Here is a 144,179-nt window from a genome sequence, read left to right as displayed (position 1 = left end):
TATAGCTCCCACATCCTATAATTTCACCTTTTTAGCCACCACATTCCTCAAGTACTTTGTGTACTTGGGCATAATCTGCAAAATATATAACAAAGGTAAGTTAATGTGAAGTTCTTTGAATGTATCAAAGAAATTCTTAAACAGTGCATCCCCCTTCGCTTTAATTTGCCTCTAAGGGAAAGGTAATGGCAGTGTCATCTTCACTTTTGATTTGGTAACTTTTTATTTCAAGTACTCGTACTTCCTTAATTTTTAAGAAACTTCTTCATTTACCTACTAGTCACCACATCAATATCTATCTCCTTTGTTACCTTTAGAGGTTCTCCTTGAAGCTTTTTACCGCTCCTCAAGGTGATTGTCATGACTTGCTTTGGATTTTCTGTGTCAGCTGGCAACCCACCTTGTGGCCTAATTCTTATTGCTTGCTAATTTTTCCCTACGTGCAATTCTAGACTTTTTGTGGCCACTTGTAAATTTTTTAAGTCTGCAGCAAACTGTGTTTGATTAGCTAAGATCTATTTAATCATCTCCTCCATACTGCTGCTAGAATGATTTGGTTAGGCCTGTGGCTGTGGGGTGTTCCATGGATAAGTGTAACTTCACTTTGCAGGCATTGCCATAATTTGGCCTTTAAGCATTGCCCGCATACATCACTGATTCTGGATTTAAAGCACATATGGCCACAGAATGGCCACTATTTTTGCATACCTCACACTAATAACTAATTTACTAAAGTGCATTAATGGCTATGGAAGGATGTGGAGCTCTAAATTTTATGCTACTAAATTGAGTGTTGATCAAATTTTATAATGTAGACACCTGTGCTGATAGGTCTATAATTAGTCCACCTCTAGTATACCTGCAACTTATTTTATGGCACTTCTAGAATATGAATGCCATACAGGATTTCCTTGTGCTATGAGATTCAACAATATGTACAACTCATTACAAGTCTACTTTAGTACTTGCCCACCTGCGGCTGAATCTAGCAAAATCTCTGTATTGCGATCAAGAGCTTCTACAAAAGTATGATCAAGTACCTCATTTGACTGTTAGTGAAGTGGAAACTCCCAGAGAAGGGCCTTGAAGCATTCTTAAGCATGATATAGATTTTTATCAGGCTTCTATTTGAAGCTCACTATCTCACTGAGAAGTCTTGCAGTCTTGCCTGATAGAAAGAATCTGATGAGTAACCTCCTGGATAAGTCATCCTATGATGAGATTGAATTAGTTGGATCCGCATTCAATGACATTTTAGCTTCCCCAATAAGTGAATAGGGGAAGATTGTGACCCTTATATAATCAACATTTATACTTGTCAGAATAAATATAGTTTTGAGCTCAATGAAATTCTATAAATGAACCTATGGATCTTAGTGTAAAAGCCTTGCAAATTGTCCACTGAGAATCAACAGTTGCACCATGTTGTTCTTAAGCTCAAAATTTCCCCCAACAATCGATCTTTGAATGGGGGAAGTCAAATTTGTCGGAAGTGAGACTGCCACTTCCCGAACAGTCCTGCGCTACTTGTTGTTCCTCAGCCATTTGCACATAATTTTCTTGGTCTTCTTGGATTTGAGGAATTCGTGTGAGAAGTATTGCTTCTAGCTTTAGTTTATGGTAAAGTTTCTCGGGTTTGGAACTTGGTTCAACCAACTTCTTATCCCTTGCCAACTTACCACTTTAGAAACCTGTTTCCTGTAAGAACAAAACCATGACCAAGCGTAAAAACACCAAATAAATATAAAAGTAAAACTAAAATAAATAATTTCCAAAATATAAGTCCCCAACAATGACGCCAAAAACTTGACAATGCCCTAGTGCAAACGCAAGTGTACGTGGTCTACCAAGTAATATAATGGCCTTCAAGGCAGCTGAGTTATTGATCCCACAGAGACTAGATTTGATAACAATTTGATTTTAGTTCACACTTTAGATTCAATTGATGCGAGAGTAACCAAATAAAGAGTTTGGAAATTTTAAATTAAAATAAAATAATGCGGAATGTAAAGGTCTTGAGACAATCAATAAAAGAAAACCCAGGGTTGAACAACTCATGAACAATCATATTATACTATTGGATTTCATTCATTAACTTGCTTATCTAGGTTGTTGCTTCGCAGGGTTAATTGTGCGATTATGGTTTCCCAACCTCTAATTTTTTTTCCTAAATTGAACCTTACACCTACATCATTGAGTGGGGATGTACTAGTTCACTGAATCTCATAACAAATATCATCCTACATATGAATCAAGTAAGGTATCTAAGTACATCCCTATCCTAGATACTAATTTAAGTTTCTTATTTTGTAAAGAATTAAGAACCATACTCTGTTATTCCCATGTTTCATCTCCCTATTCCCTCTCCCAAGTACACAAGGTTAGCAATAGATATATTTTAAGGGTCTCAAATCCTTAAAATAGTTATAATAAGAATTAAAAAAACAACCAATATTGATAAGGAAAGCAAACAAACTTAATCTATAGAAATAATAATCATGTTCTTGGCTTCAACCCAAGAAAGAGGGCGTTTAGCCACACATAGTCATAATCGTAATCAAAATGTTGTAATTAATGACTAAAAACATAAATGAACTAAATGAAAATAATAAAAACCTAATTATAAAGTTGTAGCATCCCCTTGATCCCCAAAATATGTCAAAAGATATGTAAAAATGCGATACAACATGTATATATAGCATAAGGGTAAGCCAAGTTCATCTAGGAGTCAATTTATCATCAAACGCCCAGGTGTGGAGTAGAGAGTGCATCGAACCCTCTATTAATGTGGAATGGGGCGTGCGTCACACCCTATATCCCCCTGGATTTGAGCATGCAACGCATCCTAATCGCATGACCTCTCTTAATTTGTCCTCCGAATTTTGGTTAAGTATTGGTACTTCCACCTCCCATCTCTTGTCTTGTGGTGTCTTTCCATTGATTTTACAGCCTCTTTAACATAAAAATATCATCATATTCAGCCTCAAAATCACTCTAAATCATCATACCATACTAATTAGAAGCATCAACAACACTGAACCTATTACAATGAATAAAAAACAAGAGCTTAAACTAGGTTGAATTCCGCAATTATTCACTTCAAGTTCCTACTCTTTCTTTGACACATATGAACTTTGTACACTCCTAAAACTTGGTTCCAAATATAATAACACATTTAAAACCATAAGGAACACATATAACTCAATATAATCTAACAAGATAGACTAGGAAAGCAACTAGCTCACTCTAGGAAGACTAGTTTTCTATATTGAACTCAAATTGACTCTTCTAAGTACAAACTTACTTGGATATCACTTGGAACCTTATAAACACATGATTTAACAATTTTATGCACATTTATCTTATTATCAACCCATATATCATAGAATCATCCTCAAAACAAGGCTAAATAGGCTAGAATAGTGATGCTAGAATGCATAAATACACCCAACATCAATATTATTCCTGACAAAATCTCTATCACAAAGCTAAGGTAGAATTAAATGAGAATTTTCATGAATATTTCATATGGTGGAGAGAAGAGGAAACCAGGGTACATCCTTCTATTAATGCAACTGAAATGATTAGTTATTTCACCCATGCACTAAATATAGATTATCTTGATCACATAGTGACAATGGATGGAAAAACATTTATTGAAATTGTCAAAACTGGAGAAATGATTGAGGATGGCCTCAATATAGGGAAGATAATATATTTGACCAAACTGAAATCTACTCATAAGGGCTTCCGAACTTGCTCTTTTGTAAATAGAAATAAAAAAGAGAAAGAAACAATAAGAGTGATGACTCAAGGAAGTTCATCCAACTACAAGAGGTCCTCACGATAACAACCGAATTCTCAATTTTCTCGCTATTCAGTCTATAATGCACAAGCAATATATCATGCTCAACCTCCACCACAGAACTACAAAAATAATGCATCTCATGCCAATTATTAAAGAAAGCGTTCTAGTATCTTACACTATTAGTAGAACTAATTTCTCAACTTTATGAAAGGTTGAAAGAAGTAGGGTTACTTCATCCAGTGGAAGAAAAACCTGTGAATGCCCTTGCTAATTTTTATGATCCAAAAAAGTAATGTGCTTTCCACTCTAGATTCACTGGACATGATATCGAGAAATTTATCACTCTGAAACACAAAATTTAGGATCTAATTATTAACAAAGTGATAACGCATACAGAAGATCCAACCAATGTTAACAATAGTTCATTACCCAAGTACAGGACATAGTCATTGGCATCACCAGTCGCAAAGAATAATGAAAATTCCTCAATGTCACACTTTTGGCATCCTTCTATCTTTTATTTGGAAGTTATTATTTTCTTTTACTGTAATCACACTTTCTCATTTTATTTCCTTGTAGTCGTACTTTGTCACTTTATTTCCTTGTAATAACACTTTATGGTTTGATTTCCTTGTAATTGCACTTTAAGTTATAATGAACTAAGTTCGACCCAATTTCTTGAATGGAATACATAGGCAGCCTTTATTGTCTTTAGTCATATTACAAAAATTTTAAATATCCCTTTTTTGTATGACCTATATTTGACCTGAATTTCCAAGAAAGGGATACATAGGAGGCCTGTGTCAGCTTCGGTCAACCTTTTAGAAAATTTAACACTTCATTTTATGTTGGAACTATTCCTACCTTAATGGAATGTGTAGGCATCACATCAACTCGGTTATATTCCTCGTAAGATTTCCATCAAAATAGGGAAAATTTTAAGATCTCAAAAATTCTTAAAAGGATCTTTTTCCAAGCTATATGGAGATGACATTAAAGCATGTAACTGGGGAAATTTTTTTGAAAATGTCTCAAAAAATTCACAAAACTTGACATTTTCAAAAATATTGAACATTAGATGTGGTAGAAGCTGAAATCGGAGCTTTCTTTTTTAGAAGTTCTCAAATTTTGAGCTATGCTGCATCAGAAGGAATTCAAGTATTTTTAATTCTCAGTTGGAGAAGAATTTTTGAGTAGATCTCAAAAATGCCATACTAAATGATGTTACAAGTTACAACGAAGTACGAAAGTTTTATATTATAGAATGGGGCAGAATTTTTGACGAAGGTCCTCAAAAATTCCATAAAAACTCCACTTCAAGATTAGAAAAGCTTGCACATCAATGATCATCAAGGAGCATCAAGAGAGAAAGGCAATACCAATGCAGTTTGTCTCTTAAAACTAAGAATTTTTCTTTGGATGAAGGAATAGTAAAGTCACAATGTTAACAATGTTAAGCATGACAAAGGGTATTATCAGACCCACTGTGGCCTTGCCTTAATAATATCGATAACTTCTCTTCTTCCTTTTCTTCTTGATTTTTATTTCTATTACATCATTATGATCTCTAACACTTCCTATAATTTTTTAGGAAAACAATCGGGCATAACGATTAAGATATTGAGATATTATCCAAACCACTATCTATGAATCATCATGAGTCAAATGACTGTATCTTTAAACAATATCATCTATTACACTTTTGTCTTAGTTACAACAAATTGCTATGTTCATAATAAGTATTTTTTGAGCCATGCAAGTGACATTATGTGTGACCGACTCTATGAAATAATGCAATAAATCCTATCAAATTTTAGTGATTTAATCCAAAAGATCAAGACATGCACAAGTCCTTTCAACGATAACCAGTACAAAGGATGAAGTTCAATAAATCACTTTTTATTATATTGGTTAATCTAATACTTCATCTTTCTGATCAAGTCTTATGTTCCTTGAATAAATTTTAGGCTCAAACTACATCTAACCTTATTCTTGTTTTTTCCAGATATGTTGGAAATCCTATATAAGGATTTCATCTTCCTATTGTTTCAAAATCTAGGTCCTTAGAGAAAACAGCAGCAGGCTTTGAAATAGTCATTTTTCTTTTGCACACTATTTCAAAAAAGTGTCTTTGAACTGGAAACGGAGAAAACTTCTTAAAAATTTTCAATAATTTGAAAAATATCCAATCAAATGTCAATTTCATTAACTATCTTCATCAACAATACTTCCTTTAAAAGAGGTTCCATATAAAGAAGGGATACACCTTATGGGACATCCCTAATCGACCTATAGAATCCCTCTTAACACAGTTGTATGGGATTATAAGCTTTTTATGGTTACCAAATCATTATGACCTATTCAAATGGTTTGATTATGTTAATATCTTTATTATTAAACTTCTAAGTTTTGTGAATATAGGTAGGTTCACTCATCTTGTAATTAGAGGAGTTAGATTGTCACTTTGTTCAAAGTTGATGTATCTTTTTCTATTAGGGTTTTATACCCTTCAAAAAAACCTACTAGATTGACACCCCACTCGAGGTGACATATGTTATTATATTTGGGTCAACCACTCTTTCGAACAGACATAATGGATTGTCACCCCCATTCAAGGTGACCTATTTTATTGTATTTGGGTCAGCCACCGTCTTAAAAGAAAACCATCAGATTGCAATCTCATTTGAGGTAACATTTCGTATTATATATGGGTTTTTTTCCATTCAAGAATATACATCAGACCATCACTTTATTTTAGGTGATATGTTATTATGGATTATCACCTCTTTCAGTGTGACATACTATTTTAGATTGTCACCTCCTTTATGGTGACATGTTATTATATTAAGGATTGTTACCTCCTTTAAGAGTGACTGTCACAACCCGTACAGGGCCTTGCTGCAATGGGTATCTCAAGTCCAACCAGGACTGGAGACTATCCCTAATACCCCAACCCATTAACCACCTTACATCCCATGTCAGAAAACTTTTGATCATATAATGAGATAAGAGAATTTCAATTAAAGACATTATGATAAGTGTTACGAGTCAAACCCTTGATTCGTACCCATACCTTACAACTCATGACCACAAGTCATAACCAAGACAGTGATTTGGATGCCCATACACTATCCACCTTACAACTCAACCAACTCACTCATAATGAGATTTTTTAACTCATAAGGTCTAATCTTGAGCTACACAAAACCCAAAGGAATTAAACACAGTACATCCTATGATTTGAATGTATGACTCGTAACATATCCTCATGGCTCATAGTGAGCAACTCGTACTCAAAGTAGAACTTTGCCACTATGTTTCTGATCTAGTCATGACTTGGGTCCTTAGAACCCATAACCATACCCTACGACTCGTACCCCCAAGTTGTACCAGGATAGTAACTAAAATCCCATCCATTGGACACCTTATGACTAGGGTCACCTGACCCTTCAAGACACCATACAACTTGTTGAGTGAGTCACAATCAAGGTAGTGAGTGATGAGTGGTGATTTTACCACTAATTCGCACTCAACATTCATATGCATTACCTTTTTTTGGATGAATAAATGAGACATACTTGTGATTAAATGCACTAATATCCACTTTTTGTAGGCATAGAGTATAAGGGAAGGAAAAATGTGGATTGGAGTTTAAAATATTCTAAAAGGGAGCAAGTAAGTGCAGCTGAAGACCTAGAATAGAAAATCCTCAGGTACTATGGTCGTGATCTACTGACCACAATCATGGCTATCAAAGATGGTCAATTGATCGCAATCACGGAGGTAAACTACGGTCGCAAAGCTATGATCGTAGCCAAACCTATGCAATCGCGACTCAACGGAAATATTCATCCTAAGGAAAAAACTGTATTGCACGTCCTGATCCCAATTTTACAAAAAGACTCAAACCCTGGCATTGGAAAAATATTTCCTCTTCCCTATTTTTCTTAGGTTTAGCTTTAGACTTCATAAGCCTCCTTTTTTAGAGAAGATAATATTGTATAAATTTTGGGTGAAGAATACATTAGAGACATTCTAAGTGGAAGATTTTCTCACTTCCACTGTTGATAGTGTGGGAGTGCCAAGTTTGAAGTAACATTCGCTTAATTCTTCAATAATTCATTTCAATGGAGATTATGGGTATATCTATGCTATTTATCTTATGTGTAGCTAAATCTTCCTTTTGGGCTTATGTGTGAGTAGGGGTTTAAGTGTGTGTGGGTTGTTATTGTTAACATCTATTTGGTAGTTCATGTTTATGGGTTTTATCATTACTATGCTATTTTAGTTGGGGGTTTGATAGGTGAAAGCCCTAAATACCCACATGGGTTTGATGAGTAAAAGCTCCAAGCTCTAGAAAGTTCAAAGCCATTTTTGAAAGAAGGTTTTTGGGTGAATTGTAGGAATCCATATCATCCTCGAAAGAGGGATGTGGAGACTCAAGCAATGATAAATAATTATGTATATAGTTTGCTAAACTTTCACTATCTAAGACATAAGGGTGAATGTGAGGTTGACTATGCCATGGGCATCATCCTAGAAATAGGGATGCCTAGATTGATATTGTGGTTACCAATTGGTAAACACACCTATTAGGTATTCGAAAGTATCAATGGGTGAAAGTTTGGTGTTTTGTCGAAAGACTAGCATCAAAATCTATAACCAAGTCTACCCATATATGATTTACTGAATTGATTTTGATTGCTAACTCCTACATGTGAATCCCTTAGTAATGCATAATCCCCAGATTCGTGCATAATTATTAAAACTCTAATTATTCATAGTCCCAAATTTATACTAGAAAAATGCAAAAAGAAACATTAGTGTAGGAAATTATCCCATATTTTATATTTTTGTACCATTTGTTTGAATTTAACTTGTCTCTATTATTTTGAATTAATTTGATGTCCACTTACATTGTTCCTCATGGATTCGACCCTGACTCCAAAGTTGGGTAAATATATTGATGATGACCATTTTGCACTTAAATTGACTTTTAAGTTGAGCGTTATCAAAAATGGCACCGTTGCCGAGGAACTATTTGGTGTATTAAGTTAGTTTGAAATTTTAGTTACTTTCTTGAATTCAAGATTTTATATATTTGTTTGTGATTTTCTTTTATAGGTAGAGTTTATTTAATTTTTAATTTTCTATGGCATCTTTCGATGAATATGATATTGGTAGTTGGAAGTCCTTTCTTGATAATCTATGTCCATATCACGACGTACCACATTTCATGAGAGATATTGACTATTCTCCCAGGAGATAAATGGATTCACCATCTCAATCCTATAGGGAGTATAGGTGTTATTTATGTAGTGGGCGAGATAGACATTGGAGTGATTATCCATGTGCCCCTTCCCCTTATTATACTAACTGAGTTGCTAGTTCTTCTTATTATATTGATAGGTATTATGAAGAGAAGAAGGAAGAGCAAGATACCTAATCCAATAATTATGACCCATGGTTACAAGCCGTTTCGGATCAGTTAGAAGCAATGGGGAAGGACCTAGAACACATCCATTATGAATGGAAAAGTGTCAAGAAGGAGGTAATAAGTAAAGAATAAAAGGTTGAAACTATCTTTACCATGCCCATTACCTAAGAGGAAGTATGCTAAGAAGAGAAACCAAGCTATGAGGATGAGCTTGGTAGCAAAGAATCCTTGGTGTCTTCCCAAAAATCTGAATCATATAAGGAGAAGAAGCTAAAATAAAATAAATGAGCTTAGAGTCAAGGGAAGAATCAAAGAAAACCTCTTATGATGACTCTAGCTCCTTTAGGGTTGAATATGCTTTAGAGGAGGCAAACCTAAAATTAGGGGTTTAACCTCGTTCTAACCAGTTTTCAACATTGTGCTTAGGGGATGTGATGAGGATCTATCCTGTTAAACAAATGGAGGATTATTGGGAGGTAGAGTCCGACCCTTATATTTTAGAGTTTGCTATTCCAAGAGAGCACATAGAACCCCATCAATCAATGGCCGCGGAACCCAATTTTTGATGTACAAGGAATGGCCTATTGATGAAGAAACTTTTACCTATGAAGACAATTCAAAAGATTGATGTAAAGTTGGATAAAAGGTTTAATTCTTCAAAATAGAGAGATCGAGGCTTTCTTTCCATTCCCTAACATTTTCCAAGTTTTATCTTGGAAAATTTGAATCTTTTATCCCTCTGTCACTCACTGCATATCAAACAAAAGCTGGGATAGAGATTCAAATTTTCTAAGTGGAAACATAAAAGTGAAGAGTAGAAACATTGTGCTATGATGTTAAACTAAGCACTCGATGGGAGGTAACCCATTATGCCACAAAAAGTTGCACATATCCTTTTATTTATGCATAATAGAGTAGATTTTTGGTGTTTATTTTTGTGCATGCATGATCCTAAAATGTGGTGCTATGAGGTATTTTGATCAAAGTTAAGAAGGAAATGTATAAAATTGGCTAGTTGGATTGAATAATAAGTGTAGGAAACCCAGTTTCTGGGTCTCAGTTACCGCAATCACGATTTATTTTGCCGTAATCATGGAGGCCACATGACTGCGACCGCATAACTAGGACCGTGATCGCGGTCAAATCAGTTTAAGTGACCATCAGAATACTTATTTTTCCTACGTCCCTCTCTCAATTTCTTTTAAAATCCTCTCCAATTTTTGGCATTACATTGCTTATCCAAGTGTAATTTCATTCCAATAGCATTATCTAACTTTGTAAGTTGTCTTAACTCTCATGATTTTGATATTATTGCATGCTTTGAACTCATACTGCATAAGAAGGTCCTAAAATAATATTTGTGTTACCAAATTCATGCTTAGTTGTCATTGTGTTGTGGTTAACTATTGTAGTTAGTGTACACACTTTGGGGAAGTCTTGAGTACCAAAAATTAAGACTTGAACCACTTAAACTAAAGTGTACACCATGTGTGTTATTAAAACGCCCCTACGAAATCAAGGTTCAATTTCTTTAAGTTTAGGGCTATGATCACACATTCTATGCTTGAAATTTTCTATTTATATTGTTATTATGCCTAGTCAAAACAAGGGATTGGGGTTAAAATTGTATTTTGAAGTAATGTACAGAAACTGTCAACTCGATCTCAGTTACCGCGATTACGATCCTAATGACTATGGTCGTATTACTATGATCAAGGTCAAAGCCTTATGATCACCATACCTAAGGGCTGGTTCTGGTAGACATCAAAATTTTTACCAACCCTTAGCTGCCACAAAACCTTCTATAACACTGCCTCATGTACTTATACGCTTGCCCTAGCATATTTTTACATGATAACACTGATATTATCCTGAGTGACATTGATTACAGGTTCTAAGCTTCACAATGGGTGATTATGACCATATCTAATTCATGGCCCCTGAATGCCAAAGACCATATAACAATCACATCCTCAGAGCCAAATTATTATTGGAGAGAGGCATATGTATCGATGGGTTCCCAAATCAGTAGCTAGGATTTTTTGACAGGCTTATTGCTTCCGGGTGGATATGCTTTGCCTATATCCCTGTGAGGAAAATGAGCAATGGGTGCAGGAATTTTACATAAATTTAAGCGCTATCTCTCTTGCAAACCCAGTTATGAAGATCTATGTATGTGCCTTTTGGAGTGCAACAGTTTAATAAAGTGAATGTACTAGAGGATACCGACATGGCAGACTTCAAAGCAAAAAGCCATGGACCAGGAACCTGGATGACCAATATTCTTTGCCCAAACAAAGCTATTTCCTGGGCTTCTACCAAAAGAGGGATCTCCACGCAAAAATTTTTAGCGGAGGCAAAAATCAAGTTGCACATTATTTGCAGCAGAGTCTTACTATGTACCCACATAAAGTCTATTACCGAGTCGCAAGCTCGTATGGTAGCCTGCCTGAAAAATGGGATTTATCTAAATTTGGGTAGAATTGTACTTGAAGAATTAAGGCAATACATAATTCAGGGTGGTACACTTTTTTATTTCCCTTCTCTTATTACTAAACTGTGTAAAAAAGTAGGGGTGGAAGAGTATCCTATAGATACATAGGTGAAACCAAGTCCCTGATTGCTCCATTCAAAATAAAGGGCGAAGATACACCTGGGCACAACAAGAAATTAAAAATTGACTCAAACAAGTCAACAGTTGAGGAACCTGAATCTTGCAATCCATTCACCACGGGGCCATTGGATGATTTGGGTGTTGATGTCAGGGACATTAGAGTGTTGTTAGCTAATTTGCCTCAAGGATCGGGGGTGCTATCCACTAGGCGTCATTCATATGTGTCTGTTACATATTATGAGAAAGATAAGAAGGAACAAGAGACATAGGGTGATACAGTAGCCAGACTAGAGAGAGCTTATTTAACATTGGATGCATCTCACAGGGTCCTCAAGGCATCACATGAGAAAATATTAAAAAGAGAAAAAAAAAAGATAAATTCTTCAACAAAATGTGGAAAGGGGTTAAGGGCCTATACAGGACCCCGAAGCCTAATGCCAAACTCTCTTCTTCCAAGCTTGACAGTGATGATGAGGTACCTGGTGAGTGGTCAAATACTGAGGATGGTGGTGAGGATACTGATTCATCAGGAGAGAGTGACTTGTGATGTATATTCAGTGAGACCCTTTTACTTTCGCTTGGTTGCACTTTTAGTTAGGGTGTCGCCTAATATTTACTTTGATGATTATTTTTGGTTGACATTTGGATATTGTTTTTATTTTGTTTTGGGGATTCTACATCATTGAGCCACTCTGATGGTGCTCATATTTTATGGATTATCATGCTTACTGTGATGGTGCCCATATTTTATGGATTATCATGCTTTTCTTTTATTTTTAGTGTTCTTGTAATTTAATTTTATTATAATCTTGTTGATGCATGACAAGCTTTGCCCTATGATGGATTGAGTGACAACATTCTTTAGGGTAAAGTGTCATGTTTGGGTTTAAGGCATAGATGCAGGGAAATCCTGAGTACCCATAGCATTAAGTGTCAATAATGCAAGGGCAGTCTGAGTACCTGTTGCATTATATTTTGTTAAGTTGGGGTCACTTTGTACACCATTGGCAAAGTCTGAGTAGTCATATGGGTAGTTAGCCCTTTTTGAGCTAAGATGTAAGATTAAGGGTTTTTTTGTTGCCATATTTTGGCAAATTATACATAGTGCTATTTAAAAATAAAACCCTCCTCTGTCCAAAATTTTTCAAAAATTGAGGGCATGGACCTGAGCAACTTTGTAATAAATCTTTTTTTCTTTTGTAGCTCCATAAGTTGTGGATTGTAAATAATTATAAATACTCCACTTGTGTCTCTAGAGGAAGGGACATTTAAGTCCCCTTGGTAAATTTTGCATGCCATGTGTGGTGAGACTTTGGTATTTATCTCTTGTACACTAGTGCCATCAAAAACTTTCCCCGTTAATCTTTCAAAGCTAATGTTGATTGTATTTGGTTGGAAAAATGATCTTAGGACACCTTTGTGATTTTGGAACCAACTCTATCCTAAAAAGATGACCCATGCACAATTACAGTCCCTAGTTATCCACTTTGAGCCTTTAGACCTTTCACTGGAAAACTCATTACAAGCTGTGTTCCATTCTTTTATCCCTCTTTTGAACCGTACCCTCCTTGAACCTAAAAATGCAACTTGAGGCTTAAAGCCTATGTTAGGGGTGGTGAAAGTAGTGGAAGGAAGTTTGGAGCCACGAAGTATTAGTAAAATGTCCAATGTGCCTAAGAGTTGCAAACAAATGTTTAGAAAAAATAAAAAGTGGTAAACAAAGGAAGGAAATTATAGGCATAAGAAAAGGTAGAAAACAAGGAAGAGTGGCCCTTAGTCGAAAAAGAAAGAATTGTAAAGGGTGATGTAGATGTTCAAGGAGGGGTGTAGCCATGTTGTTCCTAAATGGTGTCCTACCCTAACCCTAACCCAAACCTACGTTACAAGATTAGAAAGTCCTTTGCGATCTCCAACTATTTACTTTCTTTGTAGTGGCGACTGAAAATAGGGCAAGCCTATGGTATGACACTTGATGCATTGAGATTTCTTTTGTGAGATAGAGAGTTTGTACACTTAAAATTTCTTGTTACATAGTTGGTAGTTTGGTATGTGGAAATTGTCTTTCTTGTGAGGGTGGCATGCGAATAAGTTGAGGTGGCTAATTTTTGTCACCTGCTGAACAATGAGGCAAAGGGAGTATAGCTTAATTGTGGTAAAAGGGAGCCACCTGTCGAGTATTATTTATTGTTTCTTAGTTTTTCTATAAGTCTTATGCATTCTTGAGTATTGCGTTTTATAATGAGTGGTGTAGTTAAATTAGCCTAGCACATGTACAATAAGCTACTAATGGTTGCGACTAAGGTTGAAGTCATTATGGCCTTTGGGGCATAAAGTTTAGGCACAAATGATTATGTTTCATGATTAGAGGTAGTGCTTCTTGAGGACAAGCAAATGCTTTATGTTAGGGATATTTATAAGTGGTATTTTACCACTCATTCGCAGTCAACTTTAGTACGTATTACCTTGTTTTAGATTAATAAATAACACATGCTTGTGATTAAATTCACTAATATCCATTTCTTGTAGACATAGAGTTGTAGGGAAGGAAAGATGTGGATTGGAACTCAAAATGATCAAAAAAGGAGCAAGTAACTGTAGTTGATGACCTGGAATAGAAGAGCCTCAGGTAACGTAGGTGTGGTAGTCAAAAACGGTCAATTGATTGCGATATTGGAGGTAAACTACAGTCGTGTAGCCGTGGTCGCAGCCAGACCAGCGCGATCGCGGCTCTGCATTAGTATTCAGCCTAAGGACAAAATTGTAATTTCACGTACTGATCCCAATTTTGACAAAAAGACTCAAATCGTAGCATTGGAAAAACATTCCATCTTCCTTATTTTTCTTAGGTTTAGCTTCAGACTTCATAGCCTCCATTTCTGGAGAAGATAATATTGTATAAATTTTGGTTGAAGAATACATTGGAGACTTTCTATGTGTAAGATTTACTCACTTCCATTGTTGATATTGTTGGAGAGCCAAGTTTGAAGTAACATTCACTTAATTCTTTAACAATTCATTTCAGTGGAGATTATGGGTATATCAATGCTTATTTATCTTATGCGTAGCTAAATCTTGCTCTTGGTTTATGTGTGAATAAGGTTTAAATGTGTGTGGGTTGTTATTGCTAACATCTATTTGGTAGTTCATTTTAATGGGTTTTATCATTGCTATGCTTTTTTAGTTGGGATTAGAAAGGCGAAAATCCCAAATACCCACATGGGTTTGATGAGTGAAAGTTCCAAGCTCTAGAAAGTTCAAAGCCATTTTCAAAAAAAGGGTTTTGGGTGAAGTGTAGGAATCCATATTATTCTCAAAAGAGGGATGAGGAGACCAAAGCAATGATAGACAATTGTGAGTGTAGTTTTCTATATTTTCACTATATTAGACATAAGGGTGAATGTTTGATTGACTATGCCATGGGAATTATCCTAGAAATAGGGATGCCTAGATTGAGGTTGTGGTTACCAATTATTGAACACACCTATTAGGTATTCGAACGGATCAATGGGTGAAAGTTTGGTGTTTTGTCGAAAGACTAGCATCAAAATCTATAACCAAGCCTACCCATATTTGATTTACTAAATTTATGTTGACTGCTAACTCCCACATGTCACTACCTTAGTAATGCATAATCCGGAGATACATCTAATGATTCATAGCCTCGAATTTACTCTATAAAAACCCAAAAAGAAATATTAGTGTAGGAACCTATCCCCCATTTTATCTTTTTGTACCATTTGTTGAATTTAATGTGTCTCTATTATTTTGAATTAATTTGATTGCCACTCATAGTGTTCCTCGTTTATTCGACCCCAACTCCAAAATTGGGTAAATATATTGACGACGACTGCCTTTCACTTAAATTGATGTATAAGTTGAGCGTTATTAGTGAGCTCAAAGCTGAAGAATATTTCAAGGGCCAAAAATCTAGTGTGTTACATTCTCCCCCACATGGACATTCATCCTTGAATGATGGGTAAAGGAAGTACAAGCACGATTGGACTCCATATACCTCTATTCTTACCTTTCACTAAGTTAGAAAATAGAGATGCCAAGGAAATCCCTCTTTTCTTTAACAAAGTTAGAAAACAAAGATGTTAAGAATGCACACATACTTTAAGCACGATCATCTAGAGCAGAGAGCAAGAATGGCTAGTCGGACTTTATGTCCCCTCCATCTCCCGACAGAGTTCCTTCCTCCCCTACCAAAATTGGCATCCTCAATTACATCACAAAGGTTCACACCATACCTCTCCCCTTAACTATTTTGTATAAAAAAATTCATCTCATTCTTGCATCTACACCTATAACCTTAGCCCTAGTAGTCACCCAAAAATTTAACAACAAGGGTATCTGCTCCCTCATCCAAAAAATCACTATGCTTCCATGGCCACTACCACCCTAGCATAAGAAGGGCCACTAAATAACTAGAGTACACGCATCAAGAATGAGAAAGGTGGTTACTTCCCAATTAAACAGATTTACATGCCTTAGACAACTTGAATCACCAAGAATATTGTCTTCACTTTGCCTCTTGAAGATCATCCTTGAAACCCTAGCCCCTAATCTTTCAAAGATGAGCTTGAGAGAGTATTTAGAGTGTTTGATCCATCAAAATGGGTGTTTATAAGGCTACAAACACTTATATAGTGATAGGGCTTAGGGTTTTAGGCATTGGAAATGACCACAAGTCCCATTGATAAAAGCTGGAAATTGGACCAGTCCGGGGTACGACTCACTTAAGGGACTCATACCCTAGGGTACGAGTGGTACCCTGACTCGTACCCTAGTCTTCTCCTAGGTCACACACATTTCTAAGGGTATGACCATAAAACCTTGAGTCATATCCAAAGGGTATGACTCAACCCTCATTCGTACACATCGCCCATACCTAAAATACTCTATTTCTGATCGAGGGATCACTCTATACGATTGGTTTTGGTATGTCTTGTACCTTATTGTATAATTGGTTGGAGCCTCACTCATACCTAGGATAGTGAGTGAACCTCACCATAATACCTAGGATGTGGTAGGGGGTCACCAACTCATATTCAAGGGGTACAAGTGGTATCCTTTATCGTACCAAATCTAGAGACATCAAATGAGGGAATTTTTCAACGGATGAAAGTCTAGGTGTTCAATTCTCCCCAACTTGGATCTTTCATCCGCGAATGACAGTTAAGGAAAGCACAAAAACAAGTTAACATATTATTACATATCAAACCAAACTTTAAACAAGTTAGAACAAGAATACAACAAGGATACAACAGCACTATGCTCATAATCAATCAATTATTTACTTCATCGTCTTTAGGACTAAAACCCATTATTAATCAAGACACTTGTTCATTGCAAAGCTCAGGGACTTTAACCCTTACTTATCAACACTTACTAGATTCATAACTTAGGAACTTAAACCCATCAACTCATCAAGGATACTTGCTCAATTCAAGGATTAGGGACCAGAACCTATCATTTAACAAAGACATGAATTAACTCAAGATACTATGGACTTAAACCCATCTCAACAAAACAAACATAATTTAAAAATATTAGGGACTTGAACTCATGGCCTGACATGACACAAATAACTAAACACATTGGTGAAATTAACCCATTGTCTATCAAAGACATAAATCAAAGAAAGAAGATCAACACATATCTCCATTCCAAGTTTCTAGAATGGGAAATAAATGGGGATACTTAGAATTTATGTCCTCTTTCGCTTCCCAAGTAGCTTCCTCAAATTTTTAGTTCCTCCATAGAACCTTTATGTCCTTTTTCACTTCCCAAGTAGCTTCTTCAAACGTTTGGTTCCTCTATAGAACCTTTACCAAAGCCACCTCTTTCGTTTGCAATCGGTGAAATTGCCAATCCAAGATCCTCATCGGGATCTTCTCATAGGACAAAGAGTCCAAAATACCAATATCCCTCAAGGGAACAACCAATGAAGGATCACCCGTACACTTTCGCAGCATAGGGACATGGAAAATTGGGTGAATGGAGTTCATACTAGAAGGCAACTCCAACTCCTAGGAAACATTGCCAACTCTCTTTAAAATCAAGTTGGGACCAACATACCGAGGACTTTGTTTCCCCTTCTTACCAAACAACATCATTCCCTTCATGGGAGACACTTTCAAGAATACCCAATCGCCAACATTAAACTCTAAGTCCCTACACCTCACATCCGCATAGGACTTTTGGGGACCTTAAGTGGTTTTTCACATATCACGAATCACCTTCACCTTATCTAAGTCTTGGTGAACTAAATTAGGGCCAAGCAACTTACCCTCAGCAACTTCGTACCACCCAATAGGAGATTGGTATCTCCTACCATACAATGTCTTAAAAAGGGCCATGCCAATACTAGAGTGGTAACTATTATTATACGTGAAGTCAATCAAAGGAAAATGGTTATACCAACTACCACCATAATCAATCACACAAGCCCGCAACATGTCCTTCAATGTTTGGGTGGTTCTCTCTTCTTGCCCATCCATTTGTTGGTGGAAAGTAGTACTAAGTCATACTCTAGTACAAAACCCTTTTGGAATGACTTCCAAAAGGCGGGTGAAAATGGAGGATCATGATCCGAGATAATAGAAACTAGAGAACGGTACAACTTCATAATTTCTGAAAGATCTAACTTAGCATAACATTCCACCAAGTAATTTTTCCTCACGGGCAAAAAGTGAGCGCACTTGGTCATTCTATCAATAATGACCTGAATAGAATACAATTGATTCTGAGATTTAGGGAGACTGGTAATGAAATCTATATTAATTTCCTCCCACTTCCATTTGGGTAACATGATTTCTTCATAAAACCCACTGGGCCTCATATGCTAAACTTTCATTTGTTGACACACCATACGCTTGGCCATAGAGCTAGCCACATCACATTTCATATTGCTCCACACAAACAACTCTCTAAGAGTGTGATATATCTTGATAGAATAGGGATGTATAGCATACTGAGATTCATGGACCTTGGCCATGACCCTTTCCCTCAATCCATCGATATTGGGAACACATAGAGTACCTTAGTATCTCAAGATACCATAACCACTAGTCACAAAGTCTAGAACTTTGTGTTCACCCACATTACTCTTGATCTTTATCAAGTTAGAGTACAAATATTGCTTCTTCTTTATCTCAACAATAAGAGACAACTGAGATACCATAATCACAAATACACCACCATCCTCGGAGTCCACAAGTCAAACTCCAAGATTCTCTAAATGGTTAATGTCCTTCACCGATTCTCGCTTATCCTAATCTAATGGGCAAAAATTTCTATGGACAATCTACTAAGAGCATCGACGACAATATTAGCCTTACAAAGATAGTAATGAAGACTCATATCATAGTATTTCCACAACTCAAGACACCTTATTTGCTAGAGATTTAACTCCTTTTGGGTAAATACATATTGGAGACTCTTATGATCAAAAAAGATATCGATATAGACTCCATAAAGATAATGCTGTCAAATTTTTAATGCAAAAACTATGGCTAACATATCTAGGTCATGAGTAGGGTAGTTTTTATCATGAACTTTCAATTTCCTAGAAGCATAGGCCATCACTCTACCATGTTGCATCAACACACAACTGAGTCCAACACCATAAGAATCATAATATACCAAAAAACCATCAATACTCTCTAGTAAGGTCAAAACTAGAGTCAAAGTCAACTTATATTTCTACTTCTCAAAACTACCCTCACATACATCATACAATAAGAACTTGACCTTTTTTTGGGTCAACTTAATCAATGGGGTAGCTATAATAGATAAACTCTCAATAAATCTCTAATAGTAATTGGCTAGACCCAAGAAAATTTGAATATCAGTTGGAGGCTTAGGTATAGGCCACTTCTTAACCACCGTAACCTTTTGTTGATCTACCATGATCCCTTCACTCGAGATAACATGACAAGGAAAAGCTACGAATTTCATCAAAGCTCACACTTGGAGAACTTGGCATACAAATGATATTTTTTCAAAGTTTGCAACATGGCACGTAGGTGATCTACATGATCCCCCTCTCTAATATAATAGACTAAGATGTCATCAATAAAGTGTAATACCCCAAAAAATCCAAACCAATATTAGAGCCATGTACCAATCTCATGCTTAGTACATCATGGTTATTTTATAGTTTTATGAGTAGGTTAGATGTATATTAAGGCTTCAAATAACTACCAGCTATCAGACGAATCAAAATACTCCTTACTGATTGAATTCTTGAGAAAGATATTGGTATAGTCAACTTCAAACGAGCATATCTCTTATTATACCTAGAATTTATGAGCTCATGACCTATAAAAAGATATATAATTGAATTATCTTTCCAACAATACCAATTTTGCCTAAATCCTATATCAACAAAAAGAGTTATTTCTATTTTACTCTACCATGTCAGGCTGGAAATAGTGTGACGACATTCATGATAGCTTACCACATTTGTGACGCCCTATCATGAAGGTCGTCATCCTTAGGTAGAAACCAGCTCCTAAGTGACGACATTCGTGATAGCTTACCACATTTGTGATGCCCTATCACGAAGGTCGTCAGCCTTAGGCATAAACCAGCTCCTAAGTGATGACATTCGTGATAGCTTACAATATTTGTGATGCCCTATCATAAAGGTCATCAGCCTTAGGCAAAAACCAGCTCCTAAGTGACGATATTCGTAATAGCTTACCACATTTTTGATGCCCTATCACGAAGGTTGTCAGCCTTAGGAAAAAACCAGCTCCTAAGTGACGACATTCATGATAGCTTATCACATTTGTGATGCCCTATCATAAAGGTCATCAGCTATGATTTTTCAACAACTGGGAATTTATTTCATAAGGGTAGTATGTTTATTTACTTTACCTTCCACGACGTATAACCCTAAAGAGGCATAATTTTTCCCATTTTTTCTTTAGTTAAGCATCTCAAAAACCCTCTCTTATGCTCTCAACGACAAGATTAGGGTTTCCATCAAACTCATCTCTCAAAAGTAAGATTCAAGCCTTTTTCCAAGATAATTGAGAATTTAGTTTCCCAATCCAAGAACTCTCCAGCAAATCATCAAGGTTTCCTTTCTAAGGTATGCGTAGTGTTCATCTATGGATCCAATCCATTCATAGATCTTAAGAACCATGTTTTAAATATTATTTTGTAAACTTTTTATGGTGATATGAGTATGTACATGTTGACAATTGTTGTTTAAGTTTCAATGTGATGTCTAAACGTGTTTTCATGGAATATATATGTTTGTTAATTGAAAACCTTGAACTTTAGGTGGGTTAATATGGTGCAAGTATGGAACTCACCTATGCCTTATAGAATGCATGAAAAGTGTTTGATAAAATTCTTAGGATGCTAGAAATTCATATTTGTATGGTTCTATGATGTCTAAATGACAAGTCCATGTTAGCTATATACTTTAATATGAATCCCATGCTTTTTATGTGTTTCTATTATGGTGGTATGATTCATGTAAGATAATGGAGATATAAAATATGTACACGAAATATATCCATGCATTCCATACAATGTTTATGATTTTTAATAACTATATGAAATATGATATCCCCTACTTATGATATATTGAATTGTGGACTCAAATCTTATGGTCAAGTCATGTCATGTGTGTCAGTTTCCTTCTATCGAGTCCTGGGGGCGTTCGTACCCAAAAAAAATAGTTGTGTGCCTAGAGCTATGTCATTTTGTCATGATAATATCAGTCAATCTATAATCTATAGAACTTAGTCAGTCATGTTACTCAGGAAAACCTCAAAAATCTCGTGATCTCAGTTAACTCTCAGATAATAGTACTACTCCGTCAGTCAATAGAAGTCAGTTAATTTGTCCATGTACAGTCAGTTAAATCATGTTTAGTCTCTTCAGATGGGAGTATAAGTTAGCATCGAGTGAACCCAAGTATGGGGACTCACCTACCAGTTTAGGGTGTGATTCTTAGCAGTCATCCTTGTGTTCCAGAACTACGTAGCCAGCGTAAGTGAAGACATCTTAGCCTGTCAGATTAGGGTTGATGAGGTGGATTAACCTGTCAGTTTAGGGTTCCCACCATTCTCTTTTCGAATACCTACCAGCTAAGGGTCACCCACAACTGTTCTTACTAGTGGTGCAGTATTAACACCCCTCCAGTCGGGGCAGAGATTGGACCCCAACTTAGCTATATATGTTATTGGGGCATGTCGGTTAAACAAATACCTCCCACAGTTTTAGAATCAGTCTCAGTAAAAGAACTCAGATAGGTCTTCATATTTTAGTATATCAAGACTGTTAGATACAGTCAGATTCAGTTATAGTATGGAACTCAAATAGTTCCATCAGATTCAGGATTGTCAGATACAGTCGCCCATGTTATTAGAATTTCAGTATTAGTCATGTTAGCCATCAGTAAACCTTTTATTAGCATACAGGACTAGTTATCATGCACCCATGATTTCAGTTACTATGTATGCATGTTTGTACTCTTACATTCATGTCAGTTAGATAGTTAGCATTGTTCATGCATGTAAACCCTATTTATATTTAGCCTACCTCACTCGTATACTCAGTACATTCCCTCGTACTGACGTATTTGCACTATGGTTCAGAGACACGAGCTCCAGATCAGTAGTAGCAGTAGCATTTCCAGTCGCAGAGATTCAGTGAGTCATTTTTATTCAAGGATAATATGATTTGATTTATTCATTATAAATTTAGCCAGTTATTAGTTTACGGAGTTAGTTTGAGACACGTTCCTTCAAATCCTTATTCAGACAGCACGTAGATGCTTTTAGATTCAGTATTCAGACTTATGTTCATATTTGATTTAGTTTTCAATTGTTTTAGGTATCTTTCACCCATATGGATGTTATGTTTTGACAAATTCTTTATTCAGTTGAATGTTATCGCCTACATGTTTATGTTTTATGCATTATTTCATTATATATTGCAGTGTATAGGTACATATATCAGTCATAGGTTATCTTGTAATCCTTTGGGGTCATAAGCACCGTGTAGCTTTTTGGTTCAGAAAAATCAGGGTGTTACATAAAGGAAATGACAAACATGTCCAAGAATGGATGCAAGACCCTATTCATCAAATCCATGAATGTCGTTGGGGCATTGGTCAACCCAAAATACATGACAAGAAACTCATAGTGACCATACCAGGTTCTAAAGAAAATCTTAGAGATATCTACATCCTTAATCCTAAGCTGATGATAACCTGGGGAAAGAAGCAGTCTAAGAAAGCCTCAGAGAAGTCCTCCCATATGGAGGGACTATCATCAACACCTCTATACAACTCTCACCTCTTGTACAATTTGCACGCTACATCTTTTAGTTGGTAGGAAGAAAACTTAATGGCCTCAATATCTGAAACATGCATGATTTGGAAGATCTTCTCCATTTTATCAACGAAGCCTTGAGAATCTTCCTAAAATTTTGTACGAGAGAAAATAGGAGGGTTCAACCTCATAAATTGGCCAATTCTTGTTCCTTCAGAAGAAATGGTAGCTGGAGTACCATACTTCTCTTGACAAACCACTAATTAAGTAAAGAGATTGATAAAGCAAAGAAACTCGGCACTAGTAGCATCCCATTGCGGAACAAAATAGAAGGGTGACTCTCATAGTTGGGGTTGGTAGGGACAGGTGGAACCCCATGAAGATGGTCAGATACCGTATCCCTCACCCAGGACGATACTCTGGAAGTTGGACGAGCTTCTTCCATAGGGCCCTTAGAAGGGTTTGTCTGAATTTCAGATCTCTTTGGATGCATGATTTGAAAGATAGAAAATAGAACTACCCTACTCATGACCTAGATATGTTAGCCGTGGTTTTTGCATTAAAAATTTGGAAATGTTTATGGGTGTGACTTTTAACTCCCTTCTTATTCATCAAACCATTAAGGTCATCAATGTAATACCCTATACTTTTTCCTAGCTCAGTTTAGCTCCTAGAATGTCAAGGGTTAGGTTTGAAAATTAATAATTACTGATACACATAGAATTTTCAAGATCTAGTCCCACCAATGTATAGATAATTGGCTCAACTTTTCAACGATACCAATTTTGGCTTATTCAAATACTTGGTTGAGAATTTATGGTGTTTTTAGAAAATAGCATGGCATTTTGATAGGCATCGCGTCGCGGTGAAGGATGATTTCAAAATTATAAAATCCACTGGAGCCCCATGATTACACTGCGTCCTGGTGAATGTCCAGTTCCTACTCGTCCTTTTTATAGTGATACAATGCGATTTCAACACATCACGGCGTTGGAAAAAATGGGACTTCTCCCTTTTCCATTAGCCCAACATGATAGGCCCACATCGCATTGATGGGCAAAAATATGATCGTTTCTTTTCTAGTGAGCCACCGCGATAGTGGCACATCGCAGTGGGTGGCCAAATCGAGATTTTTCTAGTTTTTGAATTAAATTTTAAAAGGGCAATTTAGTTAATTCCCAAATGCCTAAGTCGTGAATAACAAAAAATTAAACCTATTCTAATCATTCTATGTGCACTTTTCATCAATTCTCTCATAAGAAAACCCTAGAACCTGAAAACTTAACCTCTAAGAAATTTAAAATTAAGGATTCCCAATTCAGGAGATTCAAGAATTCATCTTCAAGTGCACAAATAGGGATTCAAGTTCAATCTTTCTTTGTAATTGCATCAATTAAGGTACGTGGGATTTATGAACAAGGATCCTCTTTCATCCTTGTGCCCAAAACTCATTTTAATTACAAATTTACATTATTTTGTATGATTATTCATGAATTTCAAATTATGTTTCATACCTAATATTTCTAATTGAAGGATTTTGAGCTTTGAAGTGAGTTAGATGATTAATTTCATGTTTACTTTCGTATTTTCATGCCTATTGCAGTAATTTCTAGATTTTGAGTTGAATTATCAATATCTTCATTATCTAGCATGAATATTATTATATTTAGACATGAATTTGATGCTTGGTTATTAAGACCTAGTTGAATATTGCTATTTCAAGATTGATTATGCTATGGGCACACTATGACTAGAGTATTTTCATAGTTTCGATAAAGATTTAATCTTTTGATCTCAACTTAGAAATGCAATCAACTCTTCAATTTTAGACTACAGTTTAACTTAACAAATATACAGTTGGTTTTCATAATGAACCATTATACTAAATTTTAAAGTGGATTTCTAGCAGAATAAGAATACAAATTAAAGGGAGTAGTATTTAGCATCGAGTTGGGTATGTTCTCATGCCCCAGAACTATAAGCCAACATAGGTTCAAATTATCAGATCATTCCTATTTCTATATGGATGATAGATACTAATATGATCATTTAGATTAGGTTATACTCCTTGAAAAGAGTAGGAAACCTCTCGCCAACATAAGGTTTTCCCATAAGGGAACTAGATGTTGCACTCTATGATAGCTCACATGGTTTATGTCAGTTAGAAGAACCTCCCTTACAAAAAGCTTTTAAAAGAATTCCCTACAACCTAATTGTAAAGACTTTGAGAATAGGTTTGTTAAGTATTTCCCTACTACTAAAACCATTACAGAACAAAATAATTTTAACAAAATAGCTTTTAGAAACTAAGTGTAAAGTCTCACAGTTTTATTCATATATTGCTTTACATTTGGATTTAGCTATAAGATTTCAGATTTTAGTTTACAAATATAGAGGTGAGTCTTTTCTACACTTAGACAGTATGATTTAAAGATAGAATACTAGTACAGCTTTTAGAAACTAAATTTTATGACTAACTATATTTATACAGTATGTTTTATCATTCATGATTCATTATTTTTAGCTTTCAGATATTCCAGCTTATGTGAGTCATTAACATTTAGCATGCATTATTTTATAAATTATGATGACGTTGAGATATTATTTTACTTATGAATTCACCCCTATATACTCATAACATTCTCAAATTAACAATCCACATTTACGTCTATGTCCTATATTATTTCATAATGTAGGTTCAAGTATTCATTTTCAGCAGCGTAAGTGATTTCGATCATCTCCATCTACATCCCGATAGTTGGTGAGTCCTCATAGTTAGGGGACTTAGTATTTTAGTTTTTTTAGCTTATTAGTATAGATGATTCAGTATTTTTCAAAATTTTGATTGAGCTAGGGATTTGTCCCAATGACTCTCTAGCATTAGTAGTAGAGGCTTATCAGACTGCTAGATTATGATTCAGATCTTCAGTATTGATTGATCAAACTCTTAAGTCTAGTATTTTTCAAAGATTATATTCAGATATTCTCAGTTAGCTCAGATAGGTTTCTGTATTCTATTGTTGATGTTATATATATATTTTTTTATTATGAGATTCAGATTTAGTAGAAGGCAGATAGGGTTAGCTTAAGGCTACTTGTAGTCTTGATCACGTTGCGACATCTCGGGTCTTATTTTTGGGGTGTTACAAACTTGGTATTAGAGCCAAAGGTTATAAGAGTCCTAGGGAGTCAAATAAACCCCATTACATAAAGTATTGATCATGGATGTGAAGTGCGCCAAATTTATAAGCAAGATGCTACGAGACATTTTAGGAAATCATCTCTTTATTTCACAATCTATCATGCTTATAGTATTTCTATCTGATTTTAACTCGTGCTTTTATGTGACAGTTGAATATGCCTCTTCATCGAGCTAACGCCCGTAGAAATGATAACCAGCCACCCCATCCTGTTGACCCTCTGAATAAAAATGTATCCCATGCTAGTATTTGGGATGCCTTTAAGGCATTGGCCTAATTGATGACTGCTAATATTCAGGGCAACCATCCGACGGCAGTCCTACTTTAGAAGAATGGGGATTTAGCAGTAGCCAAAATTAGAGACTTTGTGAGAATGAATCCACCAGAGTTGTTTAGGTCAAAAGCAGGTGAGGACCTATATCTTTATTTATATGAGGTGAAAAATATCACCTAGATTATGCATATTTCTAAGGAGGAGAGTGTATAGTTAGCATCCTATAAATTGAAGGATGTAGCATATGATTAGGTAGTTATGTAAAAGAATGGTAAAGGTGAGAATGCAACTCCTATAAGTTGGTAGGTATTTCATGATACGTTTCTAGATAGGTTTTTTCCACATGGAATAAGAAAAGATAAAGCAGAAGAGTTTGTGAATCTGAGGCAGGGCTCGGTGACAGTGTAAGAGTACTACCTTAAGTTCAAACATTTGTCTAAGTATGCCCTTGATACAATGGCTGACCCTAGGGCAAGTATGAGTAAGTTTGTCACTGGAGTATCTGGTTTGGTAGTCAAGGAGTGTAGGACTTCCATGCTTATTAGGGACATGGATCTTTCTAAGTTGATGATTCATGCCCAGCAGATTGAGGTAGAAAATTTAAAGGGAGGAGAGAAGGGAAATAAGAAGGCTAGAATAGGGTAGTTTGAGTATGGCCAGACAAAGTATGAAAGGGGAAATTGTTCACAGTTTTAGAATCGTTCATCTATGCCAGCGCTATCTTTAGCTAGTGCTCCTACTCCTAGAGGTAGACAAGTGTAGTGGAGTAATACTTTTGTGTCTAGATTTCAGAATAGTGTGAGTAGAAAGCCCAGTTATTCTCCATATATTCAGTGTGGTAAGAATTATCCTAGTGATGCTTTTTAGGAAAAAAAGTTTGTTATGGTTGTGGTAAGTTGGGACACGAAATCAAAGAGTGTTTGCATGATAAGTAGGGAAATAGAGATGTTCGTCCCTAGAGTTAGACTTTTAGTGCACCAACTCCTCAAGGTCTCCCTATCCCTCTATAAGGTGCATCATCTAGTACTAGTGGCGGTCAGTGCCAGAATTAGTTTTATGATTTACCATACCGTCAAAAGCAGGAGGATTCACCAGATATTGTCACTAGTATTCTTCGTGTCTTTTATCTTGATTTTAAGTATTGTTAGACCCCTAGTCAAATTTCTCTTATATGACCCCATTAGTTGCAGTGAATTTAGAAATAGGTCCTAAAATAAATCCTTAAGCCCTTCGTAGTTTCTATCCTAGTTGGTGAGTCAGTTGTTTCCAAATAGATCTATAGAAAGTGTCTTATCACTATCCTTCATAAAATCATGATAGCAGATTTAATAAAGTTAGATATGGTTGACTTTGACCTTATTCTTAGTATGGATTGGCTCTATTCTTGTTATGCATCCATAGATAGTCGCACTCGAGTGGTGAAGTTTCAATTTCTAGATGAACCAGTCTTTAAGTGGGAAGAAAATTCAGTTTCTCCTAAGAGTCCTTTCATATCCTATCTTAAAGCCAAAAGGTTGATCTCAAAGAGGTGTATCTATCATCTAGTTTGAGTCAAAGAAACTAAGTTTGAGACCCCAACAGTTTAGTCAGTTAGTATAGTCAATGAGTTTCCTGATGTTTTTCTTAAAGATTTGCCAGGGGTACCTCCCGATAGAAAAATAGAATTTGGTATTGACCTTCTTCCAGATACTCAACCTATATTTATTCCTCCATATTGTATGGAACTCCCACCAATCTTAAAGAGTTAAAAGAGTATCTTAAGGACCTTTTAGTAAAGGTTTCATAAGGTCCAGTGTTTCTCCATAGGGCGCTCCCGTCCTTTTCGTGCAAAAGAAAGATGTTTATTTGCGAAAGTGCATTGACTATCGTCAACTAAATAAAGTCACAGTCAAAAACAAATATCCTCTTCCTAAGATTGATGACTTATTCAATCAGCTCCAAGGTACAAGTTATTTCTCCAAGATAGATGTTAGATCCAGTTATCATCAGCTTAGAGTAAAGGAATGTGACATTCCAAAGACAGCTTTAAGAACCCGTTATGGTTATTTCGAGTTTCTAGTCATGTAATTTGGTCTTATCAATGCCCCTGCAACACTCATGGACTTGATGAACAAAGTGTTAAATAGTATTTGGACATGTTTGTCATAGTCTTTGTAGATGATATTCTTGTCTATTCTTATAATGAGGATGATTATGCAGACCGCCTTAGAATTGCATTTCAAACTCTTAGAGATCACCAGTTGTTAGCCATGTTTAGCAAATGTGAATTTTGGCTAACATCAGTAGCTTTCCTCAGTCATATTATTTTTAGTGATGGTATTAGGATTGATCCCTGAAAGACAGAAGTAGTAAGGAATTTACCTTGACCTATTTCTCCATCAGACATTAGAAGTTTCTTAGGTTTAGCTTGCTATTATAGACATTTTGTTGAGGGTTTTTCATCTATTGCATCCCCTATATCTAGATTGACCCCCAAAAAGTTATGTTTCAGTGGTTAGATTCCAGTGGGAAAGTTTTCAGGAGTTGAAGAGTTGACTCACTTTAGCCCTAATTTTAGTATTACCTGATGGTACAGATGGGTTCGTTGTCTATTGTGATGCTTCTAGTATTGATCTTAGTTGTGTTTTGATGCAGAAAAGTAAGGTTATAGCCTATGGCTCTAGACAACTTAAGCCTCAAAAAAAAGAACTACCCTACCCATAATGTTTAGTTAGCTGTTGTTGTGTTTGCATTGTAAATTTAGAGGCACTATCTTTTTGGGGTGCATGTTGATGTGTTTATGGACTATAAAAGTTTGCATTATGTGTTTACTCATAGGGAGTTAAATTTTCATTAGAGAAGGTGGTTACAATTGTTGAAGGATTATTATATGAGTGTGCTATATCATTCGGGCAAGGTTAATGTAGTGGTAGACACCCTTAGTAGATTGTCTATGGGCAGTGTTTCTCATATGGTCGGGATGAATGCAATACCAATGCCATGCAATTGTAAAGAATCGATTGGATTTGTAGTTGACCCTGAAAGCTCACTCATTCATCCCTAGTTCCACCTAAATTAAATTAGGTACTACCACTATCCTAACATTGAATTGATGACAACTCATTTCAACTCAGAGTGATCGATCGATGACTCGGGTTGGATGAATGCAATACCAATGCCATACAATTGCAAAGACTCGATTGGATTTGTAGTTGACCCTGAAAGCTCACTTATTCATCCCTAGTTCCACCTAAATCAAGTTAGGTACTATCACTATCCTAACATTGAGTTGATGAGAACTCATTTCAACTCAGAGTGATCGATCGATGACTCAGGTCGGTATGAACACAATACCAACACCATGCAATTGCAAAGACTCAATTGGATTTGTAGTGACTCTGCGACCTCATTCATTCATCCCTAGTTCCACCTAAATCAATTGCTATGAAATCTGTTGCAACAAACGACTAAGTTGTTGAAAATTTTCAAATAGGTACATATATGTTGTAATAGATAACATATCTGATTTAATTATCAAATAGATATTTACATCTATTATGACAGATGACTGAGCTGTTGGAAATTTTCAAAAAAATATTTATATCTATTGTAATAGATGACATATCTGATTTTATTAATTATCAAATGAACATTTTCATCTGTTGTCATAGATGACTGACCTTTTGGAATTTTTAAATAGATATTTATATCTGTTGTAACAGATGACTGAGCTGTTCGGATTTCTAAACAGATATTTATATATGATGCAACAGATGACAAATCTGTTTGAAAATCTTTTTATCTCTTTTAATTTTAACGAAAGAAGCTTCTGGTCCGAGTAGATAATATCAAGTAGTAGTACTTACTACTAAAGGCGGTAAAAAATGTTTCTTGGATATCTCAAAAGTGAGTTTATTGAGCAGTCTTGTCTTGTCTTTTCAATATCAGTAGTCTTAGTCTTCCTCTTTCCCCTCAAATTATTAATGAAATTAATGAATATTAATTAATAAATATTGAAAACCACCCCGTCTACGTACACAATACATCTATAGAAATTATCTCATCTCTTTCTTCAGCTGTAGTTTATTTTATTCAACTCTCATCTTTTTCTCTCTCCTCTTTAGGGTCACAACCTTTTTTCTCTCTTTTCTCTTCTCTTCTCATAAAGATCTTTTCGAATATAAACTCATCCATATCTTTCCTCAACTTAAATTTCTATTTTGATCTCCTTTTTTATATTAAGGTATAGTTCATTATTGCTCTTTCACTCTCGTCTTCTTCTTTGCATGTTATTTACATCTGTTTTTTTATTTAGTTACTATTTACCCATATCATATTTATTAAAAAAAATTTAAGGAACTTGTAAGTGTTGAATAAAAAATCCGAGAATTTTTATTACAATATGAGAAAAAAGTCATCTGTTGGGAGAAGTTTAAAAGCCTTGTTGGCAGTATCATTTTTTGTAGGTATTTTATTTATTTCATTATTGTTGATGCAGTTATTGATGTTGTTGGTTGGGTTGGAGTTGTTTGAACTTGTGGTGTTGTTGATAGTTCTGTCACAAAGGATGTTGCTTCTTTGTTGTTGATGATGTTGTTGGAACAAATGTTGTTTCTTTTTTGTTGATGTTTATGCTGTTATTGATGTTGCAACAGATGGAGAAACTGTTGGAACAAATAAAACCACCAGAAAGGCTGGTTTGATGTATTCCATCAGACTCCATATCTGTTGCAACAGACTCTACATCTGTTGTAACGGACTCCACATCAGTTGCAACAGACTCCACATCTAATGCAACAGATGGACAATGTTCTTTTTGTTATATCAATTTTTTTCCTCTTCTTTATAGATATAAGGAACTGATAGTTGATCAACTTTTGATGGACTATCTCAAGAGGCTGCAGTAAAGATGGGATTGGAGGAATAAGCTTCTTGTAGATGGAACTACTTCATATGTGGGAGGTATGTATTACTGATAATGTTATCATGGAAACACACATAGAGTGCACTGATTTTGTGAATGATGTTTTTACTGATTAGTCATAGATCTTTCAAACAAGATGTCTATAATTTTACAGTTAAGTTTGGTAGGTCCGAACTGATAAGGATGAGGGACCATGAATATGGTTCTGATAGCCTGTTAAGATTTAATGTCGGTTGTTGTTCATGTTTATTTGTCAAGTATTATGAAGGGATATAATTTTTGTGTCATTGTGAAGAGATTCAATAGCGATTGGACTAACTTTTAGGGTGCATTGGACCCTTAGAGGGCCTTCGAATCTTAGCACTGCATCTAATAAGAACGAAAAACCAATATATTTATTATCGTGGCCAAAATTTATATGGCTGGGTTGCTTGCTTGGGGTGATGCTTTTATGCCAGAATTTGTGGTAGGAGAATGCTTTCGAAGGAAAATGGGTGGTTGATGGAAGACTATATCATCTGAGAGCTAATTGAAGAAGAGACATGGGGCAGAAAGTAACTTCTAACGAATCTGGCCGGTGAAATTATCTTAATAGATGCGAGATCTGAATCAAGTGTGAATATAAAAGTGTATCTGATAATGTAATTTAATCTATTGTGTCTCTAAAAGAAAAATAATACAGATGGACACTTTGCTAGGGAGCTGTGTGGTTGGGATTATCACCTAGATAAAAAATAGGAGAAGACCAACAAAGAAGCCTCATGGGCATCGAGGGTAGAAATAATGTATAGCAAGTCTTGAAAACTTATGCCAATAGCAACTGCAGTTAAAATAATGAATCTAAGTGAAGGAGACAAATTTTTGAATTTTAAATTTCAACCCATGCCTTCTTTTTTGTATTTCCGATCAGGTCCATTGTCGTTGACCTGATCGGAACCATAAATGAGATTGAAAGGCAAATAGTTAATCATTGTTTCCTTAGCAATATGGTTATAATTGATTGTGTTTTCTTGCCTTTCATGCCTTCAGCATTCCTTGGATAAGATCAAATGCTTGTTGTAGTATGTGAATCCCGATAATTTTCAAGCTTGCCTCCAGCTTGGTTGATTCTGTATTCAAGCTGGTCATTGCCCTCTTCGAAGTTAGTAAAAAGTCCGTCATCTCTTGTGAGCTCGATCAGGAACACTACCTTCAAAGTTTTGACATTCTAGAAGCCCTTCAGAACACTTTCTTCATAAGCCTTAAAGGATACATGGAGGGTCTCTGTGTTTGTTTTAGGTCAAAATGTGTTGATGCACGTTGAAGATGTGGTCCCAAAAGTTAAACAACATACTTTTATATAGCATTTCTCGATGCATCTTGCTCAACTTATTTGATAAATTAGTAAGCATGGAGTTACATAGCGTGTGATCTAAATCGGCTCTACCAATTCTATCAAGTGTTACATAACTCTAAGCTTATTACTCTATTAAAAAAATATAACCGAGTTAGTGCACAAATTGAACGAGCTCAATCTCTCAGCCTTTCTGTTGATTGCTCTTCTCCAATATAGATGACAAGATATATGCTATGCAAAAGTCTACACCATTGCCAGACATGTTCCCAGGCAATCATGTCTGGTGATGGTGTAGACTTTTACATAGAAGATATCTTGTCATCTATATTGGAGAAGAGTGATCAGTAGAAAGGCTGACAGATTGGGTTGTTTCCTATGTGCACTAACTCAGGCATATTGTTTTGATAGGGTAATGATCTTGGAGTTACATAATGTTTGATAGGCTTGGTAGAGCCTGTTTAAATTACATGCTACGTAACTCCATGCTTACTAATTTATCAAATTGGTTGAGCAAGATACATGGAGCAACGGTCGATCAAAGTATGTTGTTCAACTGATGGGACCACATCTCCAATGTGCATCAACACATTTTGACCTAAAATAATCACAGCGACCCTTCATGTATCCTTTAAATCTTCTGAAGAGAAAGTGTTCTGAAGGTTTTCTACAATGCCACAACTTTGAAGGTAGTGTTCCTGATCGAGCTCACAAGAAACAAGGAACTCCTTACCAACTTCGAAGACGGTAATGACTAGCTTGAATACAGAATTAACAAGTTGGAGGCAAGCTTGAAAATTATCGGGATTCACATACTACAGCAAGCATCTGATCTTCTCCAAGGAATGTTGAAAGCTTATCAAGTAAAGTAAACACAATCAATTATAACTATATTACTAAGGAAGCAATGATACTCTATTTGCCTTTCAATCTCGTTTGTGGTTCCGATCAGGTCAACGGCAGTGGACCTGATCGAAAACACAAACAAGAAGATGGGATGAAATTTAAAATTCAGAAATTGCCGCCTTCACTTAGTTTCCTTATTTTCACTGCAGTTGTTGTTGGCGTAAGTTTTCTAGACTTGATGAACATCATTTCTACCCTCGATGCCCATGAGGCTGCTTTGTTGATCTTCTTATATTTTCTACCTAGGTGATAATTCCGACCATGCAGCTCCCTAGCAAAGTGTCCATATGCATTGTTTTTCTTTCAGAGACACATCAGACAAAATTACATTACCGGATACACTTTCATATTTGCACTTGATTCAGATTTTGCATCTGTTAAGATAATTCTATCGGCCACATTCGTTAGAAGTTACTTTCTACCCTATGTCTCTTCTTCAATTAGCTCTCACATGATATAATCTTCTATTAAAAACCCATTTTCCCTTGAAAACATTCTCCTAGCGCACCTTCTGGCATATAATTATCAACCTGAGCGAGCAACCCAACCATATAAATTTTGGCCAGGGCAATAACTATATTGGTTTTCCATTCTTGTTTGATGCAGTGCGAGGCTTTGAGGTCCCTCTAAGGGTCCAATGCACACTTAAAGTTAAGTCCAATCGCTATTGGTTCTCTGCAGTGATGAAAAATATTTATCCCTTCTCAAAACTTGACATGCATAAACACGAGCACCAACCGTCAGTAATTCGTAACAGGGTATCTGAACCATCTTCATGAGGTCCTCATCCTTATCAATTTCGAACCCATCAAATTTAACGGTACAATGCAAGATCTTGTTTGAATGATCAATGCCTAATCGGTTAAAAACTGCATTCACGAAAACATTATACTTTGTGTGTGTTTTCTTGGTAACCTTATCAGTAATACATACTTAACTCCCACACATATGATAGTGGATTCATCTGCACGCACCTTATTCTTCCTAGCCCATCTATGGATTAAATTGAATAAATAGATGACTAGCTTGTTGCAACAGATGGCACATCTGTTTATATTTTCAATCAATTGGAGATATCTGTTATGACAGTGATCAACCTGTTGCAGAAATCAAATAGATATTTACATCTGTTGCAAAAGATTGCCAGTATGTTGTAAGTTATCTAATAGAAAGAATATATTTTGTAACAGATTACCCATCTGTTAGATTTATTTTAAAGCAATTTTCTTTTCTTTCTGAGATACAATAATTTATAAATAGGTCCCTCCTTACAAATATAGATGATCCAAATTCGTATAAAAATATTCATATCAAGTCCTTGCGTGAACTTCAAAGGCAGTTTGATTGATAAACTCCAGAGAGATATTTGGCTGACTTCGAAGCAAGGCTGCCGGATGAATGAAAAATGTCTGATTGACAATAATAATAATAGTAGTAATAATAATTAGGTAATGTTTTTTTATTTTAGTGATTATTTTCCATCTTTTGTATATCAAATCTACCCAAGGGATTCAAAAATCTATGAACATTTATTTCATTTTGTTGTCGACTTTAAATTTTTAATTCTTATTTAGTATTTAATAATAATCATTTTGTTTATTCCTTGTTCTCAACATGTTGACAGTTGGTGGTAGGGATTGAGCAGCAATTTGTGTCAACAGTTAGAGGTTAATCTGCTACGACAGATCAATCATATGTTGCACCTGGCGGTTATTAATAAAAAAAGAGCTACTGTTGTTATTGAGATGGTGAAAAGAGAAAGACATGACTCGGAGTTCCGATTATTCAATATAAAAAATGTTTCATAAATAAATAATAAGGAAATAAATAATAAACACAATTTATAACCACAATTTTAATAACTGATCGTGACTTTTCACCATTTTTGTTTTTGAATTTGTTTTTTAAATTATTTATTATATAATAAAATGATTATTATTTTATTAAAGAATTTGAAAAGGTATTTTTTATTTATAAAATAAAAAAGTGAGCAAAATTGGATTAATGATATAATGATATAGTTATTTTTTAAAAAAAAAAGTAGATTATATGTTGCAACAATTAAATTATCTGATGCAACAGGTTCACTATGGGTGCAACAGATGATATATCTGTTGTCACAGATGATTTATCTGATGCAACCTATATCGAGTCACAACTCAATAAAAATAGTTCTTGGAAAGAACTAATTAATAATAATAATATGAAAAGTCATGACTTATCACAATATTTCTTAATTTAATTAATTCATTACTTTTCACATTAATAAAAAAAGTAATTAATAAATGAAGGTGAACAGTTAAATTATATGTTGCAACAGATATGTAATCTGATGCAACATATTTTATATTTGTTGCAACAGATAATATATCTGTTGTCACAAATGTGTTATCTGATGCAACAGATATAGAATTTGTTACCACAACTCAATAAAAAAGGTTCTTCGAAAGACTAATTAATAATAATAATCTGAAAAGTCATGACTTATATCACAATATTTATTTTCTTAATTTAATTAATGTATGAAGGTGAATAGTCGCGCCTTTTTACCTCTCATTCAAATTTAATCCTCTATAAATAGGTCCGTCCTTACTTAATTGTTCATTCAAATACACACTCTATTTATTTATTGCATCTCGACTTTCATATTACACTCTAGAAGATAAGATTATGGCTGACCCAATGTGGGGCGTTGCTTTTCTGTAAGACGTCGTGAATGAACTTTGGAATCAACTTCGTGATCTGTAATGGGAATTGAGAGGAGTTAGATCAAGAATGTTCCGCGAGATACACAGGCTGAGGAGGGCCTTGCTACTTCCGGTTGAAGATTGGCCGGCTGAAATGATGATGCTGATAATAATAATAATAATTAGACTATTATTTTTATTTTAGTCTACTATATGTATTTTTATTTGTTTAATAAATAAATTATGTTTTATCTTTGATGTTTTAATCCATATTTAATTTTCATTCTGTGTATTATCTTCTCAACAAACATTTCGACGATTCAACGTAAAAAAGAATAATTTAGAATCCAGTAGCAATAGTAAGATTTATCTGTTGGGTTTGTGGGAGGGGTTGATTTGTGTTGTTTCAAACAGATTAATCATTCGTTGCAACATATAATTAGTCTGGTGCAACAGATAAACATTCTGATGTAACTGATAATTAGTCTAGTGGAACAGATAAACATCCTGATACAACAGATAATACGTCTGATGCAACAGATATTACGATGATACAATAGATAAATAGTCTGATGCAATAATTACTCATCTGATACACCAGATGATTGATCGGTTTAAATTGTGGGCACTTGTGCTGGATTTATAATCAAGGTTCTATCCATAGTTGGAAAAATAGAAGTGTACCCAAATGAAAAATATGAATAAAAATCATAATTTTAGTTACCAAAGTAACCTATAAAGTAATGCCATAGTGGAAAGTGATGTAGTAAAAAAAATTTGACTTAAGCAATTGGTCAGATCGCAGCAGTAGCGCTGTACCAAAAACAACAACAACAATAACAACAAATGGTCGACAAGACTAAGATGAAGCAGAAGATGATGAATAAAGTAGCAGAAACAGAAACAATTAACAACAAAAATCGCTAAGAGAGAGAAAACAAAAATAGATGAGAAGAGAGAGAAATGCGTTTTTTTCCCTCCGTTTCTCGTTATTTTAGGTATACATTGGGATCAAGTGTAAATTTAAAAACTTGTGGGTTATTTTAAAACTTCCCCAACTTTCTTAATACATAATAAAGTAATTATCACCTCCAACCAATAATTAAGACTTGTGACACCTACACCTCATTTTAAAACTCTTTTGTCACCTGTGGCCCAAACCCCCATCTAACTATATATTCATAAATTTAAGTCTCAATTTGAAATGAACATTTTCTGATTATTTCTATATTATAAAAGAGATGGTTTAGACCAGCTCTTTATTATTTACCATTTTATCCTTAATTACTTCATAATTTACTATATTACCCCTAATTAAATATTATAAAATTTATATATTATAATTAATAATATTTTTTATTATATTACACCTAATTAATTATTATAAGTCAATTATATATTAGAATTAATAATATTTAATTAAAAAGTAGATATTTATGACGTTTGTTTCAGTTGATCTAACCGTGATTTTACTATATCATCCCTAATTAATTATATAAGTCATCTATGTATTAAAAAATTAATAATATTTAATTAAAAAAATAGATGACATGTCTGCCTATATTAACCCTAATTGTTCAGTGATTTATTATATTACCCCTAATTAACTATTATAAGTCATTTATATATTAAAATTAATTAATTATTAGAAGTCATTTATATATTAGAATTAATAATATTTAATTAAAAATAGATATTTATGACATTTGTTTCAGCTGCTTTAACCTTGATTTTACTATATCATTCCTAATTAATTATTATAAGTCATTTATGTATTAAAAATTAATAATATTTAATTTAAAAACCAGATGCTTCGTCATTTACTATGTTATCTCCGATTGCTCTATGATTTACTATATTACCCCTAATTAACTATTATAAGTCATCTATATATTAGAATTAATACTATTTTTTATTATACTACCCCCTAATTAATTATTATAAGTCATTTATATATTAGAATCAATAATATTTAATTAACAAAATAGATATTTATGACGTTTGTTTCAGCTGCTTTAATCGTGATTTTACTATATCATCCCTAATTAATTATTATAAGTCATTTATGTATTAAAAAATTAATAATATTTAATTAAAAAAAATAGATGACATGTCTGCCTATGGTTTCGACCAACGCTTCATCAATTTCTATATTACCCCTGATTGCTCCGTGAAATACTATATTACCCCTAATTAATTATTATAAGTCATTTATATATTATAATTAGTGATATTTTTTATTATATTACCCCTAATTAATTATTATAAATCATTTTACTATATTACATCTAATTGCTCCATGATTTACTATATTACCCCTAATTAATTATTATAAGTTATTTATATATTATAATTAATAATATTTTTTATTAGTCATTTATGTATTAAAAAATTCATAATATTTAATTAAAATATTGATTTCATCATGGCTGCTTCAAGAGTTGCACCGATATTTCACTATATCACCCCTAATTAATTATTATAACTCATTTATGTATTAAAAAATTAATAGTATTTAATTAAAACAAGAAAAATATGCGTTTATGACATATTTGTTGCAGCTGTTTCAGCCATAATCATCTTTGAGAAGATGATCCAAGACTTTATTGTTAATTGAAGTATCTTTTGTTCCAGTTTTTGTATGAAATAATCCTATGAATAGTAGTTCTACATCTTTTCTATATTTTGTAATAGATCTCAATCTTATCATCAAACAATTAAAATAACTCGACTACACGACACATCACACTTTCTTATCATGTGGAAAAAAACTATCTTATAAAACTTCACTTCTTAGCGAGTACCGTCAAATAGTTATTATTTAAAAAATTATCATTTTAAATCAATGTACATTTATGTTTGTATTTCGTCAATATCAAATATTAGTGCTAAAAGATGTCTATAGTATTGGGCCCGTGCTGACACGGGTCATGCACCTCTCTCTCTATATATATATATATATAATTGACAATAGTTGTATAGTCACACATATAATTAGCACCAATTGAATATTAAATAAATCATAATTCATTTACATCCTTTATAACTTTAAAAAGATATTTTTTCACATCCTTTCATACGGATGTTAAAGCATAAATTATTTTTTAAAACAAAATATTTTTGTAAAACACTTGGTGTTCTTGATGAGAATTAATTTTCGTGAAGACCAATTTTTTTACAGAAAAAGAAATATATTAAATTAAAATTTAATTTTCAGTCAAAGCTATTAAATTAAAAATTAGAAAATTACCTAGTTACCACCAAACAAATTACCATTTAAAGGGTTCTTTCTTGTGTTAGTGATTGAATTCAAATTGCGTCTTTCGTCATACGAAAGGTACGAAATAATATATTATATGCTTTATTTTTTACTTTTTAAATATTTATTGTCTTACATTGACAAATACTAATACCTTCGATTTTTCTTATTTTTCTAAGAAAAATAATGACCAAGATCTAATAGGATATGCAGGCGAATAACAAGGGAATATGCATTCACCTCAATCACATTGAAACTTTTGTGGAGAAACTTGAAGAAGCAGAGAAAAGGAACGCGGATCATGTTCGTAAGATAGATGCTATGATAAGGGTCATTCTTACTCACCTTAAGATTGACCCTTATGATTTTTATGTTGATAAGTGATATGTCCCATGATTTTGTTTTTTATTAAATAATATATGAATAAATTATTAAAAGAGAGAAATTTTAATTACCCCCCTAAACTTGTAATGTTTTATTTAGTGTACACCTAAACTATCGTTTGTCTTAAATACTCCCCAGAACTTGTTAATTTAATACGTCGACACCTCCTCGTGGTCCACTAAACACAAATGTGAGTTCAAACGCCATGAGGTGCGTGAACAAGTAAAAGATTACCACATCAACATTTCCCAACGGTCAAAAATGAAAAAATCCAATTTTCTTTATTTTTACAAAAGTTTCAAAGCCCCCTCTCTTCTCTTCCTATTTATTCTCTCATCTCCTCCATCACTTTCAAAATTTCTACAAATAATTTTCTCTCAATTTCTTCTATTCTACCCACTTAAATTAGAGGTGCACGTCAGTCAATCTAGTTCGATTTTATATATTATCAATTTAGTTTATTGTTTTTTAATTTTTAAATATGCGAAACTAATAACCAAATCAATAAGATATTTTTTATCGACTTTTCGTTTATCAATTTTTAGTCCCTAACGGTTCTATTTTCAATATAACAGGTAAGAAAATACTCATAAAATAGAAAAAGTAGTAACTAACATGAAAAGAAACCGAATCGTAGTTGCAACCACAATCCTACAAGATGTGTTTTAATTTACAAGAATCTTCAAGCTTGAACTAAATGTTAGTTAGGATAAATTAAGAGTTTATACAACTGAAATAATAGATTTGTTAATTTGTAAAATGAAAAAGGGCCTAAAATACCCTCACCTATTGGAAATGGTACAAAAATACCCTTCATCCACCTTTAGGCTCTATAATGCCCTTCACATCTACCTTTGGGCTCCAAAATGCCCTTCACATCCACCTTCGGGCTGCCCTTATATTAAAAAATCTCAACATGATGTATCAGTTTTTTATTGACCCCATTTGATTAATTAAAATATTAAATAACATATTTTCTCTTTTATTATTTTGTCCATTGTTTTCATGTTTGATCTGGTGAACAATTGCTATACTTATTCCTGATTAATATATATTTGTTAAAAACTACACATCAACATTTTTTGTCTGTTATATTTTTTCTATATGATTATAGATTTGAATCTGATTTCGAATTTGCATTTGAAAATATACACCAATATACTTGAATATTATTATTCTATTTTTTTGTCTAATATAACTGTTTCTTGATCTCGTGAGGATTTGGATTCTACGGATCATATCTAATTTCTTTGAATGTGTGAAAAAAGATCTCAAACTAGATCAAGGGAGCTCTTGATCTCTGAGAGATGGTGTGTAATTATCTTTATGGGTTTTAAATTCTAGGATAAGGAACTTAGTTTCGATGCATATGGAATTGGAAGTATTACAGCTATGGTAAAATAATTTCACTAGAAATATTTCAATGGGCTTAGGTAAAAATAGTAAGGGGTTGTTTGGTAGAGTGTATTAGAAAATAATGCATGCATTAATTTTATGTATTATTAGTACTTTTTGGTACAATTTTTTGGTCAATGTACCAATAAATTAACTGAAAATTTTCCTCCTAAGTTAAAGATCCTTGATACAAGTATCAATAAATTAATTGAAAATTTGACTCCAAGAATATGTATCGCCAACAATTTGTAGACATAGATCACTCTCGAAAGACACTTGTTTGGCCAAATTCAAGAATCTTTGGGTAAGTGTCAATCACTTAGTAGGATTGGAATGAAAAAGAATTATTGTAACACCGTTAAAATTTTTGTCATTTTATTTTTGACCATCCCACATTTGAAACATAAATTTTTAACTTAAATTGTGTTTAGGTATGTTAATAGAGGGTCTCGAAAGAGTTTCAAAATTTTTGAAAAAGGTTCGAGGCTATTTTGGAATTTCAAGGCAGTAAACCTCCACATTTTTTATGTGCCACGGAGGTTACCCTCTGTGATATTAGCGTGGAACGGAGGCAGTGTGCCTCTGCGATATCGTCGTGTCATGGAGAATAATCTTTGTGATAAGAAGCATGGCACGGAGGTTAGCCTCCGCGATAAGGCCATGCCACGCTGATGTTTTAAATTCATGCAGTTTTTGTTTTATTCTCTTGGGATGAGGGGTTATTGGGCCCTTCCACCCATGTATCATATTTAAACATAAAATAAGTTTAATCCCTTCTGTTTTCAAAGATAAAATCCCCCAATTTCACTCTCAAAATCAAAACCCAAGAAAAGCTTAAGGGTTGCACTATGCATTCATCTTTCGGGTTCCAAGCTTCAAATTGCTTCTAAACTCTTGTGTATCTAAGGCATGTTACTCTTCGCCAAAAATTATTTTGCTAATATCATGTATTTACAATTCTATTCATGTGATTTAATTGATGATTTGAATGTGGGTTGAGGGCTTTTGAGCATTATTGATTAATTTGTTTTTCCCTTGAATTTTATGAATCATTCATAGTTTGAATTGATAGTTTTAAACTAATTGGGGTGAATGAGCTTGGTTAATTGGAATGGGGGCCGTGGATTCCCCCAACGTTGATAATTTTTATATTGGAATTAGTATAACCTCAATCCAATCTTGTGAAACTTGCTTTGTAAATGAGAATATGCATATTGAACTACTTTTGGAACCCTTGTATGATATAAAAGGCTATTGAAACGTAAACAATTTTAAATTAAACCTTGGAGGTCGTGGATTCCCTCAAGTGATGATAACTGCTACAACATGATGATATTAGCTTGCAACGTAGTTGGTATGACGATACCAATGGTATGTACCTACATTGATAATTATGGTTCAATGAATGAGAATGTGTAATTGTTTTAATATGGGATTAAAGGGGATTGTGTAGCTATCCGTGAAGGTGTAAGTCCCGGGAAGGACAAACACACATTTTCCCGCGTGAGTGTTGGTCTTGATGGTTGTGTGCTTGTGTCACACTTCATATATATTTTTTCAAGTATAGGCAAAGGGTCATAGATTCCCAAGCCTTTCTTAACGCCTCCGATTTATATGGCTAAGACGCATAGGGGCCCAACCATGGGGAGAGAGTTGGGGCCCATATAGCCTATGGGTACTATTATAAAGGTTAAGCTACACAGTCCAGGTTTATGTTTTATTCTCATGCTAAGCCTTTTCCCTACCCTAGTGGCAGCGTCCAAGTGCACACATGTGATATGGTCTTATCAAGTAGTAAGGCGGCCTTTCAGAAGCCAAGTATCGATCCTACAAAGACTTGATTCAACAACAATTCTATTTTAGTTCATAACTTTGATTCAATTGATGCAACCGTAACCAAAAAGAGAGTTTTGAAATTTTAACTTGGAATTAAAGTAAATAATGCATAAATAAAAGTCTTGGAACAATTAATAGTAGAAAACCCAGGGTTAAAGCACTTCGAATAATCATACTATGCTATTGAATTTCATTCGTTAACTTGCTTATCTTGGTTGTTGATTTGTAGGGTTAATTGCATGATCATGGTCTCCCGGCCTCTAATCGTTCACCTAATTTGGACATTACAACTACATCATTGAGTGGGGATATAATAATTAAATCAAGTGATTGAAAGATATCATCTTACGTTTGAATCAAGTAAGGCATCTAAGTACATCCCTATCCTAGATGCTAATCCACATTTTTTATTTCATAAAAGAATAGAAATCATACTTTGTTTATTCCCACATTCTATCTCCCTATTTTCTATCCCGAGATCAAAAGGTCAACAATATGTGTATTTTATGGGTGATCAATCCATAAAATAATTAAAACAAGAATAACCAAACAACCAATAATGATAAGCAAATTAAACAAATTCAATCCAAACAATCGTACTCATGTTATTGGCTTTAACCCCGGAGAGGGACTTTTTAGCCACTCATAGCCATAATCAACATCCAATTAATTGTATGAATGATTAAAAACATAAAAGAAAACTTAATTAAAGAAATAAAAACCTAAAAAGAAGTTTTGGTAGCTTCCAATGTTGTTCCAAGCAATCTAGAGGTTCCAAGATGTCCAAAATGTGTTTTAAGATGTTATATTTATAGTATACAAGTCATAACCCCACTTGGATTAGGTTTACACGTAATTTTCCTTTGTATGGACAGAATTATCCCAATTTTTGGTGTCAACGCATCACTCCATGGTGTCAAATGGCATCATTGGGCACAACTGGGCAATTTTCTCCCGATTTTGGTCCTCAACGAGAAGCAGTGTTATCGAGTTAAGCCACTGTTTTTGGATAATTGTGAATTGACACTGCTCGGAGATATGGTGTTTTAACATCTTGGTCCCTTGATGAATCCAATGGTATGCATCACGCGTCCATTTTCCAAACACACAGCTCACACGCGCCCAATACATTCCAGGGGTCCAAATTGCATCCAGCTTATGTCTTGTGCTTCTGTGGTCATTTCTGAGCCTTTTTAAGTTGTTTCCACTTGATTTAAAGCTTGTATATCCTCATAAATTGTAATAATCTATTAAAAAGCACCATATAGCATTAAACACAACAATTTAGTACTCAAAACAACACAACATCCTCAATGATGAACTAGAAACACGAGCTAAGCATAGGCTAAATTCATATTGAGCTTAAACTTATTGTTTTGACTCTTTTCTTGATCCAATTGTCCCTTGAACATTATAAATAATTTTTTTCACATATAAATATATAATAACAACCTTAATAACTTATTATAAATATTAGAACCCAATACGATAGACTAGACAAACACCTAGCTCAAGCTAGTCACACTAGTTTTCTTGGTTGAACTCTAAATGCTCAAATTGAATCAAAAATCATGTGAAAACACCATTAAACACTGTAAACACATACTTGGACACATAAATTATCATTTATATAATTATCAACACATATAGCATAAGAATCATCCTCAAAACAAGGCTAAAAAGGCTAGGATAGTAATGCTAGAATGCATAAATACACCCAACATCACTACCCCACACTTAAAGCCTTGTTTGTCCTTGAACAACTATTAACTATAAACACCATGATATGGAAAAACTCCACACTTCTACTAAAATTAAGTCACTCAAGTTAGTACTACAATGACTACACGGAATGCAAGTTTCTACACTAAGCATGTTATGTACACAATTGATAGCTCAAGAATTCTACTCCAACATATCCTAGCTTCAAGAATGGAATACATAAGTGGAAAACTCATGATAATTTCTCAATAAAATACATCACAAGAATAACCCATATTCATCAAACATGTGCCCCACACCATAAAAGAGTTACCCATAATCACTCACAATTAATCAATTTATAACACGATGGGTATAAGAATCAAATTACGCTCACTTTCACAAGGAATTCATAAGTTACAGACAATGAACCATAAGCTTTCCCTTAGTATAGTGCTCCATTAATATCCAAATGTCAAGTGTAGGATCAATTAGATCTTTTTTGAGTTGTAATGTAGGCTAAGAGACGGGTAGGAACTATTTGAGAATAGTGACTAACCTCTTTAAGCGCTTTAATACACTACATTATACATTTGGACTCATTATCCAACAACCAAATTACATTTTTTCCATCCACCCATCACTTTTTATTTTTCCCCATTTCTTTTAAGAATTTTCACAAACACATGGTGGGCACATTGTTTATTCCTTCAAGATTCATTTTTTCTCATTATCTACAATCATGGGAATATTTTTGTAACACCATTTATATCACTCCCAATCAACACACATCAAATATAAACATCAATAACTATTACCTTGAGGGATCAATTTCACCTTTTTCTTCTTCAATTTCTTAAATTCCTTACTAAATCAATTTTCCGCTAAAGCACTTAGGAGCTTTTTGGATCAAATTATGGTCTATCAAAGAAGGGGATTAGGCTACATATGAGGCTACCAAAGAAAAGTCTAAAGGATCAATGAGGGTTAACTAGGATAATGCACAAAGGGTAGGAAAAAAAGAAGGTATAAAACAAGGCTATCGAAGAAATGCCTAAATCATCTCCTAAACCCATATTTTTTATTTCGCTATACACATACACCAGATAAATTCTATGCATCACATGAAACAAGGAATATACAAAACCTCACACGCACATGGCACATGCTTAACTTAGTAGGATCATCATAGACTCCAAACCAAAAAATAACATGAATTAAAATTTAAGCCAAAAATGCAAGAGTCATAAAATGAGCCTAAGAGTCTCAAAAGTAGTAATTCACTCATTCAACATGCTTTTTACCAACAATACTTGCAATATGGAATAAAAAATAGCACCAACAAGAATATCTTATAAAAAATTTTAAATTGAGCCAAAAATTGGGAATTTCCCCACCCCACACTTAAAAATCTACTTTGTCCCTAAAGTGCATTTAAAAGTAAGAAATAGAAATACTCCCTGAGGCCTCTAGACCTAGCTAGTAGCATCTTTTGCATTTATAGGATCCACGGGACCCCATACTCAGTCTTTGCCATGCTTCTTAGATCAGGTTTTCGGTACTCAGACTTTCCATAAACCTGTAACTCAATCAAAAACAAAATCTACATGAAATAAAAACAAAAAACTAAAAGAAAACATACCTACTTAACTTGGGTTGCCTCCCAAGCAGCACCTGATTTAGTGTCGCGGCACAACCCAACTCAACTCAACCATATTTCTTCCTTCTCTTTCCCACACTTGGCCTCTATCTTCTTATTCTCTTTACCACTTTGAGGTGCAAATTTTCAAGTGCAGCAAATTTTTAAACTTCAGTCTTTTCAGGATCATTAATCATCATCAAATCAGGCTTAGGCGGTATAAACTTAGGCTGCTCAATCAGGTAGTCCAAAGAGGCTTTTAGTGGACTAACCACCCCACACTTGTCCCTTTCAATAACACTAATCATAAGTAAATCTTTATATTGGGACAGTAGTGTGGGTGCTTTGTATACATCAAATACCACTTCTTCATTCTCTACCCTCATTTTGAGCGTGCCTTCTCTAACATCAATCAATGCTCCTTCAGTTGCTAAGAATGAATGCCCCAAGATGATTGGTTCCTGTTCATCTACCTCAAAATCAAGAATAATAAAGTCAGTAGGAATAATAAATTTACCAACCTTTATGAGGACATCCTCAGTGATTTCTTCCGGATATTCCATGGATCCGTTTGCTAGCTACAAAACCACAGTGATCGATCTAGGCTTTCTTAAGCCTAATATTCCAAACAGAGATAGGGGTATCAAATTTATGCTCGCTCCTAAGTCACTCAATGCATGGACCACTTTACTCCCAATTTGGATAGAGAGAGTAAACTTCCCTGGATTTCTCAATTTCTTGTGGATATTCTGTGTCATTACTGTGCTACACTCTTCAGTGAGTGTTATCGCCCCCACATCCTGTAATTTCACCTTATTAGCAACCACATTCCTCAAGTACCTTACATACTTAGGCATACCCAGCAAAACATCTAACAAAGGTAAGTTAATGTGAAGCTCTCTAAATGTATCCAAAAACTTCTTAAACAATACATCCTCCTTTGATTTAATGTGCTTTTGAGGAAATAGTAATGGTGGCACTTGCTTCTTTTTTGGTTCAATATCAACTGTCTCTTTCAAGTACTCAAACTTCCTTGATTTTTCAGGAACTTCTTCATTTACCTGTTCAGTCACCACATCTGTATCTACCTCCTTAGTTGCCTTTGGAGATTCTCCTTAAAGCTCTTTACCAGTCCTCAAGGTGATCGTCATAACTTATTTTGGATTTTTCTGTATCTACTGACAGACCATATTAAGGCCTAGTATTGAATTTTTGCTGCAACTGCACAATCTATAACTCTAAGATTCTTTGGGCCACTTGTGAATTTTTCATGTTCGCAATCAACTATGCTTGATTAGCTAAAAGCTACTTCAATATCTCTTCTATCTTGCTAATTGACTGATTCCCCTGTGCCTGTGGTTGCTGAATTTGTTGTTGTTGGGCATTCCATGTCTAAGTTTGCCACTTCATATTGAAGGATTACCATAATTTGGCCTTTGATCATTGCCCATATGCATTACTGATTCCAAATTTGAGGCACACATGACAACTATATGGCTGCTATTCCCACAGATTTCACACCAACCTAAAGCTTATTGATGACATTAACTATGGCTGCAGGTTGAGGAGCTCCCAATTCAGGCTTTTGAACTGAGTATTTATCGTATTCTGCAATGCTACAACCTAAGATGATAAGACTATGAATTGGTCCACCCCCAATACACTCATGATTTTTTTCGTGGAACTCTAGAATCTGAATGTCATTCTAGATTTTCTTGTGCTATGCGGTTCAACAATATGTATAGCTCATTATAAGTCAACTTCAATGCTTGACCACCTGTGGCTGAATCTAGCAAAATCTTTGTATTGTGATCAAGAACTTCTATAAAAGTATAAGCAACTACCTCATTAGACTGTTGGTGGTGTAGATAATCCCAAAGAAGGGCCTTGAAGTATTCCCAAGCATGATATAGATTTTCATCATGCTTTTGTTTGAAACTCACTATCTTACTACAAAGTCTTGTTGTCTTTCTTGATGTAAAGAATATGATGAGGAACTTTCTGGCTAAGTCATCCCATGATCTAATTGAATTAGCTGGCTCCATATTTAACCACCTTTTAGGTTCCCCCAAAAGTGAATGGGGAAATAGTGTCATCCTTACATAATCTGTACTTACCCCAGTGAGAATAAATGTATCAGTAATGAAAGTCTGCAAGTGGATTTGTGGATCCTCGTGTGAAAGCCCTGCAAACTATCCACTGCTGATTAGAAGTTGCACCATATTATGATTTAACTCAAAATTTCCATAGCAACCATTCTTTGAATTGGGGAAATCAAGTTCATTGGAATTGAGACTTCCACTTCCCTAACTGTCCTGTGTGTTTATTGTTCGGCAACCATTATAGCAGGATTCTCTTAGCCTTCTGTGATTTGAAGAATTTAGGGGAGAAGGATTTCTTTTATTCTTCGTTGATGGTAAGGTTGCTCGGGTTATGGGTTTGTTTTAACCAATTCTCGAACCCTTGCCAGCTTATCAACCCAAAAACTTATTTTCTGAAATAACAAAACCAAGACCAAGCATAAAAACACCAAATAAATCATAAATGAAATAAACAATTGCCAAATAACAAGTCTCTGGGAACTATGTTAATAACTTGACAGTGCACACGCATGTGTATGTGGTCTTATCAAGTAGTAAAGTGGCCTTCAATAAGACAAGTATCGATCCTACAGAGACTTGATTTAACAACAATTCTATTTTAGTTCATAACTTTGATTCAATTGATGCAACAGTAACCGAAAAGAGAGTTTTGAAAATTTAACTTGGAATTAAAGTAAATAATGCATAAATAAAAGTCTTGGAACAATAAAAAGTAGAAAACCCAGGGTTGAAGAACTTCAAATAATTACACTATGCTATTGAATTTCATTCGTTAACTTACTTATCTTGGTTGTTGATTTGTTGGGTTAATTGCATGATCATGGTCTCCCGACCTCTAATCATTTATCTAATTTAGACATTACAACTACATCATTGAGCAGGGATATAATAATTAAATTAAGTGATTGAAAGATATCATCCTATGTTTGAATCAAGTAAGGCATCTAAGTACATCCCTATCCTAGACACTAATCCAAATTTTTTATTTCATAAAAGAATAGAAATCATACTTTGTTTATTCCCAAGTTCTATCTCCCTATTTCCTCTCCCGAGATCAAAAGATCAACAATATGTGTATTTTACGGGTGATAAATCCATAAAATAATTCAAATAAGAATAAAAAAATAACCAATAATGATAAACAAATTAAATGAATTTAATCCAAACAATCATACTCATGTTCTTGGCTTTAACCCTGGAGAAGGAGTTTTTAGCCACTCATAGCCATAATCAACATCCAATTAATTGTATGAATGATTAAAACTATAAAATAAAGATAAATTAAAGAAATAAAAACCTAAAAAGAAGTTGTGGTAGCTTCCAATGTAGTTCCAAGCGATCTAGGGGTTCCAAGTTGTCCAAAATGTGTTTTAAGACATTATATTTATAGTATACAAGTCATAACCCCTCTTGGATTAGGTTTCCACGTCGTTTTACTTTGGCTGGGCAAAATTATCCTTATTTTTGGTGTCAACGCATCGCTCCATGGTGTCAAATGGCATCACTGGGCGCAACTGGGCACTTTTCTCCTGATTTTGGTCCTCAATGCAAAGTGTTATCGCGTTGAACCACTGTTTTTGGACAATTTCGAATTTAAACGGCTCCGAGACATAGTGTTTTACCATTTTAGGACCCTTCTAAATCTAATGGTAATAATCACGCTTTCATTGTCCAAATACACAGCTCAGACGTGCCCAATACATTCAAGGAGTCCGAATTGCGTCCAGTTTTTGTCTTATGCTTCCGTGGTCATTTTCGAGCCTTTTTAAGTTGTTTACACTTTATTTAAAACTTTTATATCCTTAATATATCATCATAATCCATTCACCAATCATCCAATATAATTATACACAACAATTTATGGCTCAAAACAACACAACATCCTCAACGATGAATTAGAAACACTAGCTAAGCATAGGCTAAATTCACATTGAGCTTAAACTTATTGGTTTGACTCATTTCTTGATCCAATTGATCCTTGAACATTATAAATAAGTTGTTTCACATATAAATATATAATAACAACCTTAGTAACTCAATAAACACATTAGAACCCAACACGATAGACTAGACAAACATCTAGCTCAAGCTAGTCATACTAGTTTTCTCGATTGAAGTCTAAGTGCTCAAATTGAATCAAAACTCATGCGAAAACACCATTAAACATTGTAAACACATACTTGGACACATAAATTCTCATTTATATTATTATCAACATATATAGCATAAGAATCATCCTCAAAACAAGGCTAAAAGGCTAGGATAGTAATTCTAGAATGCATAAATACACCCACCATCACCCAGCACGTTATATATTTATATATATGTGTGTGTGTACATGATTTTGTGAACTTAATTTGAATTATTTTGAACTTATTGGATCATGGCATTATTTTAGCTCTTTTATGAGTTACATGCCAGCGCTCACCCCGCTAACCATCTTCGAATATTGTATCCCCATACGATGCAGGCGTCAGAGACACTTTTGCTTTTCCTACACAGTGATGGTGGTTCTTAGACTATTTGTAAGTCATCTTAAAGTGGTGAGCCTCCTCTTCCGTAAGGCCTATTACTTCTTCGTTTAGTTATGTCATAGACTATTTCTATGATTTCCTATTTATCTATTTTGGGGGGCATGTCCCAACTTAGGTTTCTCTTTAGATGTTAGAGGCTTTGTGAATTACTATGGTTTGGGGTATTATTATGAAATTTTAGAACCTGGTTTTTGTTTATCCATATTTCTTATGCTTATTGGACTTCTTATGTTGTTATTAGATATGTTGTGTTCTGAATGACTAGTCGAATAGGGTGGTCTCTGGTCCTCGACGGACTTGTGATACCCCTCTCAGCCAGCCCTATGTTTAGGTCATGAAAATATTAGTATCAGAGCCTAGGTTCATGGTCATTGGGTGTCTATAAAGCCGTGTAAAGTAGAGTCTCTTTTATGAGTGTGTAGCGTGTCATATTTATAAGGAGAGGCTACAAGGAATTTAGGAATATTTTCTTATCTTGTGTTCTATTTTAGGGCTATAGAGTTGAAGGTCTTGAATCTCCTCTAATTCTTGTTTGTTCACATTTCATATCATGCCTCCCCAAAGATCTGATACTTATGGAAACTCTTCTATTCCACCTAAGGACAACATGGATAAAACTCATCCTACTTATAGAGTGTAGACCTAGTCTAGGGTCCCTGCTCCTAATTTCTCTCATGGAGTTCTACCGGTCCACACTAGTCCTCCTCGAGCTCCCTAAAGTAATGTCTCTAATGCTGAGTTTTGCCAGTCGATCCATTTGATTACTCAGTTGGTGGCCTCTTAATCACTTTATTCTAGTGTGTTGCTTCTGTCACTCCTTCTTTTGAGGTCACTAGCATTATCGAATTCATTAGGTTGAGTCCTTCAATTTTCACTGGCTTTAAGGTTTAGAAGGATCCTTAAGAGTTCATTGATAAGATAGAAAAGATATTCAGAGTGATGCATGCTTCTAACTCTAAGGGTGTGGAGTTTATTGCCTCCCAACTTAAGGATATGACATATTATTGGTACGAAGAGTGGGAGTATTCAAGGAGTGATAATGCTGAACCAGTATTATCGGATGAGTTTTGTAGTGCTTTCCTTGATCGATTCTTTCCTCAAGAGTTGAGAAATGCAAAGGCAAGAAGTTCATAAATTTGAAACATGGGGAATGACTATGAAGGAATATTCTATGAAATTCCATTAGCTGTCTAGCTATGCACTGGAGTTGGTGTCTTCTATATGGCTAAGATGAGAAAGTTTGCTTTAGGTTTGTCTCAGGACTTGGTGTTAGAGTGCAAGGCCGCCTTATTGAATAGTGATATGAATATCTCTAGGGTTATGGTGTATATGCAATAGGTTGAGGATGAGAATAAAAAGCAAGAAGAAATAGGGGAGAAACAAAGTAAGAAGTTCAAATACTCAGAGTAACAAAGAGGTCAACACAATAATAAAAAGGATAGAAGGCAGTGGGGCAGGAAGAAGGCTTGGGGAAATTTTGGTTCTTATTTTACAGCTAGTTCCCCATAATTTAAGTCGGATGGTGATCAATGATTTTAGGCTAACAATGGATTTAAGGCACAAGATGCCCAGTCCTAGGTTGGTGGAGATTAGTTAGCTCCATCCTATCCTTCTTATAAATTTTATGGGCATTTGTATCATGGTCAGTATGAGGAGGTGAGGAGTTATTGTTATAACTGTGGTTACCTAAGGCATTTTTAGCGACACTATTTGGCTAAGATCACTTCTGTAGCTAATATGGTCCCTATTGCTACTTCTTCAGCTCCTACACCAAAGGGTGCTATGTCGGGCACCGGCACTGGCCAAAATTATTTTTAGGCTCTTGCTACTCGCTAAGAATCTAAGGCATCTCCTGATGTTGTCACTGGTATGTTACAACTTTTCTCTCATGATGTATATTGTCTGCTAGATCCTGAGTCTACCCTTTCTTATGTGACCTTTTATATGGCTGTTTATTTCAATTTTGGTCCTAAAAACATTCCCAATCCTTTCTCTGTGTCTACCCTAGTGGTTAATTCTGTGGTTTATAAAAAGATCTATAGGGGTTTGTGGTGTCTATATTTGATAGGGAGACTTTAGTAGATTTAATAGAGCTGGATATGCTAGATTTTGACGTGATCCTAGGGATGGATTGGCTTCTCTTATGCTATGCTTCTCTTGATTTCTAGACCTAAAAAGTCAATTTCCAATTATGGAATAAACTGGTGATTGAGTGGGAAGGGAGTTCTCTTGTACCTAAGGGAAAGTTTATTTCTCATCTTAGAGCTCAAAAAGTGATTTCCAAGGTTGTCTATATCTTTTAGTATGGGTTAATGATTCTAATTCTGAGAGTCCCTTTTTGCAAGCTGTCCCGGTGGTCAATGAGTTCCCTAAAGTGTTCCCCTAATGATCTACCTGGTATTTCTCCTGATAGGGAAATAGAGTTTAGGATTGATCTTCTCCCAGATACCCATCCTATCTCTATTCCTCCTTATAGAATGGATCTAACTAAGTTAAAAGAACTTAAGGAGTAATTAAAAGATCTTTTTGATAAGTTTTTTATTCATCCTAGTGTTTCCTCATAGGTGCTTCGGTACTTTTCATACGTAAGAAGAATGGGTCCCTTTGAATGTGTATAAACTACCGTCAGCTGAATAAGGTGACAGTGTATAATAAGTACCCTCTCCCTAGGATTAATGACCTCTTTGACCAGCTTCAGGGTGCTAAGTGTTTTTCTAAGATTAATTTTCATTCGGGTTATCATCAGTTGAAAATTAGGGAGGTGGATATCCCTAAGACTATTTTTCATACCTGGCATGTTCATTACGAGTTTTAGTCATGTCTTTTGGATTGACTAATGCTCCAGCGACATTTATAGACCTTATGAACTAGGTGTTCAGACAGTTCTTGGATTTGTTTGTGATTATATTTATCGATGAGATTTTGTTGTATTCAATGAGTGAGGAGGATCATGCTGATCACCTCCATATAGCATTACATACCATTAGGGATCAACGATTATATGTTAAATTATCTAAGTGTGAGTTTTGGTTGAGCATTATGACCTTTCTTGGTCATGTTGTTTCTAGTGATGGTATCATGGTGGATCCACAAAATGTTAAAGCGGTTAGGAAGTGGCCTAGACCTATGACTCCAACCGATATTCAGAGCTTCTTGGGTTTAGTTGGATATTATTGGAGGTTTGTGGAGAGCTTCTCTTCGATTGTTGGCCCATTGCCTAAGTTAACACAGAAAAGGGTAAATCTTCTTTGGTTTGATGCTTGTGAGGGTAGTTTCAAGAAATTGAAGGATAAATTGACTTCTGCTCTAGTTTGACTCTACCCGAGGGTCCTGATGGCTTTGTTGTCTATTGTGGTGTGTCCCGTGTGGGGCTGGGATGTGTGTTGATGCAACATGGTAAGGTTGTAGCCTATGCTTCTAGGCAGCTCAAAGTTTATGAGAAGAATTACCCAACGCATGACTTAAAATTATTAGCTGTGGTTTTTGCCTTAAATATTTGGCTTCACTATTTGTATGGTGTTCATGTGGATATCTTTTCATATCATAAGATCTTGCACTATGTTTCACCCAAAAGGAGTTGAACCTCAGCAAGGGAGATGGCTTAATTTTCTCAAGGACTACGATATGAGTCATCATTATCATCCAGGTAAAGCTAATGTGGTTGTTGATTCTCTTAGTAGGTTATCTACGGTGATTCTATCTCATGTGGATGAGGAGAAGTGAGGCTTGGTAAAGGATATTCACCGGTTGGTGTAACACCCCGAAATCTAGTTTCTGGGATGCCACACAGTGCTTTGAACTACAAGTAGTCCTAAGCTAACCCTAGCTGCTTTTCTACTAAATCTAAATCTTAACATAAGGGAAATATGAATGGAAAGATAATAAATGTAGAAATCTTATCTGAAACATACTAATGTCACAAGTCTTGGTAAAACAATACTGAAAAATCTGAATACTGAATCAAAAGTCTAAAACTAAATCTAGTAGTCCGACAAGCCTCTACTGACTGAGTCTAGAGAGTCAGTGGGACAGACCCTAGCTGACTCAAAATGTCTGAAATGAATAATGAAACATCTACTAATAAATCAAAAATCTAAATAGCTAAGTCCTCGAACTATGAAGACTCACCAACAATAGGGATGTTGATGAGATGCTCAAAAATCACTCACACTGCTGAGACAGAACACCTGAACCTACATTATAAGACAATGTAGCACATAGACGCATATGTTGGTCAGTACTTTGATGATGTACTGAGTCTATGGGGGTGAATGCAATAAGTAAGCAATATCATCACAATTTATAAAATCATGCATGCTAAATGTAAATGACTTACATCATCTCGAGTAATCTGAAATCTTAAGATCGTAAATCATGAAAAGTAAATCACATAATATAAATCTCGTGAGTCCTAACAATTAGTTCTAAAATAAATATTTTTTTCTATGCTCAAATCATATAGGCTAAGTGAAAAAGGGCTCACCATTTTATGTCTGACACTAAAAGCCGTAATTGTGTAATCTGAAATCTTAAGTAAAATAATATTTGAGTAAGTTTGTGAGCCTTTACACTTATTTTTTCTAAAATCTTTTCTATTAATATTTTTCGTTAGCTAGTAGGGAGGTTCTCTTAACCGACATAAACCATGTGAGCATTCATGGAGTCCAACGTTCATGTCCCCCTAAGGAGGAATCCTCGCGTTGGGGAGAGGAGTCATACTCTTGCCAAGGAATATAACCTATCTAAGTGATCACATATCTGTCATCCATGTAGAAGTGGGAATAATCTAAATCCTATGTTAGGATGTAGTTCTGGGGTATGAAACCGTAGTAATGTACCCATCTCGGTGCTAAATACTACTCCCATTAAATTTGTAAGTTTCATTCTGAAGAAAATCCACTTTAAAATAGTCTAATGGTTCGTAATAAAAAACAGTTGTATATCCATAAAGCTAAATATGTAATCTGAATTTGTAAAGTAGATTTCATATCTATTCTGAGACCAAAAGATCAAATCTTTATCACTAATCTAAAAGGAATCTAGTCATAGGGTGCTTATAGCACAACAATTCTTGAAATAGCAATATAAAATTAGGGCTTGATGACCCATGTATCAATCTCATGTTAAAACATCAAAATGTTCATGCTTGATAATGTAAACATTGATAATTCAACTCAAAATCTGGAAATTTCTGCAATACGCATGAAAATATGAACATAATCATGTAATTCAACTTCTAAATCATTGAAAATCTCATAAGCTTGTAAATAACATTAACGGGTATAAACCCTAACTTCAATTTAATGAAAAATCCTATAGAATTCAGTAAATTCATAATTAAAATTAGTTTTGGGCATAAGGATGAAAGGAGTAGCCTTGTTCATAACCTCACATACCTTAATTGGTGATCTTTAATGAAAAACCTGAATCTTGGATTCCTACTGTTGCTTTGGTGATGAATTCTTAGAGTTCTTGAATTGGTGATTCTTAATCTTGAATTTCCTTAGAGAATTAATGGAGGAATTTGGATTTCTTAGGGAGAAAGTTTGTTGAACTAGGGTTTTTCTTGAGAGAGATTTGATGAAAAGTGGATGTAAAGTGCTTTGAAGTGGTTTAATTCATTGTTTAAAATAGATTAGGGGCTGGGAGAATGACCAAAGTACCCCCTTTAATTTTTGAAACGTAACTGGAAAAACAAACTTCTTGCAAACTGGGTGGTCACCACGACGCACCACTATCGCAGTGGCTCATTAGAAAAGGACGACCAGAAACTGGGATTTCACTGCGACGCGCCACGATTGCGGAGCCCTTTAGTTTGTCATTTTGACCACTGGCGCAATGCGCTAGTATCGCGAGGTCTTACTAGAAATTGCCAAATGGGAAATTGGGACTCTCCACGACGCACCAAAATCGCAGAGTCTCACTAGAAATTGACAATTATCATTTAAACCATCTCCGCGATGCGCTAAGGACCCAAATCACGGTGTTTTAGACTAAAGATTAAAATAACCCTAACTTCTCACTCGGTTATCAGATTTAAGCTAATCTTATATAGTTGGAAATCTTATTAAATTTCCCACACAATGGGAAGTCTAAATCTTGAAAAATTTCACATAAAATAATTATTGTTTATTTTGAAAGCTATCCCTTAACATTCTAGGGGCGGATTTTAACTAGAAAAGGTATAGGGTATTACAATATCTCCCCTTTGGGAACATTCATCCTCAAATGTGGCTAGATAAGCTGAGAATACTGAGGAATCTGATACTATAAGCTATCACGCACAACTGAAATAAACTGAACAACTGAATCTAAATCATTCTGAGTTTTTGAGTAATTCTGTAACTTACATGAGGGAAACTGTATAGCTGAATATATGATTAGAAAAGAACTGAATCAAAGAAGATTATTACCTTCAGCTAAATCTAAGTTTGTAGAGAAAAGGTAAGGGTACTTGGCTCGTATATCTGCTTCTGCTTCCCAAGTGGCACCCTCAACAGACTGATTCCGCCAAAGAACTTTGACCAAGGGAACTTCTTTGTTCCTTAGTCTACGGATTTGATGATCTAAAATTTCGACTGGAATACCTTCGTATGAAAGGCCGTTCTGAATATCTAAGATTTCTAAAGGAACTACAATAGTGAAGTCACCGATGCACTTCTTAAAGCATAGAGACGTGGAATACAGGACGAACGGCTGAGAAGTATGCGGGCAAATCAAGCTTATAAGCTACTCTCCCAACACGACACAGAATTCTATAAGGGCCAACATATCGGGAATTAAGCTTCCCTTTTTGCCAAATCTCTTTACCCCTTTCATAGGTGAAATTTTTAGATACACTAAATCACCAACCTCAAACTTGAAGTCCCTTCTTCTCACGTCTGCATAGGATTTCTGACAACTTTAGGCTGCTTCTAATATCTCTCTAATTAACTAAACTTTCTCTATGGCTTCAAACACCATGTCTAGCCCAATCAAAGCGGCCTCACCCACTTCGAACCAACCAACCGGCGATTTACATCTCCGCCCATAGAGACCCTCAAATGGAGCCATATTAATACTAGGATGATAACTATTATTATAAGTGAAGTCAATCAGTGAAAAATGCTCATCCCAACTACCTTTAAAATCAAGAACACAAGATCTCAACATATCCTCTAAAGTCTAAATGGTCCTCTCTGCCTGACCATCTGTCTATGGATAGAAAGCTAAACTAAGATGAATTTGGGTACCAAGACCTTCTGAAAAGTTCTTCAAAACTGAGAGGAAAACTGAGTACCCTTATCTAAGACAATGGACAAAGGAACTCCATGCAATCTAAACATCTCTCTGATATACAACTTAGCATAATCCTCAATTGTACAAGACGTGTGAACTGGCAAGAAATGAATTAACTTAGTCAATCTATCTATAATAACCCAAATCGAGTCATGACAATGACGTGAATGGGGTAAACCAGACACAAAATCAATAGTTACCTCTTCCCACATCCAAGTGGGGATACCAAACTCTTGCAATATACCACCAGGTCTTTGGTGATCTACCTTAACTTGTTGACAAGTTGCACACTTAGCTACGAATTCTGCTATATCTCTTTTCATACCATTCTACCAATAGATTTTCCTTAAGTCACGGTATATCTTGGTAGCACCTGGCCTTGCCCGGATGATACAACACACTTATGTCATAATCTTACAACAATTCTAACCACCTTCTCTATCGGAGATTCAACTCCTTCTGAGTAAACACATATTACAAGCTTTTGTGGTCTGTGAACACATCAACATGCACGCTATACAGATAGTGCCTCCAGATTTTCAATGAAAACACCATAATAGCTAATTCAAGATCATAGGTTGGGTAGTTCTTTTCATAAAGCTTCAATTTTCTAGAGGCATAGGCTATAACCTTACCTCTATGCATTAACATACAACCCAAACCAACTCTAGAGGCATCATAATACACCACAAAACTATCTGTACCATTGGGTAACTCTAGAACTAAGGATGAAATGAGTCGAGTCTTCAACTCCTGAAAACTCTTCTCACAAGAATCTAACCCCAGGAACTTAACTTTCTTTTGGGTCATTCTAGACATAGGGGATGCAATAAATGAGAAACCTTCAACAAAACGGTGGTAATAACCATCTAGACCTAAGAAACTCCTAATATCTGATGAAGAGATAGGTCTAGGCTAATTTTTTACGACTTCTGTCTTTTGGGGATCAACTCTAATACTATCAGTGGAAACAATATGACTGAGAAAGGCTACTGATCTTAGAAAAAATTTACACTTGCTCAATTTGGCGAACAATAATATCCCTAAGAGTTTGCAAGACAATTCTAAGATAATCTACATGGCCATCCTCACTATGGGAGTATACAAGGATTCCATCTATGAATACTATGATAAACATGTATAGATACTATTTGAACACTCAGTTCATGAGGTCCATAAAAGCTATTGGAGCATTGGTTAACCTGAAAGATATAACTAGAAACTCAAAATGACCATAACGGGTCCTGAATGTTATCTTTGGTATATCTTATTCCCTTGCTTTAAGCTGATGGTAGCCGGATCTAAGGTCTATCTTTGAGAAATAACTTGCACCTTAGAGTTGGTCAAATAAGTCATCAATTCTAGGAAGAGGATATTTGTTCTTGACTGTGACCTTATTTATCTGATGATAGTCAACTTATATTCATAAAGAACCATCTTTCTTTCACTCAAATAGGATGGAAGCACCCCATGGAGAAACACTAGGCCTTATGAGACCTTTATCTAAAAGATCTGAGTTACTTTTTCATCTCGTTAAGCTCTTCGGGAGGCATACAATAAGGAGGAATAGAAATAGGCTAAGTATTTAGGAGAAGGTCAATACCGAATTTTATATCTCTATTGGGAGGTACCCCTGGGAGATCTTCTGGAAAAACATTAGGAAACTCATTAACTACACTTACTTACTGAATTATTAAAGTCTTAGACTTTGTGTCTTTGACTCAAACTAGGTGGTAAATGCAACCTTTGGATATCAATTTTCTGGCTTTAAGGTATGATATGAAACAACTTGTAGGAGATACTGAATTACTTGACCACTCAAAGACTAGCTCATCTTGGAACTAAAACTTTACTACACGAATACGACAATCTATAGAAGCATAACAGGAATGGAGCCAATCCATACCAAGAATAAGATCAAAATCAATCATATCTAACTCTATCAAGTTTGCTAACATAAATTTATGAAGGACAGTGATAGGACACTTTTTATAAATTTGTTTAGCAACAATTGACTCATCTACTAGGGTAGAAACTAAGAAAGGCTCAGGAATCTTTTCAGAACTTATCTTAAAATTTACTGCAACTAATGAGGTCACATAAGAGAAACTCGACCCAGGGTCTAATAACACATAAATATCAAGATAAAAGATACGAAGAATACCAGTAACAACATCTAGCAAATCATCCTGCTCGATTTTGGTATTGACCACCATCGGTACTGGATGATACGCCTTGAGGAGGGGATGGGCAACCTAGAGAAGCTGGTGCACTATTAGCTTGAGTTTGAGGATGAATATCTCTATTTTCTAGTCTATCATGCGGGCACTCTTTGATTTTGTGACCCATCTGTCCACAACCATAACAACCTTTATGACCTCACAAACATTTACCCGCATGATTCTTACCATACTTAGCACATAGAGGATGATTGGGCTTTCCACTCACACTATTCTGAGATCTAGACATAGAAGACTTACCCTACTATTCCCGTCTATTTCTAGGTGTAAGAGCACTGGGTGAGGAAGGTGTGGGCATAGATGATCGATTTTGAAATTACAAATGATTTCCCCCTCCAGACCTATTCTGACCATAATCAAACTACCCTATTCTAGCCTTCTTATTACTCTCTCTCTCTCCCCTTCAACTTCTCTAACTCAATCTCCTGAGCATGCATCATCATCCTACAAAAATCCATGTCTCCAATGAGAATAGCAGTCCTATACTCCTTAACTACCAAGTCAGACGCACCAGTCATAAACTTACTCATGCTTGACCTAGGGTCAGTCATCTGATCAGGGGCATACTTATACAACTGGTTAAACTTGAGGCAATACTCCTTCACTATCATTGAGCCTTGCCTCGGGTTTATGAGCTCTTCTATCTTAGCTTTCCTTATCTCATGTGGGAAGAATTTGTCTAAGAATGCATCTTGAAATATCTGCCCAAGTCATGGGAGCTGTATTCTCCCCTCTACTTTCTTCCACATCACTACACAATCATACGCAATATTCTTCAGCCTATAGGATGCCAATTCTACACTCTCCTCTTCAGAAACCCTTATAATTCAGGTGATCTTATTTACCTCATCTAGATAAAATTGAGGGTCCTCACCTGCCTTCGACCTAAAGAACACTGGCAGGTTCATTCTCATAAAATCTCAAATTCTGGCTGCGGATAAGTCCTTATCTTACTGGGGTAGGACTGCAGCCTGACGGTTGTCATGAATATTAGTTGTCGTAGCTTGGGTTAGCACCTAAAAGGTAGACCAAAACTCTGCATATGACACATTCTCATTCAAAGGATCTGTGGGCAGAGGTGGCTGGTTATTATTTTTGTGGGCATTAGCTCAACGAAGAGGCATTTTCAACTATCACGTGAAAGCACAAGTTAAAAGCAGACAGAAATACTGTAAGCACGATAGATCATGAAAAAAAAAGATGATTTTCTAAGAACACTCAATAGCCTCTTGCTCATTGATGTGGCGCACTTCACACTGATGATCAAGACTCTACTTAACGCGACTTTTCTTACTCCATAGGACTCTCTAAATCTTAGGCTCTGATACAAATTTTGTAACACCCTAAAATCAAGTTTTCGGGATGCCACTCGATGCTCCAAACTACAAGTAGTCCTAAGCTAACCTTGGCTTCTTTTCTACTAAATCTAAATCTCAACATAAGGTAAATATAAATGTGGAAACATAATAAATACTAAAATATTATCTGAAACATACTAATCTCTCAAGTCTTGGTAAAACAATACTAAAAATTTTGAATACTGAATCAAAATTCTAAAACTGAATCTAGTAGTCTGACAAACCTCTACTGACTAAGTCTAGAGAGTCACTAGGATAGACCTTAACTGACTTAAACTGTCTGAAATGGATAATGAAACATCAACTAATAAACCAAAAATCTGAATAGCTAAGTCCCCGAATTATGAGGACTCACCAACTACAGGGATGTAGATGAGATGCTCGAAAATTACTCACGCTGCTGAGACTGAGCACCTAAACCTATATTATGAGACAATGTAGCACATAGACACATATGTTGATCAGTACTTTGATGATGTACTGAGTATATGGGGGTTAATGCAATAAGTAAGCAATATCATCATAATTTACAAAATCATGCATGCTAAATATAAATAACTCACATCATCTTGAGTAATCTAAAATCTAAAGATCGTAAATCATGAATAGTAAAACACATAATATAAATCTAGTGAGTCATAACACTTAGTTCTAAAATCTGTAATTTTGTTCTATTCTCAAATCATATATGCTAAGTGTAAAAGGGCTCACTATTTTATGTTTAAAACTAAAAGTTGTAATTGTGTAATCTGAAATCTTAAGTAAAATAATATTTCAGTAAGTTTGTGAGCCTTTACACTTCATTTTTCTAAAAGTTTTTGTATTAATCTTTTCTATTATCTAGCAGGGAGGTTCTCTTAACCGACAAAACTATGTGAGCATTCATAGAGTTCAACGTTCTTGTCCCCTTAAGGAGGAATCCTCACGTTGGGGAGAAGAGTCATACTCTTGCCAGGGAGTATAACCTATCAAAGTGATCACATATCTGTCATCCACGTAAAAGCGGGAATAATCTAAATCCTATGTTGGCACATAGTTCTGGGGTATGAAACTATAGTAACGTACCCATCTCGGTGCTAAATACTACTCCCATTAAATTTGTATGCTCATTCTGAAGAAAATCCACTTTAAAATAGTCTAATGGTTTGTAATAAAAATCAACTGCATATCCGTAAAGCTAAATCTGTAATCTAAATATATAAAGTGGATTTTATATCTATTTTGAGACAAAAAGGTCAAATTTTATCACTACTCTAAAAGGAATCTAGTCATAGGGTGCTTATAGCACAACAATTCTTGAAATAGCAATCCTAAATTAGGGATTAATAACCCATGTATCAATCTCATGTTAAAACATCAAAATGGTCATGCTTGATAATGTAAACATTGATAATTCAACTAAAAATCTAGAAATTTCTGCAATATGCACGAAAATATGAACATAATCATGTAATTCAACTTCTAAATCATTGGAAATCTCATAAGCTTGTAAATAACATTAACAGGTATAAACCTTAACTTTAATTTTATGGAAAATCATATAAAATTAAGTAAATCTATAATTAAAATAAGTTTTGGACATTAGGATGAAAGGAGTGTCCTTGTTCATAACCCCACATACCTTAATTGGTGATCTTTGATGAAAAACTAGAATATTGGATTCCTATTATTTCTTTGGAGATGAATTCTTAGAGTTCTTGAATTGGGGATTCTTGATCTTGAATTTCCTTGGAGAATTAATAAAGGAATTTGGATTTCTTGGGGGGAAAGTTTGTTGAACTAGGGTTTTGCTTGAGAAAGATTTGATGAAAAATGGATGTAAAGTGGTTTGAAGGGTTTTAATTCATTATTTAAGATAGATTAGGGGTTGGGAGAGTAACTAAAGTACCCCCTTAATCTTTGAAATGAAACTAGAAAAATAAACTTTTTACAAACTGGGTGGCCACTGCGATGCGCCACTATCGCGGTGGCTCACTGTAAGAAGATGAGCGGGAATTGGGATTTCACCACGACGTGCCATGATTGTGGAGCCCTTTAGTTTGTCATTTTGACCACTGATGCGATGCACTAGTATCGCGAGGTCTTACTAGAAATTGCCTAATGGGAAATTGGGCATCTCTGCGATGCGCCAAAATAACAGTCTTACTAGAAATTGACAACTATCATTTAAACCATCTCCACGATGCGCTAAGGACCCAAATCATGGTGTTTTATGACTAAATCTTAAAATATCCTTAACTTCTCAATTGGTCATTGAATTTAGGTGAATCTCATATCTTTGAAAGAAATTAAATTTTCCACACAATGGGAGGTCTAAATCTGGAAAATTCCACATGAAAAAATTATTCTTTATTTTAGAATCTATCCCTTAACATTCTAGAGGCAGATTTTAACTAGAAAAGGTACGAGGTATTACAGTTGGATAATCATTGAGTTCGTCTTTTGGATTCTGAGAATAGAGGTGTGATTTTTCAAGAGGTAATAAAGTTATCTCTTGGTTTTTAGGTGTAGAAGAAGCAGATCTTTAATCCTATCTTGATACAAATTAAGAATGATGTGGGTCAATAGAGATTTTTAGATTTTGTGATTGGCGGTGATGTTATCTTGAGGTACTAAGGTAGATTGTGTGTTTTTAATATTGAGGGGATACATGAAAGGATTTTGACTGAGTCTCATGAGTCGAGGAATATACTCCATCTTGGTCTGATGAAACTGTATTATGATTTATAGGAAATCTATTGGAGGAATAACATAAAGAGAAATATGGCCAATTTTGTGGCTAAGTGCATGTTTGTCAGCAAGTAAAGCTGGAGCACTTGAGGCCTGGAAGGTTGTCCCATGAGATTAAGTTTCTTATATGGATGAGTAGTGATCAATATGGATTTCTGTATAGGTCATCATTGGTATTGCCATCAATTTTATTTGATTTAGTTCATCATGGCTAGGATGACTAAGTCTGCTTACTTCTTGCCTATGAGGACTACCTATTCTGGAGAAGATCGTGCTAAGCTTTTCATTCAGGAGATCATCAAGTTTTATGGTGCTCTAGTTTTCATCATTTCTAATTGAGGTACACAATTCTCTTCTCATTTTTGGTATTTATTTTAGAGAGATATGGGGACTAAGGTGAACCTTAGAATCACTTTCCACCCTCACACGAATAGACAGGAAAAGAAGACTATTCATCCTTTGAAAGATACGCTAAGGGCTTGTGTGATTGATTTTTGTGGTAGTTGGGTTGATCACTTACCTCTCATCAAGTTTAATTATAATAACAACCATCATTTAGTATTTAGATGGATTCATTTGAGGCTTTATACAGCAGGAGTAGTTCTCCTATTAGGTTGTTTGAAGTTGGGGAGACTAGATTATTTGGTCCGAACTTGGTTTATCATGCTATGGATAAGGTAAAGGTGATTAGAGATAGGATGAAGACCGCTCAAAGTTGCCAAAGGTCCTATGTGGATGTGAGTCATAGAGGGTTGGGTGTTTAAGGTTGGTGATTGGGTGTTCTTAAAGATATCTCCTATGAAAGGAGTGATGAGGTTTTAAAGGAAGAAAAAGCTCAGTCCCTGTTATGTTTGCCCGTACTTGATTTTGAAGAAAGTGGGTAATGTAGCCTATGAGCTAGAACCGCCTGCAAGTTTGGGTTCTATTCATCTTGTGTTTCATGTGTCAGTGTTAAAGAAATCTGTGGGTGATCCTTCTTTGGTTGTGCCTATTGAGAGTGTTGGTGTGATAAACTTTTTGTCTTACGAGGAAGTCCTATTAATTTTGGATAGACAAGTTCGTAGGTTGAGGACTAAAGATGTGGCTTCGATAAAGGTACTTTGGAGAAATCAAAAGGTAAAAGTAGCTACTTGGGAAGATAAAGAGGATAAGAAGGCCAAGTACCCATTCTTGTTCCATGTGTCCGACAAAAGTGCTTAAGGTATGAATTTTGTTTTCTCTCATTACTTTCTAAGTTGGTCATTTGATTCAAGCGTAGTCTTATTATTCTCACGCTAAAAGTGTCCTAACCTATCATTCAAGGAAAATTTCCATCATTTTGACCCTTCCGTATTTGAAACATTAATTTTGACGTAAATAATATTTAGGTATATTAATAGAGGCTCCCGAAAAAGTTTCAAAATTTTCAGAAGGGGTTCAGGGCTGTTTTTTAATTATGAAGCAGTAAGCCTCCTCGTTTATTACGTGCCACGAAGGTTACCCTTTGAAATATTAGTGTGGCATGTAGTGAGTGTGCCTGCATAATATCACTGTGTCATAGAGGATAATCTCCGCAATAAGTATCATGGTACAGAGGTTAGCCTCTGCGATAAGGTCGTGTTGCGCTGATGTTTTAAATTCGTGCAATTTTTGTTTTATTAACTTAAGATAAGAAGCTTTTGGGTCCTTTCACCCATGTATGAACCTTAAACATAAAATAAGTTTATTGTGTTCTGATTGACTAGGCGAAGAGGGTGGTCTCTGGTCCTCGTCAGACTTGTGATACCCATCATGGATAGACCCAGGTTCGGATCGTGAAAATTACCTAAATAGATCAATTCCAAAAGGGTCATTAAGTTTCCCAAAACTTACTAAAACTTCAAGATAATCTGGATGGATCTATTAGCTTTTGGGTGGGGTTTTTATCTTTTTTAATCAATGAAAAGTTGACACATCACTAATGAAATATTTTTTTAATTAAATATTGGGGTTGTTAAATATAAGGGCATTTTGGAATCCAAAGATATCCATGTGAAGGGCATTTTAGATCCCAAAGGTGGATGTGAAGGGCATTCTAGAGCCCAAAGGTGGATGCAAGGCATTTTTGCACCATTTTCATTAGGTGAAGGGCATTTTAGGCCCTTTTCAGTTTGTAAAATAGTTATTTAGTATATTTTTATTGGATTATTAGTTTACCCAACCAATCCAATAAAAAACATCAAAATCGAACTACTAACCCAATAATGTTTTTTATAAAATTATTTCAAAAAAAGTTAACCCAATAACGATAAATCATTAACATTTTTATCTGTAAAATTTATTTGTTGGTTCGATTTTTTCACACCCCTAATTTAAATTATAATTTTTTTACTCCATGAATTGTAATAGGAAACTTGTTTGTGCATGTGAGTCTTCTCAAAATCCTAATCGAAACACTAATTGAAAACTACTATAAAACACTAATCAAAAAAAACAACCTCATATTTTAACATAAAGAAAACAAAAAATATCATTTCTTTAGATAATAACTTACTTGATCGATGAAAATTCAAAATTTCTCTATTTTGGAGCAGAGAAAAACTCAACAACACAATTTTCTTTAAAGAGAAATAGGAGAATTAAGGGTAAAATTGGGTTATTTTTTATATATGGTAAATATGAGGGAAGTGGATATTATTTATCCACGTGGACAAACACATAAGCAATTTTCCATCATGTACACATATGTTTATACGATTGTGGTTTTTGGACCACAAAAGAGGTACTCGATATATTAAAATAACAAGTTTGGGGTTATTTAAGACAATCGATAGTTTAGGTGTACATTAAATAAAATGTTACAAGTTCAGGGGGTAATTAAAACTTCTTTCTTATTAAAATTGTTTTGCGTTTTCTTTATATTTTCATGTTAATTTTTATTATTTATTTATGTTTTTGGATAGTTCAATCTGTTTTTCTTTAAATAATTTAAAAGTTGAATTTCTAAAAAAGATCATAAGGGATTGTGTATGGACAAAATAATCTGCGACTAATTTTAAATTAAATAACTATTTAGTTTATGACATTAATAATATTTAAAATATGTATAGTAATGTAAAAAAGTAAAAGTATGATCCAAAACTCCAGTAGAAAATTTGGTAAGGCATAAATTTTATAGCTCGTAGGTCTTGATTTCCATTCTACACAGTCTCGTGCTTAAAATAAAAAATTTTGGCTTCATTTTGAATTTAATTTTTACTTCTATTAATTGTTAATTTATTTTATTTTTAAACGAAACATCATGATTTATTGATAATGATATGATTGTTTCGATCACAAAAAAATTTTAAAAAATTAGAAATAGAAAAACTATATGCATCTTGCCAAAAAAAGCAAACACTTAACCATAAATTACATATCTTGAATATCCCTCCCTTTCTTCTCCTATATAGTCAGCATCCCTTCCGACAATGGAGTTTTTAACAACTTTTTTATTTATCATGCGACCTTAACCTCGTCCTGTACCATGCCCCTTCCGTTACTAGGCCCTTCCATGGGTGAAATACCAATTATCGGTGCATCCTCATTATTATCACGGTCACCATGGCCTATGTTGTTGTCCCTATTACCAAATTCCCTTCTGCTATAAGGCTTGGTCTTATAACGGTTAGTTCTTGGCCAGTCTTATCGTCAAGTAGTAGAGGAGCAAGGATAGGATAGTACTATCCTGCGGGACATTAAGAAAGCGCTGAGTGCTTTTTCAGGCATAACATCTTACCATTTCAATAAGTCCTTCTCCAATTCAACCAATTTCAACTTTATGTAATCCATCTTGTCTTTTGAGTTCATAAAAATATCAGTTATGTGCTCAGCATTACCCACCAGCTCCTTATATAATTTGTACTCATTAGGCATTTGTGAGTAACCGCAGGTAAGAAATTCTTCTAATGAGGATGAAAATATTTTCGCCATCTATTTAAAATATAACAACCAAAAATAAACTGCATATTTACGTGGACCATTACCTTCATTATATGACAACAAATAATACCACGTGACTCAAAAGACATGCAACTGCAGCTTAGATATTCACCCTGGGGATGATATTTGATAGTGAATACAAATTCATTGCTATAAAAGTCACTCTGAATCAATCAATCGACAACACTATAGTTTTTCACTGCAAGCCTTGAATCAGCATCAATTGCAACAACCAAATTACAATGCACCATTCGACAAATTTCAGCTTGAAAAATCTCAAATATATTTTAGGTTAGCATATCATTCATTTGTTATTTCCCTTGAAAATGAGTTTCTCCCTTAGTTTTGAAGTACTTGGACTTGTGCCCTCCCTCAACTCCTCATATTTATCTCAACGAGCAACCTCATACCGTTCTATGAAGATTTTTAAAGTGCTCTTCGCATTAACAAAACCATTAAAATAGGAAAGCATTTCCTCGATCCTTTGACTTAATTTCATGTCATCCCCAAAAAATGACTCAAGTACACAGGAACTCAATTCTGCCTCTCATGGTGCATCGTAACCAACCAACCATTGTTCTCCATTCTATACTTTGTTACAAAATTTGCCCATCTAGCTTCAAATTCATCCTTTGTTAAACAGTCCAGCATAAAGGACACAAACTCATTATTAGCTTCATCATAATGGTTGCCAAGGCCTTTAATTTCTTTGAAATTTATGCCATATGCACAGGTGACGAACGGTATTGGGCATCACTTCACTTATTGCCTCCCTTAAACTTTCACACTGATTAGTCAACAAGCATATTGGGAGATCAACACCCATAGAATTTATAAACATGGTGAAATCTAATAGAATGCCTCTATTATCTCATGTGAGATCAGAGCACAACCAAGAAGAAAAGATTGACAATGGTGATTGACACCAACGAATGAAGCAAATGGCATACCACGTCTATTAATGAGATACCGAGTATCAAAGCTAATAACATCATGAAATTCTTGATATGCCTCTTTTGATTGAGGGTGAATTCACAAAATATTATTCAATTAACTAAGACAATCTAGATCGAAGTCATAGAAGAAATCTCTGTCCTTGAATTGTATTTCAATGAAAAATTTTCTTACACACTCAGCATTGCCTTGATCCATGCTCAATCTCCTTGCGTAGTGGATGAATTTCTACAATCATCTGGTATAAATTCAAATTCTCGGGTCCACCTGCTAGAGCTTGGTGTGTTCTAATGTTCTTTGATATTCTAACACTAGTTCTATCATGGATTTCTAGGCTCTTCAAATGGCCAAACACACTCCTATGAACAACCATGAGTTTGGTGATATTTCAGTTTTTGACAGAATATTTTAGATCTTTTACATAGGATAATTGTTTGTTTTCAAGCATTCACTATTGTTTTAACATGGTGTTTTAGTGCTTTCATGATAAGGACTGAGTTTGAAGGGTAACTAGGACAATCTGAGAAAAATAGATGTAAAATAAGCAATGACAGCTTAGGCAATGAACCATCGACCTTGCGACGATCCATCGGTTTAAACCATCGACCAAAAGCAGAAGGCATAGACTCTGGACATCATGTGATGGTCCAGGCGATGGACTGTTAGCCTTGCGATGGGTCATCGGTCTAAATCGTCTCCATGATACAGAACGCATCATCACTGGAAGTCCTACGACGGTCCAGGTAATGGACCATCGACCTTGTGATGGGTCATCGCACTAACCATCGCCTAGAAACAGAACATGGAGTCACTGGACACCCAGCGACGGTGTAAAAGACGGACCGTCGGACCTACGATGAACCATCGCTTGACCCGTTGACCAAAACACGGAGAATCTTAGTTTGAATTTAAAAACCCCAGTTCTGGAATCATATAAATACCAAGTATTAGGGTTTATTCCATATATTTTGTCTTCAGTTTCATACTTTCTCCTCTAGTGAGAGCTTTGTACTACTTTTCATTGGAATTTGAATCTAGAGATTGAGAGTTGATTATTAGTTTTAATATTCTCCATCAAAGATTAAGAATAACAATATTGAGACTTTTGTAAGTACTCTTCTGAAGTTATTTACGAACAATCAATATAACTTTGATTTCTTATATGGAGATAAGTAGCTAAACTCCCATAACGAGGGTTATGGGAGCCTTGATGTAGAGAAATATTTTGGGGTTGTGAATGGGTTTGATTTCTAACATCTATCGAAATTGCATGAATCTTTCTTCATCTTAATGACATTTCTTGGTTGCAAACTTGATAAGTGAGCCCATAAACTCCACTTGTCTGATAAGAAAGTGGATATTGTGAAAAAAAGTGATTCACATGAACTCCATAGGTTTATCCTCTGGGTTAACGGGTTGATACCTTAATAGGATCAACCCTTATGAGAGTGTTGTTGAATAATGCATGAATCCTATAAGTTTGAGAAGAGTAAAGAGTGAAATACTCATTTGGTTGAGAAACGCAAGGGTAATCCTTAGAATTCAATAATTCTTCCAATTGGATACATAAGTTAGAATTCAAACACAAATTCACAATCCTAATTGTTTGAATATCTTGGTGATCATAACTCTAGTTAATTCGTTCTCAATAAAATTACATCTATATTTACTCTTAGTAGCTGAACTTTTGTGTAACACAAATACAAAAGAACACCGTTAACATTTCCAAACCCTCTTTATTTTGGAACCTTAGATCAACAATCTATGTAATACCCTGATTCGCTGAACCGGAATGCTACACGGTGCTCATGACCCCGAGGGACCACAATCTAACCCATGACTGATATCTGTACCTGTATACTGCAAATCATGATATAATAATGTGGAACACATAGAACTGTAAGGCCATAAGGTTCAACTAAATAAAATCATGTGGGTGAAAATGCCCAAAACAACTCAATTTGAAAGCTAAGTCTGAACGTAAATCTAAATGTAAATTTGAAAGCCTCTAAACTATCTGAATAAGGAGTTGAAGGAACATATCTCCAACTAACTCTGTAAAACTGAATTGAAGAAATAAATAAATGTATCAAATCAGATTGTCCTCGAATCAATGAGGACTCACTGTGTCTTTACGACTGAAATGCTACCGCTACTGCTGGGCTGGAGCTCGTGTCTCGGAACCTATGGTGTAACATGAAAAGAAATAACCATAGTGCAAATGCATCAGTACAACTGGAGTACTAAGTATACGAGGAAGGTAGGCTGAACATAAAGGGTTTCATGCATGAACAACATTGACTGACTAATATGAACGTGGGAGTGCAAACACATATATATAGAAACTGGGACCATGAATATGCGATAGCATGACCTATAAGCTAATACATGGTTTACTGATAACTATCATGACTGATCCTGAAACTGATAATATGGACGACTGTATCTGACAGTACTGTATATACTGAAATCTGAAGAATGCCCTGAGTTCTTTTATCAAGACTGATACTGAAACTGTGTGAAGTAGTGTTTAACTGACATGCACGATGTATGCCATTATGGCTAAGCTGGGGTCCAATCTCTTCCCCGACTGGAGGGGTGTCAATACCGTGCCACGGGTAAGGACAGCCTGTGAGTGAACCTTATCTAGCGGGTACTCAATGAGAATGGTGGAAACCCTAAACTGACGGGTTAAGCCACCTCATCAACCCTAATCTGATGGGTTAAGATATCTCAACCTACGCTGGCTACGTAGTTCTGGAACACAAGGATGACTACTAAGAATCACACCCTGAACTGGCGGGTGAGTTCCCATCCTTAGGTTCACTCGATGCTAACCTCTACTCCTATCTGGAGGGACTGGACATGAATAACTGAATATATATGACTTAATCTTACTGAATTCCATTGACTAGCAGAATGTTACTGATATCTGACAACTGACTAATATAATGAGGTTTTCCTGAGTCACATAACTAACTGAAGTCTATGAAATCATAGCTTGAGTTCGGATATCGTGAAACATGACATGGCTCTAGGCACACAGCTATATTTTTTGGGTACAAGTACCCCCAGGACTCGATAGGAGGAAACTGACACACATGACATGACTTGATCACAAGATTTGGGTCCACAATTCACAATATCATAAGTAAGGCTTTCATAATAAGAATGATTCTCAACAAACTATCACATAATCGGGAATGCACACAATATGTATATACTTTCATGGCTTCAATAACATGGTCATTCCATATCACAACAATATCATGAGCATCTCGTACAACTTCTTCAATTCAAGACAATAGCATAGGGATCACGTTGAACATAAACTTAGAACATGGAATAGTCATTTAGGACTTATTATGTCATAAAAGCATGATTTCTATTCCCTTAGATATTTTCACAAACACCTTACATGCACATCTTAGGCATAGGTGGATTCATCAAGATTACAAATATTCAACCACCAATTTCACATATTTATACACTAAATACCACCATATCCTCATAATAAACATACAAAGATCCCATCTTAGGCATCATCAAACTCCAACCACATGAACATCAACCAACAACAACATAAACATCATAATACAAAATTTAGAAGATGGTTCTTGAGCTTCATGGATGAAAGGAGTCCATGAATCAACTCACGCATACCTTAGAAGGAAGATTCTTGATAATTGATGGAGGAATTTCCTTGAAATCAGATCTTCAAGCTTAGTTACTCAACCCTAGTTGTTTTTCTCTTTTAGTGATCTTGGATGATGAGCTTTGAGATGATAATAGGGTTGTAATATGCTTAAAAGCTATATATTTCGTAGGGTTAAGTTTAGGGACATGTAAGGAGTGTTAAAAGACTTAATTACCCTTAAAATAACTCAAAACGGAGTATTTTTGGCACCTGGAATTGAATTAGGCGGCACCCAAGTGATTTCCTAAGCTAGGTTGGGCGGCGCCTAACCAATCGCCTATGTTTTGTTGGGTGGCGCCTAACGAATCGCCTATCCTTACTGTCTCTCACAAAAATGGGCATAACTTTTTGCTCGGGTATTGGATTAAGGCAAAATTGGTATCGTTGAAAAGCTAATTTGATTCTATACAATTTAGTAGGTCTAAATCAGCCAAAATACCACATTAACATTGAGTTATACTCATTCAAAGATGACCCTTGCAAAATCGAACACTAAAACTTGATGGATTCAAAAACTCTTAGCTTGTATTACCTTAAGTGACTCATATGAACATGCTTAATGCATCATAAGCTATTCTATCACTAGGATATTCATTGTAAGTCATGTACTCAAGTATGAATCATAGGATAGGAGATTTCATATGTAGGAATACTTATTCACTTCCTAGCTTAGAAACATACGGGGTATTACAGTCTAATAACAATCACAATACTTAGTGAACACTGTATTCCCTGTGAGATTCGACACTCAACCTAGTTGGCAGAAGCAGTAAGCACAGCATGTCATATTGTCAACAGATGTCTTATCAGACCAATCCTATAGAGAACTCCTTGTGAGCTACGAGGAGGAGTAAAACCTAATATAAGTTACTTTCATTCTTTTGGATACAAATGCTTTATTCACTACAATGGTAAGAATTACCTAGGGAAGTTTGACCCACAAAGTGACGAAGGTACTTTTCTTGGGTACTCTCCCACTAGTTGTCCTTACAGAGCCTATAATAAAAAGACTTTATGAGTTGAAGAATCTATGCATATTGTATTTGATGAAGCAAATCACTCTCTTATGAGTTTGAGTCTTAATGATGAGTAGGTAAATAATCTATAATCAGGAGCCAAAGAAAACATAATTCCTAAACTATCAATCAATGAGTCGACTACAACCCATCCAGAGTCGGCTCCCGCTGATGAAACAACTAAAATGAATATTCCAAGAGAATGGAGAAATAATGCTATTTTTTCAAATGAATTTATCATTGAAAATCTAGATGATAAATGTAGACAAGATCCTCCTTGAGAAAATAAGTGTTTGTTACTCTTGTGTCTCAAATCGAACCCATAAAGGTTGAAAAGGCCCTCAAAGATGAGTCCTGGTTTGAGGACATAACGGAAGAATTAGTAAAATTTAAATTCAATCAAGTATGAAATCTAGTTTAAATACCAAAGACTACTCATTAGTTGGAACCAGATGGGTCTACAGGAATAAATTGAATGAAGAAGGGACTTGTAGCTCAAGGCTACTCCCAACAAGAAGGTATTGATCATGATGAAACTTTTACTCCTCTAGCAAGTTTAGACTCAATTTGACTTTTGTTAATTTTTTTGTCTTCAAATGCTTTAAATTATATCAAATGGACATCAAGAATGCCTTTCTAAATGGGTTTATTCATGAAGAAGTTTTTGTAAAACAACCTCCCAATTTTGAAAATTCATCCTATCCAATCCATGTTTTTAAACTATCAAAAGTTCTCTACAGTCTCAAACAAGCTCCAAAATCTTGGTATGAGAGGTTGAGTACTTTTCTATTAAATGATAATTTCTAAACAGGTAAAATAAATATCCAAAAGCTTGACTCAAATTTACTCAATGTGCAAATTTATGTTAATGATATTATCTTTGGTAGCCTAACATTTCTTTGTGTGAGAATTTTGCAAACTTAATGAAAAGAGAATTTCAAATGAGTCACATGGGAGAACTCACATTTTTCTTAGGATTACAAATCAAAAAAACTTCCAAAGGTACTTCTATCAGTCAAGCCAAATATACGAAGGAACTTATCAAAAAGTTTGATATGGAAAAAGGGAAAGGCCTATGGAACTCTAATGAGCCCCTCCACAAATCTTGATTTAGTTAACCTAAAAAAGATGTTGATGAAAAAATACACAAAGAGATGATTGGATCGCTTCTTTACCTCACCCCCAACCGACCAGATATTATATTCAGTGTGTAAGTGTGCAAGGTTCCAATCGCTCACAAAGAGTCCCATTTAACTGCCATCAAAAGAATTATTCGATATCTTATAGAAATATAAGATATTAGACAATGGTACCCTTATTCCTCACATTTTTATTTAGTTGGATATTCAGATGCTGACTTTATAGATAATAAGAATGATAGAGAAAGCACTAGTGGAACATGTCAAATTCTTGGTGATGCCCAAATTTTATGGCATAGAAAGAAGCAAACTCCAGTTGCACTATTAACTACTGAAGCTGAATACATAGCCGTTGGAAGTTGTGGTACTCAAATTTTATGGATTATGCATCAATTATTTGATTTTAATTTGTCATTTGAATCTTTGCATAAAATATGTGATGACACCAGTGCTATTAGCTTATCTAAATATATTATGCATCATTCTAGAGCTAAGCATATTGACATCAAACATCATTTTATTCGAGATAATATAGAAAATAGTGATTTTTATCTAACATTTATTGATTTCAAAAATCAGTTGGCAGATATTTTTACAAAACACTTGTTAGAAGAAAGATTTTGTTCCTTACAAAAAAGGCTTGGTATTACCTGCATTAGTGACTTATAATTTTTTTATTTTGGTAATTACTTTTTAATTAGCATCATCAGTGTTTTTTCTCTTTTCACGCATCCTTAATCTTATGATTACTAGTTTTTCATCAATTTAACCTTCAAAACAACTTTGATTCTTGATTTTAACATGGATTTCAAAGATTTTACCCAATAAAGCTTACAAATAATTTTTCTTCATTTTGAACCTCGTATTGACTTGGGCTTTCATCTGTAGGTTCCTAAAAATATGAGAAACACATTTTTGAAGTAAATTTTTGATTTTTCCCTTCTTTTTTGAAAATCCATTTTGAGAGTCTGTTTTGACCTTGAACCAAAAATATACAATATAGGTATCGTTGGCTTTGTTTTGGTTTGTACATTCTACAATTCCTAGTTGTAGTTGATTTCAATATCATCCATGGAAAGTAAGGTAATGGATTCAAAGTGTAGCGGACCGATTTTAGCATTCAAGGTAGGGTATTGCTTAACTCTTTCAGACTAGGCTAGTGATGTGCTACAGAAATATATTCAACTCTTAAGACTATGAAAATATGCAAGTTTATGAGGCTGTTTTGTTAGATATGAAGCATTTTGGGTATGTTTTGCAAGAAACTAGATTTTGAATGCTAAGCTCATGAAAAAAGGAGTTTTTGGCTACTTATGTGAGCAATAATGGGTGTCTGTGACACTTTTTGGATTGTATGTGATCAAAAAATGTGCAGAAATTGAAGAAGAGCTAAAAAGTAACTTTTGGCACTTGCTAAGATAATATGCAGACCGCATGTAGTACATATGGACTGCATATGGTCAAAGCATGTGCCAGAAGTCTAAAATCTTGACAGTGGACCTGCAGAAATTTTTGGTCTGAGCACATGCAATCACCACATGCATCCAACCTCAGGCTGTATGTACTATATATACCCAAGGCTAGGCCGCATGTGGAGACCACATGTAGCCACCGACCCTTTTTTCTCCTATTTTGTTTGGGCTTTAGTTTTAGGGCTTCTTTATGTACTATGAATACCCCTTATGTGTTTTTTAGTAAAAGTTACGCACTCTTGATACTTACAAACATATTTTGATTTTGATATTCAATTTTGGTCTTTGAATTCTCTTGTATTCATTTTAGTTGTTTAATTCAGTTATGGTTTTGGGTTTTTACTTGTGATTATTGTGATTTTATCTTATTCTTTTGATCATGAATGTTGTTGATTACTTTATAAGCATGAGCTGCTAAAACCCTTAGCTAGTGTTATGGAAAGCCTAACGGATTAACAAAGTAGGGGAAGTGCTATTGTTGTTCTGAATTGATACCCATGTATGCATTGTATTATCTTTACTTTAATAGTTTTCTTAACAGGTGCACATGTTATGGATCTCGCTTAGATTATTGCTACTTACTGCAAAAGGGTAGTAGTGACTAGTAAAAGATAATGACAATAATAATTTGGAGTTTAATTGTTGATCCATACTTCTAGGTTTTATCTAAGTAGGATGGTTAGATTTCATCTAATAACTAGACACTCAAAAGGTAATAGTTAACTAGTATCAAGATAAGTTAGTAAGGCAATATCCCGAGACTCAAAAGGTAAAGGGTGAAATCTTTATGCTTGTCCAATAGACTATAGAAGCTACATAACTTATCTATTCTTCATGCAAGGTATCTGATTGGTTCAAAAAAGAACATAAGCCTACTGAGTTAAGAATCTAGAGGAATACAATGCTAGTGTTCACCTATGACTGATTACAATCAAAGTTTATATTCACCACTTGTTCGACATTGCTATTCAAAACACCTTATTTACTTTTCTAGTTCCGCCCGTTGATTCCAATAGATGAGAGCCATGATTCCACATATTCCCTTGGTAATTGGCTCCAACCTTTTTTAGGTTACTATATTGGGTATCTATTGCATTATCTTTAGAGTGGAGGTATAGCTTGGGCATCAATAAATTTTGACATTGTTGTCGGGTAATACAGTGTTGATTTGTAAATAGTAGTTGTTGCAGTTTTTAGGTTTTTATTTTTGTTTTGTTATTAGTTGGGTATACACTGAGAAAATTCCTTACTCCTAGTGAATCCAAATCCAGAGAAAATCGGTGGAACAGAAAAGAGATGATATTCTTAAAGGGGTTCATGATGATGTGCCTCCTCCTCCTCCTCCTAAAGGAGTATAGAATATTATTGATTAATAGACTATTGAGTTTTTAACTCAAGTTGAAAATATAAGGAGTATAATAGAAAAAGATCAGAGGGTAGCTAGGAAGGCAGAGCTAGCTAAGCAAAGACAGGCAGCAGAACGTTGAGTAGCACTTGGTAGAAATCAAAATAAGGCTAGAGGTTCCCATATTCAAGTGGTTCCAGTATATCGGTATGTTTAGCCATATATAAATAATGAAGAAGATGTGGGATACATTAAGCCGGTAGAGACTGAAGCCATTATTCCTCCTATTTTACCCCAGAGCATCAAGTTTTACATAACGATCACAATGATCCAACTCTTAAATTTTAAGGGTGTATTTCCAGGTTTGTCTTCAGATGATGCTAATACGCAACTTGCAAATTTTATTAGGATCTAGAATTTGCATGCCATTCCAGGGGTGAATCAGGAAGTTCTTTGACTAAAGTTATTCTACTTCTCACTTACAGAAGAAGCATTGTTATGGCTAAGGAAACTACCAAGAGGATCTATCACTATATAAAATGATTTATGCATGCAATTCTTGAACCAGTTCTTTCCTCCATCCAGGATATTGTAGCTTAAGGGTAAGATCAATAATTTAAAGCAGCTATAGTCAAAATCTATGTACGAGGCATGGTTCAAGTTTAAGAAGAAGCTCAGTATGGTACCCAACCATCGGATGTAAGGGACGAGCTTATTGGAGATATTCTACAGAGTCTTAACCATCAACTTTAGAGCCATGAAAGATACCATTTCTAGAGAAGTTTTTATAAGACTATGTTGCGAGGAACCTCGAAGATGCTAGATATAATCTTTCTTACTAACCGAGGGTGGAAAACTTGAGAGGTTGAGAAGGAATCAGGAACATGTGTTATTAGTGCCTTCTGTGACCATAAAGTAGCAATGATTTAGTGGCGCAAGAGATTATACTCCTAAGAACTGATCTAGGGTTATTTATAAATCAGTTTGTAGCAAAAAGTTTTGAGAAAGGGAACACAGTAGAACCACAGGGGTCAGCTTCCAAAGATTACAAGTCAGAATTAGAGGAGGAAACAAACTATCTGGATTATCAGTTGGTGGGTTTCCGAGCCAGAGGGCAAGGGAACCAAGGTCAGAACTACTACAACAGATACGAAACTATAGTAGAGAGTGAAATGGTGACTGAAGGAATAAGGATGACTATAGAGAGGGGGGAGATAGGTACATTCCACTTGACAGATGAGATGCAGAATTAAGAATGGAAGAGATGTCGCCTAATCTTGTAAAGGGTCAACAAAATCAGGAGATTAGCCTTAAAGATATTAAGGCCAATATTTTAGGTTTGACCTAGAAGGTAGAATTCCATACCGCTGCTATTAAACCTTTGGAGCACCAGTTTGGGAAAATGTCAGCAACTCTAAACCAAAGGTTGCCATGTACCTTTCCAAGAAATATTATGCAAAATCTAAAAAACGACCATTATGTTCTTTCCATTACCATAAGAAGTGGTATCACTACTATGGATCCCCCATTGCTTACTGCAGAAGCACCAAGGTATGATGAGGTTATTCTTGATGAGATACTTATTATAGAGTCAAAAAAGGTAACAGGTTGTAATGATGCAATTAGTAAGGAAGGAGGTAAGAAGAAAATAAAGGAAGGAAAATTCAAGCAATTCATTGATATGCTAAAAGAGTTTAGCCTGAATATTCCTCTTCTCAAGGCATTGGAGTAGATGCCTAGATATGCCAGGTTTATAAAGCAATTGGTTACAAAAAAGAAAGAAGCGATAATTAAGAATGGTTATGGCTTGCACCACTGTAGTATAGTAGTCACTACTAAGTCTCTGTCCCCATAAATGGGTGATCCTGGATCATTCACTATACCATGTGCTATTGTTCCATCCTGATTCACTAGAGCCTTATGTGACTTAGGAGCCATCATAAATTTAATGCCGATGGTTGTATTCAAGTAATTGGGTTTGAACCCTTCTTAACTAAATTTAATTATATTATTGACGACTTGGCTCATGGAGAAGAAATCGATGGGCATTTTATTTCATATAATTGCGAGAGTTGATAAATTCATCTTCCTAGCTAACTTTATTATTTTAGAATGTAAGGTTGACACTGAGATGCCCATAATATTAGGGACACTATTTATGGCCACAGGTAGAGCGATAGCTGACATGGAGAAATGAGAGATGAAGTTCAGAGTCAACGGTGAGGAGGCCACATTCAACATCCAAAAAACTATGAAGCGGCCAACCAAAATGAGGATGTTCTTGGTGATTAATTATATTGATGACCCTAGAAGGTACTCTTATGGGTATCTTGATGAATTCTAAGTAATCAAGGTACCTGCATCATGCCGCGATGTTAAATCAAGTGCTACATAGGAGGCAAGACATGGGCTTATTGGTGAAGTTAGAGTAACCAACACAGTCGTGTCGTGCTTCGACGTTAAATCAAGTGTTGAATGGGTGGCAACCCATTATTTTAGTGTTCACTTTTTGTTGTTTTTCTTTTGTAGGTTTTTAGCTCATGGACTTACCTGAAATATGGTAAAATTGTTACATCTATCAATTTCTAAGTAAAGGGACTGTGTGACCAACCCATCATGGTCACAAGTCCAACACAGGCTAGGTAAGTTTAGAAATAATTGAAAAGATGATTTTTTTAGGGTGAGAATTAAGTTGTGGAATTTGGTTCATAATCCTACTTTTAGGGCCATGAACTTAAGTTATGGGACCATAAGTAGCTGGTAAAATATAAAAATGCCAAGTCCAGACTACAGGAAAGTGGGCCAAATATTTTGGCCGCATGTGGCATATGCGCCCCATGTCTGGCCGTACGTGGTTGGTGCGGGTAGGTTACTTGTGGACCCAAATTTTGATTAAAATTTCAGGACCACCAATGCATAAATAAGACCTAAATCATCCCCTCCATCCATATTTAAATATCCTTAGCCTCATTCTAACCCATTCATATCCTCAAAACTTCACTTTTCTCTTTAAATTCAAACTTCCCTCTTTAATCATAAACTAACCCCGCACTTAAGTAAAGGCTAAATTGAAACTTATTTAAGATACCATCTTGTCCCAACACACTAAAAACAAGTTCCAACTTGGTTTTTCTTGATTTCTTCATTGTTCACTTCTTGATTTTCATAAAAGAGGTAACTTTCTTGTCTCCTAATGGTTATGTATTGATTTATTTATTGAATAAACAAGTTGATATGTGTATTTCTATGCAAAATATATAGAATCTATCATACTTGTATGTAGGAGACTTGAAGTAGCCTATAATCTCGATGTAGGACCTTGTTTTGAATTAAATTCTAAGGTTAGGCCCCAACCAGAAGTTGAACTTAAATGAGTAGAGTGATACCACGGGTTGAGCATGTTTAGTTTGCTTTGAAAATCATGACTATTGTTAAGTATATGCACATTGGTCTTTTTGGGATTTCAAATAGGTTATAGGGGTGTGAAAATTGAGAAAAAATTTAAACTTTTTAAATTTTGAGTTTTTCAACTTTTGTTATCCCTCATTTTTGTTGGATACTAACGACTAGTTTTTTAGGTACATATAGAACAAAAAGTTTCTATGAAGAAGAAGGCTGAGACATTAAGGAGAGGGATGAAGCCCCTGAGCCTAGTAGTTTTGTGTAAAAGTACCCGATTTAGCAGCTTAGAGAAGTTGCAATAGGGGCGACATGAAGAGTGACTAGAAAATATGTGTGCCAGGAAGACGAGAATATTATATTGGGGGATATAGGATGGTCACTACCTGAGCATTCACAGTTTAGGAGATGACCAACTTTCACTAGAACTAGGTCTAAAATTGAGGCCACACAGGCTATCAAGGTTATCCAGGTAGATTTTGCCTAATCGAGGATGAAGTCAGCATGGAGATCACCTCCACATTCTCCTTCACTGAGTACTCATTATGATGAGGACGCAAAAGATTCTAAGTCAAATACACAGAGTGTAGCTTAGGACTCTCAGTCTAAGAAGGGATACCAGGATTCATCCAAGGCTATCGAGAAAGAGAAGTCCTCAATGGTACCCTGGTCTGAGGAGGGTACTGCCATTTATGTACAATAGTTAGATGTACCTCATTCTGAATAGGGTACTGATTAGGATTCCCAGGATAAACCAGTATAGTAGGGGTAGAGTCCCACACCCACACATGCCTCGGAGGCACATCTTGAGAAGAAAAATCTGAGGTGGTTTGTAGAGGGGATGTGAGAGATATTTGATATGGAAATATATATTTAGTTGGAATACCTAAGAGGTTTACTTATAAGCCAGATTGATCTATCTAAACTTAGCAGTATACCAAAGTTGCGGGCATTCTTTGATCGTTACCAGTTAGAGTGGATGACTAGACTACTTGGTTCTTATAGGCTGACTATGGTACATGAGTTTTCTACATTATACCATGCCATAGTAGCTCTTATAATGCATAGATTTGTAGGCTTAATGAGACATATGGAGCAACCGCAGCTTGACCATGCCCTTGTGAGAGGGGTCAGAGTTGATCTTTCAGCAGAGATTATCTGTTGGGTCATTTTTTTCTCCAGATTATATCACTTCCACATCTAAAGAAGAGTGTGACTAAAGGCTGAGATTCATACTAGATCAACACATTATGTGAGAGACTAAGCATAAATGAGAGAGGATTGAGATAGCTAGGTAGATAGCCAGTTATATTTCACCTTTGGGTGATAAGACCTCATAGACCGAGGTTCATAGTGTGATCAAGAAGGGTTTGTTGACATTTGATGCCAAGTTTGGGTTGTTTCTCATTTGATATCGACTATTCCCTACTATTTCAGATTATATGTTGACTTGGGAAGGAGCAACACTAGTTGCAGGTTTGATGGCCAAATACTCTATTGATTTTGTATCTATCCTTTGTATGATATCCATGATAAATTATTTTGGGAGATGATGAATTTTCCATTCCCCTGCTTGATTCAAAGGTTATATGATGAGGCTCATATATATGAGATATCAAGAGTAGATGAGAAGGTACTTGTGACAACTACCTCATAGACAAAGAGAATAAAGGATCTGGCATTTTTGGGCCTTTCCAGTAGATCTAGTAAGCCTTTTGTAGTACCTTAGTCCTAGACTGAGGGACCATCAGTTTCCACATAGCCTAGTAATACACATAGAGGTAAGGTGGGAGTTAGTGTTGATATTGAGATAGGGGAACAGAGAGAGGCCCTAGATATAAGTACCCAGGGCGAGAGAACACTAGCAATTTTTTTATCAGCCCCGGCTTCGACCTCAGAGCTCATTGGCATATTTTCAAAGCCTACTTGCCCATCCACTACAACTTCTGCTACAGGTATGATTAATATATCTCAAGAGCTCTTGAAGAGATTAGTGGACAGTCAGAGGGCCACTATTACTCGATTATGGGTTGTTAAGATTGAGATGACTAACTTTTATAGGCAGATACATTTAGGGGTTTGCAGTACACTTAAAAAGGTAGAAGCTAGATTCAAGAGGGCAGAGAGAGGCCCTAGATTTTAGAAGCCTTACCTTGGGGTATTTTTATGTTTTTATCTTTTTGTATTAATTTGGGTGATAGACTTACTTGTAAGGTATGTTTCCATAAGTGTAATCGTGATCCTCATTTTTGTGTTATGATAAATTGGTATCAGTGCAACCAAGTTTAATTGGTCTTAATGGTGTAATAACAAGATGTCTAATATAGTCTTATGTATTGGTATGTAGACAACTATATCTATTTTTGAGAGGCTATAAGATGCCTTTAGGAAGCTTTTCTCATTTTTAATCTTATCATGCAAAGTCTTTTCATACCTTGTATTTTGACTTATGTTTCACTCTTTCTACATGGATGGTATGTCTTATACTATATATCAATTGAGAGATAATGTGAGAGATTAGTGGAGATTATTTGTCGATTGTAGGCCTGCCGATGCTACTGGGTTGTCATAGGATCAATTTGTTGATGCCTTTCTGGAGAGATTCATGACTTACAATTTCAGGGATCAGATGCATAATGAGTTTGATCATTGGGAGAAGGGCTCCATGATAGTTGCAAACTATAAGACACATTTTTATTCCTTGTATAGATATTTTTATGATATTATTTCCACTGATTCTTAGTAGATTCAAAAGTTTGTGAAGGGTTTGGATGTCTCTCTTCAGTTGGCTACTTCTTAGATGGTTATGTTTGAAGCATATTTTCAAAGCATTATAAATTATTCCAAGATGACAGAGGGTATTCTTCAAGTATCTCGGGGTGGTACAAAGAAGGTACACTATTTTAGTGAGTTCAGAGGTCAATCTCCCCATGGTAGACATTTTAGAGGTTCCTATCAATATCAGAGTAGGCTAGTGGAGGTGGCCTTACAAAGTTTAGGTGGTAGATCTTTGGGTTTAGTAGTTTAGGGTGGCTATTCTGGCCTAGTGGTACCTTCTCATATTGATGTAGGCCATAGGACTTGCTATATGTGCGATGACATTAGGCATGTGGCCAGGGACTATCCCTGGCGTGTGATTAGGGCTACTCTTATTTCAGTTGTAAGGGGTAGAGGTGATACTAGAGGATTGAGAGGTAGAGGAAATAGAGCCTGTAGTGGTGGTCGTGGATAGTGTTATGCTATACCAGCTAGACCTGAGGCAAAGGCTTCAGATACTGTGATCTCAGCTACCTTCCCTATTTTTTTAGATCTGCATTGGCCTTATTTGACCCTAGATTGAATTTATCCTATGTATCTATATAATTTTCTTTGGTTTTTTATTCTGTTAGTGAGCCTCTTGCCATGCCTGTTTATGTATCTACCCTTGTAGGAGATTTTTTAGTGGTAGATTAACTATATCGATCTTTTGTTGAGACTTTTTATGGATGTGAGACTTAGGTATATTTGATTTTGTTAGATATAGTTGACTTTGATGTTATTTTGGGTATGGATTAGTTGGCTTCTTACCATAATGTCTTAGATTGTTTTGCTAAGACTGTGACTTTAGCTTCATCAGGTGTACCAAGGATAGGTTAGAAGGGTGTGCTTTATTCGGGTCATAAGAGGGTTATCTTTTATGTTTAGGCTCATAGATTGGTTGAGAGGGGATATTTATCTTATTTAGCTTATATTCATGATACGAGTGTTGTTTCACCTCCTTCCTTGGATTTTGTCTGTGTTGTTCATGAATTTATGGATGTTTCACCAATGGATTTTCCTAGTATGCCTCCAAATTGTGATATTGAATTTTTTATTGATGTTGAGCCAGGCACCAAGCCCATTTCTATTCTTCTTATATGATGGCCTAGTAGAGTTGAAGAAGCTAAAGGATCAATTGTAGGATTTTTTGAAAAAGTGATTTATCCAACCTAATGTATCACCTTGGGGTGCGCCTATCTAGTTTGTGAAGAACAATAATGGGACTATACGGATGTGTATTGATTATCGATAGTTGAACAAGGTGATAGTTAAGAATAAGAATTCTCTTTCTCACATTGATGATTTATTTTATGAGCTTTAGGGTGCCACAGTGTTTTTGAAGATTTATTTGTGATTCGGTTATCACTAAATAAGGATTAAAGCATCAAATATTCTGAAGATAACTTTTTAGACTCGATAAAGTCATTATGATTTCTTGGTCATGTCCTTTGGGTTAACCAATGCCCCTGCCGCATTTATAGAGTTGATGAACTGGGTGTTTTGGTCGTATCTCAACTCCTTTGTTATTGTATTTATAGATGATATCTTGATTTATTACAAGAGTAAGGCTAAGCATAAGGAGCATTTATGGATTGTGAATTAGAGATTAAGGGATGCGAAGTTGTATGTTAAGTTCTCCAAGTGTGAGTTTTAGTTGGAGTTTGTTTCTTTCTTGGGTCATGTGGTGACTAATAAAGGTATCATGGTTGATCCAGCTAAGGTTTTAGCTATTTGTGATTGGGATATACATATTTCGCCCTTTAATATTTAGAGTTTTGTTGGCTTGGTAGGTTATTATTGGTATATTATTGGGGGTTTCTCATCTATTCCAGCTTCATTGACAAAGTTAACTCAGAAAAAGATTTCTTTTCAGTGATCCGATACTTGTGAGGCAAGCTTTCCAAATCTTAAGGATTTGTCAAATTCAGCTCCTATATTGGCTTTGCCCAAGTAGGACATAGGTTTCACCATGTTTTGGTAATGTTTCAGGTGTTGGATTGGGTGTTGTGCTAATGTAGGAGGTCAAGGTGATTGCTTATATATCTTGTCAGTTGAAGCCTCATGGGAGGAATCACCTCATGATTTAGAGTTGTGTGTAGTTATGTTTTCTTAGAAGTTGTGGAGGCACTACTTGTATGATGCTTGTTGTGATATCTTCTCAGATCATCATAGCTTTTGGTAATTCTTCACCCAGCAAGATCTTAATATGAGGTAGCACCATTGGTTGAGTTTCTTAAGGATTATGACTTGACCATTCTCTATCATTCAGGCAAGGCTAATATGGTTGTAACATATGCCTTAAGCCGAAAGTTAACTAGCATGGGTAGCTTGACATATATTTTGACCTAGGAGAGGCTTTTATCCTTAGGGGTTCTGTCTTTAGATAACCAGATGGTTAGGCTTGATATTTCGACACCTAGGCATGTTTTCACATTTGTGGAGGCTAGATTTTCTTTGATGTAGTAGATTTAACCTCATCAGTTCGATGATTTTTTATTGAGGTTAATTCGAGATAAGGTGCTGAGTGGAGAGGCGAAGGAAACCTCAATTGATTCAGAAGGAGTTTTGAGGATCGGCGGTTGAGTTTGTGTGTCGAGAGTAGGTGATTGGATTAGGTTGATCTGGGAGGAGGACTATTGTTCCAGATATTCTATCCATCCAAGAGTGACTAAGATGTATCATAATTTTAGAAAACACTACTAGTGGGTGGTATGAGGTAAGATGTCGCAGATTTTGTTGCTTGTTGCCTATATTATAAGTAGGTGAGGACCAATTGTATGGGAACTAGTGGTTTTCTTCAAAGGTTACCCATTCCTAATGGGAACAGATCACTATGGACTTTATGACTGAGTTGCCTCATACTTCTCGTGGTTTTGATATTGTGTGGGTCATCATGGATTGATTGACCAAGTTAACTTATTTTATTCCTATTCAGGTTTTCTTCAGTACTGAAAGGTTAGCTAGTATCTACATTCGGGTGATTGTTTGTCTGCTGAGTATGCCAGTGTCTATCATTTCAGATCGTGGTGCGGTATTTACATCTTACTTTTGGAAGACTTTTCAGAATGAGTTTGGTACTTGAGTTGATCTTAGTACAGCGTTTCACTCTAGAATGATGGTCAGTCAAGAAGAACTATTTAGGTTTTAAAGGATATGCTTCATACTTGTGTGATGGATTTTGGTGGCCAGTGGGAGCAATATTTTGCATTAGTAGAATTTTCCTATAATAACAGCTATTATTCCAGTATTGATATGGCTCCTTTTGAAGAATTATATGGTACATGTTATCTCTCTCCAGTTAGTTGGTTTGATGTTTCTAAGGTTAGACCTCGAGGTATGGACTTTCTTCTTGAGTCTTTTGATAGAGTTTATGGACTTTTTTCTTGAGTCCTTTGATAGAGTTCTGACCATTTAGGATAGACTTAGAGTAGCTCAGAGTAGGCAGAAGTGTTATACTGATGGTAGACTTCGTGCCTTGATATTTAATGTTGGTGATCATGTTTTCCTTTTTTGTTTCACCCATGAAGGGTTTGATGAGGTATAGGAGAAGGGGTAAGCTTAGCCCTAGGTGTACTGGTCTATTTGAGATTCTTCAGACCATTGGTGATATGGCCTATGAATTGTCTTTGCCTCCAGATTTATCGGCTATTCATCTATTTTTTCATGATTTTATGCTTCGTTGTTACATTCCTGATGAGTCTCATGTCATTCGTTGGGAGTTGCTTCAATCAAATGAGAGGTTGTCTTTCGTTGAGAAGCCGGTCTCTATTTTGGCTAGGGATATTAGGCAGTTACACTCTAGAGTTATCCCTGTGGTTAAAGTTCAGCGACAACATCGACTTGCAAATGAGAATGCTTGGGAGGTCAAGTCTGATATGCATAGTTCCTATCCCCAGCTCTTCATTGATTTAGGTATATCTTTGTCTTATTTAGAGGACAAACTAGATTTTTAGTGATGGATGATGTTATAACCTGAAGATTAATAAAATATGTGAAATGTGTGTTTTTGTGTGATTTGACTATTTTACTGCTCCTCATATTTGAGTTATGGTATTTCTGAGGTATAGGGTGATTGGCCCGGTTCCCGAATGAATTTAGACACCATTTATACAATATTATGGTTTTGATGGCTTCGAGAGCCTTGTTTTTGACTTATATGGATGTTTTTGGATCCCTACAACATATGTTGAACAAATTGTACAGCAGATCTGGAATATAAATTTGAGGCTAGGTAGACCTTTGGTTTGGATCCCGATGCACCCGAGCTTATTTCGACCTGTTGGTTGGAAAGCTAAAAATTTTAAAATAAAAGTGTAGGACCCATATTTTGTCAAAATGACCTTGGATTGAAAATTTAACTACGTCTGCAGCTTCAAAATGTCGATTTTAGGGTGCTAACTTGTTTGGTGTGATTTTACGATTATTAAATCTCATTTTGACCCTCAGTTTGGAAAATTATGATTTTGTGTTTCGGGGGTCAACTCTATGAAAATGATATTTTTTTCAAAAATCTGACTTCACCAACGCATCCGAAACATCAAATTTAGTGTGGTTGCATAGTTCGTTTACATATATCAGACTCTGAACGTACCCTGGGCACTCCATCGATGTTCGTTTGAACTTAGTAAAATCTGCTTACCCTTTTTAGGCCCATTTTGTCCATTCTTTCATCTTGCCTCTTGAGAATTAAACCCTAAAATAGTGTGACATCTTAAAAGTGAAGCTTGTCGGTACTTGGGAAGCTAGATAAACATCTATTTCTTGATTCTATTACGGATTTAAGGTGAGATTTTATCATTTTCTACTCTAATTCCTTGATTAATTTCTCAAAAACCCAAAAATCTTATGGCATGATTTTCAACAGCAATTTTACTCCTTTTCACGTGATTAATATTTTAATCTGATGATTACTAGTTTTTCAGCAATTTAACCTTCAAAACAACTTTGATTCTTGATTTTAACACGGATTTCATAGATTTTCCCCAATGAAGATTAAAAATAATTTTCTTTCAATTTGAACCTTGTTTTAACTCAATTTGACTTGGGCTTTCAGCTGTAGGTTCCTAAATATATGGAGAACATATTGTTGAAGTGAAGTTATGATTTTGCCCTTCTTTTTTGAAAACCCATTTCGGTGGTTCATTTTGGCCCTGAATCAAAAGTAGGCAATATGGGTATCGTTGCCTTTATTTTTGTCGCGTAGTTTCTATATTTTTTTGTTGTAATTAATTTTGAGATCGTTCGTGAAAAGTAAAGTCACGGGTTCAAAGTGTTGCAGACCAATTTTAACATTCGAGGTAGGTTATGGCTTAACTCTTTCATACTGGATTGGGTAGTAAATGATGTTACAAAATGCATGTTAAATGTGGGAACTAATTATTGAAATTGCAATATTACGTGATATTATGACCGTGTGGGGTCCTAGATGATTTGGATAGCCTTGAATACAATAATTGTTTTGTGTTATTGCAAATGCCTATTATGGTACCTTTGGTGTATTGTTATATATATATATATATATATATATATATATATATGTGTATTGAAATTGCAATATTACGTGATATTATGACCGTGTGGGGTCCTAGATGATTTGGATAGCCTTGAATACAATAATTGTTTTGTGTTATTGCAAATGCCTATTATGGTACCTTTGGTGTATTGTTATATATATATATATATATATATATATTTCATACTTTTGGCATATGAAACATATGGAAACTAATGGATGACTGGAAATAATAAATGGGTATTAGCTCACATGGTTATGGCAATGTATCATTGTGGTTGGTTGTGGAAATATATCATGTAGTTGGTTGTGGAAATACTCATTGTGATTGGTTGTGAGCATTACATCCTCATATTATACTCATTCATAAAACAAATGGTACCACCATGGCAACACCTAAGAAACACTAGCAACACCTTTTTATCACAGAAATTATGAAATCTTATAAAACCCTCCATGAGGGATATGTTGGGGAGGAAATATATATATATATATAGATAGATAGATTGTTCATGGGTTGATGAACCCCCATAGGTCCCACACCGGGAGGCTTGTCTCTGTGGATGTATACGGGGATTATACGATTATCCCGGAGGTTGTGCAATGACCACGTACATCATCATCATTATATACATGCACTTGCTTTATTATGTTTATGATGTACTTGTATTACCATATTAACTTGGCATCTATCTATTTGTTTTATATCTTGACTTATTAATGTCTAATTGTTCTATATTCATTTATTTGTACTTGATGATCTTGGTTATACATGTTCCTCTTTTGCTCTATCTGTATGCGATATTTTGTATATTTGTATCCCTACCTAGTGTGTTATTGTATTATGTGTGGATATTGTAAAATTGTTAGACAAGCGATGTGGACTACCATAGCGGGATATTTTTTAATTGCAGGTGACGTACCCTTAGTGAATATTTTGTATGCATTATTTACTCCTTTGCTTGGTTGGCTTATGAAACCTACTTAACATAAGTGGATTGTACCCATGCCTACTATGCCCTATCGGTGCAGATCCTAGATCGAGTGCGCCTCAGCTTGCTTGACTCGGGCGATTGTTGGAGCTTTCAGGGTAGCAGTTAGACATTCATGCTTCCGGAGTTCACCTCCATCTTTCTATAGTAGCTATGTCTTTATTAGTATTTAGAGACATATGTTGACCTTGTTTGGATATTTCTAATGTATTTGACTCATGGTTTATATTAGTAGTTCTTACTCTATTGACACTTGGTTTTAGGAATGTATGGTATTTGGATATGTACTTTCCGCATTATTATAATTACTTGTATGGTTAGGCTTCATTCTAGAAGACTTACCTTGGGGTATTTCTATCTATTTTTCTCTTGTTGTATCAGTTTGGGTGATAGGCTTACTTGTCAAGGTACGCTGCACTAAATGCCATTGTGACTCTCATTTTTGGGTCATGACAAATTGGTATCGGAGCAACCAGGTTTTATTAGTCTCAATGGTGTAAGAACAAGATGTCTAATATAGTCTCGTGGATTGGTATGTAGACGTCTGTATCTATCATTGATAGGCGATAGGATGTCTTTAGTAAGCTTTCCTCATTTTCTTCTTTAGCGTGTGAAGTCCTTTCATACCTTGTGTTTTGAGATGTGTTTCACTCTTTCTACGTGTATGGTGTGGCTTTATGCTACATAATAATTGAGAGATAATGTGAGAGATTAGTGAAGATTATTTATCGTTATAGGCCTACTGATGCTCTTGATTTGTCATGGGATTAGTTTGCAGATACCTTTCTATAGAGATTCTTGCCTTACAGTTTGAGGGATCATATGCATTATGAGTTTGGTTATTTGGAGCAGGGCTCTATGACAGTTCCTGACTATGAGGCACTCTTCCATACCCTTTCCAGATATTTCTATGATAGCCTTTCCACCAAGTTTGGGCCAATTCAAATATTTGTAAAGGGTTTGGATGCCTCCCTTCACTTGGCTACTTTCTCAGATGGTTATGTTTGGGGTGTATTTTTAGAGCAGTGTGGATCATGCTAAGGAGGGTATTCTTCAAATATCTCAGGGTGGGGCCAAGAAGGTGTACCATTTTGGTAAGTTCAGAGGTCAGTCTCTCCATGGTAGAGATTTTAGAGGTTCTCATGGATATCAAAGTAGGCCAGTGCAGGCGGACTTATAGAGTTTAAGTGGTAGATCATTGGTTTTAGTAATACAAGGTGGCCATTCGGGCCCAGTGGTACCTTTTATATTGATATGGGTCGTAGGACTTGTTATGTGTGTGATGAGATTGGCCATATGACCAAGGAATATCCCCACCGTATGATTAGGGATACTCTTATTTCAGTTGTGAAGGATAGTGGTGCTACCAGAAGAGTGAGAGGTAGAGGTGGTGGAGTTTGCAATAGTGGTTGTAGGGCCACTCCGTTAGTTGGTGGTCATGGAAAGTGTTATGGTATACCATCCAGACTTGAGGTAGAGGCTTTAGAACCTGTGATCTCAGGTATCGTCCCCATTTGTTTCAGATCTGCATCGGTGTTATTAAACCCCAGATCAACTTTCTCTTATGTGTTTGCATATTTTAATTTAAGTTTTGATTCTGTTAGCTAGCATCTTGATATGCCTATTCATATATCTACCCCTATAGGAGATTCTTTAGTGGTGGATCGGGTGTATTAATCTTGTATTATGACTTTTTGTGGTTGTGAGACTTGGGTAGATTTGATTATGCTAGATATAGTTGACTTTGATGTTGTTTTGGGTATGGATTGATTGGCGTCTTATTATTATGTCTTAGATTATTTTGCTAAGACTATGACTTTAGCTGCACCAGGTGTACCATGGATTGCTTAGAAGGGTGTGCTTTATTTGGGTCCTAAAAGGGTTATCTCTTATGTTCGGGCGTGTAAATTGGTTGAGAGGGAATGTTTATCTTATTTAGATTATATTTGTGATACGAATGTTGTTTCACCTCCTTCTTTAGATTCTGCATGTGTTGTTTATGAGCTTATGAATGTGTTTCTTATGGATTTGCCTAGTATGCCTCCAAATTGTGATATTAATTTTGCTATTAATGTTAAGTCGGGCACCAAGACCATTTTTATTCCTTCTTATTGGATTGTCCCAGTAAAGTTGAATGAACTGAAGGATCAGTTGTAGGAGTTGTTCGATATGAGATTTATCTGACCTCGTGTATAGCCTTGGGGTGCGCCTGTCTTGTTTGTGAAGAAGAAGGATGGGTCTTGTAATACCCCATGATTTTTCCTAGCTTAAACTCATCTCGAGAATGATAAAAAGTATCTTCTAGAATAAATGATGTTTATTTCGTGTGGAATTCTTTAGATTTGGACTTTCCATGACGTAGGAAATTGAATTAGCTTTCTAGCGAAATAAGATTCTCCTAAATCTGATAACTGAGTAAGAAGTTATGGCTATTTGAAGTTCTAGTCACAAAACACCATCATTTAGACCTTTAGCGCGCCGCAGAGCAGTGTCAAATCCCAATCATCATTTTCCAGTAGCCCTCCATGATATGGGCGCATCACGGATAGGGCCCATTTCCCAGTTGTCAACTTCCATAGGTCCAACGCGATAATAGTGATTCATGCCATGTGCCAAAATGGCATTCCAAAGGGGCACCGCGATGGCTCCGCGTTGTGGAGTCTTCCCAGTTCCCATTTGTTATTTTTCAGTGAGCCACCGTGATAGTGGCGCATCGCGGTGGCCATCCAGTTCGTAAAATATTGCATTTTTTGGTTTCGGTTGGGGGTTTAAAGAGGGCATTTTGGTCATTCTCCAAGCCCCTTATCCGTCTTAAATATTGAATTAAACCCCTCCAAAGCACTTTACATTCAATTTTCATCAAATTCCTCTCAAACAAAACCCTAACTCATCAAGCTTTCTCCCCAAGCAACTCAAATTCCTCCATTAATCTTCCAAGGAAACTCGAGATTTGGAATCCCCAAGTCAAGAACTCCAAGAATTCATCTCTAGAGCATCAATAGAGATCCAAGATTTGAGTATTAACATCAAATTAAGGTATGTGGGGTTTGAACAATGATAATTCTTCATCCTTGACCAATGCCCCTACCGCGGTCATAGAGTTAATGAACTGGGTGTTTCAGTCATATCTTAAATCCTTTATTATTGTATTTATAGATGATATCTTAGTTTATTCCAAGAGTAAGGTTGAGAATGGGGAGCATTTGCAGATAGTGCTTTATAGATTAAGGGATGAGAAGTTGTATGCTAAGTTCTCCAAGCGTGAGTTTTGGTTGGAGTCTGTTTCCTTCTTGGGTCATGTAGTAACTAAGGAAGGTATCATAGTTGATCCATCCAAGATTGCAATAGTTCATGATTGGGATAGACCTATTTCTCCCACCGATATTCAGTGTTTTGGTGGCTTGGTAGGTTATTATTGGAGTTTTGTTGAGGGTTTCCCATCTATTGCAGCTCCATTGACAAAGTTGACTTAGAAGAATATTGTTTTTCAGTGGTCCGATGCTTGTGAGGTAAGCTTTGAAAAACTCAAGGATTTCTTGACTGCAGCTCCTATACTGGCTTTGCCCAAGGAGGACATAGATTTCACCATGTTTTGTAATGCTTCAAGTGTTGGATTAGGTGTCATGTTGATGCAGGAGGGCAAGGTGATTTCTTAAACATCTCATCAATTGAAGCCTCACGATAGTAATTATCCTACCCATGATTTGGAGTTGTGCATGGTTGTGTTTGCTTTAAAGTTGTGGAGGTACTACTTATATGAAGTCCATTATGAGATCTTCTTAGATCATCGTAGCCTTCAATAATTCTTCACCCAGCGAGATCTTAATATGAGGTAGTGTCATTTTCTTGAGTTTCTTAAGGATTATGAATGGACCATTCTCTATAATTCAGACAAGGCTAATGGGGTTGCAGATGCCTTGAGCCAAAAGTCGACTAGCATTGGTAGTTTGACGCATCTTTTGACCTAGGAGAGGCCTTTAGCTTTAGAGGTTTAGTCTTTGGATAACCAGTTGGTTAGGCTTGATATTTCAACACCAGGGCATATTTTGGCATTTGTGGAGGCTAGGTCTGCTTTGATGGAATAGATTTGACCTCATTAGTTTGATGATCTTGGAAACAGGTTGATTCGAGATAAGGTATTGATTGGCGAGACAAAGAAAGCCTCACTTGATTCAAATAGAGTTTTGATAATTGGGGGTCGAGTTTTTATGCCGATATTAGGAGATTGGATTAGGTTGATCTTGGATGAGGCCTATTGTTCTAGATATTCTATCCATCCAAGAGTAACTAAGATGTACCATGATTTTAGATAGAACTACTGGTGGGGTGGTATGAGGTGAGATATGGCAAGTTTTATGGCTCATTGCCTATGTTGTCAGGAGGTGAAGGTTGAGTATATGAGACCTGGTGGTTTGCTTCAGAGGTTACCTATTCTCGAGTGAAAGTGGGAACTGATTAGTATGGACTTCATGACTGGGTTGCCTCATACTTCTTGAGGTTCTGACAGTGTGTGGGTCACCAAGTCAGCTCATTTTATTCCTGTTCAGGTTTCCTTCAGTACCGAGAGGTTGACTCGTATCTACATTCATAAGATTGTGCATCTGCATGGTATGCCATAGTCTATCATTTTAAATCATGGTTCGGTATTCACATCTCACTTTTAAAAGACTTTTCAGGATGAGTTGGGCACTCAGGTTGCTATTAGCGCAGCATTTCAACCCTAGACTGATGATTAGTCAGAAGGGACTATTTAGGGTTTAGAGGATATGCTCGGCACTTGTATGATAGATTTTAGTGTCCAGTGGGAGTAGCATTTGGCATTAGCCAAGTTTGCCTATAATAATAACTACCATTCCAGTATCGATATAGCTCTTTTTGAAGCATTTTATGGTAGGCGTTGTCACTCTCTAATTAGCTGGTTTGATTCTTCTGAGGTTAGCCCTCGAGGTATGAACTTGCTTCCTGAGTCCGTGGATAGATTTTGAATTATTCAAGATGAACTTAGAGCAGCTCAAAGTAGGCAGATGTGCTATGTTGATCGTATTTTTTGTGCCTTGAGATTTAGTGTTGGTGATCGTGTTTTCATTTTAGTTTCACCCATAAAGGGTGTGATGAGGTTTAGGAGGAGGGGCAAGCTTAGCCCTAGGTCTATTGATCCATTTAAGATTCTTTGGACCATTGGTGATGTGGCCTATGAGTCGGCCTTGCCTCCAGATTTATCAGCTACTCATCCGATTTTTCATGTTCTTATGCTTCGTCGTTACATTCTTGATGAGTCTTATGTCATTTTTTGGGGGTCAGTTCAGTTAGACAAGCGATTGTCTTTCATTGAGAAGCCGGTCTCCATTTTTGGCTAAGGATGTTAGGTGATCGCACTCTAAAGTTATACAAGTGGTTAAGGTTCAATGGTGACATCGGCCTTTAGATGAGGCTACTTGGGAGGTCAAGTCTGATATGCGTAATTCCTATCCCCAACACTTCATTGATTTAGGTATCTCTTTACCTTAGTTTGAGGACGAACTAGATTTTTAGTGATGGATGATGTAACGACCTAAAAATTTGATGAAATATGTGTAATGTGTGTTTCTGTGTGATTTGATTGTTTTACTGCTCCTCGTAGTTGCATTATGGTATTCCTGGGGCGTGGGTGGTAACATGTTTGATGTGATTTTATGACTTTTAAATCTCATTTTGATTTTAGGTTTCAGGGGGTCAGCTTTGTAAAAATGATATTTTTCTGAAAATCAGACTCCTCTAAAGCGTCTAGAATGTCAAATTTAGCGTAGCATAGTCCATTTGTATATATCAGAATCTGAATGAAACTCGGGAACCCCATCAAACTCCGTTTGAACTTAGAAAAGTCTGCACTATAGGAGATTTTCTGCAATATATAGTAACTTTTTTACCCTTTCTTGGCTCATTTTGTTCATTCTTTCACCTTGCCTCTTGAGAGTTAAACCCTAAAATAATGTGAGAGCTTAAAAGTGAAGCTTGTGGGAGTTTGCAAAGCTAGATTAACATCTATTTCTTAATTCTATTATAGATTTAAGGTGAGATTTCGTCCTTTTCAACTCTAATTCCTTGATTAATTTCTCAAAGATCCAAAAATTTTAGGACTTGACTTTAAACCCCAATTTCACTTCTTTTCACCTGAATAATGTTTTAATCTTATGATTACTAGTTTTTTATAAATTTTACCTCCAAAACAATTTTGATTCTTGATTTTAACGTAGATTTCAAAGATTTAACCGGTAAAGCTTTAAAATGGTTTCTCTTCATTTTTAACCTCATTCTTGACTCGATTTAACTCGGGGTTTCAGTTGTAGGTTCCTAAAAATTGGGGAATATATTTTTGAAGTAAAGTTATGATTTTGCCTTTTTTTAAAAACCCATTTCGGGGGTCCATGTTGACCTCGAACCAAAAGTAGGCAGTATGGGTATTATTGGGTTTATTTTGATGCGTAGATTCTATATTTCTTAATTATAGTTGATTTTGGGATCGTTCATGGAAAGTAAGGTTGTGGGTTTGAAATATAATGGACCGATTTCGACATTCAAGCTAGGTTATGACTTACTCTTTCAGACTGGGTTGGATAGTAAATGATGGTACAAAATGCATGTTAAAGGTGGGAACTAGTTATGAAAAATGGCTATCTATGTGTTGTACTCGTGTGGGGCCTATATATGATATAATTATTGAAATTAATTTATCACGTTATATGTATGACCGTGTGGGGTCCTATGTGATGTTTATAGCCTTGAATACATGTGATTAATTGTTGTGTGCTATTGCAAATGCCTATTATGGTACCTTTGGTGTATTGTGATATATATATATATATATATATATATATATATTCATACTTTTGGCATATGAAACATGTGGAAATTCATGGATGAATGGAAATAATAAATGGATATTGGCTCAAGTGGTTATGAAAATGTATCATTGTGGTTGGTTGTGGAAATATATCATGTGGTTGGTTTTGGAAATACTCATTGTGATTGGTTGTGAGCATTAAATCCTCATATTATACTCTTTCATGAAACAAATGGTACAACCATGAAAACACCTAAGAAATACTAGCAACACCTTTTTATGACATAAAATATGACATCTTATAAAACCCTCCCAGAGGGATATATCGGAGAGGAGATATGGATATGGATATATATATATGTGGATTTTATATGGGTTGACGAACCCCCACATGGGTCCCACATTGGGAGGCTTGCCTCTGTGGATATGGGGATTGTACAACGATATCGAAGATTTTGCGGTAACCTCATGCATCATCATCATCATATATTGCACTTTCTTTATTGTGTTTCTGTTGTGCTTGTATTGCTGTATTGACTTGTCATCTATCTATTTTTTCTATATCTTGACTTGTTAATGTCTAATTGTTCCATCTTCCTTTATTTGTACTTGTTGATCTTGATTATACATGTTCCTCATTTGTCCTACTTGTATGTGATATTGTGTATATTCTTATCACTATCTGGTGTGCTGTTGTATTATGAGTAGATATTGTAGAATTATTATTGCAAGCGGTGTGGACTACCGTTGTGGAATATTTTCTAATTGCAGGTGATGTGACCTTAGTGTATATTTTATGTGTGTTATTTACTACTTTTCTTGGTCAGCCTATGATACCTACTGAGTATAAGTGGACCGGTATCATGCCTACTGCACCCTTTCGGTGCAGATCCTAACTCGAGTGCGCCTTAGCTTGCTTGACTCGAGCGATTGTTGGAGCTTCCAAGGTAGCGGTTGGACATTCATGTGTCCAAAGTTCACCTCTATCTTTCTATAGTATCTACGTGTTTATTAGTATACGGAGACAAATATTGACCTTATCTGGATATTTCTTTTGTATTTGACTCATGCTTTGTATTAGTAGTTCTTAGACAATTGACACCTAGTTTTGGGAATGTATGGTATTTGGATATGTTCTTTCCGCATTGTTATAATTAATTGTATGGTTCAACTTTGTTCTATAAGCCTTGCCTTGGGGTATTTCTATCTCTTTTTCTCTTGTTGTATCAGTTTGGGTGATAGGCTTACTTGTCAAGATACGCCGCGACAAGTGACATCGTGACCCTTATTTTTGGGTTGTGACACATAGAAATTTACCACTATATAAGAAGGATACACTCAGTTTAAGCTAATTAGTTTCTGCCATCACATGTTGGGGAAGATGAATTTTTCAAGTGATATGTATGGATGTTCTAACTAGAATCTTAATTTACTTTGAGTATTGTTTTAGAATAGATTTTTCTTGATTTATCGAGTCAACTAAATATACAGGTTATGTTTCTTATTCATTCTATTTTATACATATTTGGTGAAAATTTTGTGAGCCGGTATTCATGTACTTTATGTTTTATAAAAATTATATTCTATACTTTTTGAAGATTTAAGTTAGTGATATTTTAATATATCATATGCTTTTAAAGACTTATAAAAATTTATGTTGGAATCGAAAGGTGCAATGATAATTTTAGCAATTACATATTAATTTACACGTTATATAGTAAATATGAAGAAACTAATATTGATATTAGATAGTTAATTTTCTTACATTGAAAATATTGTTGCTTTAGATTTTAGTGAGATAATAATATGATTTCAAAAAAGAATAAACTATGGTATTAAATTGCTAATCCATTATATTTCTATATGTTAGGATTAACACTTGATTTGTCTATACGACATTTCTATATGTTACGATTAACAATTAATTTGTACATTACATTGTGTGATTTTAGTAGTATACTAAAAGTTTAGTGATATTGTATTATGAATGATAGTTAAGTGACCTAAGTGAAAAAAATGATAGTTGTATAACTATCTATGAAATTTACCTGATACTAGGGTACTATTGAAATTCAGGAGGGGGTGAATTGAAATTTTCTGTGAGTCGACTAATGGGACTTCACCGTCGACCTGCCTGCAAATTAGTATACTTCACAAAAAAGATTAGATTTAAATACATAGGAAGTAAAAAATTGATTTAAAGTAATGACACGAAGATTTATCCTAGTTCGGAACACCAATATGGTGCCTACTTCCAGACCCCTTGGGTTTCAATGTTTCCTTAGATCTTTCAAGGTCAGGCTCAAGTACAATGATGAGAAATAAGTTTCGAAGACTTATTTTGTTCTTCAAATCTTGTGACACCGCTTCAGTTGTATTAAAAAGTAGACTCGATCCTATTTTTTATATAAATATTGTAAACTTAATAAGTACAAAGCTTTGTGAGACTAAGATGGAGATACTTTGAGATTGTTCCTAAAAGTTGCATGAGTGCTTCGATCTTCAGTCTTCTCCTTATATTCTACAACTGCTTTTCTTCGTAAGGAAACCTAAGAGATTTCATCCCAATCAAGGATTTGAATTGATTCCTTGATTGAGGAATATTACCGTATAGTATGTCCATATCAGATATATCCATACACGGCACTTTATACATGTCTATATAAGATACGTCCGTGATCTTTTTCCTTTTTGCATCTGTGGTGATTGATACTATTTTCCCAAGTTTTGCTCTAGTCAGGCTACTGTTGGATGATTGCTTTCCTTTGCGAGATTTTCTTGGAAGCCTTAAATTGATTCTGTATGATTGATATTGTTCCAAGTTTAGTGTCTTCTATCATGTTGTTGGATGCTTGTTTCCTTTAGCAAGATATTCTTGGATATCTTGAGTTGATTCCATAAAGATTTTGCATCTTTAGTGTATCTTCAGTATCTTGTCATTCCATCATTAGATATCTTTAATATCCTGCAAATATTTACTCATTAGTTTATCATTATTAAAATAAGGAACGTAAATATAGGAGGATAACAATATCCCCCTTTTTGATAATGACAAACAAGCATTAAACATCAGCTGACTTCCCTGTCTGTCATAGAAGCCGGCTTGCTCCCACTGACTTGTAAACAATTCTGAAGTTTCTTTGTTTCTTGAGTATCAGTCTACTCTTATCCATTGATAGTCGACTTGCTCCCCCTGACTTGTAAGCACTTCTAATGTTCCTATATTTCTCGCCCTTTTGGCATAATCAAAAAGAACCATAGAGTGGAAAAAGAAAAGTAGACACAAAGCAAAGATTTAATCTATTTAAGTAACAAGTACTAGGAAAAAACAAAAAGTGTGGCAGATAGTGTTTAAAAATCATTTTACAACCCAACAAAAACAAGGGACCAGACCCCTTTTTGAATAAAATGTCATCATTCAATGCTTAACTAGAAAGTATGTTAGGGTATTGTGCATAATATGGCAAAATTTGTCTTATGATTTTTCAACATTTTTTAAGAAGGAGGTAGGAGTTCTGAATAGAAATAGCAAGATCATTATTGGCGGACTGGACTTGGGACTTGAGGGAGTCCATCCGGGTGAACACTTAAGTAAACAACTTGATACGCTCCTGCTAGAGCCAAATGGGCCACACCTATGTCTGTGCTGGTGCTCTTCCCAAGGTCCAGAATTTTGGAAGTCGACTTCTGCAGCAGCATGGAACCTTCCTCGACAACTTTGAAGTGATCCTTGATTTACTCTAGTTCTTTCAACACAGTAATCATGGGTTTAGAGACAGACTTTCTTATCTTGGGGAGTTTAAACTTTGCCCTAGAAGAATCCTTTTTGCACCACTCATTATCAACCAAAACATAGCCCATACTGGCAAAAGTTTTGGAGTCATAAGTGGCAATGACTTCCACCGAGGGGTAGGCATAGAGATCAATACAGTGGTATAAGAGAATCTGAGTAATCAGTAGGCTATATGGTAAACTGGTAGAGGCATGAACATCCACTGCACTCTCCAGTATATACTCATGAATCCAGGTTGCCCAATTGATTTTGTGTTTCTTAACCAAACAATACAAAACAAATACATCATGATAGGTAATTTTGCTGAGGTGTCTCTTTCTTAGAATCAATGAAGTAGTGATTATGTGGGCTATGATACAATACCTAAAACACAGGGAAAAAGGAACAAAAGTAAATGAAACTAAGTCTAGGTCAGACAGGATCCTTATTGCTTCGTCAAAACTTACCTCAAAGTCTGTGGGCCAGGTACCATTCATGAAAGAAATCACACCAGAGAATTTTGTATCAAAAGCCTTCTCGAATAGAAAATCATTCAGGGAGATTCTTGCGCCAAGCACAAGAGTCTCAAGTTCACCACTATTAGGAGAGAGACGTAGATTTTCATAGAACATATAGATGGGATCCTCGTAAACCCAAAGTCCACAGAGATAGAAAACCAGGGACAAATCTTGAAACTTAAAAAAGTGACTGACATTATAGAAGGCATCTTTTAATTGATATATATTGATTATGTGAATGGGTATAATGGAGCAGTTTTTGAAGGCAGAAGATTTTTCTTTCTAAGAGCATGTACAGAATTTGTGCATGTCCGCAGAAGGGAAGGAGTTTAGAGAAGAGGTTCGAGGTTTATTAGAAGATAGGGATGGGCTGGGAGTGAAACAATGTCTTTTGATGAGAGTAGACTATTGAGAGTCTGACAAGGACTTGTCAGAGGACTCAAAAAGGAGAATAGGGTTTTCAGAGAGAGATTTAGGAAGAGATGTAGAAACACTGGCCATGGAATGAGTTCTAGTCATAGGAGAGGAGAAGAATTAAATTTTAAAGGGAAAAGAAGGGAGAGGAGAGGATGGATAAGTGATGGAGGGAAAGAGGGGGAATGTAGCCGACTATTAGCAAAGATAAGGAAGGGGAAGACGAAGAGGTGTAAAGTGAAAAGATGACTGATAAAAGTTAACGGACAACAAGAAAGGGATGTTGGGAAGGTAAAGAGGTGCATAGGTAGTAGGGGTGGCATGAATATCGGTGAATAATGATGACTTACTTTTTCGAAATCCAATTTTTTGGTTAAAAATAGAGAGAAAATCGGAACAAGTAAAAAAGAATTTTTGTCTAAAAAGAAAACTCATAATTCATTAATACTGACAATACCAAGTCTTTTTCTTAAGGTAACAAAATCTTTCTTCTAATAAGGATTTTATAAAAATATCTGACAGTTGATTTTTGGCGTCAACAAATGTTAAAAAAAGTCCCCATTTTCTACATGATCACGAATAAAATAATGGTTAACATCAATATGTTTTTCCCTAGAATGATACAAAGTATATTTAGACAAACTAATAGCACTGTGTTATCACACATTATGGGAACAGATTCAAAAAATAAATTAAAATCAAGTAGTTGATGCATAATCCATAAAATTTGAATACCTTAACTTCCAACGATTATGTATTCGGTTTTAGTTTTTGAAAGAGTAATTGAAGTTTACTTCTTGTTGTACCATGAAATCAGGGCATCACCAAGAATTTTACACATTCCACTAGCGCTTTTTCTATTACTTTTATCACCTACAAAGTCAGCGTCTGAATATCTAATTAAATTGAAATGGGAAGAGCATGTATACTATAGTCCAATGTCTTGTGTTCCTATGATATATCAAATAATTCTTTTGAAGTCAGTTAGATGAGACTCTTTGGGAGTCAACTAGAACCTGGCACACATACATACACTGAACATGATGTCTGGTCGACTAGTGGTCAAATAGAGTAGTGATCCAATCATTCCTCTGTACATCTTTTCATCAACATCCTTTCTAGAAGAATATGAATCAATACTTGTGGATGAACTCATGGGAGTTCCATAGGCCTTTCCTTTTTCTATATTGAATTTTTTTATGAGTCCCTTTATAAACTTAGCTTGACTGATGAAGGTACCTTTGAGAGTTTGTTTGATTTGCAATCCCAATAAAAATGTGATCTATCTCATGAGCCTTATTTGAAATTCTCCTTTCATTAGGTTTGTAAAATTCTCACACAGAGAGATTTTAGGACTTTTTATTGGGAGTATCCTTGAGCTATAAGTCTGGCTGTGTTTCTGATAACTTTACCTTCTTCATTCAATTTGTTTCTGTAGACCCATCTAGTTCAAATTACTGAGCAATTCTTTCAACCAGAGTCTAAACTTGATTTCTTTCAAACTGGTTCAATTCTTCCTTCATGGCTTCAACACTCATACTTGAGGGTCTCATCGGTCTTTTTTGGTTCAATTTGAGATACAATGGCTACCAAGGCTTGGTTTCTCAATGATGCTCTTGTTTGTAATCTATTATTTGAGTTTTCAATGATAAATTCATTTAGATAGCTATCATTGTGTTTCTATTCTCTTGGAACACTTGATTTAACTATTTTTACTGTGGAAGTCGACTCTAGAGGGGTTATAGTCGACTCGCCTTGTGATGGCTCAAGGGTTGTGCTAGCATTGGCTCCAGATTTTATATCATTCACTTGTTCTTCATCAATACTTAAACTCATAGAAGGGTGATTAATTTCATCAACTAAAATATGCATCAATTCTTCAACACATAATGTTCATTTGTTATAAGCTCTGTAAGCATCACTGGTAGGAGAATATCTAAGAAAATACCTTTGTCACTTCATGGATCAAATTTTCCCAAGTTATTCTTATCGTTGTTATGGATAAAATATTTGCATCTAAAAGGATGAAAGTATCTAATGTTAGGGTTTTTCCCTCTCCACATTTCATAGGGTGTTTTTTTTAGAATAGGTCTGATGAGGCATCTGTTGATGATGTGACATACTATGCTTACTGCCTCTTCCCAAAATAATCTAGGAGATTGTGTTCCAATAGCATGGTCCTATCAGTTTCTTAGAGAGATCGATTCTTTCTCTCTACCATACCATTTGTTAAGGAGACCGAGGTAATGAGAGGTTCTGAGAATATCCATTGAGAGCACAGTATTCCTCAAAAGCCTTATTTTCAAATTCTACTCCATGATCACTATGAACATAGGTGATGATGTGTCCAGCTTCTCTTTGTATTTTTCTATAAAATATCTCAAAGTTTGTAAATGCCTTATATTTATAAGCAAAAAACATTACCCAAGTAAAACGAGAGTAGTCATCAATGGTGACAAAGGCATATATTTTTCCACCAATACTTACAGTCTTGGTGAGGCCAAATATATCTATGTGAATTGTTTGAAGAGGTTGTGTAGTAGACACAATATCTTTTACTTTGAATGATGTTCGAGTCTGTTTACCCAGTTGCATTACAGATGTGATCCTTTTCAAACTTGAGTATTGGTAGACCTTTTACCAGTTCCATTCTACACAATTTCTCAATGATTTGCACACTAGCATGCCCAAGTTTTCCATATCACAACCAAATATCATTGGTTTGCACAGCAAGATAGGTTAAAGTAGCAAAGTCAGGACTATTTAAGACATAACTATTATCAATGCGTTCACTAACGAGAGAGATGTCTCTTTTGGAGTGTTTGATGGAGCTACTCTTAAATTTAAAGGAGACTCCGAATCTGGCATCACACAGCTAATTGATGCTAAGCAAGTTATGTTTGAGATCGTATACTAGATACACTTTAGCGAATTCATATGAGGAGCTGAGTTTTACTGAGCTGACACCGATGATATTGCCTCTAGTGTTGTTACCGAATTTGATTGATCCCCCATCTATTTTCTTAGAGCACAAAAATTTTCTTTTTTTCGATCATGTGTCTAGAATATCCACTATCAATGACCCACATTCCCTTCTTATAGCTCTTGCGGGCATGTTTCTGCAAAATAAGAAAGTCAATTTTGTTTAGGTGCCCAATGGTCTTGGGTCCTTTCAGGTTAGATGTAATTTCTTTAGTCTTCCAAACCCACACACTTTTTTGGCTTATGCCTACAGCTATAAGATTTGTTCCCTTTTTTTCCTCAGATATAACAAAAAGGTCCTTAAAAGGAAAAAGGGGTTTTGGCTGATTTAAATGATTTTGATAAGGAACTTGAGTTAGTTTTAAAATAATTTGATCTCACAAAATAGTTACTTGGTTATTTATTAATTCTATTCAATTGCATTTTTACATCATCAAGTTCTTCTTAAAGTAAGTCAATTTTTATTTGACATGCTTTAGTTTCTACTTGACAGTTTCTTCGTTCCTCTTCAAGTTCTAGTTAGTCGAGCTTCCCAACTTTTCTTCTCTTGGGTGAGTTTATCATATTTATTTATAACCCTTTGAAGCTCGTCAGTTATTATGTCAAAATTAGATTCAAGAATATTATAGTTATGACAGTCGTGCGATCTTACCTCGCTAGATTTTTCTTTTTCTAAGAAGCACATGTTGATTGTTTCTATTTATTCTTTAATTTCATATTCATCACTCCAAGCTCTAAAATTTTGATTCTTTCTAGATGACCTTCTTCTTAATTCTAGATAGTTTCGTTTGAAGTCACCAGGCCTTCCACAGTGATAACAACAATCATTGTTTCCAGTGGAATCATTATTTTTTGCTCCTTAGAATCTTTGCTATCTCTGTCTAATGATATTACTTACTCTATAATTTATGAGATCCATTCCTTCGCAATTGGCTTCCTCCAAAATATCCTCTTCTTTAGTTGGTGCGGCATTGTAGGCTAGTAGTTTGTTCTTTTCCTCTTTGTGGTACCTGATGAGTGGTGATTTTACCACTCATTCGCACTCATTATTAATGGACATTACCTTGTTTTGAATGAGTAAATAAGACATAATTTTGATTTAATGCACTAATATCTACTCTTTGCATCTATAGGAATTGAAAAGATAAAGGGATGTGGATTGGAGCTTGAAAGGATCAAAAGGTAGCAGAAAAAGTGCAGCTGAAGACCTATAGTGAAATAGCCTCAGTTACCATGGTCACGGTAAGTCAAGATGGTCAATCAACCATGACTGCAGAAGTCAATTACGGTTGCGTAGCCACAGTCACAGCCAGACTTGCGTGATCGTGGCTTGGCGAAAATGTTCAGCCTTAGGGAAAAACTGTAATTGCACGTGTTGATCCCAATTTGAACAAAAATACTCAAACCCTAATTTCATGTAGCATTCATTCCATCATATTCCTTTTTCCCCAAGTTTTCTTTGGAGAAGAAAATATTGTATAAATTTTGGGTGAAGAATACATTAGAGACTTTATAAGTGGAAGATTTGCTCACTTCCATTGTTGATATTGTGGTAGAGCTAATTTTGAAGTAACATTCACTTAGATCTTCTACAACTTTGATTCAATGGAGATTATGGGAATATCTATGCTTGTTTATCTTATGAGTATCTAAATCTCCCTCTTGGGATTATGTGTGAATAGAGATTAAAGTGTATGTGGATTGTGATTGTTAGCATCTATTTGGTAGTTTATGTTTATGGGTTCTATTATTGCTATGCTATCTTGGTTGGGATTTGATGAATGAAAGCTCCAAATACCCATATGGGTTTGATGAGTGAAAGCTCCAAGATCTAGAATGCTCAATACTATCTTCAAAAGAAGGGTTTTGGATGAACTTTAGGAATCCATATCATCCTCGAAAGATGGATATGGGGACAAAGGCAATGATAGACAATTATACGTATAGTTTGCTAAATTTTTACTATCTTAAACATAAGGGTGAATGTGAGGTTAACTATGTCATAGGTGTCATCTTAGAAATAGGAATGCCTTGATTGAATTTGTTATTGCTAATTGTTGAACACATCTATTAGGTATTCGAAAGGATCAATGGGTAAAAGTTTGGTATTTTGTTGAAACACTAGCATCAAAATCTATAACCAAACCTACCCATATTTGACTTACTAAATTGATGTTAATGATTAACTCCCACATGTTACTCCCTCAGTAATGCATAATCCCAAAATCCATGCATAATTGTTAAAACTCTAATTATTCATAGACCCGAATTTATACTAGAAAATCCCAAAAAGAAGCATTAGTGTAGGAACTCACCTCCCCCATTTTATCTTTTTGTACCATTTGTTTGAATTTAACTTGTAATTATTATTTCAAATTAATTTGATCACCACTCACATTATTCCTCATGGATTCGACCCCAACTCCAAAGTTGGGTAAATATATTGACGATGACTGCCTTGCACTTAATTGACATGTAAGTTGAGCATTATCAAAAATGGTGTCGTCGCTGGGAAATAATTTGGCGTATTAAGTTAGTTTGAAATCTTTGTTACTTGCTTGAATCCAAGCTTGTAAATATTTGTTTGCGATTTTCTTTTGTAAGTAGATTTTTATTTTTATTTTACTTTTCTTGATGGCATCTTCTAACAAATATGAGTTGAATGATTGGAAGTCATATCGTGACCCCCAATGTTTGTATTATTATGGACCACACTTCAGAAGAGACTATAAGTATGCTCTCTGGGGAGAGATTTTACCATCTCAATACGATTGGGAGTATGGTCACCCTCTGTGTGGCCGTCTACAAGGACATTGGGATAAGTGTCCAAATACTCCCTCCCCCTATTATACTAATTGATTGCTAGTTCTGTCTATGATTTTATTAGGTTATATGATGAGAAACCAGAACCAGTAGTTGTGACCCAAGGTTACTTGCCATCTTGGATCAGGTGGATACAACAGAGGAGAATATGGAATACAGTTACAAAGAATGGACAAGTGTAAAGAAAGATCTATTGGGAAAAGAATAAAAGCTTGAAACAATCACTACCTTTCCCAATACTCAAGAAGAGTGTTATCAAGAAGAGAAACCAATCTATGATGAAGAGCTTGGTAGTGAAGACTCCTCAGTGGCTTCCTAACCCTCTAACTCATATGAAGGAGAAGAAACCCAAATAAAGAAAATGGTACTAGATCCAAGAGAAGAATAAACACAAATCTCTTATAATGACTCTAGTTCATTACGGGGTGGAGATGCTCCGGAGGAGGTTAACCCAAAATTAAGCATTCGACCTCATTCAACCCACTTTTTAACATTATGTTTAGAGGATGTGATAAATATCCATACCTTTAAACAAATATAGGATTGTAGAAAGGCGGAGTTCAACTCTTTTATTTTGGAGTTTGGCATTCTACGGGAGAACATGGAACCCCACCAATCAAAGGCCAAGATGCTTAATTTCCAAAGTCTAAGGAATGGCTTATTGATATGCTCACTTTTACCCAAGAAGCTAAAATAAAAGTTCGTTGCAAAGATGGGTAAAAGGTTTAAATCTTCAAAATGGCGAGACCAAAACTTACTTACCATTGCTTCACCTCTTCCAAGCCTCTTCTTGGAAGACCTAAATCTTTTTTCCATTTTTTGCTCATTACATATTGATCAAAAGTTGGGACAGAGATTCAAATATTCTAAGTTGAAGCACAAAAGAAAATGGTAGGGGCATCTTGCTAAGACATTAAACTAAGCACTCGATGGGAGGCAACCCATCATGCCATAAAAAGTGGCACATATTTTTGTAATTATGCATAGTAGAATAAATTTTTGTTTTGTTTATGCATGTATAAGCCTTTAGATGGTGGTGCTCACTAAAATTTTGATCGAACTTGAAGTAGAAGAAGAAAAGTGTGAATTTGACATTTTGGATAGAATAGGAAGGGTAGGGGATCAGATTTCTGGTCTAAGTTACCACGACCGCAACCCGTGTCAATGCGATCGCAGTGGCCGCATGATCGTGATCGCATGACTACGAATGAAATCGTGGTTGAATCAGTTTAAATGACCATCCAACTGCTCACTTTTCACTTGCCCCTTCCTCACTTTCTCTCAAAATTGTCTATACTTTTTGATACTACAGTGCATAACCAAGTATCATCTCATTCCAATAGCATCTACTAACATAGTAAGTTGTCTAAAATCCTTTGATTTGACTAAAAATGCATGAATTTATGTGTGTGTTCTCACATTCATGCTAAATTTTTATTGTTATATGGTTCGCTGCTATAGATAGTGTACATGTTGTGTAGGGAAGTATTAAGTACCCAGGAATTAAGCCTTAAACCACATTAGTGGAAGTGCACACCATGTGTGAGATTGAAAGCCTCGATAAATTCCATGATCAAATTATTTAAGTTTGAGGCTGGGATCACACACTCTAGTCTTATATTTCATTGTTTACAATATTATCATACTATCTTGAAGCAAAATTTTAGGGTGAAACCGTGTTTGAGATATTGTACAGAATCTGTCAAACCTGGTCTCAAGAACTGCGATCATGAACCCAATGATAGATTGCTTAACCATGATCGTGGTTATCACACCACGATTGCCATACCTGAGGGCAGATTATGGCAGACTTTGAACATTTCTACACATCCTTTTGCTGCCCCCAAAACCCTTATAAAACTACCATAAGAGCTTATCTATTTTATCTAGCATGTATTTAGTATGAGAAAACTAATACTGGTCTAAGTTACATTACTCACAGATCATCAGCCTTAAAGATGGAAGATTTCAACAGCACCAGATTCATGATCGCACAATGCCGCCAACTCTATTATGATTAATTCCATAGTACTAAGCTACTCCTTGAGAGGGGCATCATCCTGGACAAGGTGGAAGAGAAGCTCCCAAAATTCCATACCAGACTCACTGCGATCGAATGGATATGTTTTTCCCTAAAACCCTGTGAGGCCAACGAGATGTGGGTGCGTGAGTTATATACAAACCTCAGTGTTGTCTCTCTCATAAACCCCATGATAGAAACTTGAGGTAAATAGGTAAACTTCGGAGTGGAGCAGGTGAATGCGGTGTATGGGCTCCCAAATATAGACATAAGGTAGTTTCACGCAAGGGCATGTGAGCTTGGGGCCTGGATGGCCAACATTTTATGACCTAGTAAAGAAGTTCCTTGTCCACCACCAAGAAAGACATATTAATGAAGGACTTCAAAGCAAAAGCCATACTTTGGTTAAACAATATATGCAGTTGAGTATCACCTTGCACCCATATGACCATCTTTATGGACTTGAGAGCTCGAATTATGGCTTGCATCTTGTTTGACATCCCTTTTAATATGGTGGATATTATCTTATCAGAATGGAGCTTTCACCAGACCCATGGAGATATACACCTACTTTTCCCTTCCATTATCACTGAATTTTGTAAAAAAACAGGAATAGAGGAGTATGTTGCATATACTTGAGTGCGCCCAAACTCCATCATCTTTCCACTCAAATTTAGAGGCGAGGGTTCCCCAATCCAGAGCAAGAAAAAAAAGATTCTGGCAAAGCAGCCCAGCAGGACCCAGCAGCATACGGACCCTCATCAGTAAATCCCCTCGATGATCTTTCAGATCAAATAAGGGTGGTCAGAGAGTTAGTGTCTAGATTACCTCAGAGTCTGTGAGATACCTCTACAGCCCGTCATTCATATGTAATGTAATCTAACAATAAGAGGTACATTAAGGAGCAGCAAAAATAGGGAACCACCATCATCATCCTAGAGAGAGCGTACTCAGCCTTAGCAAGAGCACATAGGGATCTCAATCATTCACATAAGAAGATAGTATGAAGAGAGAATAAGAGAGACAAGTTCTTCAAGAAGCTATGAAAGGGAGTAAAAGTCATTTTTAAGGTGCTTAAGCCAAATGAGAAATTACCTTCTTTAAATCTAGATAGTAAAGATGAGGCCCCTGCTAATTGATCGATTGACGAGACTGGTGGTGCCATCACAGAGTCAGATAGGGAGAGCAACTCTTAAGGAAGATTCAGGGAGACACTTCTTACTTTTTCTTGAGTATAAATGTAGTGGGGACACTGTATTTTATCTAGTTGGGGGTTTACCCTAGAATCATAGTGTTTGGATAACCTAATACTAGACACTATTTCTTTTATGTTATTGTTTTAGTATGATGCTTTGGATATTATTTTGTTTTATGGATCATCATGCTTCTCTCTTATTTTTAGTATTCTTTTGATTTACTTTTATTTAGATCTTGTTGATGCATGACTAGCCTTGTCGGATGATGGATTGAGCGATTATAGTCTTAAGGGTAAAGCATTATATTTGGGTTTGAGGCATAAATGCAGGGGAATTCTAAGTACCCGTACCATAAATATCGGAGAATACAAGGGAACTTTGAGTACCTGTAGTATTTTGTTTTGTAAATTGGGATCATTTTATTTACACCTATGGTGAGGTCTGAGTAGCCATATAGTAGGTTTGCCCATTTTAAGCCTATAGGTGAGACTAGGGCTTTGGTTGTAGCCATAGTTTTGCAATTTATGTGTGGTGCTATTGAAAATCAAGAAACCCTATTTGTCTAAAAATTTTAAAAATATCAAGGGCATGGACATGAGCAATGTGCAACTAAACTTTTTCTTTTTTTATGGCTTCATAGATTTGACTTGTAGATAAGAAATAGACACTCCATGATTGTTTCCATTGGGAAGGACATTTGACCTCCCTTAACGAATTTTTGCATACAATGTGTGGTAAGAATATTACATTCATCTCTTATGTACTTGTGTTATCTAAAACTTGCCCCATTAGTCTTTTAAAACTAATTTTGATTGTTTTTGGTTGGAGAAATGATCTTAGGCCCTCTTTGTGATTTTAGAACCCACTCTAGCCTAAAAAGCCTACCCGTGCATAATTGTAATCCCTAGTACCCATTGTGAGTTTTTTAACCTTTCCTCGGCAAAAATGTTACAAGCCGTGAACCATTCTTTTTATTTTTATTTTGAACCCTACCCTTCTTGGACTTAAAAATGAAACTTGCGGCCAAGACCCTAATTTAGGGGTGGTAGAGATTGACAAAAATAAGTTCTGGGCCACGAAGTTGTAAGTGAAATGCCTATTGTGCCTAAGCTTTAAAAGCAAAAGAATAAAACAGGAAGAAGTCCAACAAATGAAAGTTTTACATGGAAATTGTAAGAAAATTAATTGAAAGAAAAGTGGTGAACAAAGAAAGCAAAAGAGTAGGCACAAAAAAAGAGAGAAAACAAAGAAGAGTGGCCCATAGTCAAAAAGAAGGATTGAAAAACGTGATGGGGTGTAGCCGTGTTGTTCCCAAATGATATCCTACCCTAACCCGAACCTACGTTATAAGTTTAGAAAATCCTTTGAGATCTCCAGCCATTTACAATCTTTGTAGTAGTGATTGAAAATGGGGGCAAGCCTATGGCATCACACTTGTTGCATTGAGATTTTTTTTATAATGAGAGAGTTCTTGCACTTAAATTTCCTTGTTGCCTATGAGGTGGTTTGGTGTGTGGAAATTTTTTTTGGTGAAGATGCCATGTAAATGAGTTGAGGTGAGTGACTTTCATCACCTCCCGAATAATGAGACAAATGGAGTATAACTTGATATGGTCAAGAGGAAGCCACTTCTAGAGTATTGGTCTTTGTTGATTTATTGCTCTTTAAAAGTCTTATGCATTCTTTGAGTATTCCATTTTATAATGAGGGGTATTGTGAAATTAATCTAGCACATATGCAATGAGCTACTTATGGTTGCAATTCAAGCTAAAGTCGGTATAACCCTTAAGGCATGAAATTTAGGCATAAATGATTGTCTCGTGGTAAAATGTAGTGTTGCTTGAGGACAAGCAAATGCTTTAAGTTGGGGGTGTTAATGAGTGGTGATTTTACCACTCATTCGTACTCATTATTAATGGACATTGCCTTGTTTTAAATGAGTAGATGAGATATAATTGTGATTTAATACGCTAATATCCACTCTTTGCAGGAATAGGAGTTGAAAAGACAAACAAATGTGGATTAGAGTTTGAAAGAATCAAAAGGTAGCAGAAAAGTGTAGTTGAAGACCTACAGTGAAATAGCCTCAGTTACCGCGGTTGTGGTCCATTGGCCATGGTTGCGGTCAGTCAAGATGGTCAATCAACCATGACTGTGGAAGTCAATCACGATCGTGCAACCACAATCACAGTCAGACTTACGCAATCGCGGCTTGGCGGAAATGTTCAACCCAAGGGCAAAACTGTAATTGCATGTGCTGATCCCAATTTGAACAAAAAGACTCAAATCCTAATTTCATGTATCATTCATTCCATCACATTCCTTTTTCCCCAATTTTTCTAGGTTTAGCTTGAGACTTTGTAGCCTTTATTTTTGGAGAAGAAAATATTGTACAAATTTTGGGTGAAGAATACATTAGAGACTTTATAAGTGGAAGATTTGCTCTCTTCCATTGTTGATATTGTGGGAGAGACAAGTTTGAAGTAACATTCTCTTAGATCTTCTACAACTTTGATTCAATGGAGATTATGGGTATATCTATGCTTGTTTATCTTATGTGTAGCTAAATCTCCCTATTGGGGTTATGTGTGAATAGGGATTAAAGTGTATTTGGATTGTGATTGTTAGCATCTATTTGGTAGTTCATATTTGTTGGTTCTATTATTTCTATGCTATTTTGGTTGGGATTTGATGAGTGAAAGCTCCAAATACCCACATGGGTTTGATGATTGAAAGCTCCAAGATCTATAAAGTTCAATACCATGTTCAAAAGAAGGATTTTGGATGAACTTTAGGAATCCATATCATCCTCGAAAGACGGATATGAGGATCAAAGCAATGATAGACAATTATACATGTAGTTTGTTAACTTTTCACTATCCTAAACATAAGGGTGAATGTGAGGTTAAATATGCCATGGGTGTCATCCTAGAAATAGGGATGCCTTGATTGAGTTTGTGGTTGCTAATTTTGAACACATCTATTAGGTATTTGAAAGGATCAATGGGTGAAAGTTTATGTTTTGCTGAAAGACTAGCATCAAAATCTATAACCAAGCCTACCCATATTTAACTTACTAAATCGATGTTGATGATTAACTCCCGCATGTCACTCCCTTAGTAATGCATAATCCCAAGATCCGTGCATAATTGTTAAAACTCTAATTATTCATAGCTCCGAATTTATACTAGAAAATCCTAAAAATAAACATTAGTAGCAACTCACCTCCTCTATTTTATATTTTTGTACCATTTGTTTGAATTTAACTTGTAACTATCATTTCAAATTAATTTGATCTCCACTCACATTATTCCTTGTGGATTTGACCCTGACTCCAAAGTTGAGTAAATATATTGACGATGATAGCCTTGCACTTAACTGACGTGTAAGTTGAGTGTTATTAGTACCTGCTGATATGATTTCGTTCATATGCAATGAGATTACCTCGTAGTTCATCATATGTCATGTTTTCAAGGTCTCCATCTTCTAGAATGGCAGCCTTGGTTTCCCAAATATTTGGGAGACTTCTGACCAACTTAAGTACTTATACAGGCTATATGGATAGATCATCCCCAATGATTTTAGCTCATATACGATTTTGCTGAATTTGACAAATATTGTGTCAATGCTTTCATTTTCTTCCATTTTAAATAGCTCATATTCATTAACTAGGGCAGCAGTCTTTGACTTTTTTACTTTGGTAGTTACTTCATCGGTTACCTCCAATTTGTCCCACATCTCTTTTGCGGTCTCTCAGGTTGATATCTTATCGTATTCTTCTCCATTAATTGTACAAAGAAGTAAACTTATATCTCATGTTATTTTGGATTATCTTTTGTTGTTCTTTGGTGACCTCGAATCTTTCAAAGTCTTGTACATTGGTATTGCTAGATTCTTTGTCTTTATCTTTGAGTCCTTGAATTGACTTTGGTCCCTTGTTAATGACAACCTAGGCTTGAAAGTCATTTGATTGGACAAAGATTCTGAATCTATTCTTCCAGTAAGAGTAGTGTTTTCCATTAAAGTATGGAGGTCTTGTAGAGAAATGACCATCTTGAAGAAGAGCATCGGGAATTTGATAGTTTTCCAGTTGATCTTTGCTCATGTGTGGTTAAGCATCACTGTAGTTAAGACCTGCTCTAATAGCAATTGAAATTCAAGAAGCGGGTGAATTGACATTTTTTGTGAGTCGACTAATGAGACTTCACAGTCGACTTGCCTGCAAATTAGTGTACTTCAACAGAAAAGTTAATAATTAACTTTATAGTAAAGACATGAAGATTTATCCTGGTTTGGAACACCAATGTTGTGCCTACTTCCATTCCCCTTGAGTTTCAATGTTTTCTTAGATCTTTCAAGGTCGGGCTCGAGTACAATGATGAGAAACAAGTTCTGAAGACTTATTTTGTTCTTCAGATCTTGTGACACAGCGTTAGTTCGTATTACAAATTCAACTTGATCCTATTCTGCATATAACTATTGTAAACTTAATATGTATAAATCTTTGTGAGACTAAGATGGAGACACTTTGAGATTCTTTCTAAAATTTGCGTGAGTGCTTTGATCTTCAATCCTCTCTTTATATTCTTCAGCTGCTTTTCTTCATAAGGAAGCCTAAGAGATTTCATCCCAATCAAGGATTTGAATTGATTCCTTGATTGAGGAATGTTCCCGTATAGTATGTCCATATTAGATATGTCCATACACGGTACTTTATACAATTCTGTATCATATACGTCCATGATCTTTTTCCTTTTTGCTCCTGTGGTGATTGATGCTCCTTTCCCAAGTTTTGCTCCAGTCAGGCTGCAGTTGGATGATTTCTTTCCTTTTTGAGATTTTCTTGGAAGTCTTGAATTGATTCCGTATGATTGATATTGTTCCAAGTTTAGTGCCGGCCATCATGTTGTTGGATGCTTGTTTCCTTTAGCAAGATATCTTGGATATCTTAAGTTGATTCCTTAGAGATTCTGCATCTTTGACGTATCTTTAGTATCTTCTCCTTCTATCATTAGAGATCTTCAATATCCTTCAAATGTTTACTCATTAGTTTGTCATTATTAAAATATAGAACATAAATATAGGAGGCTAACAACTTTCTCAAAAGCTATATCTCAAATATCAAAATTAGGGTGAGTATCTCATGGTCGTTGCTCAATGGGCAATGCTCAAAATTAAACAAATCAAATACTTATGAATATTAATTTTTTCATGTTCATCATATTTATTGTACTTTCACGTAGCATACTATACTAATGTGAAATTAAAGGTCGTTTATCATTTATTATTTATAAAGAAAACACATCAAGTATCCACTATAGTTGTTCTGAATTCTCACGTGGACACTTAAAGTATTCAAATGTCCTATTACCCCATTAAACCATTTAAAAGTGGAATAAATATGTCATTTTTCAACCAATATTAGTTGCAAGAAAAACGAGTGCAATAACGCACCAATTAAAATTTGCCACATGTTAAATATTTAATATTTATTTTTTGTATTCATTTGTATTTTCTTATTTTATCAACTCTACTTATATTTTATTTATTTTTCTCTTTCCTCTTCTTCCATCTTCATCCTTGCTCATACTCCAACCCTTTTTCTTTCGTTTTTGTCAGCTCTCTGATGCAACCATCATCATTGCCAATCCTCTAACATATACATTGTTATCGTCTCTTCTATAACACCACATTTATCATATTTATCACCAAGTCACCACCAAATCAAATTATAATCAAAAAATCGAAATCGCTATTGAACTAAAAATTAATAATCACATCTCAATCACCATTCTCTTTCCCAAAAATTACCTCCAATACAATAATTATACATCAAAACTCCATTATAATAGAGTTCTATTGTATTCTCTAAACAAACAAAAATAATAGATTGAAATTCTTTCACAAACCTGCTAAAAGTTTCATAAAGACAAGTATGATGTTGTCACCAAGTTGTCCTTGACATATTCCAAGCTCTACACTACGAGGATTGATAGTTTGAAAATGCATGGTGGATATCAACCCCCTAAATTTAAACAATTTGAGGGTAAAGAAAATCCAAAAAAATATGTCTCACACTTTGTTGAGATATGTAATAACGCTGGAACTTACAGTGACTATCTTGTCAAATAATTTGTTTGTTCCCTAAGAGAAAATGCCTTCGATTGGTATATGGACCTTGAGCCTAACTCCATCAATAATTGGGAGCAATTGGAGCATGAGTTCCTAAATTACTTTTATAGCATAAGGCATACAGGTGAATGTGGTAGAGCTCACGAATACTCGGTAAAAAAAGGACAAGCCAGTCATTGACTTTATCAATCGATGGAGAAATGCAAGTCTAAACTACAAAGACAGGCTTGGTGAAAATTCTGCAATAGAGATATGCATCCAAGTAATGCACTAGGAGATTCTCTATATCTTGCAAGGATTTAAGCCTAAATCCTTTGAAGAGTTAGCTACTCGTTCTCATGACATATAGTTGAGCATGTATTCTACTGGAAAGGGAGTTGCGCCTATCCATGACCCTCAAGGGGAAAAGATAAGTAGGAACCCAAAGATGGGGCAAGTTTGTCCTAAAAAATGATAGTAAGGAATTCATTAATATTGACGTGTCTCTTGTGAAGGTCTCCACGAAGGTGAGAAAGAAGTAATGCGTGAAGACGTCTTCTCAAGCACGTCCAAATGAGAAGTTAACTTTAAAGGAGATGCAAGAAAAGAAATACCCTTTCCTTGATTCTGATGTTGCCAAGATTTTCAATGAAATCTTTGAGCATAATCTCATCGAAATTTCAGAGATAAAGCATCCCAACGAAGTTGGAAGGACCAATGACCCAAATCATTACAAGTATCAAAGGCTTATGGGTCACCCTTTGGAAAAGTGTTTTGTCTTTCAGGACAAAGTCATGTAATTAGCAAATGATAAGAAGATCTTCTTCGATAATAAGATGGTCAGTTCTCATCAAATCTCTTAATTTTGGCTCACTCGATCCAGTCCAAATATGTGTCAAAGAGCATAATAAGAAACTATTAGAGCATGAAAAGTCTTCAGTTGACGAAGGTGAAAAGGAGTCTACAAAAGGAGTCATCTAAGCAGCCAACTAGAATTAGGATGGTGAAAAAAAAAAGAAGAAAATAAAGGTTGGTTAAGCTTTCAAAGAAGATGAAGGTAATGGAGCTTCACCACCAAAAACCACGACGCCCAATGACTTTCGAAGAATATTTTCTGATAGAACCCTTGGGGGTTGCACCACATATTGAGAGACCAGGTCCCTCAAAGTCAGTCACAAGCGATAGAATAGTAAAGCAACTATGAGATGCTGGAAAAATAAAGGTAGTGCAAGAAGGTAAGAATATAAGATTTTTATGTGGATACGCAAGAAGGAAAAAACCACAGCTTTACCTCACAAGCACCAAACAGTCGACTATAACCAGTCTTTTGATTACTAACTCAAATATGAACCTAAATCTAGGTTTCTTTCACTTGTAAAATTCTATTACAAGCTCATCTTGGTAACTCTACCAAGGATCCTCTCTACTGATAAACTCTAATCAGCAATAATCTTAGGTAACTCTACCTAAGCAGCACTCTTAATACGAAAACACTAATCTTATACCTTGAGTAGTTTGGTTACAAATCAAAGCTCACTCAAGAACAATTTCTATTTAAGCTCACATAAACAGCTACAAACTTGAGCAATGTTCAAATGGGGTTTTACTGCGTCTCTTTTCACTTTTTAGAATTTGAAAAAACTATTTGATGAAGAGATGCGTCTTCTTTTTTATAGATAAGTGGTGATTAGAGCTGAAAAATCATTGGACCAGCTGTCCAAGTTAGTATAAAATAGCACCTGTAAGTTTGTTACATAAGAGGAAAAAACTATGTATATGACGCGTGCCAGCTGTACTGTACCTTGCATGTCCAGGGGCCTGACCCCTTGCATTTCAGCTGCTCATCATCAAAATTACATATAGCAATTTTTCCCCATTTTGATAATAACAAACTAAACCATGCAATTTTGAGCATCAGTGCACATTTAGCACATTTAATCAGTGAGATTACCACCTAAAGATGAATATTCTCCTTTCATCATGCTTCCTCTATCATGTAACACAGGAACCTAGTTCCTTGTTGTCATCTGTAGCAAAAAATTCCCCCTGTCATTATGCAAGCATTTGCACACTTTTCTCTATCATTGTGCTACAATACTTCTGCACCATGTGAGCATACACATGTACTAGGTCCTTACATATGAAAGTAGTAGTAGTAGTAGTATTCCCCCGTTTGGCATCATTAAAAAGGAGCGATAGTAAACTATAAGTAAAAATAAGTGCAGGCTAATTAACTCATCGCCATTAGGGTAACACTAACATGAAGAATAGCTTAAATTACAGAAAAGAATATGAAGCACACAAGCAGAAATTCATTCATTATCAAACAAGGTCAACACTAGTACAATGTACCAAAAATTTTGTAAAACAACTGTTAACAAAGGCCACAATGGAACCAAGGACCAGAAACTAACATACTAGGACTTGGGTGGAAGGGGGCTAGGGAGAGAATGACTTTAGCACCATATCTAATCTTTCAGTTGTAGCAGCATGAGCATCCAGAAATTGTTTGGCAAGAGTTTTTACTTCAGCATTCAGTCTTTGTACTTCACTAGTCAATTCTGTAATTTTTTTGTTTAAGCTTTGCATTCTCTGTTGCAAGTTCTTATATGGCACCTGGTCCCTCTGAGGACATCTTTTGAATCTGTAATTTTTGATGCACTATTTTTGTGTCTTTTGCTAGTAGTGTAATCTTCAAGTCCTCTATTTATTTGTCTAAGCTTTCTTGAGTATCCAATAGTTCAGATACTTGGGATACAGTCCCACTTTTCCTTCAATACACATATCTTCCACTAGTGTGGTTAAACTGATTAGTTGTTTGGCTGTTCTTAGTGTTCCTTTAGTCCTAATCACTCCAAAATGATTAAGGACTTTGTTTAACAAGTAACCATAAGGCAACCTATGCCTTCCTTCCTTTGTATGGGCCACCATGTGCATATGCTCTATCATTAGAGAAGGTAGACTCATTAACTCAAACTTACTCATGCATTCAATTAGAAACAGATCAATACTAGAAGCAATTGTTATTTTCTCTGATCTTGGTAGCAAGACCTTATTAATAAACTCAAAAACCATCTGAAACTCACTCTTTAGAAACTTCTTTACTGCAGCAATGGAGGTCCCACATACTCTTAAAGCTTCAATTATAAATTCAATTGTAGGTTGTTGCTTCACAACTATCTTCACCCCTATAATAGGCACATCAAGAATTCCTCCTAAGGTTTTTTCTTACATCCATATTTCTTTTCCTTTCACTAGTGCAAACAGACTCCACCTATCTTCTGAGAAATCTATTGAATAGTAGAATTCTCACACTTTATTTTCAAAAAACAACTAATGTTGTTTCCTCAAATAAATATAGCCATACTTGATGCCTTATATATTCTATTAATTCCACCATTTTAGGTTTCGCATAGATTTTGGGATCAAACATTTTTCCTGGCAGCACTTTTTGTGTCTTCAGCTTTTTAATCCTTCTTTCTTTGGACAAATTTTCTTTTCTTCCTCTCTTTTTACTCTCTTAGGCTCATATCTTGGCTCTTACTTTTTATTAATTTTTCTTTTCTTAGGACCAAGTCCCTTAGATATTCTCTTCCTTTTCATAGCAAAATGTTTCTTTCTGCTTACACCATGACTTCTAGACTTAGGATCAGAGGACCTGGTACTTTCATAATCATGTGTATCCAGTCTTTTCTTCTTAGAAGCAATGACAATATCCTAATTCTTATTCTTTTAGTCATAGAGGACTTATTCTTCTTCATTGCATCTACTAGTAATTTTATCTCAGGCCCTCTAGTAGAGTAAGATCGTGTAACTTGTTTACTAGAGTCAGTTAATTTCTCCTTTCCTTTAATTTCCTTCAGTTTCTTCATTTTAAAAATCAGAGGTTGTTCATGCTCATCCTCTTTATTTTTTTCATTTGGTGGTAAAACAAACATCCTCTCCTCTTTCAGATTATCCTTTTCTCCTGTTATTTGTTCGTCCCGACTAGCAAAACCTTACTTGGGATCATTTCCAAGTAAAAGCAAGATTTCATCTACTAAATTCATGCTACTGAGAGAATTAGATTTCTTTATAGGAATGTCATTTTCAACTAGATTAGTAAATATAGAATTTGACTCTGAAAGGGTAGGAGAGCCAGGTTCTTGTAAAATATTTTAAGTTTCGACAGCTTTTAATTTCTCAGAGTGAACCTAAATTTAAAGAGCACTGGAGGACTCTAGTTTTTTTTTAGGAAGGAGGTCTTTTAATTTGAAGAATCTCTTTTCTAATTGGAGAGTCAGAACATTTATTTTGGTCATCCATTTGGACAGAACATTCACTGGGATTTAAGGTTTTGACTGGAAAAGTTTCACTTGGGGTTTCATGAGTCTCATGAGAAGGACTGACAGGTAATGCTTTTTTTGGTTCTTGAGAATAATTTGAAGACAGATCTTTCATGGGGTTTGAAAAAAGAGGGAGTTTCAGACATTTTTAGATTGAAATAAAAAATTGAGAAAGAAACAAGAAGGACCAATCTCAATATAGTTTTAAGTTAATTTAGAAGATAATGAAATGATAGGATTTGAATTTATAAGTAAAAAGATAACTATTTGACATTTAAGACACGCCCTTTTTGAACAGACGCGTCAAATGACAACCATTGTGACTCTTTACTTCTGAATAAATTTGAAAGATTTTTTTCATATGGAGTTAAACAAGTCTCATTTTCAAACAAAAATTTTATAAACATTCAAGGCACATTATTTTGATACTCACCTGAGAGATAGGACCAGGTCCCTCTTATTTTGGAGTGAGATCTCAACTAGTGTTTGCTTCAATTATTTCTTTCCAAAGTTGTTCACTTGGTTGTATACCTACAATGGTATGATACTGTGATAGATTAACATAAACCTACTTTATTATGGATACTTGTATCCTTGACTTAGCCAAACTTGGAAGAGACACTGATTCATATGTTATTCATTCTAGTGAAGCTTCTTCTGAAATGAATTTCTTAGGGACCAGGTCCCTTGAAATTATCTATTTAAAAATGAGACACCTCTATCTTGAAATGTCTTGAGAAAGAGAGAACACGGTCAGGCTTTTCACTATTAAACTTCAAACTCTTTTAGTCAATGAGTTATTCTTGACTGCAATCCCCTTTCCCATGCCTAAGATCATGATCACAAGTTGGATTTGGGAACCCATTTGAGCTTGATTTCCTAGTACGAAGACAATAGAGTGATCAAATTCTTCTTATCCCATCTAGGAATTGATAGCTTCCTCTTTGCCTTTTTCAAAGATTTAAAACCCTCAGAAAGTGCATTCTCCTGCTTAATGCATTTAGTACTCCTTGATTTAGCCTTAGGCCAGTGCTGACATCCCTTTTTTAGAGGTCCAACTCTTCTATAGTGAATATACTGGAGTTCATACTCTTTGCTTCCAACATAATGAGCAGTCTTTCTTTTTGACTCAACATGTTGAATTTTTCCTTGATATCCCAATCCTCTATCATTATTAACACCCTGACTGACTAGATTAGAAAGCATTTGTGAAGAAGTAGTCCATTTAAGAGATTTGTTTAACTTTTCTCTCAAGCGGACTAGGTCCCTTCCAATTTTTCATTCCTTTAAAGTGCAATCATAAGGTGTTTTTAAGAATCCCTCAGTTTTTCATCAATAACTATTTGAAGCCCTGAAGCTTCCTTCTTCTTTTTGTCATCTAAATTATTTCACTTCTTTAGTTGACTCATACAACTCAGATTCCCAGATTTCAACTTAAAGAACATTTCTTTAATTTTTGATATCTAAATATTTAAGGCAATCGACTAATGCTCTTGATTCTCTACTTTTTTCTCTAGTGCATTTTTCTCAGGAGTTAATTCACATACAGAGTCTATCAACACACTAGCAAGATTTTTATTTTCATAGCAGTGTAGTTATCTAGGTTTTTCTTAATATCAAAGAGTGTTACCTCCTTTTCTTCTTCATCCTTTGTGTTTGCCAAAAATGCAAACATGGGTTCATAGATAACTGGATTGTCTTCCACTTCTAGCATAAAAATATCTCCTATCTTCTCATCTTCACTTGAATTACTGGAGGAGTCTCCCCATGCTGCCATTTGAGAACACTAGGATTCTAGGGTTATTTTCTTATCATCTTGTTTCAGCGTGAAATCATCTTCATACTCTTTGTTTTTCCCAGATTTGAGGGACAATCAATACCTTTCTTACTATATAGCTAGTTGCACTTTTTCTTTTTGATGTTTTAGATTTTGATTCTTCTTTTGCACTGGGTAGTTTCTCCTAAATTCTTTAGAGCTGTCAACTTTGTGGAAACCTTCAATATCTTATAATTTAATTTGCTAAGCTGACCACCTCTTCTGATAGCTCTAATAATCTTGTTGCCAAGCGTGCAACATCAGTGTCTTTTTCTTCTTAATCAGATTCTAAAGCCATCAAGATCAGTAATCTCTCCCTTTTTTCTTCTTTTCTTTCCTCTTTTAGTTAAGTTATAATAGTTATGATGACCATAACACCCTAGGCATGAACCTTTTAAAGTAAACCGGCTCTGATACTAATTAATAAACCCTTGAAGATTGCACCACACTGCGAGGGACCATGTCCCTCAAAGTTAGTCACAAGCGATAAAATAGTAAAGCAACTATGAGGTGCTTGAAAGATAAAGGTAGTTTAGGAAGGTAAAAAACAAGATTTTTATGTGGAAACTCAAAGAGGGAAAAATCACGGATTGCCCTCACAAGCATCAAACAGTCCACTATAACCAACCTCTTGATTGTAGACTCAACTGAGAACCTAACTCTAGGTTCTTTTCACTTGTAACAACTCTATTACAAGCTCATCTTGGTAACTCTACCAAGGACCCTCTCTACTGATTAACTCTAATCAGCAACAAGCTTAGGTAACTCTACCTAAGTAGCTTTCTCAATAAGAAAAAACTACTCTTATATCTTAAGTATTTCGATTACAAAGCAAAGCTCACTAAAGAATAATTTCTATTTAAGCTCACATAAGCAGCTATGAACTTGAGTAGTGTTGAAGTAGGGTTTTGTTGCCTCTCTTTTCACTCTTTAGAATTTACAAAAACCATTAGATAAGAGGTGTCTCTACCCTTTTATAGCTAAGTAATGATTAGGACTGAAAGATTATTGGACCAGTTATCCAAGTGAGTACAAAATAGCACCTTCAAGTTTTTTACACAAGAGGACTAAACTGGGTAGGTGATCTATACCAATTGTACTTACCTTGCACGTCAAGGGACCTAGTCCCTTGTAGTTAATTTATTCATCATCAAAACTACATATAGAACTTACCAAGTTGATTTCATGCAAAAATGGCTTAAGTTAACCTTGAGGCATCTTGTTTTAATACTAGTAAAGAGGGGACAAAGGGTAAGAACCTACCTACAAAAGCTCCTCCATCTTTCAAAAAACCTATTGAACCTCTTGGCCAAGAATCACATGTATGTGATACAAAAATTACATTTACAAATAATAATCTTCTACTTGGTGAAACTCTACACAACTTTCCCTTGTACATGGTGGGTCAAGTTTTAGGAAAGAAGATAAATAAAATCATATAGACAGGGGATCCAAAATCAACATTCTGCCTATTCGCATAACGAAGGAACTTGGCATCGCTACTGAAGAACTTACTAAAATTTATTTAATGATCTAGGGATTTAACCAAGGGGTACAGAGGGCCATAGTATAGATCAAGTTGGGGATTCATATGAAAAATTTGCTGTCAAATGCGTTGATGCATGTGATCGATGCCAAGACTTTATACAATATATTGCTTGGTAGGACTTAGGTATAGTTGAACAAAATTATCTCATCCCCTTTCTATCAATGCTTGAAGTATCTCAAAGGTGGAGTGGAAAGAAAAATAGTAGCCGATATTAAGCCATTCACTATAGTTGAATCGCACTTTGTCGATGCAAAATTCTACTTGAAGAACTATGTTGTCAATGAGAAAAGGGTTGATAATGTCACCAAGACCAACTGTGATGATATTTCATCTAAGAAGGTCATGGTAACTATCAAAAAAGTCACCACCAAGAAGCCTCTCTTCACTTCGAATAAAAAAAGTGTCGCATCCATGAAAAAAAAGGCAGTTCATGTTCTCCGGGATGTACCAAAGGTAAAGAAAGTGAAATATCACCCATCTGATGCCTAAGATAATATATTAAAGGGTATAACTTTACCTATCAATCATATTGACACAATAAGTCCATCCTCAAGTCTACTTAGAGATCTTATGGCTCAAAATCCACCACAAGATATGACTCTCCCTGCGAAGCGTACAAAAGAAGGTTTTGATCCAAATACTTACAATTTATTTGTAAAGGCTAGATGTAATTCTAATGAGCCATTGAGGTTAGGTAAACTTCCAATAGAAAATACAATAAGGTAGGCGTGTGAAGGTCTAGGGTACACACCTCCACCTCCAATTCACATCTCTATAAAAAGGCAGTTAGCAACTATATCATTATGAAAGAGAAATCCATTGCTTCCAATAAAAGGCCTTTTGTCTTTGATTGACTTGGAGATTCAACCGCAAGAAATTCTATTTTCAAAAGGTTAGGTCCATTAAATAAGAATAAAAGTAACAAGCATCAGAGAAAACATCAAAGAACGACGATGCACTCTTCACCTAAAATCCAAAAGGATTTCCAAAGTTTGATTTCTTCTAGAATGGGGTGATAGATTAAACTTGTAGCTTTATGCAAGGAGGTGTTAAAAGCAAAGACGCATACTATGGTTTATACCAAGAAGCATGAGAAAGATGAGGAAATTTTTGGCTCCTCATATCATGAGAATGATGTCTCGTCCTAAATGGAGGTTGATGAAGAGATAGAAGATACTTTCTGGTAGTACCACATATCCATCAACAATTATGATCCTCAATTGGAGAAAGATGATAGAGATGCTCCATCATAACTTGACAAAGAAGTGAAGGCCATAATAGATTCCTTGAAGGAAGTTAATCTTGGAACCAATGAAAACCCAAGACCTACCTAAGTGTGTTTTTAGAAATAGGGGAGGAAACCCCTTATATGGACATAATCATAGAATATATAGATGTCTTTACTTGGATTTATAAGGAAATTTTTGGCATAGATCTAAAAGTAGTAGTCTATCAGTTGGCGGTCAAGAATGGGGCTCATCCTATTAAGCAATCCTAAAGGCGCTTTAGGCCAGAGTTGGTTCCATTGACTGAAAATGAAGTTAACAAACTCATTGAAGTTGGCTTTATCCGTGAAGTCAAATACCCCATATGGATTTCAAGTATTGTTCCAGTATGGAAGAAGAATGGCTAAATTTGAGTTTGTGTCGACTTTGGCATCTCAATAACGCTTCCCTAAAGATGATTTTCTAATCCCCATACCAAATTTGATGATTGATGACACCACTGGTAATAAGGCCATGTCCTTCATAGATGGTTCATCCAGCTATAACTAAATCCATATGGCGCCAAAGGATAAAGAGCTTACTGCATTTCGTATGCCCAAAGGTATTTATTGCTATAAGGTAATGCCTTATAGTTTAAAGAACGTTGGATCCACCTATCAAAGGGATATATAAAACATATTTGATGACCTACTCCATAAAAATGTTGAATGTTATGAGGATGACCTAGTAGTGAAGTTACGAAAGAGAGATGACCACTTAAAAGACCTATGAATGGTATTCGAGTTGCTTTGAAGATATCAACTTAGGATGAATCCATTGAAATATGGATTTGGATTTACTTCTAGAAAGTTCCTTGGCTTCATTGTATGACATCGAGGAATTCAAATTGATCAGGCCAGGGTCGATGCAATATTGTAGATGCCCAAGCTTCGAAACATTCATGAGTTAAAAATCCTTCAAAGAAGGCTAGCATATTTAAGGAAGTTCATCTCAATCCTGGTCGGGAAATATCAATCATTTAGCCATCTCATGAAGAAGGATGCTCCTTTCAAATGTGACCAAGCTTGTAGTAAGAATTTTAAGAGTATCGAATCATACTTGATGAAACCTCTAGTTCTTGTGGCACCTATACCGAGAAAATCATTGATACTCTACATCGCGGTACAAGAAAGGTCAGTCGGAGCACTATTGGCACAAGAAAATAGTGAAGGCAAAGAAAACTTTCTTTACTATCTAAGCAAAATTATGACACCAAATGAACTAAATTATTATCCAATCAAAAAGTTATGTTTGGCGTTGTCCTTCTCAATTCAATAAATGAAACACTACTTTCAAGCTCATGTTGTCCATCTTGTGTCTAGGGTAAATATCATCAAGTTTGTAATGTCTAAATCAACCCTTAGTGATCGACTTGCAAGATCGAACCTTCAATTTCAACAGCTTAAGATTGTGTATATTCCTAAAAAGTTGTAAAGGGACAAGCATTGGCAGACTTCTTGGCAAATCAACCGATACCTAATGATTAGGAGTTAACCGATGAACTTCCTGATGAAGATGTAATGTTTATTAAATCCATACCCCCCATTAAAGGTGTACTTTGATGGTGCCGCATATTGAGGAGGAGCTGGGGCTGGTGTGGTATTTATCACTCCACAAGGAGAGGTCATCCCATACTTTTTTACCTTGACGAATCATTGCTCTAATAATGTTGTTGAATATCAAGTGCCAATGTTAGGACTTGAGATAGTTGTCGACATGAAGAAACTATAATTACAAGTCTTTGGTGACTCTCAATTAGTGATCAAGCAGCTTTTGGAAAGTTATGAAGTTAGAAAGATGGAGTTTCGACCATATCATGAATATGCATAGAAGTTGATGGGATGGCTTAGAAAAGTAACCCTTCATCATGTGAAAGGAAATAAATAATAAAGTTGATGCCCTAGCTACTTTATCCTCAACCCTAACTCTTTCGAATCATACAGGACTTACTAGCTGCCAAGAATAGGTAGTAACATCACCAAATAAGAATAAAAATATAGAAAATAAAGTTGAGCACCTCGTCGCTCTGTCTGAAGCATGAAGGAAGTTTGATGACAGCCAATCATTAACTACTTGTGTTATGGAATACTTCCAAAAGATCCAAGAAGAAGGACTGACATCCGTTGTTGTGCACCTCGCTTCCTATACTACAAATACACACTATATAGAAGATTATTTGAGGGAGTACTCTTACAATGTTTGGGAGAGGAAGAAAAAGTTTAAGCTTTGCAAGAAGTGCGTTCAGAAGTTTGTGGATCTCATTACTCTGGACTAAAGCTCCATTTTCACATTAAAAGGATGGGCTATTATTGGCCAACGATGGTGAAAGATTACTTGGACTATGCTAGAAGATGCAAATCTTGTCAATTCCATGCGAATTTTATAGATCAACCTCCTAAAGTATTATACCCAACTATAGCATCTTGGTCGTTCACTGCTTGGGGATTGGATGTTGTTGGACCACTGCTAAAATCTTCTGGTGGACACTTGTATATCTTGGCTGCGATAGATTACTTCTCAAAATAAGACAAAGTTATTTCTCTCAAGGAAGTAAAGAAATAAAATATTTCAAACTTTATCCAAATGAAATATCATCTACTGTCTTGGAATCCCTCAGTATATAATAACTCAACGACAATCCATTTGACAATAAGCTGATAAATAAGATTTGGATCACTTTGGTTACAAGCAGCAAAAGTCTTCTACGTACCATGCTTCCACCAATGGTCTAGCCAAAACATTTAATAAGACTTTATTCAATCTGTTGAAGAAAGTCATCTCCAAGTACAAATGAGACTGGCATAAATGAATGGAAGAAGTTTTGTATGCATATAGAAAAACTTACCATAAACCAATGCAAGCAACCCCATATTCACTTGCTTTTAGAGTTAAAGCAGTCCTACTACTTGAGAGTCAAATACCTTTCTTAAGACTGGTTATTCAAGAAGGGTTCACTGATGAAAAGAATGCTAAGTTGCGTCTTGCAGAGTTAGAAGCTCTTGATGAGAAAAGGCTAGAGGCTCAACAAGATATTGAATATTATCTCGTTCTTTCAATAAAAGTGCCTGCTTTAGGTGCTTTCAAGTTGGAGATCAAGTTCTTGTAGTGAGAAGGCCCATTATTACTTTTTACAATTCTGAAGGCAAATTCACCCCAAAGTAGGATGGACCATATGTCGTACAAGAAGTATATTCAAATGGTGCTTACAAGCTTATTGATGTAGACAATGTGAATATTGGTCCTATCAATGCCAAGTTATTGAAAAAGTACTATCCTTGAAGAAATATGTCCTCTTCTTAAGGAACGAGTATAAACTGCATGTTCACTCCTGGCTCGCAGAGTATAAACTGTATACGGCTCAAAAAAGTCTGCTAGGTTAAAATCCTTGAAAGAGGCGACCTAGTCAAAAGCTAAGACATAAAAAGATACTCACTCAGAACTACGTTGTGACTCGATCCTCTTCATTAAGGTACGTAAGCTCTTGGAATTTTATTCTGAGTTCATTACATGAGTGTCAAAAAAAATGTTCCTGCAGTATCCACCATATGAATGCCAAGTATGAAAATATTCTAATTAAATTTTGGACTTACTCCAAATATTGGTGGTTCAATGGGGCAACCCGTTGAAAAGAAAAGGAGTTCCTTCAATGGGATTTGGAATTCTAAAGTTCTCCGATCCTACAACTAAGGGTGCAAACCTACCAAGCTTGTAGTTTAAAGTAAAAAAAATTCAAGTTTGCAAGCTAAAGTTTCCAAATTCACCAAATTTGAAAGTTGGGCCGCCCAAATTGCCAAATTTACAAGTAGAAGTTGACAAAATCTCCAAGCCTTCAAATCGAGGCCTCCTAAATTACCATGCCTTAAGGTGGACAAGATTTTTCCATTTACACCTTAAGTTGGCCTCTCATGGGTTTATCCTTAAAAGGATCTCAAAATTTCCATGTCTTAAGGTGGACAAAATTTGTTCCTTTGCACCTTAAGCTGACCTCTCACGGGTTTATCCTTAAAGGGATATCAAAATTTTCATTCCTTAAGGTGGACAAAATTTTTCTCTTTGTACCTTAAGCTGGCCTCTCACGGGTTTATCCTTAAGAGGATATCAAAATTTCCATGTCTTAAGGTGGACAAAATTTTTTCCTTTGCACCTTAAGCTGGCCTCTCACGGGTTTATCCTTAAAAGGATATCAAAATTTCCATGCCTTAAGGTGGAAAAAAATTGTCTCTTTGCATCTTAAGCTGGCCTCTCACGGGTTTATCCTTAAAGAATCGCAAAATTTTCATGCCTTAAGGTGGAAAAAATGTATCCCTTTGCACCTTAAGTTGGCCTCTCAAAGGTTTATCCTTAGAAGGATCTCAAAATTTCCATGCCTTAAGGTGAACAAAATTTGTCCCTTTGCACCTTAAGCTGGTCTCTCACGGGTTTATCCTTAAAAGGGTCTCAAAATTTTCATTCATTAAGGTAGACAAGATTTGTTCCTTTGTACCTTAAGCTAATATTTGAACAAATTTTTTATGTATAGCCACCATCGTGAAGCAAAATTGGTTGGGTCTTAAGATAATGGAGGAGAAGTTAAACTCTCACACCCTAAGCCGATTGATGCATAGCCACCATCTTGAAGCAAAATTGGTCAGGCTTATGGGGACGGAGGTGAAGTTAAATTCTCGCACCCTAAGCCGATTGTTGCATAGCCACCATCTTGAAGCAAAATTGGTCAGGTTTTAAGGTTATAGAGTTGAAGTTAAACTCTTTCACCCTAATTTAATTATTGAATAGCCACCATCTTGAAGAAAAATTTCTCGGGTCTTAAGGTGACTGAGGCGAAGTTAAACTCTTGCATCCTAAGACGGTTATTACATAGCCATCATCTTGAAGCAAAATTGGTCGGGTATTAAGGTGACTAAGGAAAAGTTAAACTCTTACACCTTAAGCCGATTATTGGATATTGTTATATGCTTTGATCCAACAAAATAAAAAAAGAGACAATACAAAGAAAACATAAATAGGAGAGAGATTAGTACCTGGCAGGATATTTCGAACTTGAAAGCTATGTATCACTGACTTGGATTTAGATAAAATATTATGATGAAAATGAAAATCTCAAAATCTAATTTGTAACAATCAAAATATCTTTTGATGGCGACATTTTTGCATCAAGATATAAATTATTTGGTGAGGAAACGAAAATCTAAAATTTTCTGTCAGACCGAATTTAGGATCAACTTTAAAAACTTATCTAGAACAATTTGAATATCATAAATTCCAAATTTTGGATATGATATATATACATGTTGATGGCATCTATAAAATTAAGCGGATCATGATTTTGATACTCTCACATTGAGATATAAATTTTCTGGTGTCACTGTGCAAATCTGAAACTATTGGTGCATCAAAATCCACTGTTGATTTCAGGATAACACCTGAAAAGATCTCAAAGGTATTAAATTATGAGTTTTGGATATATTATAGATTTTTGTGTCTAGTTTTACAAGAATCAAGTGGCTTGTGATTTGTTCTTACTACTTCAAGTTATGAATGTTTTGGCAAAGCTGCACAGATCTAAAATTTTCAGTATGATAAAATTTAGGGCTAACTTCAAAACGATGTAGAGAATTATATTGAAGGAATTTAAAGTTTAATTTTGTATATATTATAGATCTCAAAGTATAGTTTCTGGAATATTAAATAGTTTATGATTTCGGTATTCCTACAATGAGATATGAATTTTCCACCACTAACATGTTGGGTTGGAATAAGGTGACGAAAAATAAAAGAAAAGTATAAGGGAAATAAATTACCTCAATATTATTTATGGCTTGGAAACCCCAAAATTGATATTGAAAAAATGGGGAACTTACATTTTTTTATAAAGTTGTAGGGTGGTTGTTTCCTTCTCCAATATAAATTCAAATTGAAAGAGTTTCCATCTCCAATATAAATTCAAATTAGAGGTTGTTTCCTTCTTCAATGTAGATTCAAATTGAAGGTTGTTTCCTTCCCCAATATAAATTCAAATTGGAAGAGTTTTCATCTCCAATATAAATTTAAATTGCAGGTGGTTTTCTTCTTCAATATAAATTCGAATTGAAGGTTGGTTCTATCTCCAATATGAATTCAAATTAGAAGGGTTTTATTCCTGATTAAGTAAGGCGGTGGAAAATTTTTTAAAATTTATTTGGAATTGGACAAAGTCAAGATATCCTAGAAGTGGACATCGTTAAGAAATTTATTATTGGGGTTGGATATCATATCTCAGCAATAGGTCTTATGTGTAGAAATTCATGAAATAAATCAGGACTAAAAAAATGAGAGAATTTTTTAGAGACAATATTAATATGTAAATTGTATGGTTCAGCTTTAAATTTTCTCAACTAATGAAATGGGGTGTTCATATGTATGAAAATATTTGAAGCACGAAGGAAGCATGTTTAAATAATCATACTTCAAGTCTAGTCTCTAAAGTATACACTCGACCAGCCTTGAAGTAGGGGGTATTATATGAGCAACGAAATTTTATTAAATTAAAATCCATACAAAATTTGGATTATATTAAATACAAAATATATTAGTCCCAAATAAGTATTGCGGATTAACATAATTGGATTAATTATTTAAGTCCAAACATTTGTGGATTTAATTAAAATCCAATTTTTATTAGGCTAGCCCATTGATTTGGGCTACAAATGATGAGCGCTCACTTTGCCAAACCTGAGATATTATCATATTCTAGAGGCCTAAATGAGTGTCACATTGAAAATAACATGGTATGTCAAGTCAAGTAAAGGAGCTAATATGACCATACCACATGCCAAAATGATGCAGCAGCCTAGTGAAATCAAAAGCCCATGAAAGGCGCCATATCATTTGAATCTGATTGGTCAAAAAAAGTCCATCTCCACTATGACCCTTCCCTTTCCACAACTATAAATAGGGGTCTCATAATTTAGAAAAAAAATAGAGAAATCGGAAAAGAATCAAGAGAAAGCTCATGGATCAAATGTTGTAATTTCTCAAGAAAGCTTAAGAATTCAAATTCGGTTCAGCAAGATTCAAGATCAAGACCACAAGATTCAAGAACAAACCCAAAAGCCCTTGAATCCTAGTACAAGTGAAGATCAAATCTGCAAATCAAGCTCAAATTCAAGATCAAGCACGAAGCCCTTGAATTTATATTTCAAAAGGTGAATCAGGGGAATCATAGAGATTGTAACACTCACATATTGAAATCAATAAAATGATTGTTGCAATATTTTTCTTGTCCTAATTATTTACTTTTTCGGTCTTAAAATTTTTTTGTCTAACAAAAGTATCTTTTTCAAATTTGATTATTTTAAAATCCAGAATTATTCTTACAGACATATATAAGGTTATAATGGGTCAATTAAAGAATAACTTTGTAAGGTAAAATTTTATTTGACTTCGTATGTTAATTAGGACTATGTAATTTTAGTAGTTATTTTTGATAAACATTAGGTAATCTTTTTTGTGTGGTAATATTCACTTTAAAAAGTTTTCAATATTTATTTGTTTTAAATATACCCTCCTTTTAAATTCAAGTCTATCATTTATTCATTTCCTAATATAGAATGATAGTGTAGTTACCTATTGATAGTTATTCTTAATTACGAAAATTATTTCATTAAATATGAATGCATATTGATTTAAATATAGATTATTTAAAATACATCGAATGAAAATTCTTTCAATAAATATGAATGCATATTTTTTAAACATAAATTACTTGAAATATATTGAAATAAATTCCTTCCATTTTGTAGTCCAAAGCTATCATTTGAGTGGTGACATCTTTTTCATAATATTTTTAGCGGAAAAGGTACAAATATTCCCCTGAACTTTGATAAATGATATAAATATACCCTCCGTCATACTTTCGGTACAAATATACCCCTACCGTTAATGATTTGGTACAAATATACCCTCCTAACTAACGGCGTGCCACGTGTCATGTTCCTAGCCATTTACCCATTTTTATACGAAAAAAGGTACAAATATACCCCTGAACTTTGATAAATGGTACATAAATACCCTCCGTCATACTTTGGGTACAAATATACCCCTGCTGTTAATGATTTGGTACATATAGGCCCTCTTAACTAACAGCGTGCCATGTCTCATAATCCTATCCATTTACCCATTTTTATTTATTTTACCCTCAAATAATTAATCCACTCTAATTAAAAATCCACTACCCGACCCATTACATTCCAACCTGACCCAATCCAAATTGAAGCTTCTGAGAGACGCGTTTATGCCAAAACCTTCTGAGACTCAGAATTGAACAAAGGATTGATGCAAATGGCAGCGACGAACCAGATCTGAAGGCATTTTAACCTTACAAACGCGTCTCTTACCACTAAATCGATATCCCTAACAAATTTCGACCATCCTTTGCATAAAATTATCCATATTTTCCTCCTGTTGCAACGAATTTTCTACTTATTTCCATTAGAATCTTGAAGTTCAATTACACCTGAAGTCTTTGGCATATATTCTCGCACAAAGTCAACTAATATAATCTGCAAATTGTGATGTGTTTTGAAGTATGCATCAAGAAGAATGAAAGATTAATATGCATGAGTATGAATATATTGACATATAGAATAGTTTACAGAGGAAAAAAATTGACACATTCAATTTAACCTCACTAAAATCTGATTCCTTACTACGTTATAACCTCCAAGAGTCATCATGAAGTAAGAATTTTCTCACGTAAATATTTTGGCAGCATTAGTTGCCTTGTTTGCTTCTGTAGCTCTTAGAAGCTTTAGGTGTACACGCGTGAAGCTTCAATTTGGATCGGGTCGGATTGGGACGGAATGGGTCGGGTAATGAATTTTTAATTAAGATGGATTAATTATTTGGGAATAAAATAAATAAAAATGGATAAATTGCTAGGATCGCGACACATGGTATGCCGTTAATCAGAAGGTATATATGTACTAAATCATTAACGGCGGGGATATATTTGTACCTAAAGTATAACGGAGGATATATATGTACCATTTATCAAAGTTCGAGGGTATATTTGTACCTTTTCCGTAAATAAAAATGAATAAATTGCTAGGATCGTGACATGTGGCACAGTGTTAATGGGAAGGGTATATATGTATCAAATCATTAACGGCAGGGATATATTTGTACCTAAAGTATAACGGAGGGTATATATGTACCATTTATCAAAGTTTGAGGGTATATTTGTACCTTTTTCGTATTTTTAATATTGGAATAACTCTTTGATTACTATAATTTTTTTCCCTATAAGTTGTTTGATTACTAATTGGTTATTCTCTTAAATGATGTTTCTTGATAATTTCTTGTTTTATTCAATTGTAATCAAATAATAAATGTTCTTTTTTGTATAATATTATTATTTAAATTAATTATATACACATTTTGAGTGATGACATATTTTTCAGAATATTTTTTATTTTGGAATGACTCATTTGTCATAATAATCTTTTCCATATAAGTTACTTAATTATTAATTGGTTATTCTCTAATTGATTTTTTGTTAGTTTTTCTTGATTTACTAAATTGTAGTGGATAAATATTTTTAAATAATATTATTATTTATATTATTTAAATTAATTGTGTATATTTTTTGAGAGATAACATCTTTTTCATAATATTTTTTATTTTGGAATGTCTCTTTGATTATTATAATCTTAACTATATAAGTTTCTTGATTACTATTTACTAATTAATTTTTATAATACTTTTTTTATTTACTTAATTGTAGTGAAATCATAAACTTTTACTTTTTATAATATTATTATTTATGTTTTTTAAATTAATTGTTCACATATTTTAAGGAATGACATCTCCATTGAAATATTTTCTATTTTGGAATGACTTTTTGGTCATAATAATTTTTTTCATATAAGTTGCTTGATTACAAATTGATTATTCACTTTCAAATTTTTTTCGAATCTTGATTTACTCAATTGTAATGAAATCATAAATATTTTTCTATATAATATCATTATTTATACTGTTTACATATTTGAGAGATAACATCTTTTTTCAATAGTTTTTTAATTTGGAATGATTATAATATTTTATATATAAATTGATTGATTATATTAATTGACTAACACATAATTGGGGTGTCATAAATTTTTAAAACAATAATCCTCATGAATATTTTTGAAAGAATTTAAAAATATATAATTGAAGAATTTGGTTTTAAGATAAAATTCAAGTTGTTTTCATCTAACAGAGGGTCAACTTAATAGTATTTTCACCAATATGAGTCAAACTTGGTTTTTTTTAACCACAATTTGAAATAACTATGAAATATAGAATAATATGACATAATTAACTACTAATCATAATATGAAATAATTGAACAGTCTTAATAGTTTTCATCCAATAGAAATAAATTTTATTATTTTTTAACACAATATGAAATAATATTAAATAAAATAATATGAAATCATAATATTTTTCATCAAATAGAAATGAATTTTAATTCTTTATACCACAATATGAAATAATATTAAATAAATAATCAATAAAAATTATAATAGTTTTCATTCAATAAAAATCAATTTAAACTGTTTTTTACCACTATGAAATAAGAAATAATATAAAATATTTAAATAATCAACAAAATAGTTTTTTGTTGTAAAATGATAGTTTTTTGTTGTATGAATTCTAATATGCAGTTTTCAAGATGCCACTTGGCTTATATTTAGTCTAGATTATACTCCTTTATTATATATATAGATATGAAAAAAATATGGAATAAATATGAAATGTAGAATAGTATGACATAATTTTAACTACTAATATTAATATGAAATAATTGAACAATCATAATAGTTTTCATCCAATAGAAAGGAATTTTAATTATTTTTTACCACAAAATAAAATAATATTAAATAAAATACTATAAATCATAATAGTTTTCATCAAATAGAAATGAATATTAATTGTTTGTACCAATATATGAAATAACATTAAATAAATAATCAATAAAAATAATAATAGTTTTCATCCAATAGAAATCAATCTTAATTATTTTTTACCAGAATATTAAATAAGAAATAATATAAAATATTTAAATAATTAATAAAATAGATTTTTATTGTAAAATGATAGTTTTTTGTTAGAAGAATTCAAATAGTTGATCTCAAGATGCCACTTGGCTTATATTTAGTTTTTTGTTGTAAATTGATAGTTTTTTATTGTAAGAAGTCAACTAAGCAGTTCTCAACATATCACTTGGCTTATATTTAGGCTAGACTGTCTTTCTTTGTTATTATCATTATTATTATTATTATTATTATTTTATATATATAAAAAAATAATTTTAAATAAAATAACATAAAATCATAATAGTTTTCATCAAACAGAAATGAATCTTAATTGTTTATACCACAATATGAAATAACATTAAATAAATAAATAATTAATAAAAAACATAATAGTTTTCATCCAATAGAAATCAATCTTAATTCTTTTTTACCACAATATGAAATAAAAAATACAATTAAATATTTAAATAATCAACAAAATAGTTTTTTATTGTAAAATGATAGTTTTTTGTTGTAAGAATTCAAATAGGTAGTTCTCAAGATGCCACTTGGCTTATATTTAGGCGAGGCTATCCTCCTTTATTATATATATATATAGATATGAAGTAATAAATAATATTAAATATTTAAATAATCAACAAAATAGTTTTTTGCTGTAAAATGATAGTTTTTTGTTGTAAGAATTCAAATAGGTAATTCTCAAGATGTCACTTGGCTTATATTTAGGCTAGAATATCCTCCTTTATTATATATTATATATGAAATAATATTAAATAAATAAATAATCAATAAAAATCATAATAATTTTCATCCAATAGAAATCAATCTTTATTGTTTTTTACCATAATATGAAACAAAAAATAATATTAAATACTTATATAATCAATAAAATAGCTTTCTATTGTAATATAATAGTTTCTTGTTGTAAGAATTCAAATAGGTAGTTCTCAAGATGTCACTTGGCTTTTATTTAGGCTAGACTAACCTCTTTTATTATAGATAGATAGATAGATAGATAGATAGATAGATAGATAGATAGGTAGGTAGGTAGGTAGGTAGGCAGGCAGGCAGGTAGGTAGGTAGGCAGGCAGGCAGGGAGGGAGGGAGGTAGGTAGGTAGGTAGGTAGGTAGACAGACAGACAAACAAACAGACATACAGATAGAAAGAGAGATAGATAGATAGATAGATAGACAGACAGACAGACAGATAGATAGATAGATATGAAATAAGAAATAATATAAAATATTTAAATAATCAACAAAATAGCTTTTTGTTGTAGAATGATAGTTTTTGTTATAAGAATTCAAATAGGTAGCTCTCAAGATGTCACTTGGATTATATTTAGGCTAGACTATCCTCCTTTATTATATATATGGATATAAAATAAGAAAAATATCAAAAACAACATACCAAGTATTTCCCACCAAGTGGGGTCTGGGGAGGGTAAGTATATGCAGTCCATACCACTATCTCATAAATGAGATAGAGAGGTTGTTTTTGATAGAGCCCTTGCTCAAAATAAAATAATTTAGACAAGGAATAATAAAGGACAAAATCAACATATCTAATAATACCATATACAAGATACACCAAGTATAAATAATATCCTACACTCATACTAACCTTCTATCCTAATCAGTCTCCTCCACAATTTCTTATTAAGAGTCATGTCCTCGGTAAGATGGAGTCTTCCATGTCCTGTATAATCACCTCCCTCCAATATTTCTTCATTTTACCTCTACCTCTCTTGAACCCATCCCTATACAAACACTCACGCCTCTGCATTGGGACATATACACTCCTCCTCATCATATGACCAAACCATCTGAACCTCGCTTTCCTCATCTTGTCTTCCACCAATACCACTCTAACCTTATATTGGATAACCTCATTTCTAATCCTATCTTTCTACTGCACTCATATATCCATCGAAGCATTCTCATCTACGACACCTTTATCTTTTGGATGTGAGCCTTCTTAATAGGCCAACACTCCACCCCATACAGCAAAGTCGGTCTAACCACCACTCCATAAAACTTGCCTTTAACTCTAAAAGGTACCTTTTTATCACATAAAATTCCGAGGTAAGCCTTCATTTCATCCACCCTACCCCAATTCTATGAGTGACATCTTCATCAATCTCTCCATTCTTCTAAATCATAGACCCAAGATACTTAAAACTATCTCGCTTATTAATAAAATGAGTATCAAGCTTAACAACCACATCAGACTCTTGAGACACCTTGCTGAACTTACACTCCAAATATTTCATCTTGGACCTACTCAACCTAAACTCTTTAGACTGAAGGGTTTGCCTCTAAACCTCCAATCTATCATTAACTCCAATATGAGTCTCATCAATCAACACCGTATCATTTACAAAAAGAAAATAGTTAGGCACATTACCTTGAATTTGACGCGTCAAAACATCCATCACCAAGCCAAAAAGAAATGGACTAAGCATCGATCCTTTGTGAAACCCCATCAAGACGGGAAAGTGTTCTGAGTCCCCTCCCCCGATCCTAACCCGAGTCTTGGATTTGTCGTACATATCCTTAAGCACCCTAATATAAACCATAGGAACACCTCTAGTATCTAAACATCTCCAAAGAACTTTCCTGGGAAATCTATCATATGCCTTCTGTAAGTCAATAAACACTATGTGCAAATCCTTCTTCCTTTTCTTATATTGCTCCACCAGTATACACCATGTGCAAATCCTTCCCTATATTGCTCCACCAGTTTTCTAACAAGATGGATGGCTTCAGTAGCCGAGCATCCTGGCATAAATCCAAATTGATTTTCAAAAATAGTCACAATCCTCAGCAACCTCAACTCTACCACCCTCTCTCATACCTTTATAGTATGACTCAACAACTTGATACCCATACAATTGTTGTAATCCTCAATGTTACCTTTATTCTTGTACAACAAAATCATAGTACTCTATCGCCAAGCTTCACGCATCCGTGTTGTCTTAAAAATTATATTAAACAACTGAGTCAGCCACTCTATACCTACCTCTCTTGTACACTTCTAAAAATCCACTAGAATCTCATTTGGCCTTGACGATTTACCTCTACGTATCCTACGAATAGCCTCCTTAACCTCCTCAGTCTTAATGAGCCTACAATTTCCATAGTCCAAAACCTCTCGAAATACTCTAAATCCCCAATACAATCCTAGTATCCCTTCTTTCGTTCAGAAGTATATAGAAGTACGAATTCCATCTCTTCCTAATACGACCCTTCTCCACCAATACTTTATCGTCCACGTCCTTTATACACTTTACCTGATCAAGGTCCAGAGCCTTCATCTCTCTAACCTTGGAAAGTCTGTACAACTTTTTATCCCCACCTTTACTATCTAACATCATGTATAAACTCTTGAAAGAAGCATCCTTGGCCATCATGACCGCTAACTTTGCTTCTCTCCTAGCAATTGTTGTACTCCTCCCTATTCTTCTATTTAGCCTCTTCATCTATACTCTCAACCAACTTTACATACGCTCTCTTCTTAGACTCCACCTTCTCATTCACCTCTTCGTTCCACCACCAGTCCTTTTGGTGCTTGCTTGAACGGCCTCTAAAAATACCCAACACCTCCCTAGTTGTATCCCTAATGCAACTAGCAGTCTTATCCAACATATTATTAGCACCCCCTCCACTCTCCCAAGCCTTCCTCGCCATCAACCTATCCCCTATATTCAGTGTACTGGCCAAAGTCAGACGGCCCTATCTAAACTCCACACCTCTTCTCCTCCATTCCTTTATGATCTCTAAGTCCATCTCCAAAAGCCTATATTGGGTAGAAAGAATCTCAATCGATAAGATTTTACAGTCCTTACAAATACCCCTATCTCTTTTTCTAAGAAACAAAAAGTCAATATAAGTCTTGGCCACTGAACTACGAAAGGTAACCAAGTGAACCTCCATCTTAGGAAAGTTCAAATCAACTACCACCAATCCAAATGCCCGAGGAAAATCCAAAAATGCCACTCCTTCATCATTCCTTATACCGAACCCATGACCTCCATGCACATTATTATAACCCCTCGAAGAAGACCCTATGTGCCCATTGAAATCCCCTCCTATGAAAAGCTTCTTAGTGTTGGGGACACCTCTCACCGTCTGATCCAAAGCCTCCCAAAACCTCTGCTTCTCTTCCTCACACAAGCCTACATGCGGGGGCATACGCACTAATAATATTCCAAGATGACCCTCCAATAACTTGCTTAATAGACACATCCTATTGTTGACCCTCTTAACTTCTACCACTTACTTCTTGAGCTCATCATCTACTAGGATACCTACACCATTCATATTCCTAACGCTTCCTGAGTACCACAACTTATAAACATCTACTACCCTCGCCATAGTAACTACCCATTTGGTTTCTTGGAGAAAAGCTATATTAACATGCCTTTTCTAAAGAATTTTCACTAGCTCTATTGACTTCTTCAATAAAAACCCTATGTTACACGACCCTACCCTCAATCTAAAGTCACATTTATCCCTTTTACCCTTCCTTTCCCCTGACCTTGACCCTGCGTTAGCCCACGACCCTGACCCGATCCCCACCCGAATACATGATCCTAAGCTAACACTACTACCACAACCTTCAGAAACACCAACTAATAACACTAAAAGCACACAACCTAAAAAACAAAGCAAACCAAACAAGGTACTATGTCAAGACTACACTAAAGAACTACTAAGAAAAACAAATATAATTGAAACACAAGTAGAATTAACAACACACCAAATATTAACTCACGAAAAAAATATTCAACCAAGGCACGAAAAAAGGGGAACCGAAATAGGAATAATAAACATGGCAAATAATAGTCTTCGCTAGAACCAAGAAAGCTATATATACGACTAGACCAGATGGAGAGAGTACACCTGGTTGAAGCTGGGTCGATTTACTTAGTTGAGTTGCCAGATTTTGGTAAATTATGGTAGAAATTGGTCACCGAAATTGAATTGTCGCTATCGAAGAAGGTATGTCAGATCTGTTCTTTTTGGTGAGAAGACGACATAGAATTGGACAGATATCTTGGGCTTCTGGAAAGTTGGGCTAGTCGTCAGAATCTTATTACCGAAAATACCTCACGTTTGTGCGTTTGGGAAATTGGAAATGCCAGGGACTCCTGAGCTGGTTGTACCTTCAAGAAAAAGGAAAGAAAAATAAAAACAAGGAAGAAAGACGTCAGACATATTGGATTTGCCAAATAAATATGTCAAATTTGTCGGAGAAGTTCGTCGGAAAGAATGTCGACGACTTAATTTCTATCGGCGACCAATGGGAGATGCTAATTTCTGGTGGCGCGTTCAAATTTTGGCTAGCGATAGATGTCTAGGGTTGAGTGGAGCACCAAATATGTTGAGAAGATGCACCAGCGGTCTGCTAGCGACGAAAGACGACAGTGATGACTCAAGATAATCTTAAAAGAAGGAAATTTCACCTAGCTAATATATGATACATGTGCCTTAACATTTTAGAATCTGCTAATAATCATCTATTTTTACATTGCTCTGTTGCTACTGATATCTGATCTAAGCACCTATCCTTCTTTGGCTTATAGTGGGTTATGCTCTCTAGTATTAAAGAGATATTTGTTAACTGGAACTTCTGGTTAGTTGAGAAATCTATCAAATAATCTAGTCTATGGTTCCATATACTATTTTGTGGTGCTTATGGACAGAGGAATCAAAGATGCTTCAATGGGAATCCAACTGCCAACTTCAAGCTCAAGACCAGATACAAAATATTTAAATAATCAACAAAATAGCTTTTTGTTGTAAAATGATAGTTTTTTGTTGTAAGAATTCAAATAGGTAGCTCTCAAGACGCCAATTGGCTTATATTTAGGCTAGGCTATCCTCCTTTATTATATATATAGATATTAAATAAGAAATAATATAAAATATTTAACTAATCAACAAAATAGTTTTTTGTTGTAAAAGGATAATTTTTTGTTGTATGAATTCAAATAAGTAGTCTCAAGATGCCACTTGGCTTATATTAGGCTAGAATATCCTCTTTTATTATATCTATAGATATGAAATAAGAAATAACAGCAAATATTTAAATAATCAACAAAGTAGCTTTTTGTTGTAAAATAATAGTTTTTTGTTGTAAAAATTCAAATAGGTAGTTCTCATGATACCACTTGACTTATATTTAGGCTACACTATCGCCCTTTTTTATATATTAGATATGAAATAATATTAAATAAGTAAATAATCAATAAAAATTATAATAGTTTTCATCCAATAGAAATCAATCTTAATTGTTTTTATCACAATATGAAATAAGAAAT

The sequence above is a fragment of the Capsicum annuum genome, chromosome 1 (assembly GCF_002878395.1).
Source record: "Capsicum annuum cultivar UCD-10X-F1 chromosome 1, UCD10Xv1.1, whole genome shotgun sequence".
In the NCBI taxonomy this organism is placed as follows: Eukaryota; Viridiplantae; Streptophyta; class Magnoliopsida; order Solanales; family Solanaceae; genus Capsicum; species Capsicum annuum.
Note: the sequence above shows the minus strand (reverse complement) of the source record.